The 144179-nt window shown below is 39.5% G+C and overlaps 1 protein-coding gene and 1 long non-coding RNA gene across 5 annotated transcripts; both read left to right on the top strand.

Annotated features, from left to right (window-relative positions):
- The first annotated feature begins 43487 nt into the window (after window positions 1-43487).
- Window positions 43488-129668, top strand: rbfox3a (RNA binding fox-1 homolog 3a). Of its 2 annotated transcripts, none has more exons than XM_040134843.1 (11): window positions 43488-43718; window positions 72362-72523; window positions 95913-95966; window positions 100880-100972; window positions 104766-104826; window positions 106359-106412; window positions 113870-114002; window positions 118097-118136; window positions 118348-118412; window positions 126201-126279; window positions 129624-129668. In XM_040134843.1, exons 1-11 carry the CDS (start codon window positions 43503-43505, stop codon window positions 129666-129668), a joined length of 1002 nt encoding a protein of 333 aa, XP_039990777.1. In that variant the 5' UTR covers window positions 43488-43502. The 2 variants fall into 2 exon arrangements, with proteins under 2 accessions (XP_039990777.1, XP_039990776.1); XM_040134842.1 differs by having other exon boundaries at window positions 43503-43718; window positions 72365-72523.
- Window positions 48442-52384, top strand: LOC120794129. 3 transcript variants are annotated; one of them, XR_005708095.1, is made up of 4 exons: window positions 48442-48893; window positions 50864-51046; window positions 51135-51234; window positions 51373-52384. It is a non-coding gene; the product is annotated as an uncharacterized LOC120794129 (long non-coding RNA). The 3 variants fall into 3 exon arrangements; XR_005708097.1 differs by lacking the exon at window positions 48442-48893 and adding an exon at window positions 49151-50519; XR_005708096.1 differs by lacking the exon at window positions 48442-48893 and adding an exon at window positions 49151-50774.
- Window positions 129669-144179: the final 14511 nt, after the last annotated feature.

Here is a 144179-nt window from a genome sequence, read left to right as displayed (position 1 = left end):
CTACTCATATGATCACATTGTGTAAAATGCTTTTATTTTGTCAAAACAGAGCTTTAAGAGAGCTACAGTATGTGCAGCATTTTTAAACTAAGTGGCCAAAAGTATTTGGACACATCAACAAATGATGTGAATAGCTAAACTTTCCAGTCTTGTGTGATAATTGAACATGTGAACAGTGGTCATTAATCTGCTGTTGTAAAAGCCTCCACGCTTTTAGTTTCGGACTATCCACCAGATTCTGTAACCTAGCTGCTGGGCTTTGCTCCCCTCCAGCCAATAATGTTGAGTCATAAACCCTGGATCGCAGTTGCCGTTCCAGTTCATCCCAAAAGTGTTGGGTGGGGTTGAGGTCAGGGCTCTGTGCAGAGCAGTCAAGTTCTTCAACACCAAGAAGTCCTTTCCATATGTACATGACTTTGTACACGGGGTCTTCATCATCTTGAAACAGGAAAGGGACAAGCAGAACTATCAGCACAAAATTGGAAGCACACTATTGTATAAAATGTCATTAGATTCCTTCATTGGAATTAAGGAGCCCACCAACAACCCCAGAGCAACTAAAGTATGTTGTCATGGGTGTCCCCTTTTCTTTGAGTATATAATATACATTATAAGTAATTTTGATACTTTACATTGATAGTATTATATGTTAAAGATGGGAGAGAAGGCTGAAACTAGTGAAAGAATAAGAGACAGAGTCAGAAAGGGAGAGGGGGAGTTATGATGGAAAGATGTAAAACAGAAAGGACAGTAAAACACTGAAAGAAAAGAAAGACAGGAATAATGGAAATATTGTATCGTGGAGGAGCAAGGGAATAATACTGAGAGAAAGAGAAAAAGACACCATGAAAAGATTTTTAAAACATGGTAAAATTCTGTGAAAAAGAGAAAGAGCTGGAGACATACAATAAAGGAAGAAAAGGAGATGAAGGGAGGGAAAAAAAGAACTAAAAGGCAGAAAAGCATAAGGTAGTGGCTGAGAGGAAAACAGGGGAAAAACGGTAGAGATACTGTTGAGCAGCAAGCGATGCAGAAGAGAGGGATATGAAAAGAAAAGGAATGAGAGAGAGAAATGGAGCAGGAGATGAATGAGGTGAGATGTGAGTGGTGATTTTGGAGAAATGGCTCATACTGGCATCGAACCTCAAACCCCCTCCTCCATTCCTCCCAGTGCTAGTGTGTTACTCCCCATAGCCTAGTGGTGACATGGCATTTAATAGAATCCCTGCTGTGAAACAAAGTACCTCAATTAATTTCTCCGACTCAGCCCTGGCCTTTCTCTCACTCTTACACCCTCGGGTGTGTGTGAGTGTGTGATTTAAGCCATTTTTTGCCCAGTCTTTTGTCTCCCCACTGGCTGTATAAGCCAGTGCTGCCTGTTCCAACATGATTTACCTCTATTCATTATCTCATTGGTTTTCATTTCAATAGATATATACACCCCCGTGGTTATAAAACCATTTCTCCACACTCTTTCCATCTGAAGTATCACATCCATGTTATGTGTGCATCTATCTAGTGTGCGCATGTACTCAGTTGTTTTGAGTGCCAGCACCGCTGTGGTGTTTTTTCATTACAGAGAATTATAAGAGCATTTGCCTCACGGTCTCCATATCAGGAAACAGACCAGCAGACCAAACCACATGTGTACCAAGCACAGAAGAGGCCCGAGGAAAAAATACATGCACAGGCCACAAACTACCACACTGTTTGCAGAATGCCATCGCACCCACAGTGAAGTGGACATAAAGAACACATTATGTACAAATTGCGCAATGGCAGCGGTAGGGCTAATGCAAGCTTTGTGGAGTTTTCTTCAGCCTCAGGTATATTTTCTTGCATCTGCCCGTTTGGTAATTTCCTAGCACCAAACCTATGTGCTGGTGCCAAGGTGGGAGGAGAGGTGCAGCCGAGGCTGTGTTTATGCTGATTAGGTGGCACAGTGCTCATTTTGGCACGAAACTGCATTTGTGTTTAAACCTACACACACCACCTGTTATCAGGTTATACCTCCAAACGCAGACATAGGGCTTTACTTAGCAGAGGCTGATCGATGTATGTTTAGTATGGGTGGCTGTGGCTTAGGAGGCAGAGCGGGTCGTCCACTAACCGGAAAGTCGGTGGTTCGATCCCCAGGAAAAATACTGAACCCACTATTGCTTGCAATGTATCATTGGTGTGTGAATATGTGTGTGTGTGGCAGTCGTGTAAAGCGCTTTGAGTGGTCGATTAAGACTAGATAAGTGCAGTCCATTTGCCATTTAGTGAAGCCTCTTTCTGTTTGCTTCATCTACTGCAGATTGATATGTGCATCATAATACAACAGAGAAAGATTACCAACAATATCATCCACCTGAGTGTAACCCGGCGTTCTGCAGAAACATCAATACTGCTGGTCTATGTGATGAGTGACTTACCCACAACAATTTAGAATATCGGGGTCTTTTATGTAGTTGATTGAAGACTTGTTGTCATCACACAGCAGCAGGAATGATATGTGTGTTTCATCTACAGTGATTTGAGACAGGGCCTTAGCGTCATTTTTAAACATCAATGGCACCGCGGCATTTAAATCTCTGGACACGACGAAGGGATCGAGTCAGGAATCAACGGTAAATAATGTTCTGTGTTTTACCAAACACTGGACTGGAAACCTTTCACTGACCGATTCCAAGTTCAACATTATAATCATCCGGAAGAACACAACTGTCCTTGGGATGAGTCCTGAGCGCCATCAAATCTGTCAGGACATTTTTTGTTAAAAGCAAAACTTCAAACACTAAGACAGCTGTTACAGTGCGTTTTCCATTTTGCCTCTTCTAATCACGTTTATAAATATTTGCAGTTGTGGCTTATAGGCATAGATCCATATCCACATAATAAGCACAAAATGATCAATCCTATACCGATCAGCCACAAGAAAACAGTTACCGGTTTTAATTTATTTTCATTATATACTGTATCTATACACCATTCAGCCACAATATTAAAACTGGTAACTAGTGTTAATATGTTAGGTGATCGGTGTATATTTACTGTGCTTTAAAGAGATTAATGAGTGGTTTCAAACATGCAGAGGTGGAGAAGAATCGCAGAGTTGAAATTAATTAGCCGGTAACCTAATTGTTTGCACAACTATAGCCACCCCCTCCGATATTCCAGCAGCTGCTCCTCCAACGTACATCAGCTGCCTGTTAATTCTACCATCTACTTTGGATTTTTGGTCATGCATAGAGAACTGTTTTTCTCTCTCAAAGACCTAAGCCTCTCTCCCTTTGTCACTTTTTTTTTTTTTTTTGGTGTTTATTGCAGTTTCCTACCTAAGATGGTGTGTATTTGTGTTTTTGTCTTTCTTATTGTTGTTGTTAAAATGCCTTTATAAATTAATTTATCTCTTTCGATCCACATGTGTGTTACATCTGTGCTGTTTTCTTTTCTTTGTTTGTTCATTTTGCTTTGTTCTTTAAATTAGCCATTATGATGGAAGGGGGCAGAGATGATATCTGAGACAATAAAGATAAAATGGTGATTGTCAGTACTACAGTTACAGTAAATACTGCAGAGTACAGTAAAGGACTTCAGAAGACACTGTTGGTTTGATGTAAGTCAGTGTGTGTCCCCCTGTATTTAAGGATTGGGATGAAGAGGTTGGTATATTAAATTCAAAATATAACCCCTTCTTCAGTTACCATCACTGTTACTTCACAATAGTTAGTAAATGCAAATTCTAGAAGCAGCATCACTGTATTGCCAAAGTCAATGGAAAAACACAAGTATAAATAAAACACAGATTCACTCTCAGCAGCATAAATTGAAAAAAAATATGTGCACTCATCCTGAAGCTGCTCGACTCCAATGTTTGACTGTACAGAGGCAAGACAAACAAGTACAAAAATTCCTTCATGTTCACTTAGAACACGCTTTAACCTGGGCCATAAATGTTTACTAATGTATTGACTAGTGACTGTCTCTTCGCAGTTGGTATCGTATGTGAACGGAGGGCTTCTAGCAGTAAATCAGAACATGTCTGCCATCATAGATCCAGTATTTTTCCTTAGCTTCTTCATATTCACAAATGAAAACCCAGCTGCAGTAGTATGTGAAAGTAATATATGTGAATTTTATTGTAGGACCTACAGTATCTCTCTCTTAATTAAAGTCACACTGAACCAGAAGTTAAAGTGTCTTTATTGTCAGTAATATGACATGTTTCCATGATGTTTCCCATATATTCAAACTGAATATATGGGCAGGGTTTGGTTATGAGAGGAATTTAAATCATATCCTTTAGATGTGACTGGTGCACTCTAAAGTGGACATTGCTTAGCAAATAGGTTAAGAGCTGAAGAGAAATATGTAGATAAGGAACTGCAGAGAATTAGCTGTTAGCCTCCACACACACATCTTATTCACCTGTGTTGTTTGCAGCCAAAATCCAAATACACACCTGCTACTATAATATTGCCCTGCTGGCTACCCACTAGCTAACAGTCAAGTCCAGTGCTCATGAAGAAGGGCCGGCTGACACAGGTTGACACATACAGATGGACTCTTGGCGCGGATTTAACCCACCTCACTGTGGCAGTCTGAACATGGCATTAGCTTTTCATTTCACTGTCTTCAACGTGTAAATGCCATATAGCTACACACTGCTCGTACAGGCTGTTCCCCTGCTATAGTAAATTCCACCGAAGAAGATTCTGGTGACTGAAGAACCTACAGCATACACTGTACATGCGCAATACATGCACACATTTAAGATCTTGCTTCACGTTTTCTGTTCCAGTCCAAAGCATGTTTTATTTATTAATGCAGTGTTTTATGTCCGTAACCTTTCCCATGGTTTCCTCATGGTGTTGCAGACAGTAAACTGTATTCAGGACTTCTGCCATAAACACAGTTTTAGAAATACCGAAATCTTAGGCTTAATTTCTCCCAGTGCAAGATTTTTTTGATAAGCCTGTACGATAAGTCATTTTTTTTTTTTTGATGATTGAAAATTTCAATTTATTAATCTATTTAATTGTTAGAATTTATAGAAAAAATAATGTTTATCTCCCTGCATGATGGGATGATCAAAATCATCTCCATTGTGGCTATCTTATATGTTATAAATACTTTTTGTCTAAAACCACTCTTTAAATAACTTTAAGATATTTAGTCTGACAGATATTTAATTAGCCTTCAACATAACATGTGTAACGTGTGTAAAATGTCAGCTCAGGCTGCCCCATATTCCCAGAAATAATACCAAAGACACAACCCCGTAACACCATGATGGCATTACCATCTTGCAGACCTGCGCAAAGGCAGCCTTCTATGCAGCAAAACTCAGCTACAGCCACCCGAATCTTCGGGAGAGTGGTAGAGCAAGTACAAACTACCAAGTTTCTCTGATCTTGCGGCTCAGGCTACAGCACTGATCCAGAGAAGGAAACACCAAAAGCGATTTTAAAGAAACGGAAGCTCAGCACTCGCAGAGGTATGTGGACTAGGTTAAAGGCTAATCCCAGTAGACCTGAGGCCTGTACTGTAAGGCAGGATTCGGGGTTAGTGAGGTAACTCCAGTTTTAACTCTGGGTTTTCAGGGTTACGGCAGTGGTTCCCGCCTACCGGGGTACATCACCATGGTAACTGGTATGCTGAACACCTAACCTGCTCCAGAGCAGATTAACTTCAGAGGTTCAGCTCAAAACCTCTCAACAGCCCAACTACTGACCAATCAGACCACTGGAAAACCAGAGTCATCCTTCCTACAGGATCTCGACATGGACAAAAGAGTTTACAATTAAGTGACAAATAATAAAGAGCAATAGATATTTTTATAGATCAGTCGAATCATTTTGCTGTTTGAGTCTTTCCATGTGTCCATTCTGGTTTTAAAACAGAGCTTCTAACAAACAGAGGGAGAGTTTATCACACTTAATAAGTACATAATAACTATGATTGCTTCATTTTAATTGCACAAAGATTCTTTCCTGACAGGTTTCCTGACAGTGTTGATGATTTTATACTCTTATTCTATCACTGCAGCACAGAACAACATGAAGACACTCTTGTGACAAAAACTGAAAATAATTCGCATAAATTCTCATGTAATATTAAGTATTGTATTCATGGTTCTGACGATGTTGCTTGTGATGAACAACTCAGCCTCTTTCACATGAACGCGCTCGTAGCTGGACAGGAAAACCCAGAGTTAACTAAGCCAGTTGATAACCAGCTTTGTGATACTCGTTATCAAGAACGGCCAACGTTAGGCTCAGTGAAGCCAGATAATGAAAAGATATCCCGGGTTTGCTAAATCTGCTTCGAAGTGCAGGCCTCTGCTCTCTAGTCTATCGTTTTGGCTAACGTATGCTCACTGGACAATAAGATGGACTTTCTCGGCCTAGACGGACTACCCAGCATGAAACGAAGTAGTGCTGTGTGTTTGTTTTCATTGAAACATGGCTGCATAGCAACATTCTGGACACATCCATTAAGCTGGACGAGCTTACTTGCTGCCGAGTTTACAAGAAATCCTCACTGTCTGGTAAGACTCGTGGCAGTGGAATGTGCGCACAAAGATGACGTTGTGTTCAAAGACTGTTCCCTGCTAGTGGAATTTATGATTTTGAAGTGCTGGCCATGCTATCCGCCGAGGGAGTTCACTGCTGTTGTTATTAGCAGTGTACCTGCGTCCTAACACTGACAAGAAAGAGGTACGGCAAGAGCTGTACAGTGGCATCAGCATTTAACAAACATCAGACCTCGATTGGAGTTGTCGCTGGCAACTTCAGTCATGCAAATTTCTTGCCAAAAATCCACCAGCATGTCAAGTTTGCAACAAAAGGTCAAATACACTGGACCTTGTTTACGCAGATACAAAAAAAGACATACAAAACATTCCCCCACCACATCATTGGCCATTCAAACCAAATATCTATTATGTTGATCCCAGCAGCAGACCACACCTGAATCTTTCCAGAGCAATCCAGAAACAGATTAGGTATGGCCAAAGGGGGCACTCTGAGCCCTGCAGGACTGCTTCAAAAGCACTAATTGGAACAAGTTCAAAGACGCAGTTCTCTGAGGATTGCATTGATCTGGAGGTATACACAGAGTGACAGCTTACATTGCGTGTATTGATGATGTCACAGTCGCTAAAGCCATCACCTGAAGGTTATCCTTGCCATGGCTGACAGCAGAAGTTTGGATGTTGCTAAGAATCCACGATGCTGCACTCAGACCCTCAAAGCAGCAAGAAGTAACCTGTCACGTGGCATCAGAGAAGTAAAACGGAATAGATCAGAAAATCAACAGCCATTTCGCTGATGACAGAGACACATGCGCTTGTCGAAGGGCATCTGGGCCATCAGGATTTGTGCAATGTATGATAACGTTGGTACTACTTGTGTCTTGTGTTATGTTATGAAATTAATGTGCTCTACAACAACTTCTTATCTAATCATCTTCAGTCGTGTTTGATTCCTCCACAACATGCTTTGCTTAAACCAACAGGACCGTTTCTCATGTTCACTACGAATCTTAGTGCATCTATTTATTGCTTCTTCCTGCTTCACACTGAACTTACTGGTTTTACCAATTTCTCCCTCCACCTCATCGGCCTCTTCCTGCTTTGCTTCTCATATATATCATACTGTATATATTACATTATATTGGCAACAGCACCTCTTGCCTTGTGCATTATGTATATCTCATATCACAGTGATGTGTGTCTGCTGTGTTCTGTTATGTATACAACAGGGCTTTGATTCATATCTTGACCATGAACAAATACTCAAAAGGGCAGTGCCTCAGGGAACAGAACCTGTAGCCTGCTGTCTAATAAAACAGTGTAAATCATGGATTCCTAATAGTTTAGAACCTGGATCAGAGTGTTCCTGATTCACCCATTAGATAGAGTTTTCTCAGGAAATTTACTCTATGAACTCAACAAAACCGACTAAGGTCTAACTGCAATAACTGTCTAAGAGCATTCTGTCTTCCCACTGACTGGTACAAGCACACATAGTTCTTTCTAGAAATCTCCCCAGGAAAATAAGGGCTCATAAACTTAGTATTTCCATTGTGTTTACCAAGTTTATTATTTCAAAGCCCTCTCAACACTCTCAGGATTGAAATATTGGTGTATACATGCCAGCCTCTTTAATTATTAATTATTTATTCATTTTACTGGTCTAAAAATTGTCCAATTTTAATTTACTAATCTACAAAACCTGGAATCTTTTACTGAATGTAAAATTGCTCAAGATAGCTTACATGCTCAAATTCCTAGGAAAAATGTTGAAGTCTTGACCTCAGTCCTGCAGGGAGCAGAACCCATAGCCTGTAACTAACATGATGAACGTGATATATATTGGTCCAGGATTGTAATTGTAGAAATTTAGACTGCATACAAAAATGACTAGTTTACTGAGTAAATTATTATTTTATATTCCTTTTATCTTCGGCACCCAAACATTTTAACTACAAGTCTGAGGTGTTTACCTCACTGTCATTGTGCCCATTCACATTCAATGTAAAAATTGTCCAGTATGAGGATAAAGAAAAAGTGTCACAATGTGTCACGTTCCAAATGCCAATGAACAAGCTGAGGCTAACATTATATCATCAGCCTGTCACTCACTGACAGTTTAACTACTCCTCTAGCCACGTTTCCATATATTGCCTTAGCAGGGCTGATGTGTAGACTGCTACAGCTGTAAATCAGGCAGGTCCAGTAGGACTGACTGGCAGTATTTCTCTCACTCTCTCCATGCAGTGATGGCTTCATTAAGGGGAAACTGCCTGCCAGTGCTAGCCTCTGGCGCTAATCACTAATCACACGCCTGACCTTGGCTTGAACCCGGACAGTGGACCACCCGCCTCTGGAATGTGTGTGTGTGTGTGTGTGTATGTGTGCGTGCACGTGTGTGTGCGTGTGTGTGTGTGTGTGTGTGTGTGTGTGTGTGTGTGTGTGTGCGTGCCTGGGTATGTGTGTGTGTGTGTCTGTGTGCGTGCTTGAGAGCTGGCGGGGTGTGCTGTAGGAGAGGCTTGGCTGGCATGCGTGTTGGCACTGAGATGAATTTATGTCGGATGAAAAGGCTGTGATGGCTTTTGTAGCAGGGACCTTTCATGTGCTAGCGTTAGACAAATAAGTGGACTAGGGCTGCAGTCAACCAAAATCATGGTTGACAGATATCAGACCTACTCTTCAACCAATTGATTGGTCGTGGGGGAAAAAAAAATCTGCACATTATCTCTATAGAAACTAAATTGGCCACAGTGCACTGAGTGCACTCTTCTTGGCAGCTTTATTAGCCTAAATAAATTATTTTTAAAAAGTTAGTATTTGCAGCATATTAAACCATTTGAAACTAATTATTTTATACTGAAATTATAACAACAGACTCAGAGATGACTAGTGAGCATCTGCCTATATTCATATGATTTCTGAAAATAGAACTATATCAACTGGTGATCCCGGCACAATAACTATTGAGAAATATAGACTCAAAGGCCTCAAACGTTAAATATGAAAGTTGATGGACCATCGTAACGCAGACAAGTTAGCCTACAGTTTTTAGATGATATGCCATGTTGCCTGTTGCTTGAGCTGTGATATGCAAACTGCTGTTTGCAAAGCTTACTCTCCACTTTTTGGTCATCCATTTTAACAAAATGCAGCCACACAGATGACTTCTTTAGTAGTGTCAATTAGTTTGGAGCCGACTTTAAGTAAATGTTCAGTAGACATTCGGTAAACGGTAAATAAGTTAGACCCGCGTTCTCCATTAGGTTGCGCAAGTTCAAAGTTGTGAGAACAGTGGGTGGTGTTTTCAAAACACCCCCCTATTTTTCATATGTAGGCTTTCCCTCCCCCCGCCGAAAATAATGAATTTGTTCGGACGAGAGCTTATCGACCAACCAATCAACCAGTCAACCCGAAGACTACAGCCCTAAAGTGGACAGTATAATACACTTATATGTCTGTCTGTCAGATTAAATCATCCAATTGGCCCATAAATCCCTCTGCATAAACTAACTGAGGACTTTATAAGGAACACCATACTAACACTGGGTAAGACCTCTCAAAACAGAAAAATTCTTCATGGCATGGATTTCTCATGAACGATTGGAACCACTGAGAGTATGGTCTATTGCACATTCATGCTTGTGAATCTTTCATTCCCAAATCTGATGTGATGACTGAGAAGACTATTGAAGTACAGTTTTAGACGCCTTTTGCTTTGTGACATGGTGAATTATCATGCTTGAGAAAGCCATTAGAAAATTGGTAAATTGTGGCCATAAAGGGATGTACATGGTCAGCAACAATACTCAGACAGGCTGTGACATTCAACTGATGATTGATTGGTATTAAGTCCCACACCATTACACCACCACCACCAGCCTGGACTGTTGATACAAGGCAAGTTTGCTCCATGAATTCATGCTGTTGATGTTAAATTCTGACCCTACCATCTGCGTGCCCCAGCAGAAATCCAGATTCATCAGACCAGGCAGGTTTTTCCCATCTTCAACTGTCCAGTTTTAGTGAGCCTGTGCCCACTTCACCATCAGATTTCTGTTCTTAGCTGAAAGGATTGGAACATGATGTGGTCTTCTGCTGTTGTAGTCTATCTGCCTCATGACACAAAATGTGCAAAACGTGAGTTGTGAAAAAGAGCTTGGAGTGCAAAAGTTCAGCTGAGTGTGCAAGTCCTGCAGCTTTGATTGTTAATCCCTTGCTGTTCATTGTCCTGATGGCTTGTGAAAAAAAAAAAAAAAAGTCTCGGAAATGGGTGGTACGGGTGGAGATGCTCCTTTAGTGTAACCCAAGGGCAATAGTGAGAAAAGGGCAGGAGCTGAGTGGTTAGTTTCTCTGATAATGGCCTCAGCGTGAGCTGAGTGGTTAATGTCTCAATTAATAACAAGCTTTAAATTAATCTTTGAACATCTTTTAATTGTTGGCATAAAAAAAATAACCTATAACATTTGGACTAAGCCAGTTGGGTTTTGGAGCACACCCATTTTCACTACAACTGGTTGACTTATTGGTTAGGCAAATGCTCTGGGAGAAACTGATGAAGATTAGAAGTCCCTCCTGTGGGGAAGGAGTACCTCACTTCATCAATGATTTGCAAAACCATTACAACAGTGGAGGGGAAAGGCACTTTTAGTTCTTCATGACTGTTGTCAGGGTTTTCCTCAATCTTCCTTCCTCTTAATACTCCTTTTTAGCTGCTAGTTTACTCTCTATCTCTTTGAAGCAGCCCCGTCTTCTCCTTCCCCCGTCTCACCTCCTCCTCCTGAAACATTATCACGCTTCTGAGGTCTACCGCCCACTGCCACTCACACTGCCCAACCCACACACACAATTAATCCAGTAAGATTTTTCAGGCGTCGACTGAACCAGTGGACGGCAGTGTAGGAACACACTATTGCAGATTCTGGTTGCTCGATTTTACAGCTTTTATGGAAAAAATCTATACACACATAAAACAAGAACACAACCACATTTCTATTTGAAATTCTTGTAAATGCAGGCCAAAGAAACAAAGTCCTGAATCAAAATGTTAGAACTTCATTTCAAATGATGTTGATCCTCTTGTATAAAATTAAATAAACCTTAACCATAGAAGGTTAGAAAAATGTCATGTGAATTATTTTCATAATAGCAAGGCACTGACAAATGACACACATACTGTATTCTGTGGGTTATGCAAATGGGATTTTGCAAAAATGTCCCTTTGCTCCAAAGGTATACAACTGGAAATGGCTCTCAGAAGATATCCTGCAAGTGCAAAAACACACACACATCCACACAGACATGGCTGCTGTTGCCTCATAGATCTCACTTCAAGGAGAAGTGTGTATAACCATGCCGTGCTGAAAGAGAGATACCTTAACACACAACAGCCTCAAATGAATAGGTTCGGTCCTCCCTCCTTCTCAACCCCTCTTTCTCCTCTACTTGAAGTCAAGTGGCATTTCCATTTTAAGATTGCTTCCCGTCCCTTTGTGAATGGAATGGAATTACACTGAAAAGCACTGATTGATTCTTTCTGAACACAATAGTTTTCATCGTGTGGACCTGCTGGCCTCCTCTCTCTCCATTGCCTATTGAATCCAGTCGTTGTGCCCATTAGAGTGGTTTCACACTGACAGAATGGGAGGAGGAGAGTGTAAATAAGTGAGTGTGTGAGTGTGTGCGTGTGTGCGTGTAACAGCCAATCCAACCCAACAGCATTTTCTGAAGCATTTTAGTCTTCGATCAGTTGTCTGTCTCGGAGCAGATACTCTTCTATTCCTACAAATATGTCAGTCTGCCACAGTGTTGTGAGATATTAGCGTGTCTGTTACTATATGGTCAGTGTTGTTTTTTTACTATTGTTTGCTTACTAAAGCATGAAGGCCAGAGCCAGCCACTGAAATTGTTCAGTAACTCAAGTCCCCTACTGTCTACCTGACATGAACTTTTGAACAATATGACTGATCAAGAACCCCAGTTTCCCTTTGAGCTTATAAAGACTATGTATGTTAGTTTTATTGAAATTTTAGCCAAGTTAGATTTAGTGTAGTTTACTTCATCAAAAGCTAAAGACATTTTAGTCTAGTTTTCATCAGTGACGTTTTCATTTTATTTTTGTGGTGCATTTTTAATTTTGATGTCTTCTTAATATTCTAGGGCTACAGCTTTCACCGTCATTGTGGGCACAGTTACCATGGTTACTTTTGTTGTTCTCATCTATCCTGAGGGTTTGTGGCTAAGGTACTGTTTAGTAGTTCACAGAGAGCTGACTTGCTCATTGTCATTCCTGCTTATTTTGAAATTTTGCAGCTATACCACTGCAAAGCAGCATGGTCATTGAGTATTCACTAACCTGTTCACTAAAGTACTGTTCACTGACTGCTAAAAAGATCAGATAACATGAATGCAAAACTATCCCTTAATTGCACATCTAGGAGAAGATGTAGATAGATGACAGCCAATGATAATTTTGCACTCATTCCTACAAATAGCCTATAATGATGAAAAATTGTTGACTAAAAGGAATATTACACCCACATACTGTATAGCTCTCGAGAATGTTATGTTAGCGTGAGCTTTCCCTTCCGCAAATGTCAGCTTGCTGGCCAGCCTGTATTTGTCGTTTGTCCCAGTTGTTTTGTTGTTGCTTCTTGTCTAATTGTTAGAGGGATTATTGATCCACTAAGTCCATAATTAACAACTTTTTTCTTTTTAACCCTTTTTTAATCCTTCCAAGAACTGGTAACATTAGCTGACGTTACTGGCAGAAACATAAAAGTACTGAAATCCTTATTAGTGGAACAATTCAAGTAATTATCCAACTTCTGAAGAGGAGATAACTTTGAGGGGAGGAGACTGTTTTACCAATCAGGAACTGCAACGTGTGATTTTTCCAGATGCATGGAGATCTTTTTAATAAGTCTGTATTGCAGTTCATTAGTCCATTCATCTTTTTTTCACATTATCATTTATTTATTAATTGTTGATGAAAATTGTAATATATATTTAATCATAGATTTAATCATAGATTTTATTGATGATCTTAACAGTACCATGAAGACCCCTAACTTCTACTACTGAAATTGTTTTGGTGGGTTTTTATTTTAATCAGGATGAGACAGTTAACCAGTATCTGTCCTTTCAGCACAGAGGACAGCTACAGGTGGCACTGTTATGGCAGCATGAATGAAAAATTTCATGGCTCTGCTGTCATCACAAGAACTATTGTATGGAACGTCAGTTACATGGTGGTCATATACAATGTTATGTATGTGTTATAAAGCAAAGGTGTATGATTAGCTTTTCTGTTGTTTACACATAGTACACTCAGTCAATAACTCATATACTGGCTTATTTAACCACAACATACACTCAAACACACAAAAATGTAGCAAGGTTGTATATGAATTATAATTGTTATTAAGTATATTTCATGAAGGCAGCATGAAATGTGTGGTATTATTCAACAGGACTCCATCAAGTGAAAGCAGTCTGTTGGTGGTAAACACTATCAACAATATTGAAACATTAAAAAAAAAAAAGCCACTAGACCATTTTAAAAAATTCCTACAGTAATTATAACTGTATCATTTTTATATTTATGCCATGTTATTTTATCCGACTCGATCTCAGTTTTAATTTATCATACAGGCGGCTGTTCAAGTCAGAGTCTGGCTGGGCCACTCAAGGACATTTACAGAGTTGTCCCTAAGCCACTCATGTGTTGTCTTGGCCGTGTGCTTAGGGTCATTGTCCTGTTGGAAGGTAAACCTTAAGCTCAGTCTGAGGTTGCTCCATGCAGCTTTCCCTCCACCCTGACCACTCTCCCTGTCCCCTCTGCTGATAAACACTCCCACAGCATTATGCTGCCACCACCATGCTTCACCAGTGGGATGATACTGGGCAGGTGATGAGAGGTTTCTGGTTTCCACCAGACATGACGCTTGGAATTGTGGCCAGACAGTTCAATCTTGGTTTCATCAGGCCACAGAATCTTATTTTTCACTGTCTGAGAGTCTTTTAAGTTGTTTTTTTTTGCAAACTCCTTTCACTGAGGAGAGTCTTCCATCTGGCCACTCTGCCATAAAGCCCAGATCAGTGGAGTGCTGTTGTAATGGTTATGCTTCTGGAAGTTTCTCCCATCTCCAAACAGAATCTCTGGGGCTAAGCCAGTGTGACCATTGGGTTCTTGATCACTTGTCTTACCAAGGCCCTTCTCCCCTGATTGCTCAGTTTTGAAAGCTCTAGGAAGAGTCCTGGTTGTTCCAAACTTCTTGTAGCCTTCCCCAGATCTGTGCCTCGACACAATCCTGACTCTGAGCTCTGCAACCAGTTCCTTTGACCTCATGTATTGGTTCTTGCTCTGATATAAATTGTCAGCTGTGAGACTTTATATAGAAAGGTGTGTTTCAATCAATTCAATTTACCTAGAGCCTGTCAAGGTGTAAAGACATCTCAAAGATGATCAAGAGAAATAAGAGAAACCTGAGCTAAATTTCTAGTGTCATAGAGAAGGGTCTGAATACTTATATCAATCTGATATTTCAGTTTTTCCTTTTGATAAATTTGCAAAAATTTCTAAAATTCTGTTTTTGCTTTATCATTATGGGGTATTGAGTGCAGATTGATGAGAGAAAAAACTAGTTTAAACGATTTTAGTATGAGGCTGCAACATGACAAAATGTGAAAAATGTAAAGGGTTCTGAATACTTTCTGAATACACTGTGTGTGTGAGTGTGTGTATGTGTGTGTGTGTGCGTGATTTGTGTGTGTGTTGAGAGTCATGGTGAGGAAAGGGAGAGAGATGGGTGGTTACCGATGTTTAGATGCCACAGAGATTAGTTTTGCCTGAGGCCTTTCTTTCTTTGTCTCTCTTTCTCTCTCTCTCTCTCTCACCATTAATTCTCTCGTACCCTTACCCCCACCCCTCTTTAATGTTGTGAGGCTGGAATTTTTTTCTTTTTTTTTTAATTTGTCACACCATAAAAATAAAGTCCATTTTCCACATCAGGGAGCTTAAGGGCTGACAAATGTTACTGGGACCGAGTGACAGAGGAGGAAACCAACCAGAGACAGGCTCCACACTGTGTGTGTGTATGAGTGTGTATGTGTCTGTGAACGTGTGTCAAACAGTAGCGGTATCTGAGCTTAGAAGTACCTATGCATTAAATGCAATCTACATGAATATTAAGTGTAGGCATATTTGTGGACATGTTCATGTGTCCGCTGTGTAGTTTGTTTGGAGTGTGTTTCATCTTGTGTTTGTGTATAGTACCAGTTTCTGTACTGAAGTGCCAGTTCCTAGCTGATATTTACATCACTGCTACTTGAGAGGTACAGCTCAGATATCTGAGCTGACTGGTACAGTGAGGTCAGGTGTGTAACTTCAGATGAAACAGCCTAAAAGATTTATTGCAATTTATAAATAATTTTACTTCTCCGTACATGCATGTCAGTGGGATAAAGAGACTGCTAATCAAGTTTAGCATGTACAGAGACCTAGAATGATCTCATTTGGTCCTGAATTTTGTCATATATATATATATATATATATATATAATGCACAATCCACGGAAAATGCATTTAAAAACATTTCTCTTGTAATGAAAAAAATAACAGCAACTTGGTGACTGTTTATTGCCTTCTCAATGTGATGGATTGCTTTTTGGAAGATCATTAAAGCAGCTGGCCCACATTCACCTCTTCATTCATACTACTCATTAGAAAAGAGTCATCTCTTCTTCTCAGCTCCTCATTTGTGAGCAGCATAGCAGTTTCTGTTCTGCATCTTTCCTCTGTATTATTAGCTGCTACTTCAGGAGCAGCCAGAGCTCATGTATTCTCCACTATGGTTGTCATATCCAGATTTGTTCTGGCATCATCTCTTTCAATGTGTCTCACAAACTCCAACCTCTGGTCCGGATGGTCAGACCTCCTGTCACAGTGAGTACACTGGTGTTACCACCCAGTGCCATATTCGACAGCCTTTAAAAAAATTCAAAATTTGACTTGAAAAGGGGGTAAACCAGAGCCCTCAATGTAATAATGGAACAGTGGATCTAATCAGTTGGCCACCCATCTTTGCAACCAGTCACGTGTGGTGACAGACAAGGATCATCCCATCAGGTTGGTGGGGGAGGGGGGCATTCTACAGATTGCACAGTGTCTGGGCGAAAATTCAATTTTCAACTTTAAATATAAATAAAAAGTTCAATACACATTGTACATGTGTGTAATAGTTTTTGATGTTGTTACAATAATGTTTTATAGTAAACATAATGTAAAATTATGGTATTCTTAACCTTATGAGGTTTAGTATAATTATATTGAATAATTTGAGTGATATACGTGCACACATATCAATCATAGGTAAAAACATGTTAAATTTGGCTGAATTATAAAAGTGTTACTAAGTGAAGTTTGACTAAAAAGATCCAGAATTCCGATCACTATTATGTTAGTGATTATTTACCTTATGATGGCAAATTGGATGTCATAGTGCAACCACAGTTTATTTACAGTAGTATTTCCAGAGACTTTTTTGAGTGTTGCTACCGCTGTGATGTTTCTGAGAGTGAGAGAGAGAGGAGACTGCATACCTGAAGCCTGTGGGTAGGGGCCTTCACAGGAGGTGGCTGGAGGATGATGAATTGGACAAGAGGTAGTGTGGATGTGGAGAATTTAGTTAAGTAATAAGTGAAAAATGTTCACTGCTGAATAATTGATTGTCCCCCTGCCCCCCATCCTCCCAGATCTCACTCCCTCATTTGCACTCATACATGTTGATGTAGTGCTATATCTGTGTTCAGCAGTGGAGGGAAGCCCCTGAACCCACCTTCTCCACTACACAAGCACGCGCACACACACACACACACACACACACACACACACACACACACACACACACACACACACACACACACACACAACTACTGTACATTCTGATGATAAAGCCTAGTGAAGCTTATTAAGATTTACAGAGATGAAGTAGTGGAGAAGGAGGAATACTGAGCATGTCTTCTTTTCTGTCTGGTTTTGATCACTTTAATATTTTTAATTTTTCTGTGATCCTTTTAGACCCTTATATTACAGGTACATTGTGGTAATTCTTTTGTTGTTGTGTTTTATTAATCTTTTCATTACATTTCATGTCTTTAATTATTGTGTGAGTGTGTGTGTGTGTGTGTGTGTGTGTGTGTGTGTGTGAACGTGTGTCAAACAGTAGCGGTATCTGAGCTTAGAAGTACCTATGCATTAAATGCAATCTACATGAATATTAAGTGTAGGCATATTTGTGGACATGTTCATGTGTCCGCTGTGTAGTTTGTTTGGAGTGTGTTTCATCTTGTGTTTGTGTATAGTACCAGTTTCTGTACTGAAGTGCCAGTTCCTAGCTGATATTTACATCACTGCTACTTGAGAGGTACAGCTCAGATATCTGAGCTGACTGGTACAGTGAGGTCAGGTGTGTAACTTCAGATGAAACAGCCTAAAAGATTTATTGCAATTTATAAATAATTTCACTTCTCTGTACATGCATGTCAGTGGGATAAAGAGACTGCTAATCAAGTTTAGCATGTACAGAGACCTAGAATGATCTCATTTGGTCCTGAATTTTGTCATATATATATATATATATATATATATATAATGCAGCACACATATCAATCATAGGTAAAAACATGTTAAATTTGGCTGAATTATAAAAGTGTTACTAAGTGAAGTTTGACTAAAAAGATCCAGAACTCCGATCACTATTATGTTAGTGATTATTTACCTTATGATGGCAAATTGGATGTCATGGTGCAACCACAGTTTATTTACAGTAGTATTTCCAGAGACTTTTTTGGGTGTTGCTACCGCTGTGATGTTTCTGAGAGTGAGAGAGAGAGAGAGGAGACTGCATACCTGAAGCCTGTGGGTAGGGGCCTTCACAGGAGGTGGCTGGAGGATGATGAATTGGACAAGAGGTAGTGTGGATGTGGAGAATTTAGTTAAGTAATAAGTGAAAAATGTTCACTGCTGAATAATTGATTGTCCCCCTGCCCCCCATCCTCCCAGATCTCACTCCCTCATTTGCACTCATACATGTTGATGTAGTGCTATATCTGTGTTCAGCAGTGGAGGGAAGCCCCTGAACCCACCTTCTCCACTACACAAGACACACACACACACACACACACACACACACACACACACACACAACTACTGTACATTCTGATGATAAAGCCTAGTGAAGCTTATTAAGATTTACAGAGATGAAGTAGTGGAGAAGGAGGAATACTGAGCATGTCTTCTTTTCTGTCTGGTTTTGATCACTTTAATATTTTTAATTTTTCTGTGATCCTTTTAGACCCTTATATTACAGGTACATTGTGGTAATTCTTTTGTTGTTGTGTTTTATTAATCTTTTCATTACATTTCATGTCTTTAATTATTGTGTGAGTGTGTGTGTGTGTGTGTGTGTGTGTGTGTGTGTGTGTGTGTGTGTGTGTGTGTGTGTGTGTGTGTGTGTTTGCATACGTGTATGTCTGCAAATGTGCTTTGGTGCATTTCTGTTCTTACTCATGTATTGTGACCTATTTATTTAGCAAGGAGAGAATTACCCGGTGATTCAAAATCATTTTAATGGTGTGGGTTGATTCTGTTTTACTTTATTAATTACTCACTCTTAAATAATTTCCTAACAACACATTCTTTCTCTCTCTGCATCAAGGGAAATTCCATCATAAATAACTTAAACTTTTACTTATTATAAGGATACTGGCTGGAAATAGACGGTTTTATAGCATAAAATAAGGAATTTTGTGACTATGAATTTGAACACATAAATTCTACCTAAAATGGTGACTCAACAGTATTTGGAAATTCAAAAAAAATGCCTGTAGACGTCTGTCCTCAACTACATCCTGGTAAGTAAATCTGAATTTGATACAATAATCATAATTGGAATAAATGTCAGAACTGTCAAAACAAATACTCAGAATTGCATGCAATGAAGAGCAATGAAATAACTTAGGGGAAAAAGGGAGTATGTCTGTGTGTGCGTCTGTGTATGTGTGTGTGTGTGTGTGTGTGTGTGTGTGTGTGTGTGTGTGTGTGTGTGTAAGAGAGAAAAAAGGGAAGAGTACTGTCGCTGTATTTACTGCAGATGATTTGTGTCTACATTGATTTCCTCTCCTCCATATCTCTTTTATTCAGCACTTCTCAGAGACAATCCGTCAAATTAGTGCTACTTAGTCTGTGTGAGGGTGTGATTTTTAAGCAGACATAAACTCTCTCACAAACAATCTAGAAAAATACAAACGTGTTGAACACATCCTCTCCCGCTCTCATTCTAATGTTTTTCGATAAGATGCGGAGCAAACTAATTTTCGGAAATTTTTCTCCATCTCACATTTTGCTCCATCTCGCTTCTGTTTTCTCTGTGAAAGCGGTCTTAATGCGCTTTTAATAAAACTGCCTTTCATTTGCTCTGGGTTCCACAGTGGTTTCACAGCCTCTCACTTTTCATTTAATGTCTTATTCATGATGGTCATGTTCACTACTTCTGTCTACTTCGCCTCTCCTCACACAGCAGGCCCTGCTCTCTTAATATTTAAGAGTCCCAACTCATTACATGGAATATAAATATACATTTTTGTACAGCATTCACCCCCACCAGCACAATGCATTACATCTATAAATATGTCATAACATGACCGATGCTGGGAGTTTGTGAGGAATAGGGGTACGACACTTACTGCTGTTAAGAGCCTCGGGGTTCTCCGACATGTTGCACTCTCACTGTACCAGCTGTAACAATCGCATTTTTTTGGGAAATGTGTCGAAGGTTTGTGCAGCTTGCCCAATATATGTCACTCAGCAGGAGTCCTTGTTTTCCTGAATCTCTACAATTGAGGGGGTGAGTGCAAATTTAACATGACCCGTACGTTCACAATTAATACATTTATTGGAAAATATGCCAGGTTGAAATATACCAGAATTTTCCTCCGACACACAGGCATGAAATTGATATTGGGATCTTCTCACTTTGTAAACCACTATTTTGTAAAGTTATCATTATTATTTTCATCTCACTCTCAGAAAGCAAGCAAATAAGGATATTTCCCAAAACATTGAATTATACATTTTAATGTTTAGCATCTGGGCTCTGACCTTGTCACTCCCCGCTGCATATATTTAAGCCTACACCAAGGGGAACTCAGCAGTGATGATAAAAAATTCTCCCCACCTTCAAGGTAAATTAGGAGTGAGAGCCTACGTGTTTGGGACTTGAATTTTCAATCCCAGAATACTGAGATGATATACTTCTCCCTATAGAGGTTTAATAATAGAAACTGCTGTTCAACAAGAGCAGCGGGCCTTCAGTGTGGCTGTCACAGGTCTCTTACACCTGAAATGACAATCTATCAACTAGTATTCACACCTGCCTTTTCAACTTTCAGCAGTCAACTTACCACGTGCTGTGTGTCACTGTGTTCCCCAGTTTTTTAATCCACATTTCGAGTCTGCATTTGTATATTTCTTACCGTGCAGTAAGGACACACAGTATATATGTCATGGAGCAAATATAGAGCATTTCCTTTTCAGACCCAGATGAGTGCCAGCTCTCACCATTGTTGTTATGGAGGTTCCTTAAAGATGATCGTTAAAGGAGAAAGATCATCCTTATCCTATAAAAGATAAAGATCATCCCCATCCCCATCTGATAAGTTTAATGGGGGGGGGCGACAGGGAAAAACTTTATCAAAGCATATTTTCTTCTTTTACGACTCCCTCTGACCTTTAGGGATATTAACATCTGACGTGATGAATTGTGTGATGGTGAGAGAAGAAAAGGAGGAGAGAGGGACAGGGATATATGTTTTACTGTCTTTTCTGTGTGTGTAGGTTTCTCTGCGTGTCATGTTGATCTGGGTGTCACTGAAATAATGTGTACGTGACAGGCTGCGTGTGTATGTGCATTGTCGACCAGATGTCACCTGTAAAAAAAACAAAGAAATTTCACTGGCAACTAACATTTATCAAAGTTCACTGACAATGTAAATATTTAAAGCCATCTCAAAAATATAGTGTTTTCATTTTTTTTTTTTAAAAAGGCTCAGTATTTCCACACATTACGCAAACAACAGGAAAAAATGAATTTAGCGGGGTCTATTGGTGGTACATTTGGTATTTATAGTTCATAGGAGCTCTGCGGCACAGAAAAATATCAGACTTTGGATACACACACGATACTTGTTAGTAGGATACATTCATTGCCCTCTGCACATGGGATTTGTTGACTATGAGGAAAATATAGAATATCATCAGAATTATCCTTTAAAGTGTTGGATTTCATGTCATGTCATTTCTATGTCATTCAGACATAGGCATCTGATACATAAAGGTTTGTGATAGGTGAGTCTTGGTTCAGACATGTCAGGGCCGATATGGAAAAAGCCACGAAGCTCATGATACGGGGGACAGTCACACTGCTGGAGAACAGCAGTGAGTTGAGAAGTAATGAGATAACTGAAGGACAGTGTTCTCAGTTTTCTCAGACTCTTGTGAGAGTGATGAAACATTAAGTTGTAACTATCACTGAATTCCTATTTGCTCATGTACTGTATGTTTGTGTTTTGATGGATATTCAGAATTTCATCCATGCATCTGGCAGCAAATACATTTGGTGAAGAAGGCCACAAGATATGATCGAAAGCATCGGAAAAAGCTGGGAAGTGAACCTCGAGGTTAGAATATTTTATCACTAACTTAAAATTGGCTCATTCACAGTGTTGGGTAAACATTATTTTCCCTTGTGCATAAGAGATAACAGTGCGCGTATCTAATCTCTCAGTGAATTTAACCTTTTGCTGCTGTGGTCTTTCAGTTCATGTGATAACATTCAGTTCAGACCTCTGCCATGTTGGAAGTGTTTCAGAAATGTTACGGGGAAATCATAGAAGGATTATTCAGACATGAGACCAGCATGTCTGAAATCTCTCTCAGAGACACGAGCAGTAATTACCACCCTCTCTACTTCCTCTTCTGATAAGAAACGACTGGGTTTGGGGAAATTCAAATAGAAAACACCCAGCGCCCCTGGTCTTGTTCACCCCTCCGTGTGATAACAGTCTCTTGAAATCACAAAGCCCAGAGAGGATGTAGGGAAGATTTAAAGTAGCGCTTAGAGAATAATCTCCACTCTGCGACTGGGGGAGGAGCACGCAGATAAGGTCAGCTGGCCTGGGGGAGATCCACATACTCTTGCTGTACACGATCAGTCTTAACTGATTCAAAATACATTTCACAACATGAAAAGGCTAGTCTGAGGCTGCTAGCACTGCTGCCACATGCTGTTACTGTAAACGTCTAGTGGCAGAGTTCATGGCCACTCTACTGTCAGAAATTAAAAACATTGCCAGTAAATGTGTTCTGCCTCTGCATTCCAGGCTCCTTACTATCACTAGGATGCTACATTTCTGCACTAAAATCCAAATTCTGTGTTAAGGTCAAGCAGTGTTTTTGGAAAGCAAGAATATCAAGGCAAATCATTACAGGAGTTACTGGACAAATTAAATCAATTAAAGATATTGGCTTAAAGATATAATTTTTTCCCTCATAAATATCCTTCAATTTTAGAAATGTCAGGAGAAAGGCGGGGGCCCAGTGTGGTTCAGTGAAAGGTTTGCAGTGTCAAACTATGGTATATGTCGATTGATAAGAATCATAATAGACCAACCGAAAGAATATTGGGTAAACAACAAAATAGACAACATATACATATGAATATACATATAATGAAAATGTATAACATTTGTTATAAATATATGTTAAAAAAAATGTGAAAAGATTTCACATACTCAATATTTATCCAGTTTGTGATCTACCATGTTAATTATTAGAATTATATCGTAAATTTGTACAAGCTGCTGGGCAATAGTTTACTTGATAATGGCCATACCAATAAAGCAAATCAGAAATTGAGTGAGATAGACCGCAGCATATGTCTAAAATCATCAAAGAGTTCCACTTCACATTTCTCCTGTTCTTCCTCCTCCTCTTCTTTTACATGAATAGTTCATGGTCATTTAAGTGTGTGGCCCTGAAACTGCCCTCTTTTTGTGCAAGGAAACATGCTGTACCAAATGACTGCTGCCTCAAACATTTGCATTATTCAAAACACATTATGCAAGCTATTCAGCGGGTGGGAAAGCATTAGCAGTATGGAGCATTAGCAGTCTCACCATGCTTACTGAGAGTATCACTAATATTACAGAGTATACTGTAGACTGATAGTTCTCCACATGGGGGTCCTGGAATTCTGAGTTGGGCTTGAGAGGCTTCCAGGGAACCCCCCTGAGGTTGTTCAAGGGTTTCCTGAGGAGGTTTCAGGTGTGCTTGATAAGGCTCAGTTTGTCCATAGGAGGTATCAGGGGTACCCAGCAAAATGAGGAGCTTGATGCAGAGCTCTCCTGAGCCTCCTTAGTTTTTTTATCATTAAATATGAGATCTTACTCTCGCTGAGTACATTATTAGGAGCACCCGTACACCTGCTTTTAGAGGCAGCTATCCAGTCAGCCAGTCATGTAGCAGTAGTGCAATGCATGGAATCAGGTAGATACAGGTCAGGAGCTTCAGTTAATGGTCACATCCGACATCAGAGTGGAGAAAAGATGTGATCTTAGTGACTTTGGCATGGTTATTGGTATCAGATGGGCTGGTTTGAGTATTTCTGATACTGCTGATCTCCTGGGATTCAAAAACACAAACCTCTCTAAAGTTTAATCAGAATGGTATCAAAAACAAAAAGCATCAGTGAGGTGCAGTTCCAAGGTTGGAAACACCTTGTTGATGAGAGAGGTGAGAGGAGAATGGCCAGACTGTTTGGAGCTGACAGAAAGGATACGGTAACTCAGATAACCACTCTTTACAACTGTTAGCAGAATGCACAACACATCAAACCTTGAGGTAATGGGCTACGACAGAAGAAGAGAAATCTGAGGCTGCACTGGTGGTAGGGTCAGAATTTCAACAGCATGAATCCATGGACCCAACCTGCCTTGTGTCAACAGTCCATACTGGTGGTGGTGGTGGTGTACTGGTGTGGGGAATGTTTTCTTGGCACATTTGGGCCCCTTAATACCAGTCAATCATTGTTTGAATTCAAAAGCTTATCTGAATTTTATCACTGACCATTCAATTCAATTCAATTGTATTTATATAGCGCCGAATCATAACATACATTTTCACAAGGCACTTTACAGAGTAATGGCAAGACCTTACCATATTATAGAAAGAAACAGTTCCCACCATGAGCAAGCAGTTGGCGACAGTGGAGAGGAAAAACTCCCTTTGAACAGGAAGAAACCTCCGACAGAACCAGATTCAGGGTGGGCAGCCATCTCTCTGGGTTGAGAGAAGAGAAATGGGGGAGAGAGGAGAAAGAGGGGAGAGAGGGGGAGAGAGAAGAGAGAGAGACCAGGAACAGTTGTATATACTTTTGTATTAAAGTATTAAAGTATACTGCTTGCTATAATGGTAGTAATAATAGTGTTACTAATATGTGTAATAGTGTTATTAATAATAACAACAGCAATGATAGCAGCGTCAATTATTATTGTTATTTTTTTATTTTTTTATTTTTTTTTTTTTTGTAATATTTTTAATGATGATGATGAGTGTTTGGTAGTAGAAGATCAGTACCCTGCAGCTCTGGAGTCAGAAATACCTGCAGAATGAGGAGAGAGAGGAAACGCACAAACCTTAGGGAGAGAGAAGACACAAAGTTAATGCAGTAGTGTGATATAAATGCATGGGGAGAAAGAGAGAGAGAAGTGCTCAGTGGGAGTTCCCCCAGCAGCCGCGGTCTATAGCAGCATAACTAAGGGATGGTTCAAGCCTCAGTTCAGCAAACCCTAACTTTAAGCAGAGAAATTGAGAAATGTGATCTCTTTTTTCTAGTTCCTGTCAGTTCTAGTGCTGAAACATTTTGGATCAACTGGAGGCTTTTTGCAGAGATATTGGGATATCTGGATAATAATCAATTACAATAGTTCAGTTTGGAAGTAACAAATGCATGGACTAGTTTTTTCTGCATCTTTTTGAAACAGGATGTTTCTAATTTTCACAATATTGCACAGGTGTAAGAACTATGTTCTAGAGACTTTTTATGTGTGAGGCAAACGACATGTCCTGGTCAAAAACTACCCCAAGGTGTATATATATATTTAGGGTGAAAAGTATTGGGCCTAGCACAGAGTCCTGTGGAACTCCATGACTTTTGTGTGCATGGAAGAGTTATTGTTTACATGTACAAAATGGAGTCTATCCAATAAATGTGACTTAGACCAGCCTAGTGCAGTTCCTTTAATCCAAATGATATGTTCCATTCTCTGTCATAAAATCTTGTGATTGATGGTGTCAAATGAAGCACTAAGATCTAGCAGGACAAACATAGACACGTGTCCATTTTCTGAGGCCATGAGAAAATCGTTGTTAACTTTCACCAGTGCTGTTTCTGTGTATGTACTTTAAATCCTGATTGAAAATCTCACACATACCATTCTTATGCAAATAATCACATAATCCGTTTACAACACCTGTTTTAAAGGATTTTAGAAATAAAATTGCAGAGGTTGAATTACAGCAACATTAAAGGCCTGTGTCAATAAAGATAAATTTATCACATCTAAAATGGAAGTGTTAATTAAAAGTTAAACATCTTTGAACAGCCTAGTTGGAAATAGGGTCTAAATTTGGCCCCTTTATGGCCACAATTTACCCATCTTCTAATGGCTATTTCTAGCATGGTAATGCACTATGTCACAAAGCAAAACTTGTCTCAAAGAACAGGAGATTTGCAGCATGAAGATGCAATCATGTCAACATGGACCAGAATCTCAAAGGAATGTTTGAACATCTTGTGGAAACCATGCCATGAAGAACTGAGGGCTGTTTTAATATACTGCAGACTAAGTTTACTGGTTTTCTATAGCTAATATTTTCATGTTCCCCAAACGGACATTTGTCACAACCACACTGCATACCTGTGAAGCATGGGATAGCTGTCTAATTTTCAAAAATCACAAATGTAGGCCATCAGAATAATTTGAAAGAGTCTACAATAAAATTGTTCAAAATTCTACACATAGGGGCTTTAATGATGTGTACAAATAGTAGTGGAGAAGGACAGCAAGTAAGTCATTCTTATGTATAATACTATTCGGAAAACACTGCAGAAAATTGTAGTAATTTGAAGTGAGATTATTCCTCATTTTCCAGGGCCTGGGGAACCTCCCCATTCATGGTATCCCCTCTAGAATTCCACAGTTCTAGAAGTCCACCTTTTGAGGCTAATCTGTCATCAGTGATCTGATCATACTCTATGTTTCAATATGATGTAAATTTCACAAAAAAAGTCTATGCAGAGTTTTAATGAGAGAAATATCTATTTTTTTTTGTTTTTCCATCTACCCAGATTTTTCTGTTCTTTCTTTTGCTTTCTTCCTCCCCTGACTCTCCAAAATGTTTCTGATGTGTGTAATAAAACACTGTGTATGTGACATTGTGGTTTTGGGGATCAGACTAGGGAATGGCACGGAGTTTGAACAGGCATCTGACTCCCCTTTATAACAGTTAAATAAAGGGATGAAGTGTGGGTATGTGTGTACATGATGGAGTGGGGCGAGTGGGGTACTCTATGTGTATCTGTGTTCTGTGTATGCAAGTGAATGCAGTGCTTCAGGGTGGTGTTGAAAACATACACAAACACACACACAGAAGGACAATCTCTGTGAATGTTTAAAATAATTACAGGCAGTTGACTAGGCACTGAACAGAATGGAAGTGTCTCTTTGGGAAATTGTATTCTTATTCACTGTGCCAGGTCAAAGCCTGCATCAATTCATGTGTAAGTGCCTTTTATATTATGTCTGTGTGTGTGTGTGTGTGTGTGTGTGTGCACGTGAATGTGTGTGTGTCTGTGTTCGCATTTGTGTTTCTCTGTATATGTGTTATTTCCTTACTTATATTGCATACAGTATGCATGCTTTCAACATATGTGCTCTTTTAGGGGGCATGTGGCCTTGTGTAACTACGGTTGCTCAATGGAACATGCATCAACAGATATGAAATTATTCATCTAAAGCAAATTTATGTCTGGCATCAGGAGTATTTTGCCATTTCCTTTTAGCAAAGCAATGGCCTCAGCATTGGAGGCACAGATGCTGCACAGTGTCTGCCTTCTGTTCCTAAACAGGAACGATGTGGAGGATAGATTTCCTCAAGGAGCCCAAAAGAACAACTTAATTTAATTTGAAGCTTTTTCTGACCACCTGGGTTTTACTCTCATACATTTGGCCATCATTTGTTAGTTATGAAAATAATTTACTCTCCAGCACCAGCTAGAGTTCATATCCAATCACAGACCTACAAATAATGTTGTGATGCCTTTTTTATTTTTAACTGTAACCGCAATTTTTCCATAACCTTAACCATACTATAGTTGCCATGTGCACATATTGTACACTGAAAATATTTTAAAATTGAAATTAGCAATAGGGTTATTATATTTCAACTTCATCCATCATTTCCAGACACAACTATTTGCAAATGAAAAGCTAAGTTCTATGTTATTTTTCCATAAATGTTCTCAGGACATGCTTGGACAGTGCAATCTTTCCTGATACATAAAATATACAATAACTACAACATCCTTTCCTACACTTATTACAATGTGGCAGTAAAAATTTATGGTACAATGGATGGTGAAAAGGTAACAGTACTCTGTACCTGTGAGTATCAGCTGAGTCAAAGCACTGGTGTCGTCTTCTACATAATTATCATGTATAACAGATACTGTATATCATCTGCTTCTGTTTTGTTTTTAAATTATTTTAACTTAACTTTACACATAACAAGAGGCCATTTGTTTTTGGTACAAATGATTGTTTAAGAATCATTATGTTCAATCAGGTGTAATCTCTCAATCTGACTTAAATTTAACTCAGATCAATTTACTCCAACCCAATCCAGCCCAATCATGAATGGCCTTCAGTAAATAAGAGACAAAATGTGATGTAGCACAAAACTACGGGAGAGAGTCAAGTCAAGTTAGTAACGAGCATTGATGCGATATGAATGCGTCCAGATGGAAAGGGAGAGGAGGAGAGTGGAGCTTGGTGCATCATGGGAAGTCCCCCGGCATCCTAGGCCTATAGCAGCATAACTAGGGGATCGTTCAAGACAACCCTAAACCAGCATAAGCTTTATAAGATCCCAGACCCAAACTGGAAAAAGGTTCCGCAATAAAGGAGCCTGATAGCTGAAGGCTCTGCCTCCTATTCTACTTTTGGAGATTCTGGGAATCACAAGCAAGCCAGCATTCTGGGAGCGCAGTGTTCTAGTGGGGTAATAAGGTACTATGAGCTCCTTAAAATATGATGGTGCCTGACCATTAAGGGCTTTGTAAGTGAGGAGGAGGATTTTAAATTCTATTCTGGATATTACAGGGAGCCAATGCAGCAATGCTAACACAGAAGAAAGATGATCTCTTTGCCTAGCTCATGCCAGTAATCGCAGTGCAGCATTCTGGATCAGCTGGACAGTATTTAGAGATTTGTTGGGGCAGCCTGATAATAAAAAATTACAATAATCCAGCCTAAAGGTAACAAAAGCATATACTAGTTTTTCTACTTCTTTGAGAGACAGGATGTGCTGATTTTTGCAGTGTTAAATAGGTGAAAAGACGCAGTCCTTGAAGTTTGTTTTATGAGGGAGTCAAAGGACATATCCTGATCAAAGCAAACTTGGAGATACTTAACGATGGTGCTGGATGCCAGGGCAGTGCCCTCTACAGTAACTATATTATTAGATCAAATGTTTCTGAGATGTTGGGGGCCAAGTACAATAACTTCAGTTTTGTCTGTGTTTAACAGCAGAAAGTTGCTCGTCATCCAGGTCTTTATGTCCCTAGGGCATGCTTAAAGTTTAGCTAACTGTTTCATCAGGTTTCATTGACAAGTACAATTGGGTATCATCTACATAACAATGGAAGTTTATGGAGTGTTTCCTAATAATATTGCCTAAAGGGAGCATATATAGGGTGAATACAATTGGTCCAAGAACAGAACCTTGCGGAACTCCGTGACGAACTTTTGATTTATCAGATCGATTTCAGTTTGTGCACATAAAGGATAACATGCACAAACTGAAATCGATCCGATAAATAGGAGTTGAACCGGCTTAGAGCTTAATTCTAATTAAATGTTCCGGTCTCTGTAATAGGATGTGATCTTTTGTTGACGTATAAAATGATTAGTGCAGCTTTAAGTTTGTTGATCTCATGTATTTCCTGACATAGCTCCACCCACAATCAACTGGAGCAGAAGTCTAATTAGCAAGAATCATTGAAATCACCTGCACAGGTGTGCAGGGCCTTTAACACTAGACATCTCTTAGGAAAATAAAGCAAAGTACTGGTGATACTGATGCATTTTGATTCGTACATTGATTGTTCATTTTTTAAGTTGAAGTGGGAGGTTGTCCCTGTCAGTTTCATTGCCCTCCATAGCTCTTTGTCTCTGTGTCTATTTCCCCCATCTCTCTCACTCTCCATCATTGCTATCTGTCCTATCTCTCTTGTGTCTATTCTTCTTTCTTGCTTTGTCTCTCTGCCTTAGACAGAAAGAGTGCAGTGATGGAAGGCCCCTATGAATAATGTAGTGTTGTTATCACTCTGCTCTGGTTCCTTTTACAATGAATCGGTTTTAAAGCATCAAAAATTTACCAGGGCTTCTCTCTCCATTAAAGGGAAGGGCTCCTGCAGTGGCTTAGGCCAGCAGCTTTAAGAGTAGAACTTTCTCTTCAAATACCTTGTTGGACGAATAGCACATTCAGTAGGATAGTACAAAATATGATTTTCATTTCAGTAATATCTCAGGTATAACATTCAATTCTCACCACTATTAAAGGATGATTTTTGTTTATTACAGATTTGAATTTTATTTTTATGGTTTGGGCCATCATTCTTATCAATAGTAATAACTATAGTCACCAATGTATATGTTGAGATTTTGGATCATGTGACATCACTAACAGAGCTAGACAGGTCAAGAAAGATAAGCAGTCAGATGATCAGACAGGTTGGGAACAAACCTCTAGGTTAATCAAATGTTTTTGGAAAAGAAAAGGCAAAAAGTAACATTATGTCCCAAACTGCCTGTTGTACACATTCATCACCATTTACAGACCCACTTCCAGCTTCAAATTTGACTTACTGTTTTTGTGTGCACAAAGTTTTTTCCTGTGTAATGAGGGATTATTACTGAATATCCCTACTACCTTTGTGAGAAATCCAGAAGCACAACTTATCTCACTCATTCACACCAAATAAAAACACGTATTATCTGTTACTTGTCCTTATCCACCTTCGACTGAATGGTTGGAATTCAGACGGTTCAATTTCCCTTGCTCTCTCATTCAGCTGTATCAGCACTGCTTCAATTGTACACTATCGATAAAGTCCCCTATCCAAGGCACTCTCATTTGATTGAGCTGGCCACAGCCTGTTTCTATAGCCAGGTTAGAATCATTTGGCCTAATAGCTTTCAGTGGCCATGGCTGACAGTCAATACAGTATGTATGCATGTGTGTGTGTGTGTGTGTGTGTGTGTCTGTGTATGACAGGTCAGCGTATTCTATCCGGAGAGCAGTCCTATAGTCAAAAACCCCTGCGACTTTTTCACTTATTAAAGCATAGTCACAGAGAGGGAAAGAGAGAGAAAGAATATAATCCAAATGCAAACAAATACAGTAGCATTTAAATTTACCTGAGCAAACACACATAGATCTAAACAAAATGAGGCCATTCATGTAGATTGTCATGTAGATGTAGTTTGCTAATAGTTATCCAGCTGCCGTTGTCTCTGATTATGATACACTTAAGGCCCTGTTCATCCTCACTGCCTCCTCATAATGAGATCGGAGACACACAGTGTGGACTGTCTGTGTGTGTGTGTGTGTGTGTGTGTGTGTGTGTGTGTGTGTGTGTGTGTGTGTGTGTGTGTGTGTGTGTTTGTGTTTTCTCCAACACAAGTGAAACATTTTGCCAGTTCTTTATATTTGTGATTTAATTTATATTTTTCTTCCTATCAACACATCAATGAAAACACCCAAACCAATGATCCTACTAACAAGTATTGTATTGTATTGTAACCAAAACCTAATATATCTTATTACTCTGTGCCAAAAGCTATTAAACCACATCAACAAGCCACAAAGTTGTACTGGCTGACATTTCCCTTCACTACCATGAACATGCACACTGTAGTTTATTTTGACTTCCCACATACACCATCCTGCCCCAAATACCCACAAGAGCACCAAATGTGCACCTGTCTGTCAATCTGCTGCTGAAAATAGTCCCCAACAAATACATTTTTTTCTGTCTGAGTTGTGTATGTTCAAAACTACAATGACCAGCTGTTTTAGGAAATTACTGAGCCTTTTTTTTACAAGTGAAACTACATATTTGTGACCCACTGTTGGTTTTGGACTTTTAATGGGATTTGTTGACAGTAAAAAAAGGTAGAGAATAACACCAGCCTTTATACGTAATTCATGCTTTCTTGACAATCTGACTGATCAATTTCCATGACATGTTCTACAGCTGTAGATTCTTGGATGCATTTTTCCTATTGTTTTAGGTGACAAGTACTTTCATTTCATTTCTTTACAGTATGAAAACTAGTTATCAGACTCTTGAAACGTGCTTGAGTTGTGTACTCCGTCCCAGTGAACATCAAGTCTGCATGCATTTTTTTCAGTTACATTATCATTGTCAAGTAATGCAGATTGCATGCAGTTTGATTTGAAAAATTCGCATTACTTCACAACAATAGCGTGACACTCTTCATCATTCAATTGATTTTTCCATTGTACAGAAATAAATGGAAACCAATGGCAGCCTGGAATAGTAAAAATTAATGCTAGTTTCTAAAATACAGCAGCAAGGCCAAATAACCAAATAGTCAGCTGTAGTGTTAAGGATATAGGATTAGTAGTATTAAGGCTAAAAAACATCAAAATCAATTGTACAATAGGTTATTTTAAAGTCCAAAAGATTTTGAACTCTTTCTCTCCAGTTATTCCCTGGCATTCTGTTTTGAATGCTGGTATAGTCCTGTACTACCAATGCCAGCACCCAGCTTTCTTTACAATTTACAGTAGGTGAAAAAATGAACAATACAAATTGCTGTACAAAGGATTATAAAATGACACTTTAATAAAAAGCTGTTTTAAAAATAACTTGTGAAAACGACTGGATCTCTAGGAGGAATAACTGGAACTACCTAATCATATTACTAGATTTTTTCAAGTACTTAATATATTTTAAGACCCTGTACTATACAAGCACAAGGCTTTTATGGAGACAGTGTGCCTGTATGAATAAAGTGAAAAACACACACACACTTGCAGACCTCTCCTCCATTTGGATCTGTGACTACCCTGAACATGTCTTCTTCTGACACGGGTGTGTCAGTGGCTTTGTGCCGGGGTCTGATTGAATCGGGCACACAAGCAGATTTACATATGTTTGCCATTGTTACGGGGTTTAGTGAATATCATGTAGCAGGCCTAGAGGGAGCTGGCAGCCAGTGGACCTGCGACACACTTTGAATCCTAAACAGTCCCTCCTTTCCACCAGCACCACTGCTCTTCTCCTTCATGAACATGATTTCTCTTTCACTCGCTCTCTCACTTGCTGGCTTTCTTGTTCTGGCTATAGCACACACAGGGGTTGGATCGTGGAGTGTCCCCGCTTGGCCAGCGAGGGACTGGGAGTGTCGCCCAATCTCTGCTCAGCCAAGCGTTAAATTAGATTCCGTTGCCTCTCTGTCAGAATTGTGTGTGTGTGTGTGTGTGCGTGTGTTTTTGTGTGAGCGTGTCTCACACAGTCATGCATAACTCACTGACAGGGACTGGGTCACTGTCACACACACTAATGTTCACAGCGGGAGACTGCTCTCAGGGTTAAGTCAGTAAGTTTGCGGAACTGCAGCCCCCCTCATGTTGATGTTGTTGATGATGATGCTGATGATGCAGAGTTACTGTGAAGCAGTTTAGGCAAATATTTAGTTAGTCACACTGGAAATATATATATCATGTTTGTTTCCTCCTTAGAAGCCCGTACAGCACTCTTTTCACTTATTGTCTGTCTTTCTTCCCGTTTTCGTCTCTGTTACTTTGTAGGCCCCTTGCTCATTGCTTCATAGTTAAAACAAAGGGGAGATTAGTGTCTTTTTAGCAAGAGTGGGTTTAATTTAATGTATGTTGTAATGTATGTAAGTTTGTATGATATAATGGTATTTACCAATGATTTCTTTGATTTGCCTGATAACAGATGAGTGTTGATCACCAATGTGAATGAGGTGGTGATTCAACAATATCAGTTTCTAGATGATACATGGTGACGTTGTTGTCAGTGTTCTTGTAATTTAAATTTGATGATTTCTTTCCCCAGAACCTCACAAAAGATTAACTCATGGCCCAACATGATAAAGCCTTGTACAACATTTAGAGGACTAATGAAGGGATGAAGTCCAGTCCTCACTGGCCCTGTATTCTGAATTGTTTTTAAAGGATTGTTAGTCATTTTCATTTCATGAAATATCTCTTTCTGTTTCTACAAATGCCTCAGTCCCAACACTCATTCTATTTTCTTTGACAGCTGCACTGAAAATTATGTATAATTTTAAGTTCATTTCAGGAATATACATTCCCCTGCACCCTTAAATATGTGTGCTAACTGAACTTAGGTTAAATAGTTAGGTCAATGTCATTTTATAAATTTTGAAAATGTAAATCTAACTAAGTTAACTGACCTTGAGAAAACGAGTTCAATAAACTTAAGCTATTAAGTTGAATCAACTGCTTATTCACACAGACAGTCATTACAGAGAGATTTGCTTTCCTTTTACTTTTTCTCAGTTTAAAGAGTCAGTTTTTCATTTGACATGAAAAACTTAAAAACTTAATTTAATGATTTGAGGAACTATCAGCAGTTCATTCATTCAACTCATCATTTCAAGTCAAAAGACCTCAAGTTAGAACAACTAATAAATTAATAAGTTCTAAAGTGTTTTAAAGTGGAAACTAGACATTCTAAGTTGATTTAACTTTGTCTTAACAAAACGTATATATTTATATTAAGTTAGCGAGAAAGGATGAGTTGATACCACTAAATTCATGTATAAAGTTTTACAGTGTGAAGCATAAATCCCATAGGAGCAACCTCAAAACCACAAAAATCTCCAGCAGGGAAAAATAGGACGATTAAAACCAGAGAATTAACCCCTATTTTCCTCCAGCATACCTCTGAAATGGAGCTGCCATACTCAAAACTCTTATGGTACTTAAAGACAGTACATTGTGTCCATTATATACACATGGGCAAGGGCAGGAGAGGGGCTGCCGCAGCTCTTGTGATCATGTAAGGCAATTTGCTGCTGCTGTCTGGATTGATGAGGATTGAAAATTGTCTTGTGCAACCGGGCCAATAAATAAGGTTTATGGTTTGACAAAAAAAAACAAAAACAAACTCTCAACTCATAGCTGGTCCACTTATTATCTTTTTTCAGAGCTTCCAATTACATCTCATGATCTTCATCAGCAGATGCAGTTTGAATCTTTGGTCACATAATAACATCGTCAGATGACTAGCCCTTATTACCTGAAATCAGGTGGAAATCAGGTCAAAGTCTGAGTAAAACAGTTCAGATTTAGGGTTCCTGCAAACAACTGTTTTGTCTTAATGACATGATAAATAGAAAATCTATCAAACTCCATCATAAGCATTATGTCAGAGGTGGACCACACTGACTGCAGCATAGAGAGCGATATGTGGATTAATGCACAGTGTGCTATTCTCTATTTTTCTTCAAATGCGAGTCCTTATTTCATTCTCCTCTGCCACAGCGCTTTGGGTGAAACAACATGTTAAACCTAACTAAAGTGGAATCCAGCAAGGAAACACTGTTACATTTAGTTTACTGATGACATCTCTGCAGCGTTTTGGGCGAAAGCTCCCTCTGTTTTCCTCCAGTCTTTCTCTCCCTACACCTTTTTCTTTCCCTCTGTCCTTTTTTTCTAGCTTATGTCTGCAGTGCACATCAATATTAATCACTCCCTAAAGCAACAGGTTTCTGGCATGTTCATACAGTCTGGCCAAAAAAGCCGCATAAGGCAAAAGGCTGAAATCTGTACAACCGTGTACTCGACATGCAAAGAGTCCCAATCCCTTTGATGTTGACACTTTGTTGGTTGACGCTGTGAATAAGTATACATTTCATGTACACACGCCCCTCCAATGCATCCTATGATGGGGGGGATGTGCGTCCTGGTAGGGTTGATTACATAGAGTATGTAGAGTACTGCGTGCTACTTTTGCATTAGTATAGCATTTTTGACACATATTAACTATCTCGGTTGACTCCCCGAATGACAAGCACACAAAAGAGACAGACAGGGCTGGTAAAAACTTAATGGATTTTTTGACGGTCCACTGACCTACTACTGCCGCGGTCCACCAGGATTTCTCCCAGTGTACCTGATGGCCAGTACACCACTGCTTGACATTTTTATGTATGAAACTGCCAATCTGATTTATTTAGGCTACTTATCAATCGAAGGTGCCGGAAGGCCGTTCCCTTTCACTCCTTGGTTTTCCGAGAGTGAAAGGGACCCAGACAGTGTGAAACGGACTTGATCACACACGCACGCACACACAGTGTGTGAATTGTGGGCTTCATTTTGACTTTGGTGCAATCAGTATCACATCTCTTCCAATTCCCCCTCTCACTCTAAGATCATTACAATACATTACACCCTACACACATACATACAGAGGGCAGTACAGCTCCGGGGTTGTGTGTGTGTGTGTGTGTGTGTGTGTGTGTGAACCTTTTAATTACCCTGCACTGAATTAACCTCTTTTTTCTATGTAATATCCTCTCAAATAGATGGACAAAATGGTTAACTGTAAATTAGTCAACAAGCCCCTTGTGTGCCTGTTGCTCTTCAACATCCCTGCTGATGTTGGTTTCCTCTGCTCTGCTGAAGACATCCCAGGTCAATTAATCCAAACAAAATCTTTCATCCTATCTGAGTCAGATTTTAGGTATTGAATGTGGACACACACCACCAATTCTTACATGATGGATTTATTTATTCTGTCATTAAAGGTGCTGGGTGGAGCATTAATAAAATGTATTTATCATTGTTCCAAATGTTTGGAGGTTTCTCTCACTCAGTAGTGGGATACAGAGTGTTTGTTTGTTTGAATCTTGCCCCATCCCTTCATCGTACTGACGTGATCCATTATTTTGGAAGTGTTTTACATTATTGTCCTTTCCTCCGTCCACCATCTGCCTTTGCCGAAAATGCAGATATCCTTGCACCAAAAGAACATATTTCTTCATGTTTTTTGCAATAAAGCAAACCATGTAGATGCCTCTTCAACAGTAAGTCTTTACACCTAGACAGAAAAAAGAGGTGATTTGTCAGCGCTTTCCAAAACAACCTATTTGAACCAAAACAATTTGTTCAAGTGTTTCCAAAGTTGGAGAAACAATGGACCAATCCGAGCTTTACAGGCAGGATTATAAATGGGGACGTCATCATCCAATATAGACAAGCTAGACAAGCATTGATGAGATGGACGCAGTTGTATGAGTTCTTCTAACAAAATGGCAATTCTTTGTCAGAAAGTAAAACCAAAGGTTGTTTTAAGTGTTTGAACAAACAACCATTGCTGTTGTTTTTTACTGGCGAGGACAATCTCCTCTCAAATTCTGACATACAGTACTCGTAGAGGCTCACAGTGTAAAATGCAGTGGATACACAACATGTCACTGATGGTCCGTTGTGTTAATATTAACTACCCTGTTTTGCATGTTGCCATCCGTATTTTGTTGACCACAGTTTTTTACATCTGAATATAATAATCAGAAGTATTATCTATTGTCTATCTGCACTCACTAACACACCTCCTGCTTTGCAATTTGATCGGCTACTGTCAGACTGATTCAAAGAATATCTGATATCAGGAAAACAAATAGTTGGTTCACATACACATGCATACACTATTCATTGTTGATGCTTTTGTATATTCTATGTTATGTTATGATAGCTACAGAGGTCACATTTTTAACAACCACATCTTTTTCAATTTCTGTTTTCATCAATTGTGGCTTGACTTGGCTTTAACAAGTCCTCCAACGTAACCGACCATATAGGTTGTGTCCCTACCCTCTGATATGACCCTTACCAGCAGCAGACATACTGGACGTCATCATGGTTTCAATAATAAACAGTAGTATTTATAAATAGTATAAATAGTAGTATTAAGTAGTGACAAAGTCTGCATTAAGAGGAGGGTGGGGTGGACTGCTGTTTGAAACCAGTAGTCATAACTGGTTCTTTTATTTATGACCATTCCACAACCTTAACTACGTGTTGTATCAAAACCATGATGACAAACGTCCTGTAGCCTTAAAGAAGTTATTGTCATTTTATTATTATGATTTTAACCCAAACCACAATATTTTCCTAAAGCTAACAGTGTAGTTTGTTCCCTAAACCTAAGCAAACCGTGACTGTTCCATAACTTTAACTGCTTTTTTATTTTTGACACCATGACAATGAAGGTTTGGTACACCTTCCACTGTAGGGTTGCTATTTCAGGAGACGCTCCTATGGGTCGGATCAGAGGGTAGGGATAAACAACCTATTTGGTCCTCCAGGTCGGAGGACTTGTTGTTGGGTTTAGGCACAAACAAAACTTGGTTAGGACCTATATCATTATGGTTACAATAATAAACAGTAAAACAGCAGTTAAGGTTGTGGAACAGTCAACGCTGACTGTGAGTTTGAAACAGGAAATTAACAGCGGTCCCCCGTGTCGAGGTCCTGGGTTTTGTTGACCCATCCATCTGCCCCAACTTCCTCCTTGCGTGGAATTTGTTGCTCTATAACAACGTCACCTGACTTCTTCCTTTACTCCCATCATAATTACAACAGTTACTTACAGTCACATAACAATAAAAAGTAACTATGGGCTTGAAGATACGACCTATGTGGTCGCTTTTTAGCGGAGGACAGTCTCCTTTACTTTGTATACCAACTGCATGTGTGTGCGCGTGTGTGGTTGTTTGCGTGTTTGCGTGTGTGTGTGTGTGTGTGTGTGTGTGTGTGTGTGTGTGTGTGTGTGTGAGAGAGAGAGAGAGAGAGAGCAAGGATCATACAGTACATGTGCCTGATGTATAGGAGCCGAAGTCCTTCAGACATCGGGCATGACGCTTCACGGAACCAAGGAGAAATAAACTCCATGAGGGAAAGACAGAGGATAGAGAAAGACAGAAACAGAGAGGTGGGTGGCTGATGCAGAGAGATAGATGGACGGATGGAGGGGGAGGGGGGTGGATAGTATGATTGAGCTGATAGGAGAAATCATTTACAAGCGCAATTTGTCGACAAGGATCTGGGGATGTCTCAGTGTGTCAGCACCTCAGTCACTTTGATTGATGATGGATGTTCACTGACTCTAACTCTCCCTCTTGCTCTGTCTCTGGTTCTCTTTCACTCTGTGTCTCCCTCAGCCTCTATTCCTGATCCCTCTTTGTTCCCTAAAACCCAGCAGGGCAAACAGTCTGTAGCTCAGCTTGTGAGCATGGTTTTGTGTGTGTGTGTGTGTGTGTGTGTGTGTGTGTGTGTGTGTGTGTGTGTGTGTGTGTGTGTGTGTGTGTGTGTGTGTGTGTGTTAGTGTGTGCATAGGAGATATATCAGGCCTCAACTCATGATTTTGCCATAATAAAATGAACACTTCCAGGTGAAGCATTTTCCCAGCAGCTCTCATTCCGTACACTCCACTATCATCATTTCCGTTGACTGTCAGTGTTCATGGCTCACTGGTGGTATGTGTGCCTGAGCTATGCTTGTTGCCAGTGTGTGTATTGACCAGCTAGGGCCATATATCAGCTCAGATGTTTATCAATGCTGTGAGGCAGGAAGGCCTATTGATGAGGCTCCTTGTTTTGGTAAATGTTATTGTTTATTTATTATTTCTGCTTTTACCAGCCTGTTACAACCACCATTTTCCACATGCCCATAGACTATCATAAGGGAAAGATCAATAGTTTGATGGACTGAAGCCAGTCAAGAGGTTGCGAGAAGGGACAGAAGGGGCTGAACAGGGGCTGGTGGAAATCATAGATAATACAATTCACAGAATACTAAATATTGTTGGAAAACAATCTCGATTCAAGGTCCACTTACAGCAGATGGAATTTGCTCAGTTGTCATAGAAATGTACTGCAGTTGTTCAAATGTTATGATATAGGAAAGTTTAAATATTTACTTATATGACTGTTTAAGAAGTGCTAAGAGTGCTCAGGATTATGGGGTGTTTCCAAGGTCAAGCATGAACAGTGAAAATATAAATAAATACTAATAATAAATCAATTTTATAACTTAATACACTTTATAACTCTTAAATCACAGAGGGTTACATTTCGACTATCAGTGTCTGTAGTAGATACTCATTAATGTTATAATATGGTTATTAAACCCCAGGAACAAAAACTGTGAAAGAAACCCTCAGTGGGAGATTGTATTGAGTTACAGAAACATAGGAGGCAGGAAGTGATGTCAGGACTTCGGCTCTCTATTAATCTTGTGTCAGTCACTCTGTGTTGACCACTCCTGGATCATCATGTATATAAAACAGTTTGATTATCTGCTTATTTTTTAACCTACGTTGGTCCTGTTTCTTGGCTTGTCTGACATTGTTGCAGCAATGTCACTGTGATCTCCGATCTTATCAATGGCTACGGTGAATACAGTGTAATCAGAACCAATACATAGACAAGACCTAAGAAGGAAAAGAGCTAAAAATTAGTAATACCACAAATATTCAGATATTGTCACCTGAAAGCGAGTGATTTGTATGAGGTGATTTAAAAGATCATACAAGTTTACACTACGTGAGCTAAGAGGAAGGACATTAAGTACTACATAACTACCTGAAACTGCCACTGAATTTTGAAAACTACTATCAAAATGTGTATGTGTGTATATGTACATTTGTACTGGGTGAGTAGATTGTTCACTTCAGCTGTTTGTTAGCACGCCAAAGTCCTCTCTCATCATTAGTGACTTGACTCGTTTGCTGCTGGAGATTTATTTTCTCTTCATTTGTACGTGAAGTGAGTAAACCCTAAATTGTGCAAAACGCTTTTGTGCCTGGGGAGTCAACAAGGACTCTGCCAAGAACGACATGGCTACAGTCCGTGAGACATTGGAAAACTGCTTTGTTATGCTCAACACCATCAATCTCTATGCATAAGAATAGCCAACTTCAATACCGCTATTGATCGGAGAAACCTTTGGAAACAGCTGAGGTCAGAGCCTCGTCCCACCTCAAAAAGTTGCTGTGATTGATTTATACATTTTTAAGCCATTTTCCATCAAGTTTTGGAGCAGTGTGGAAGAAAAGTGGGGTGCTAGTATGTCACATGGATTCATAATCGGTTGGAGGAAACAGGCATCTGACAGGCATGTAAATTATAATGAGCCTGGACAGGAGTGAAAGAGCATGATACTCACATTAGAAAGGAAGACAAAGAAAATCCCAGCAAATGAAGCAAGTGAGGAATAAATGGAGAACAGTGGAGATGAGACGGAAAATGCCAACTTTTATTAGAAACATGGATTTCAAAACAGAGCTTGTCATCAGAAAAGTATCAGTTAATTGATCTTTCTCATCTCTTATAAAGGATGTCATTTGCAGCACTTTCCTTTGGTTCCGTATTTCTCATTCCCTGTGTGAGTGTCTGTGTGTTTGGTGAACATCTTTCCACAGAGAAATTTCAGTGTTGGTGAGATGTTTTATGTCATGATCAAAGAGCCTTCCGCTGTAAAATAAAGTCAATATTCTCCTCTTGCTATGTATAAAGGGTACACTTTCACTCTCTTTCAATCACACACGAGGCCACATGTTGTATTTTTATTTGATTTTATCATCTCTTGTGGTGTTAATTAAGGGACAGACAGGTAGTTTGATGACTTCCTGTGTCATCTCCCAGTCTCGTCACTGTTAGAATTTTATAACCAGACCGTGGCTGTTATTCTAACTCAATGAAGATGCATGGATTAACTGAGTCACTCTCTCTCACCTCCTCCCCCTTCTTCTTTTCCTGTCACTGCTCCAGTCTGGCTCATGTCCCACCGTAAAACATCTCTGTGGATCTGCCAATCATGTCCCCTACCATCCTCCAATATAAAGACCTCGTCTTGTCATTAAATTGTCAAATGAAGGGAACTATAACTTTAATTTGAAAAGGAGCAGATTCAGATTAATTATTCATAATCTCCAAAGATTTAAAGGGTTTTTTTTGTTTTGGCATTTTTGCCTTTATTTAATGGCAGACCGAGCAGATGCAAACAGGGAATGAGGGCATAGAGAGGGGGTTATGGCATGCAACAAGGGTCCTTAGTTGGAATTGAACTGGGGACACTAAGGTTATGTGGTATGCACTGTAATCATCCAGCGATCAGGAATCCCCTGTTGGGAATATTGCTTTACTTTGTTCTTACTCTGTCCTCCTATTTAAGATACTGAACCCCAAACTGCCCCCGATGTGTCATCGGTGTGTCAGTGTGTGTGTGTTTGTGTGTGTGTGTGTGTGTGTGTGTGTGTGTGTGTGTGTGTGTGTGTGTGTGTGTGTGTGTGTAAAAAGCACCATATGTATAGAAAAAGAGCGCTGTATGAATGTGTGTGTGAATGGGTGAATGTGGCGATTTCGTAAAGTGCTTTGGTTGGTCGATAAGACTAGAAAAGCGCTATATAAATGCAGTCCGTTTACCATCCATTTATTTCCACATCGTCTTTACTCTATACAATATGCAAGGGGATTTTTGTTTCCGGAGTAATACAATTTCAGCAAACCTTTCTGTCAGGCTGCTAGAAATCCCACTTCCTTCAGTGGGATAGGTACCTCCTAAAGATCTTAGTATACTTCAAACAAACCAGATTGTACAGTGTTGCCTGACCATGTGTACAGGTGGCCAAAAGTGTTTATATATGATCCAAAAAGCTCCACGTTGGGGCAAAAAAAACCTTTCCATCATAGAGAGAAATGTGACACAATGAATAATACAAATGTGGATATGAGTGCACACTTTCAGACAGTCACTCTTTGAAGGCATTCAAGTGATGCACTCAGTTATACACATGAAAAGTGACAGAAGTAGTTGTGTGAAGAGTGGGAAAAGAGATTTTGAGATAGAAGTACCAAACTTGCCTTTTTCACACCACTTCACACCAGGCCATGGTGGATTCAGCCATCTGATTCTACCATGAGAAAGGGTGTGTCAGACACTGTTAGACGATCTGACAAGCTCTCAGTTTGAGGGATACTGTGGCCTTAAGCCCAGTTAAGGCCAATTAAATTCTGCTTGCTGGTTTTGATGGAATGGTTTGACCATTTCAGAAACCACGCTTTGGGTAGATCTGCCATTATTCACATAAAAATGTGTGAAGGCCTATGCATTGCTTTTCTTGGTTGTCCCTGAGGTTAAAATAGATTAAATATATTTTAAAAATTTAGAATTTTCAGTGGGAAGTTTTGTGTCTTGATGGTAAAACAGCTGCCTCAGCGATCAAATGGTGTGAATCATTGGCCTCACTGTCTGTCTATCAAAGCCAATATTAACCTAACAAAGTGAGGCTGAGATTTGAAAAAACACACCAGGTAATAGTCTTATCAGTCTGCATCATAATTTAACACTTTATATAGATTTGACAAGCTTTACCATGACTCAGACAAGTAAACCAGTCGAGAAATAAACCCTTTTTAACCTGTTGGTTTTCCTCTTTTCCTTTCTTTATCTATATCTGTCTATGCAGGGTAACCAAGAGGCCTCAGCTCTTCCTGAAGCCATGGCCCAACACTTCCCACCGGCCCAGTACCCCCCTCCACCACAGAATGGGATCCCTGCTGAGTACACCACTCCCCATACCCACCCAGCGGCCGACTACACGGGACCAAGCACGGTGGCTGAGCACACCCTGACACTGTACACGCCGACGCACACACACAGCGAACAGCCAGGAAATGACAGCAACTCCCCCGCTCTCACAGCCAACACAGTAACTGTGAGTCTACACTTTATATATACACTGAAATACCTGTTTATGGGGTTCCCCTGTATAATCCAGTGCAATCTAATAGAGCATGTCACAACTAACCTCATCTTCATGAACCATGCGGAATGTACAGTGTTTCGCTGTATTTTCATCAAATAAGAAGTTGCATCAGTGAAGGTTAAAAAGGTTAGGGGGACTTGACTGATGGTCTGATGGCTAATATAATTTTCCAAGAGTTTTCTTTTTCCCTGCACAATAAGGGGTAGAAAATATTCAGTGCAAACATGCAAACACACAAGTGTTTAAATCAGCTTATTTAAAAAAAAGCAAAATAAAATTGTCTCATTCACAGTGTTTTGTGGTATACTAAACTGATTTCTTGAAATGATAATTAAATGATAAATGTATTAAAACACAGTCTTAAGAAAGTGGATCAGGTCACACATGTATCATCTCTATAATATGCGATCATAAGCCTTTCCATTTATGGGACTTCATTCAGTTCTGAATAGCCTGTACCATTCTAAGCAAGCATGGTTGGTCCTTGCCTCATGATGTTTATGTCACACCCTGAATGTGCTATGGTGGTGCAGTTGGAACCAAGATTCACTCATCAGTCCACTGCAAACATCTTCAGTTGTTTATCATGGACAGGAGTGGCACCCTGCATTAGCATTAAAGTGCAACACACTGTGACCTCCTCCCAAGTAGTGAATATTATGAAGAGGCCTATTATGCTGTCATTCCTCATAGTACATTTTGGAGATTGTTGCTTTCTTATAGTCTGGCAAATCTACACTTACTTCCTCCTTCCTAGCACCCACCATCATGCCAGTTGCATGTTTGTTCACATTAATTCTATAAAGTCCATCCCCATGCAAAACAAGAATATCTATCCATCCATTTTCTACTGCTTATCTGGAGTCAGGTCACGGTGGCAGCAGGTTAAGCAAGGAAGTCCATACATCCCTCTCCCCAGCAATACTTTCCAGCTCTTTCTGGGGGACTCCCAGATGTTTCCAGGCCAGATGAGACATGTAGTCTCTCCAATGTGGTCTGGGTCTACCCCACTCATGTTGTTCAGGGAAGACAAATATATTGAATGTTCTACTACACCATTAAAATGTGGTAAATATCTTTTTTACTCATGATCCTGTTACTCATTATTCTGTTTCTACCTTGTGAATTTATCTATCTGTGTACCCAACAATATATAGTATACCCAAGACTTCCCTGTTGGTGGGCATTCCTCAATAGCCACCTGTACAGATGTTGAAAGTTGTGTAAACATCTTTGTCTTGAACTGTGTCTTAATGCTTCATGATATGTGCAATACTGCCAGAAAGTCCCTTAAACCAAATGACTTGTTTTAGGTTCAGTTTTGGCAATTTAGAAAGTGGTTGATACTTATAAGTTGGAGGAGTTTTTTTTGAGTGGATGTCCTATAGTTACAAGATAGATAGGCTGCTGAGATTAATTCCTGATTTTAAATTGAATTTAATGGCTCTAATCACAAGATTATGAAATCCTACAGGTACCTGTTTAGTGATACAACTAATATTTGTATTAATATTAGAGCGCTCTAAAAGGTTAATTCGACCATGGTTCTTGGCTGCTGTAGAATTCATTGTAGCTCATGAGACATGCTGTATTTTGAATCATAATCAGTTAAATGGGCAATATATGTCAAAGATATATATGTATTGTGTTGCTGAGATATCTACTGAAGTTAGTGTGCTAAGCAACTAGCCCCAGCCCGTCCCATCTCCTAATATCACTTTGTATCTCATGAGGCGATAGTCAGTCACTGTAGCATCCGGTCCGTCCTCAGTCCAGCATGAAGAAATAAAAACTACGAGCAGGCTATAAACCTGTGTTGCACACATCCTGTCTCTGCAACATTCCTCATTCCTTTTCTCAACCTCAGCTATTGCTGCTGCTGCTCTAGCTGCTTTCCCTCTCCCTCACGTTCGTCAACATCTTGTGGCTTGTCCTCTACTCCATTACACCACCATTACATCTTCCATGTCTCTCTGAATGGGCAGATTGGGTGTGAAATTGTCATTGTTATTTTAACAGTAACCGAAGACAACAACCCATCAATTATATAATCATAAGGTGGAAAACATGATTCCCCAATCCATGCAGGTTTGGCAACATGTCAACAACTGCCCTATGCTGAGGTTAGATTTATTCAAGTTAACGTTAGGTTAGGACTGAAACCTGGTTGTGAGTGACCAGTGAGCCCAGTTCCGGAACACGCACGCAGCACACTCTCATATGCACCCCAAATGACAAGTACACAGAGAGGGCCGGTAAAAACTTTTGGAATTTTTAGCGGTCCACCGGCCCACTGGTGTGGGGGATTTGTCCCATTATGCCCAATTGCCAGTCAAACTATGTCTCAGGGGAAGGGAAAGGGGGCAGAGGTACCAAAGAGTGCATTTCCTTGTTTCTTACGATAGAGGTGGACACCCCAACTTTTTGGTAATATGAATACGAAATTTGGCCAATTCTTGCACATTGCCCCTATAAGGAAGACACAAAATGCTTATTGTCCATCACTAATACAATTTTAAAAAGTGAGTATATCTTCATTCAGTTTGTTCAGTAATCTGGGTTTAGGTAATTGTTAAAATGGCTATGGGATAAAAACAGAGCTGTGGGCTAAATTTGACTTTGGAATGCAATGTGATGCAGACAGTGAAATCTAAAATTCAAACCCCCATTTTATAATTTAACTTATGTATATTTTAGCCACCAGTCCCTTGTGTGCCATTCTACTTTGAAGGTTTTACGGTTGGGAGATAGTTAGTTGAGACATAGAGTTTTCTAACTGCACTCAGCTCAACCCAAATGCTTTTGTAGTGGTGGGTGGTACGACTGCAGGGAACTGAGAGTGAAACCTCTCTCACTGACTCTAGGACTGTCTTTCTTTGACACCACACTTCACACAGCATGAAACGTAAAACTTAAAAAGTCTTAAGTACCCCACCCTGTGCTCCCAATAAGCTTTGAAATCTGAGAAAATGCATAAATCAAGAAAGTAAATGAGATCCAGATGATATACAGAATGAGAAGAGAACAGTTAGATTTCACTTAAAAGCATTTTAGTATTCTCATGGACCTTCACTGTAAGATCAAGTGAGTGTGCAAATGCATGCGTGAACTACACATTCACACACATATACGCACATATCCACACACACACCCAGCAGGGACAGATTGGTGGCTGCATGTCACTGCTGATAAATGAGCCATATTTCAGCTGCATTTCAGCATAGAACAGCAACCAAACACATACATGCACACACACACACACCAACCTACAAACACAAACCTACACACACGGTACACAAAGGTAGTGCTAAGAATGTTAACACTATAGTTAACTGCAACACCGTTTGTCTCTAGTTGAGGAACCTTCAAGCTGTCAGGGCCAATAAGATTGGAGCATGCTTGGAAGGTATGGGAGTGTATAGACAGTGATGGCAGAGTTGGGGGGTCCAACGAGAGAAGACATGGTACAGTCAGCATTACTGGAAGTGTTTCACAGTCACTGTGGAGAGTTTGTCACAGGCTGCAATTGTAACTGTCAAGAGACATAGTTGCTTGAGGATAAAGGAATAAGACACCACACACACGTTCACTGTGGCCTGAAAGACACTTACTATATTTATTTTCAAAAAATATACTGTCAGAAAAATGTATCTGTTGATACCGTGTTGGTTCTTTGACAACAAAAAATGAATACTATCCAATCAGTCGTGCCTATAACATCCAAGCATAAATGGTGGAGTAGCCAGCGGGAGAACCGGGACTTTTCCCAGTAGGCCACTACACAAATTGGACCAGCGGCTCAATACGAAAAAAATTAAAACATCACAGAGAGACAGAGAGCAAGAGGGAGAGAGACTGCTAGTGCTGTGTTGTGGTGAACAGCCCAATCGAGCATCCTGTCACCCACTGTGGTTCTGTCTGGCTGTCATCTCCCTCACATCTGTGTCGCTCCCCAGCTTACTATGTTCAGTTTGGTCCCATGGCTCTCCCCACCTGCTTATGTGTTCCTATCTTTATCATTATTTAAATACTAAGGCAGTAGGAAGGGGACTGTTGCTGGGTCGCTTTACATGGATAACAAATTTAATTAAAAAATGTGAAGGTATGGCTGAAAAGCTCAGACAAAAGAAGTTCAAATGCAGATCAGCAGAGTGGATCCAGGACCTAAGTGAGTCCAGTAAAGATAACAGTCATGTTTTACAGCATACATTGTGGGCAGATCCCAACAGGAAGCTAGTCTTAGATTATTTAGCAGGATGATGTTGTATTGCTTCATTTTCTGCTCGGGTTTCCAGTGTCTAGTCTAGTGATGTATTTACTGCTGTACAGTCCAGTCTGAATTCTAATTTCATATTCTGCAGCCTACTAAAGCTACTAAAAAAAAAAGGAATACAGTTTAATACAATGCAAACTGAACAGCCATAAATACCAACTACAGTTTATTCAGCAAGTATTCGAACCCCATCTGTAACATCCTGTCTTGTGTCATGCATATTTCCTGTTTTATTTTGTAGTACTTACCTCTCTTGCCCTCTCCTGTCATTGTGTGTTTCCTGCCCTTCATCAGCCACACCTGTTGCCAATTACTCACTTGCACTTGATATACCTCATAGTCATCCCTGTGTATATATACTTCTCTGTTTCCCATGCCTTCTGGCCAGATTGTCTTTGTTCCCTCATGTGTTTACTGCTTTCTTGTATTTTTTTTCTAGTGTTTTCTTTTGTGGTTTTCGACTTTGCTATTTTCCCTGGTTTATGGATTTTTGCCAACTCCCTGTCTGCCTTGTTTGCCCTGGACTGCCTACCTGTGTATGACCTTTTGCATTGTCAGTAAAGACTGGTTTTTTTACACTAAAACTCACTCCAGTGAGTTTCTATGCATCTGAGTCTTTGTTCCTACCAGAGTTATTACAGTACAATCCGGCGCTATCTGTTCTCAAGAGCAGCGGCTGCAAGACCACCACCAGGCGTTGACCAAGCTGGTCTGAGGTGTCGAGGACCTCCATTATACACCAGGATGCCTTCTGAACTACCATGACGAAGCAGCTCCATGTGCTCACGGCCCAGACACAGCTGGTTTTAGCTTGTTCCTCACCATGAACCACATGCTCCACCCATTGAAAGGTATTATGGTGATCATGAGACCTGCCTCCCCTTTTTGTCTCTCTGCCTCCTGACATTTGGTTAGTTGCCGTCATCATTTCCCACAGAACATTCCCGTGTTGCCTTCATGATCACCAACCTCACTGGGAGGGCACGGGAATGGGCCATGGCGAAGTGGGACAAACAATCTCCAGTCCTTGAAAGCTTTTTCAGAGGCTTTAAGAGAGTGTTTGGACACTGTACACCTGGTTCTGAGGCAGGCCCAGGCTTGGTGGCTCTTTAACAGGGAAACCGTCGAGTGGCAGACCGTGCCATTCATTTTCAGACTTTGGCTGATGACAATAAATGAAACACTTAATCCCTGTCCAACACATTCCTGCACAGTCTCTCTGATGAAATTACAGATCAAGTGTTAATAGACTTACCCACAGACTTTGACTCACTGGCTTCACTAGCTATCAAGATAGATAATCGTCTCTTTGAAACAAAGGAAAAGAGGCGTTGAACCGAAAGGAGACCTCCAGTCAACTTGGGGCAGGCCTCTTCCTGGCCTCAGACCAAACGTCATTCCAGTCCTGTGGTGGGCTCCTATGAGCAAGGTACAGCGCCTACTGGGGGAAAGGTGGAACCAATGCAGGTGGGCTTCACTTGACTTTCTCCTGAGGAGCGACAGCACCGCCTTAGGGAGGGAACCTGTATCTACTATGGTCTCCTAGGACATTTCCTAGCAGTGTGGCCAGTAAAGGGCTGGACTCATGAGTGAAAAGAGGTTTACTGATGAGCCGAATGTCCTCTTCTTCAACAAGTGTTAACCCATGCTCGGTTTCTCCTTCGGTTTCCCTGGAGGTGGCTGTGGACTCTGGAGCTTCTGAAAGCTTCATGCATTAAGGCCTCACTTGCCAGCTCAAGCTGCAACTAGACCCTCTCTCATCTGAACTTCCTCTCATCCTTGTTTCCCTGTGGCTAACAAAAGCATAACCCGTATATTTACTGGTCTACTGGCACCATCCTGGAGGGGAGTAACTTATGCCCCTCATCTTGAGTCCTATCCGCCTCTCCCACTGTTCTCCCCAAGCATGTTGACTCCTCCTCAGAGTTCCCTGATCTGTCTGGCACTCCCTCTGCTTACCTGAATTTGAAGGTTTTCAACAAGGCCCGTGCTGCATCCCTGCCACCTAATAGACCATACAACTGTGCCATCAACCTCCTCCCTCGGGTTTCTCCTCCCAAAGGCCAACTCTACACCTCTTCTGCCTTTGATTTGTTGCAAGGAGCCACCATTTTAACTAAACTGGATTTCCAAAATGCATATTCTCTCGATCGCATTGGCCTTCAACATCCCTTGTGGCCATTATGAATACCTGGTGATGCCTTTTGGATGTACTAATGCCCCAGCAGTCTTTGAGTCCCTAGTGAATGACAGTCTTTGCGAAAAGCTTAACTCCTTTTTGTTTGTCTATCTGGATGAAATTCATATTTATTTTTCTAAGAAATATGAGGAGTATGTGCAGCATATACAGCAGACTCTTCAGCAGCTGTTGGAGAACCTGCTGTTTGTCAAGACGGAGAAGTGTGAATTTCACCAGCATCATCTTCTACTTGGGATTCATCGTGTCACCTGGAAATATCCAAATGGGACCTGCCATGGTTAGTGCTGTCGTTGCCTGGCTGATACCCACTGACTGCATGCAATTACAGAGATGTTTGGGGTTTCCTAATTTCCACAGAAGCTTCATTAGGAATTAGAGTTTCATAGCAGCCCCTTAACATGCCCTCACATCTCCTAGTTCTAAGTTTCTTTGGAACACTCAAGCTGAAGAGGCCTTCAATACCTTGAAACACCAGTTCACCTCCTCACCCATCCTCACCATGCCAGACCTCAAGCTTCAGTTCATCGTCAAGGTTGACACGTCCGATGTGGGGTTGGGGGCAGTGCTTTCACAACGCTTCCCCAAAGACAACAAGGTTCAACCATGTGCTTTCTTTTCCAGAAAGTTGTCTCCAGCAGAGAGGAACTACGATGTAGGTAACTGGGAGTTGTTGGCTGTCAAGTTGGCACTGGAGGAATGGAGACACTGGCTGGAGGGGGCTGGATTGCCATTCCTAGGGTGGACTGACCATAAGAATCTGGAGGGCATGAAAACAGCCAGGAGGTTGAACTCATGCTGAGCCAGGTGGGTTCTGTTTTTCAACTGTTTTAACTTCACCCTGTCTTATCGCCTCGCCTCCAAGAACACTAAATCAGATGCCTTCTCCCACCAGTTAAAACCTGACGCCTCAGAACCTCCTCTTCATCCCGGTCAAGCTCTGTCCAGGAGTGCTGCAGTGGGGTCACTCATCCAGGCTCAGATACCATTCAGGGGTGAGTTCGACCATCAGTCTCAGACCTCAAGCTTAAATTCATCGTCGAGGTTGACACGTCGGATGTGGGGATGGGGGCGGTGCTTTCACAACGCTTCCCCAAAGACAACAAGTTTCACCCATGTGCTTTCTTTTCCAGAAAGTTGTCTCCAGCAGAGAAGCAGCGGTTTTGGTGGCCTTCTTTAGTGGAAGATGTGGGGAAATTTGTCTCAGCCTATCCTGTTTGTGCTCAGAATAAGACTTCATAAAAACAACCATATGGATTGCGTCATCCTCTCCTGGTGCCACGATGACCCTGGTCCTACATTCTGTATTTTTGGACTTTGTCATTGGTTTGCCCCCCTCTTGAGGTAATGCTGTTATTCTCATAATAGATTGCTTTTCCAAGATGGTACACTTTGTCCCTGTGCCCAAACTCCCTTCTGCTAAGGAGACAGCAGAGGTCATGTTGTCTCATGTTTTTCGTCTACATGACCTACCCCAGGATGTTGTCTCCAATAGGGGTCCTCAGTTTGCTTCTTGGTTCTAGAAGAAGTAAACTGATTGGTGCCACAGCTAGACTCTTCTCTGGGTTTCATCTTCAGTCCAACGGCCAGACGGAGCATTACAAACAGGAGCTGGAGACTGACCTCAAATGTTTAGTTTCCCAGAATTTCCCTGTGGAGTTGACAGTTGGTATGGATTGAACATGCAAACATTTCTCTTCCTGTTAACACCATGGATCTGTCTCCCTTTCAATGTGTCTATGGCTACCAACCACCATCGTTTCTGGAGCAAGACAGGGAGGTTGCTGTACCATCCTCTTGGGCCCTGGGACCTCACTTTGAGAAGGGCCCAGACAGCTCTTCTCCGAGCTTCCAAACACTACAAGAGCGAGATCAACAAGCGCTACACTCCAGCATTATCATGTGGGACAGAGGGTTTGGCTCTCCACACAGGCCCTGCCTCTCCGTTTGGAAAGTTATGAGCTGGCGCCCAGGTTTGTTGATCCTTTCCCCATCTCAAAAATCATTAATCCTGTGGCTGTTCAGTTACGTCTCCCCAGGACCAAGAGAGTCCACTTGACCTTCCACGTCTCCGAAACAAACCTTGCATCTTTGTTCCCTCGCGTGTTCACTGTTTTCTAGTGTTTTTTTTCTTTTTCTTTTTTTTTCTAGTGTTCTGTTTTGTAGTTTTTGACTTTGCTAGTTTCCCTAGTTTATGGATTTTTGGCAACTCCCTGCCTGTTTTGTTTGCCTTTTTTGGATAGCCTACTTATGTATGACCTTCTGGACTGTCTGTAAAAAGTTTGCCTTTCTAAACTCAACCTTGCCTCCAGTGAGTTTTTCTTTGGTCCTACCTAAGTTGTTACACCTTTACTTTTTTTAGACTCTTGTTATGTTTCAGCCTTATGTTAAAAATATTTAAATTCATTTATCAATCTACACTCAATAACCTATAATGACAAAAGAAAAACAGAGTTTTAGAAATTTTTGCAAATTTATTAAAAAGAAAAAACTGATATCATCCAGCCAGAGCCCTGACTTGAACCTAATCGAACATTGCTGGAGAGACCTGGAAATGGCTATCCACCGACAGTTACCATTCAAACAGACAGAGTTTGAGAGAATCTGCAGAGAATGGCAGAAAAAATCCCAAAATCCAGGTGTGCAAAGCTTGTTGTGTCATACCCAAGAAGATTCAAGGCTTTAATTACTGCCAAAAGTGCTTCAACTAAGTATAGAGTAAAGGGTCTGAATACTTATGTCAATGTGATATTTAATTTTTTCCTTTTTAATAAATTTGCAAAAAAATTCTAAAATTCTGTTTCCACTTTGTCAGTATGCATTATTGAGTGTAGATTGACGAGGGAAAAAATGAATTTAAACAATTTTAGCATAAAGCTGCTCCTTTGACCACTCTCCAGTGGATCTTGTGAGTTTTGGTCTGGTGTTCACAGACACCTGATGTTGTTTATTTCTGGTGTTCATTCAGTCTCCTATCCTGAGTCCTGGCTGTTTCCCCAATGTATTGCCATTCCTTAAACACAGGGGTTACCATCCAGCTTGTCACATACTACGGACAAAAAGTGAGGATATTTCAGGTTCTGCTGGCATGATTTCGACCACTTTAATTTGTCTGAGTCCCCAAACTTCCTGGATGTGTAATATTAAATCACCAGGGCACTTCTGTAAATAAATGTATGAAACCAGCATTTTTAACCTTAACTGTGGTTTTGTCTCCTTGCAAATGCTTGTGTGTGCGTGTCTTGGTTTAATTCCTGGTGAGAGAAGGGTCTGTAACCATCTAACCATGTGTAATTTACCTATCTGGCAGCACTCATATCTGATAACATCCATAATAGGCCAGAGGAGGTAGGCCACAGTCACACTGTTCAGCTCAACAAGTAACACACACATATGCGCACATGCTCCTTCAAAGACACATCTGGGAGATCTAACGGACTCCGAATCAGGTGAAGGTGCTTAGGGCAGTTTGGGAGGGTTTGGGCTCCATCTGTGTGAGTGTATGTGTGTGCGTGTGTGTGTGTGTGTGTGTGTGTGTGTGTGTGTGTGTGTGTGTGTGTGTGTGTGTGTGTGTGTGTGTGTGTGTGTGTGTGTGTGTGTGTGTGTGTGTGTGTAAATGGCATAAGGGAGGCTTAGATAGACTAGTTGTGTATAGCTTCCCTCTTCACACACACACCACACACATTAGACAGCTTTGTACTGGTTACCTGGTGACAGAGAGGAAGCTCGGCCTGCTTGTGTATGATATTGTTCATGTAATTATAACCTCTTCCTGCCTGGCTGCTCACACAACATGATTGGTGGAGGCCTTGCAACCACAGAGAAAGAAAGAAGACCAGGGACGGATATTAGTTTAAAGCTGTCCAATTTGATATTGTGCTAAACTGGATGAAAGACTACAGCTAGCTACATGTGCTAACACACACATTGGATGGAAAACTCCACTGGAACGGGGACCAACAAGAAAAACTTAATCCACTAAGGGTGATTGATTTTTTTTGTGGCGTAAGGTAGAAGGAGATGAGTTATACGGCTCTCGTTACATGCTGAATATGCACAAAGTTTTAAGTTAATAACTTTTATGGTATTTCTGTTTGGGGTAAGTGAAAATTGCAAGTCAGCACTGTCTGAGAAAATGAACAACAGCGACCTTCGTTCAGTCATCCGCTACCTCCCTCTCAAGGGCTTATAACCTGACAATGTCCACACGGACATGGTGGCAACAGTAGGGGAGGGTGCCCCTTCTTACAGCATGGTGAAAAATTGGGCTGCTGAATTCAGATTTGGCAGAAAGAGTCTGGAGGATGACCCCCATCCTGGAAGGCTGGTCACTATCACCACACAGGAGACCATGGACAAGATACATGTCATGATTTTGAGGGGATCTGTATGCTCCTCAACTGCTGGACTAAGCGTGTAAATGTAGGACAAGACTATGTTGAAAAATAAATGTGCTAGGTTTTCTAAAATTGACTCCTTCTACCTTAGGCCACAATCTTAGCAATCACTCCTTGTATGTAGGGATTTGTGATAAATTGGCTACTTTGAACAGGATTATTTGAGAAACTTTACAGTGGACTCACCATGTGAATGACAATGTCATGCTAATAAATAGCTGTACTTTTTAAATGTCCTCATTTCAATAAATTTACTAGAAAACAGCATATATGAAACCACATTGAGGTTAACAGGAACAATTCAGTAATCTGAATATACCTCAAATTAGCCAATCAAGAACACCTGAAAAAAAATCCTTGAGAAAAATAACTTACATAAAAAGGTTTGACCTGGTGTATGCTAAAAGAATATTCAGTCATATGTAAACATCATAACACCAAATCACAACACTCCAACTACAAGGAACAAAACATGCAAGGGGCTGTCAAAGTCCAACCACAGTCAATTAAATGACAGAGTCCCTGTACCTAAGTGGTCAACTAATCTGGCATCCACTGTGGGACATGATAAGTAGGGGTTCCTGGGAAGGTGATGGGGGCTCACTGGAGCCTGTGGGGCCTACAGTTGAGGAGCAGGAAAAGGGGGATGGGCTAGGAGGCTGAGAAGAGGTTGAGAATTGCACTGAGGAGCAGTCCTGGCATGAGCAGGTGCAAACTGCCTCCCAGCTCTGGTAGGCACATGTGGAGGAGTAGGAGGCCAAAAAGTCAAGGCCCCCCAAAAGGGTCTGCAGCAAGAGGCTGGTGCAAGTGATAAGCCCACCTCAGTTAGTACTGCAGGTGCTTGTCTGTCAACTTATTCACCTTTTGTGCAGGGTCATCCAGGAGAACAAGGTCGCCCGGCTGATGAGGTTGAAACACAACCTTATTGTCATACTGAGTGTTTTGATGCTGTTTGGTTGCACCAGAGTTGTGGGTTGCATCCATGAATGCATGTGATAAGCATGTGGCAAGGTGTTTGGCATAAGCTGCTAGTGTACCTGGTGTGGAAGAGATCATGACATGACCTTCAACATGACATCAAGTGCCAAGTTAGGTTCCATGTCATGAACAAGGAAGAAAGGAGAAAACCTGGTGCTTAAGTGAACTCCCAATCACCATCATTTTGTGATATGCACTTAGCAAGTTGATCTTTCAGTGGTCTGTTCAGTCTTTCCACCATGCCATTGGACTGAGCATGGTATGGTGATGTGTGTGTTTTATTGATCCAAAGTGAGCTGCAAATATGCCTGATGAGGTCTGATTTAAACTGTCGGCCTTTGTCAGTGTGAGTCAACCCTGGCAAAACATGCTGACTTATATAGTCCTCAAAAATACACTTTGCCACAGTGGTAGCATGCTGGTCTTTCAGTGGAAAGAGGTTGACATAGCGTGTGAAATAGTATATTATTACCCGAACATACCTGTTGCATTTTGTAGTAACAGGTAGCTCAGTAATGTCTGCAGCAACCTTCTGAAATGGCCTCTCCGCTTGGTTTGGCTGTGGTCTCTTTCATGTGTGGCCAATAACAGATGCATCTGGCTCTTTGGAGTGTGCATTCTATACTTAGTTGACCACTGAACTGATTTAATTGCAGACCGGTCAAGGCTGTGGGAAAGAGAGCTGCCAGAAAAATAACTGGAAAGGTTGCAGATGTGTAAGGGCTTTTTTTGACTTTCCTGCAGAAGATCCCCTTTCACATGATTAATTTGGGACATTAATGCCAGAGTTGCTTCAGTATGGGGGAGGAGTGTCTTAAATAACCAGTTGGTGATCTATGTGCGCTGTCCTCTAGCCATCCAATGACTTCACTGAGACATTCATCCTCACTTTGCGGTTGCTGCATTTTTCTCAAGTCAGTTGACAGTGTGTGGCTGATTTCAAGTAAAACTGAGTTAGTGCTGTCATTTGAGTCTCTGTTGACTGAGGTCATTCTGTTTGTGGCGGTGATGGCAGAGATGATACACTGGACAGCTTTGTTGTGAGTATCAGTGTTGGGACACCTGGACATGGCATCTGCGTTGGCATGTTGTTTACCTTCCTGATGTAAGTTGTTGTAGTCATACACATCCATCAACTGCATCTGCCAGTAGGATCATTATCCACTGGAGTTTTCTTCAGACTCAGGAGGGGCTTATGATCTGTGACCACTGTGAATGTGCTGCCAGCGAGGAAGTGTTTAAAATGCCTCACAGACCAAACAACTGCCCAGAGGTCACAGTCAAAGGTAGAACGTTTCCTTTCAGAAGGGCTGAGTGTGTGGCTTGCATAGGCAATAACACATTCTTCATTGTCTTGATGTTGAGCCAGTACAGAGCCAATGCAGTCCTGTGACGCCTCTGTGTACAGCAAAAAAGGCTGCATGAAGATGGGATGTGCCACAATCAGTGGATGAGTGAGAGCCTGTTTCAGTGACTGAAAAGCATCCTCACACTGAATAGTCCATTTGAATAAAGCTCCTTTGTGTGAGAGTGTGCAGTGAAGAAGAAAAGTTCTTGATAAGCCTACGGTAGTTGGAGCACAGTGCAATGAATGTTCTCATCTCCGTGGTTGTCCTGGGTATAGTCCATCCATGGTACCTTTTCAAGGTTCCTTGCATCTGGTTGAAGTCCATAGTTGGAGATGGCATGGCCAAGGAAGGTCACTTGCACTCTTGTAAACTGCCACTTTCTGGCTTTCAAGTAGAAAGCCCTTCTCCATAGCTCCAGGGAGAGATGCCTTTACACCTGAACACCTCTCCAAGGCTCTGTAAGTGTTCTGCAAAACAGCGACTGAATACAAGGACATCATCAAGATAAATCAAGTAATCCTTCCAGTGCAGGCCATGGAGCACCACTCTATCAATCTCTGAAAGTTTGGTGGGGAGTTGGTTAAGCCCATAGGCATAACTTTGAACTGGTACAGGGCACTGTCAGTGTTGAATGCCGTTTTTCGCCTTGTCCTGTGGCTCAAGCTCAACCTGCCAACATCCATTAGATAAGTACATTGTGCTAAAGCAGCAAGCACCTTACAGGCTGTCAAGGGCGTCTGCAGGGCGTGGCAGGGGGTATGATTCTTTAAAGGTGGCTGCAATCAACTCCCTGTAATTGATTCAGAATCTGTAACTACCATCTGACAGCATTGCAGCTCAGCAATCTTATTTAATCACCACCAACAGGGCAGGACAGTATACATACATCTTTATTCTATCCTCTAGCACATCTTCATCCAATTTGACTATCACACTCACACCTGTCCCACTATAACAACAACAGGTAGGAACCAAAAATTACTCCAGAATAAGGGGGTTGTAAATAGGCAACTTATATGTTAAACCTATAATATATATATGTATATGTATCTATAGATATAGATATAGATATAGATATATATAAGGTGCTGTATCTGATCATGAAAAAATTCTATCATAAACTCAACTAAATAATATGAATTAATAATATAATAAAATAAATTAAATAATATTGCAAAACGTAGGAAGCAACATAAATTAATATGGTAAACTGACAATTAAAAAAACCAAAATGTGTACAATAACTAAGGTTACAATCATATTAAGTATACAGTATGTATGCAAATTAGAGCATGAACTAGATGGGGCTATAACAATGGATTAGGAAATGGTTGTTAGAGACTCCCATGGCCCACCATTGAGGTCACCTAGGTCCAGAACTCTGTATTTTTTACGAGGTGTATATAATAAAAGTCTTGAAATAATTGCCTAAATATAACTCTACTTTGGTGCTGCACAGATATTGTAAATCACCAGCCTTTGTTATCTGATCACAAGCACCATTGCTTGTGTGTGGGTGGGTGAGGTGAATGATCTTGTCGTTGCTATGAAATCTTTACTCAACACAGTGATTCTTTGATTATGTCAATAAACCGGACAGGCAGCTTAATCTCCCAAAGCTTGATACAGGTAACTAGAGAATTTTACCAGCGGACTCCTTGTAGTTCAGTGCTATTCATCCCCAGACATCATCTGACGAACAGCTCCTGTACAGTCTCACTATGTTAAACAGTGGCCGTCATGATGCCTGCTAGTTAGTTTCACTTGAGTGAATTAACAGCTAGTTAGTTCACTCATAGTTAATTCTTTCAAGCTAGCTAACTTTAATGCCTTCCATCCATTGTCACACTGATAAACTTTCAACCAAAGTTGAAATGCTTTTCTTTCAATTCAGTTTGTGTAAAGGGTAGAAATGCACGTTAGGTATCCCTTTTTATTTTTACACCTATATATTTTATTTTCATTGTAAGATTAGCCTAATGGAGGCTGGTAACATTTGCATATAAATACTAATTGACCCGGTGTTCACTTTCCTCCCTGACACAGACAAAAATGAAATGACCGCATCAATCAAAGCTGAGCTTTGGGAAGGGAAGAGATACGGGACAAATGAGAAGAGTGAGAGAAAAAGAAGGAGAGAATGTGATGGAGATAGAGGAAGAGCATGTACAACCCACTGTGCCCAGGATAGGATTAGCATTATGTCCCTGTGCTGTTCAGCACAAACAAAAACGGACTTGATCAAATTCAAAAAATGTAGGCCTAATTACCACAGAGATAATATGTACTTTGGTAATTACAGTGAAACCTATAGGCTCAATTTACCAACAATACAAATCTAGTAATAACTAACTAATTATAGTGTCAGAATATAGTATTCTTATATAAATATATTATTTTATAAAACACATTTTTCTTATGTTTATGTACTGTTTGCGACTCATTTCACGGAATGGTTGTAAAGCCATTGTTATCCAATTTTTGCCCTCCAAACATCCACTTATGTAGATCAGGTAAATACATTTTTGGAGCTCAGTTTTTGGACCTCGATATTTCTCAAACCCCGCATACAGTCATGGAGACTCTGCAGGTTTACAGAACCTGCAGATGGAGAACCAGCACTTAAGGTAGTAGTATTGAACTATTTGTAAAACATATTGCCGGAATAAATAAAATGGTGATTGAAAACCTCACACATATCTGATTTGTTTGTTATGATTCGATTTTCAAAACAGATTTTAGGGGGGAGTAATAAAGGGGAATTATTTTTTCTAGGATTTGATTATTTTTCAAAACTCAGAAGTATTTCCAGAGGTATTTGCAAGCAAGGACAAGTACAAGTCATATTGGGTGTTTCCAATAAGTCTGAGACTATTATTCTGTTGATGCTCGAAATTTTCAGTCAGACGATTGGTTGTTTTGGTTATCTTCCAAGCTGCATCTCTGAATGTAAGAGCTTTGGAAATGTTTGGGGAGAACCAAGGATTAGAACGATGTTTTATTCTAAAATTTGGAGCTCCCTAAGTAGTGAGTGTGTTTATTAAGTACGTTGTTAAAAATTGTGCAAAAAAGATTAAAAACCACGTTGGGGTCGGAAAATATTTTCAATTTGTTCAGGGCTGAAATTTATTTACAATTCATTCGCAAAATTACAAAAAAAAAGAACATGTAACGTTGTATCAATTTACTGAGCAAATTCCGCAGTGTCGCTTTCAGCACATCATTTTAAATATCGCTGGTACAATGTCCTAATGTTTTGACATCGTCACTTTATATTACTGGGATGTCAGACGCAACTATCACAGAGTCGCTGCAACGTCACTAATAAAGAAATGTCAAAATCACGACTTTTTCCAGGACGTGCTGTGTCATAACAGTGGAGAATTGTAATAAATCTTATTTCCAGGTGCATTCATTTATGCAAGAAATTCTATGTCAACACAAAACAGAGAAGAGCATTGAACACACTTGCTCAAAATGTAATGTTTCAACCAACTAGAATTTAAAATTTTGCTCCTTCCATATTATGAAAAACCACCTCAACTCACTTCAACAACATTCAAAATTACACATAGGGCATAAATGGCTTTAGAGTATCACAGTACTTTAACCAATTTAATGTAAATCTAATAATAGCTATAATAGCTTGAAATCATGCGCTAAATGTTTTGAAATCATTAGTCAGTGTAATTTGTGTATAAACCAGAAAAATGCTAGTATAAAGACTCAATCTTTCTAGGCATGGATAAGGTTTACATAAAATGCAAAGCATGTATCTCAATACATGCAGCCCCAGCCTGGTCAAGGGCACCTTTACTTGACTTTGTACCCACTCCAAATACCACATGGCTATGTGTGTGAGTGAGAAAGGGAAAAGGGGGAGAAGGTACAATGACCACCAGACTCCTGTATGAAACTCTGACTAGTGTGGAAGAAAACTTTTGATGAGAGAGTGACAGTTTGACAGGTTTATTCAATATACATATATTTCAATTAATAATTCATCATTTCTTCCTCAACGGTCACTGTCATCTGAATAACAAGTCAATGGTGCTGTGGTTCTTTGTGCTGCTTCAGCCAAAGGAGTTCAACTTCAAAGAAAAAATACATGTTTTCTTAGTTTTGAACTTTTTATAATCTGCAGGAAAGTGAATGAATGCAAATGAACCAATTTTGTATAATCAAAACATTTTAATAAAATATCCAAGGTTACTGAACAAAAGGAAATTAAAAAAAACAAAACTTGCATATTAGTTAAATACTACAAACACAAAATGTACCCCAGACACAACTATTGACACCCTGCAATAATACTTGGATGCAGAATCTTTGGCCACAATAACAATAGTTAGTTAGTTTCTGCCACACTTCTATGTCTATGTGTTTAAGTTTGCAGGTGCCTTTTTTGCAATGGCAGATTTCAGCTCTTTCCAACAGTTTTCAATGGGATTTAGGTCAGGACTTATTGCTGGCCAGTTTAACACAATCTATATTTTCCTTTTCAACCATTCTTTTGTGCTTTGGGTTGTAGTCCTGCTGAAAGACCCATGACCTTCGCCTCAAACCTAGTTTTCTGACACTGGCTAATTAATTTCACTCTAAAATGCCTTGGTAATCTTCTGATTTCATCAATCCTTTGATACATTCAGTGCCTCTGGTAGCAGAGGCAGCAAAGCAGCCCCACGGCATGATAGAACCTCCACTATGTTTTGTTGTAGGCAGGTTGTTCTTTTCCTTATGAGCTTCATTTCTTCACCTATAAACAAAGTGATGCACTGCATTCCCAGTGAGTTCTACTTTGGTTTCATCTGTCCATAGAACATTATCCCAGAAAGACTGTGGCTCATCTATGAAAGTTTTTGCAAACATCAGTCTACCCTCTTTTTGCCTTTCTTGTAATAGTGGTGTCCTCCTTGGCCTTTGCCCTTGGAGCCCTACTTGGTTTAGTGTTCGGCGTATGGTACAGGCCGAGATCACCACTCCAGATTGCTCCAGGTCAGCCTGAAGCTCTTTAACTGTCCTGCATGTTTTTTCCACAATCTCCATCAACCTTTGCAGACTTCTCTCATTGAGTTTCTTCTAACACTGCGTCCTGGATGCATGTTAACAGTTTTATGACTGTGAAAATTCTTGATAACACTATGAACTGTTAAAAACAGGGATTTCAAGAATTTTGGCGATTGCCTAGTAGCCTTTCAACTTTTTATGTTTTTGGATTAAGCATTTATGATGTTCTCACATAGCTCTCTTGTCTTTGCCATTGTGAAACAGAAACTGGAAATAATCATCCCTTATTTATGCAGTAAAACCATCAGTCATTGGTTAATTCAGGTCATGTGAACGCTGAAAATTAAGCAGAGGTTAAATTCATCAAAAGGTTGCAATTAATTGTGTTTGTATTTTTATTTTACTATATCAAAGCTTTTTTTGTTGTTCAGTAACTTGGGACATTTTATTGAATATTCTCATTATAAAAAATTGGTTAATTTGAATTTATTTCTGAAGATATTCTAAATTATGTACTTAAAATTTAAAGGGGTGCTGATCATTTCAACCAGAACTGTATGAATAAGGACTAACAGGTAGAGACAGGACGAACAGGAGGTGTCTTGTACAGTAATGATTCAGGCCTTATACTGTGGGATCACTGTCACACACTTTTTAATGGACTTAATGAACTGAAAAAGTACACGGGATAGGATACAAGCAGAGTGGTTTTAAATGCTGTTGACTTATTTATCAGGGAAAACAACCCATAACATGTCTTATACAAATCAATTATAAGATCACTTCCCAAACAGATATAGAAATTCAGAAGATGGATTTATTAGTGGTTTAGCTTTTGAAATCATGCTAGAATCATATAACTGCTATCATGAAATCTTGTGGTTGGTTCTTATACTTTCACGCCGCAAACCAACCACACCAGAGTCCGCTTGACAGTGGGCTGAAACCCACCTTTTCAAGCATACTCGGTTTTGGTCCGTAACAGGGTTCAATTGACAGCTTTCACAAAAGCCTAAATTAATATTAACCGGGCAAACGGACCTGAGTTTGCTTTAACCGACCCAAACAGGTTAGGTGTGAAAGCAATCTAAAACACCAATCACACAGTAACACAAACTAATTGATCAAGGCATCGGTAGACTAGCAACTCCCATGTTCTGCAAGGTAAAATTACTGTTTTTGTCAAAGGAGTCTGGTGGCTTTGAAGAGAGCATAGGTTGATTTAACGTTAACAGCTTCTGTTCTCCATTAGAAAGCACTTCACTACGAGGTAAAGCAGAGAAAATACTCAAAATAGTACACTTAAACTGATATTCATTTCTCTAGGTGGGCCTTTTTTAGGCGGCTAAAATACATTTAGCAATTTTAGCGAGTTTACTAGCGTCTGTGCAGGGACCAAAATCTACTGTAAGCAATACACTGAATAGGTACCTCATACAACTCCACTTCAAAAAATCCGAATTATCCCTAATTTAAGACATTTCCTTACCTTGAAAGGCACAAATAGGATTCTTTCTAGAAAATCCCCAAACTTCCAAACAAATAAAAAAATCCAAGAAAAAAATCCAGCAAAATCTGGTCATTGAATAAATGATGCACAGGCCTTTAGTTTGGTCATTTAATTTGTAAATGACAGACCCAACACTCGCTACCTACCAACATCATCAGAATGCAAATGGTCAATCATATTTTGAACCCCATGACTTATAGCTAAACCACACAAATAAAGTACCTTCACGATTTCCATTGAAGTAATACGTTAATGTGCGTAATGTTACTACAGGCATTTATCAATCAAAGTAAATCACATATTATTAAATTGGAAGTCAGATAAAATTTTAGACAGTTGTCCCAAAATATACATTTACATTTAGTTGTAAATTGTAAATCAGTTTTATAAACCTATAATAATAATAATATAATAATAAATAATATTTTCAGGAATTTCTTCTTTCTTTCATTGTATTCTGATATAACAATGTAAAGATTCAGATATTATTAAGATATTGTAAATGATATAGATTAGCTGTTGACTTATGGCAAAGTGAACAGAATTTATTTAATGACATTTCAACAAAGTTGTAAAGACTTTGAGTATCTGGTAAATTTAGCATTTTAGCAATGTTGAGGCAACTTCAATATTTAAAATACAATAAACATCATGCAAGGACGCTGATCAGACGTTGTAAAATACCATAGAATACCTCTGGCCTTGTAACATTCCAATGACGAAGCAGCAACGTAACATATGGCAATGCTGTAACTATAATGTTGCATTAACATCATTACAATGTCACAAATGAAATATCAAAATCAGGATGTTGCAGGAACATAACGTGTTTTAGAGGTGGACATAAAAACTAAAGGAGAGAAGTCAACTAAGTCTCCCAAGGTGCATTTGCGTAAGAATCATCAGCAGGATTAATTCTGTTTTTCCCCAAATGGAAAGCTGATGCTAAAGATAAAACTTTGCAGAAATTGGATGAAATATTAATAATTTTAAAGGTGCAATTTATACGTTTTCTGTGCCACCGAATGTGGTTTCTTGCCGGGAGTGGGTGGTGATGATGGTCGTTTACCAAGGATTTCAGCCATCATTACATTTATGGTCCAAGAGGTAATAATACACCCTCTGAGCAGTGTTACTTCTTCAGGGCAGACTGGATGCTGCAGTGACTCACTATCAGAAAGTGACAAGACTGGCCTGCTGGACTGGAGCTAGCGGGTTAGCATGCGAAAGTCAGTAGAAGAAAATGACAGAAATAGAAGAAAAACAAAAGTTAACCTTGCCGTTGCTTTCCAATGCTGGAGACTGCTCTTGGCGAGTTAACGAAAAAAGTTTGAAGCTGAACTCGTAACTTTTCTTCTAGACTGGTAAGTAACCAGCTGTTAATGCTAACGCTGGCTATGTAGCAATAAAAAAAACGTACAAATAGCTCCTTTAATTCAGCTCACTTGTAGTTACTGGAAACTTAAAAGTTAAATTTGATTCATGCCCACGAATGGCTCATGGGTATTAAAGTATTAAGAATGCATGGTAATATTTAAAAATAATGGCTGTAAAATAACCAATAGTATCGTTACACTCTTCATTGTTTTGTGGCAATGTGGTTTTAAGTGATCAGTCAACCAATCAATCAAAATGTATTTGTGTAGCGCATTTCGTACAAAGTAATCTCAATGCGCTTTACAAACAGCACATGTGAACCAAAATAAAAATGAAAATGAAAGTAAAAGTAATTAATTCCTCGATCATCCACCCACCCAAACATACCCAGACATACTGTATGTCTGTGGAGCTAGAGTGATTTAATGCACCTTCTCCAGATTTACCTCTGATAATGGGTACAGTTAGGAGACCAGTGTTTGATGATCTGAGGGTTCTGGAAGGTTTGTAGGCAGTGAGCAGATCACAGAGATATTCAGGAGCTAGACCATTGAGTGATTTGTAGAACATGAGCAATATTTTTGAAATCAAATCTGTATTTTAGCAGCATTTTGGATGAGCTGGAGTCATCCCATAGTCCTTTTGAGAAAGACCAGCAAAAAGGGCATTTCAATAGTCTAGCTTCAAGACAACATGGATCTAGCTTTGGAAATGTTTTTAGGCGGTAAAATGCTGTCCTAGTTATGCTTATACTGTGGCTTATAAAGTTGAGTTCCGAATCCAAGATAACGCCTAGATTTCTAACCTGCTCAGTGGGTTTCAGTGACAGTGAGTTTGAAATTTCAATGTCACTGATACAGTTGGCAAGTTCATTTATAGGGCTGAGGCTGTCATGGTAGAGTGAAATATACAATTGTGTATCATCAGCATATGAATGGTAAGATATCTATCTATCTATCTATCTATCTATCTATCTATCTATCTATCTATCTATCTATCTATCTATCTCATTGTGCTTCTGTATGATGGAACCTAGTGGCACCGTATATAGGTTAAACAGTAATGGACCCAGAACTGAACTGTGTGGGACCCCACAAAAGATGTTGAAGTTGCCAGATTAAAAGTTGCCAGGAGACACAAAGAATTACCTGCCTTGGAGATTAGTAGGGAGCCAGTTATTGACATGGCCAGATAGTCCAACTGAATTTTCCAATTGACTGAGTAAAATGTTGTTATTGATGGTCTCAAAGGCTGCGGTCAGGTGTAATGATACTTTAAAAGAAAGTTTGTTTTCTGCACTGTTGGTCTTCAAATCATTGATGATTAATTTGAGAAGTATGGACTAATCTAATTATTTAAATTTTATTTATTTATTAATTTTATCTTAATATCACTGTAGATTTGATGTTGGATGTAGTGATCGTGTGGTAGATGGTGATGATGATGGTGATGATAATAATTGATGATAATAATAATAAAAATTTCTAGAATTGCAAATCTGTCATCCACAACCAACTAACCTGTTATTGTCGTGCCGATAGCAAGACATTACGATTATTATGAATTTATTACTGTTATTATAGTGATAATATCAATAATAATTATTGTTATTAATGCTGTTGTTTTTAGTAAAGTCACCCACATTATTATTTATATTATTATATTATATTATTATCATGTTTATTTATCAATAACAAAAATCAGTATCAACTTTTAAATGTATTTTATGCCACCTGCCACCCAAAACCAACTAAGCTAATAGTGTAGATAATGACATGTTACTATTATTATCATTATTTTTTTTCTTCCCTCCACCAAAATCTCACTATTAATGAACAAATGGTGAATGGTCAAGGCAGGTCTCTGCCTAGTCTCTGGTGGCTGAAGTGTGCTGATTCAGGGCAAGCTGAGGGAACTCTATAGAGCTGGTGTCACGGGAAGGAAGGCTGGGTCATCTTATACCTCCTTCCAACCATAACCACAGTGGAACTAGAGTGCCAACCCCTAATAAACAGGCCACCTCCTCAGTATCTGGCATTAGTTTAAGAAGTGATTAAGCAATGTCCCTAATCTGATGTTTGATGTGAGCATTAACTGAAGCTCCTTTTTATGCATTTCACTGCTGCCACATGATTTGCTAATTGGATAATTGCATGAATAAGCAAAGCTGTCTTACTGTAAAAGACAAGCCCGTAGGTCATCTCTGTAACCAGCATAAACAGCAACATTGCCAAACTTAGACATATATCTAAAGCATCTGGGCTGCAGATAATTTCTCTCACTGTGCACTGTATGCAGTAGTTGTTACTCAAAAACACCGTTTTGTGACCACCTCTGTTTCCCTGATGCATCATTTTTGTCCGCACGGAACCATTAAATTAAACAAGGGAGCTGGGCATGTCTTTATGGAGCTAGGATTCAATAAATACCATAATGCTTGACATTCAATACTCGAAACATGCCGTTGCATTCACATTCAAGTCGTGGTCTAAAGGCTTCAGGCAGGCTAGGAATCGGAGTCGAGTTGGGAAATCGAAGTGCTAGCAGTGCGTCACTGGTATAGGTGATTGATAGCTTAGCCTCCACGCCAACTGTTGTTGCCCCAAATTAATCAGTACCAGGTAGATTACTTTGATAAAAATCGCCATCTAATCTTCCAAAGTTTTAAAAGCCAAAGTCTTCAGGAAACACACACAAAATGTTAAAACAAATGAATAAATTGCATGTAATAACACGTTAGCCAGGGTTGCAAGCAGATCAGAGCCACTGGAAGTAGTATCCAGTTCCTTCTAGAAAACTTTTTGAAAATTTCCTAGAAAGAATATGTAATTTGGTAGTAAATGTAGGGAAAACAGACACAGTTTATTAGCAGTTGTTGATTTCCAGAATAATTTCTTTGAAAGCTTCTTTTAAAGCTATTAGTCATTTATCATTTGATTTTTTTTTCTACTTATATGTTGGCCTTTATTTTTGCCTGTTGACAAATTGCCCATTTTTGCATGTTCATCTTATCTGCTGTGCATTGACTAAAGTCTTTAGGCTATTCTTTAGCATATTAACTTTAATTTCCTAGGAAAATGTCTGGGATTCATGATACCAAAATAAAGCTCGACAAAAACAGCAGTGCTGACTTCAAGCACAAGACTGAGTGCATTGACTTTTACAATATTCAACCCAAACCACCATCTCTAGCCTTAACTGAAGTGTTTCAGCAGCCTAAACCCATCAAAAGGTTGGAGGCAGGATGAGAACTCTGGTCTCTACATGCTGATCACACCAAATTCTGACCCTACCATCTGTGTGCCTCAGCAAACTCGAGATTCATCAAACCAGGCTACGTTTTTCCAGCCTTCAACTGTCCTTTTTTGTTGAGCTTGCCCAATACAGCCTCTAATTTCTGTTCTTGGCTGACAGGAGTGGAACCCAACGTGGTCTTCTGCTGTTGTAGCCCACCCATCTCAAGGTTCCATGTGTTTTGCATTCTGTCAGCTCGAACCAGTCTGTCCATTCTCCTACGACCTTTCTTATCAACAAAGCATTTTCATCTGCAGAACTGCTGCTCAATCGATATTTTTTGTTTTTTGCGCAATTTCCGAATAAAACTGGACAGACTTGTTGTGCATGAAAATCCCACAAGATCAGCAGTTTCAGAAATAAGCCCGTCTAGCACCAACAATCATGCCATGGTCCGGGGCATGGTCAGTGACTTTGACCCAGTGATTGGCTAATTGGATAATTGCATGAATAAGCAGGTGTACAGTTAATCCTAATAAAGTGCTCAGTGAGTCTACGTTTTCCTAGTCACATACACCTGAACAGCACATAAGCCACATTAGAATTTGAGGAGATGCATGTGTTGGCCAGCAAAGAGGATGCATAACACAGATGCAAAGGCAACACAAGTTTGAATAAAGGATACATCAAAGTTCCCTTATTTTTTCCTCATCTGACACAGATTCTGTTCTGGTCTGCCATCATGAGGGTCATTCCAATTCCCTTGTTTCTGTCAAAAAGGGGATCTCTGAGGTGGCCTGAGTGAGAAATCTACAAGACCAACCTTCACATAATTATTTTATCGGACAGTCACATCCCTTTATTGGAAATCTGTTTGTGATTGGATGCTGCAGCTGATTGGACTGATATGACACTTCATCACAACATAAGTGCAGTTTTATACCAAAGTGGACAAACAAATAATAAAACCAACTCAAATGTAAACCTCTGAAGTGTTAATTTTTATTTGTTTTTCGGATTCACCATGTAGTTACAATTATTGGATCTGTGTTATCTATAGGTCTGATAAACAACAGAACCATACATTTATTCATCCATTACAAATATTTCATACATGATTTTAATCTGCATCAAAATGATTTTATAGGCAGGGAGAAGAGGACAGTTTGTCATATTTCAGCAAAAAAAAACACATTTTAAGTGACTATCACTTGAACTATCAGTGTACCAATGTCCATTTATAAACTGTAGTTCAAGTGATTTGTACAGAATATACAGGTTTTTTATTAATTTTTTTGTCAAGCAGTTTATTGCAAGGAGAAAAATATAGAGACCTACTAAAAAAAAACCCAAAAAACAGCTGCACTTTCAGAGGTAAATGTGCACCCTTATTATTAGTTGGACAGAGTTGTTAACAGCTGAGGACTGACAGGTGATCCAGCTGTGATCCACCTGTGCCGTCGTCATCGGAAACTGATGTCGCTTCAGATGATGGTTCAGAGGAAAGGGCGTCTCATTTCTCTCATTTCCTCAGTTTATCTCTCCTTGCATCTTTTCCTTCATGTCTCCTCGCATCTTCAGTGGGAGGCACTAAGATTCAAGGAAAAGACACAAGTGAAGCAAAGAGTAATTCACCACCCCAGCTTCCACACCCTTACTTTCTGTATTGGTGCATAAAGGACAAACTGCTTCCTGCAGTTTCACTGAATGTTGTCACTGAAGGTAAACATTCACCACATTTCGGTATTGTCACCGTCACATGAGGGTCATGACCACCACATGACGGTGACAATGCTGAAATCTTAAATTTTGTTTTTTCTTTTCTTTTGTTGTTTCTCATATTTAACTGAGAATCCCAACAAAAAAAAAGCAAATAATGGCTTATTGTTTCGTACTTTCGATTTTATGCTAAAGACAAAAATAGAAAATGAAAAAACAGGCTACTGACGGAATTTGAATTTGATAAGTAATCTTTCTGGTTTGTGTGTCCGGGAATTTTCGGACTTCTTCGTGTGTTGCAGTGGATAAACTTGCAGCAAATACACTTGGGCGATGGCAGTACCTGATTTAATGTAATGAATATGAGCCTGAACATCAACATAAATGTTTCTCTTTTCAATTCAATTTAATTCAATTTTATTTTATTTATATAGTGCCAAATTATAACAGAAGCTACCTCAAGGCACTTTTCATAATAATACTAATAATAGGACTAATAATAAAACGAATAATAATAATTATTATTATTATTATTATTATTATTATTATTAATAATAATAATAATGTGTGTGCTGTGTGTGCGTTGTTTTTGATTAACAAAATAACAAATAATTTTTTCATTTTCCAATTTTAGATTATCAATTGAATATTAAAAGAATGAATGATACACAGATTTGGGTGCTGTTATAACTGTGAAAATATATAATGCCTGACTTCTAACATAACAAGAACTATACTATATGTTTCTCCAATCTTTCTAAAAGAAATGGTTTTTTATTTTATCTTTTTATTTGCACTGTCTTTTGTGAAATGAATGAAATAACTTCAACAGAATGGCCTAGTTTCAGCCAGAATAATGCTCTCTAAAATGTGGGAACTATTTTCCCGATGAAAGTAGTAGCTTTTCTCAGAGGCCACTGCTTCACCCATGGCTGTGTTCTGCTATATGGAATGAACTGATATGTGAGCTTCCCATTAGAAAGAAAATATACCAGTTTTTAGATTTTAGATGGTAAATGTTACAAGACAACTGGGTTTTGGCAACAGCCTTCAGCTCCTCGGATTTCTAGAACTCAGTGGAAAGAATGGTAAATTTATTTAACAAAGCAAAACTGGCATAAAGCAGACCTGTTCGAGTTAGGGGACAAGTCAATGTAAAACCTGGCTAAATAATGCCACCATCCTCACAAGGTTGTGAGGGTTGATCTGCAGCATTGACTTTTCTTGCTTGCCGGTGCCAGTGAAGCTAAACAATTTGATGAATGAAATGAGAGATTAAATCAGGTGGGCAGCCATTTTCTTTCCCAGCCTGCGGGATGCAGAGCAGGACAAAGCAAGTATTGTATCTGCAGATCTGTAATAAATCTGGCAGACATTAATTTATAATGACTGAACTCTGGAACCTTACGTTTTCCTAACGTGTGACCTAAATTGTTGGGCTGTAACCAACCAAAACCAACTGACTTTTGTTTGGAAGTTTCTTCCATCTCCATACAGGATCTATGGAGCTCAGCCAAAGTGACCATCGGGTTCTTGGTCATCTCTCACAACGTCCTTTCTCCCCCGATTGCTCAGTTTGGTCGGGCGTTTGGTTGGTCTGTGCTCTTGCGAATGTTCAATGCAGCAGAAATTTTTTGTAGCCTTCCCCAGATCTGTGCCTCCACACAATCTTTTCTCTGAACTCTGCAGGCAGTTCCTTCGATCTCATGGCTTGGTTTTTACTCTGATATGCATTGTCAGCTGTGAGACCTTGTATAGACAGGTGTGTGCCTTTCCAGATCATGTCCAATCAATTGAATTTACCAGTCAAGGTGTAGAAACATTTCAAAGATGATCAAGAGAAATGGGACGCACTAGATCTAAATTTCAAGTGTCATAGCAAAGGGTCTGAATACTTATGTTAGCATGATATTTCAAATATTCCTTTTTAATAAATATGCAAATATGTCTAAAATTCTGTTTTTGCTTCGTGATTAGATAGAGTATTGAGTGTAGATTGATGAGGGAAAAAATTATTATTATTTTTTATTATTTTAGCATATAGTGGCAACATAACACGTGAAAAAAGTGAAGGGGGCTGAATATTTTCCAAATGCACTGTATGCTTTGGTGTAGACATTCCTAAGGTTGTTAAATGTTTTTTCTAATTCCTCTTAGACAACTTCTTTAATCTCCCAGCTCATATATCGATGCCATGGGAGAGAGAGAGGCGAGATACCTAAATGATAAAAAAAATAACCTTGACGTGACCATTTAAATCCACACAGGAAGATACAGAGTGGAATTTGAACAGCACTCTTTGATGCCCCCTTCCCCTTTTTCACACTGTTTTCTGCTTCCTGAAAATTTAAATTCTATTCTATTCTATTCTTTTGCAGATCTGTTTTTTTTCTCATGTCGCTCGAGCTCTGTCTAGTTTTCAATGTGAGACACCACTGAACACTCTTGCCTCCCACCTGAGTCTTTTCTTAGTCCTCTCAGGATATTTCATTATTTATTTTTTAATAGCACAATAGGAGCTAATCTGTGACATGTTGTGTATTCCCTGCAGCAGGCAGAGGAGGCTGTACAGACGGAGGGCTCCCAGCAGCTCCATACTGCAGCCATGGGCCTGCAGCCCAATGATTCATCTGGGAAGCAGCAGCCTAAGAGGTTACACGTTTCCAACATCCCTTTCCGTTTCCGGGATCCTGACCTCCGGCAAATGTTTGGGGTGAGATGACAACTGCATCATACCCGCACACACACTCTCTCACACACACACACACACACACACACACACACACACACACACACATACACAGATAGACACACACACAGACACACACAACTTTACTGCACTCAGCTATCGTACACTATGAACTCAGCTGCGTACACTATGGGACAATTATTTATATCCAGTTGGAATGTCCTTCAACTTACAGCATTGTACAGTACCCGCATCAGCCTTTACTTTTCAAGAACGCAGTAGCAAATGCAGTCAAAACATGATAAATAATAAGAATTTCAATTTTAGAATTGTAAAAGTAAAGTAAAAGAAAATCATAACTGGGAGGTGGGACGATAATGTGAAGATAGTTTTTGAGCAGAAAAAACTTTTCACCTCTCTTGTTGTTAAGAGTTCAGAGTTTTGTAGCTAAGTTTTAATATACATTGTAAGTATTAAATCCTACTTCAGGCATTCCATAGGTTATATCATGTAAAAACATCTCTTAACACTTAAGACTAACAATAATTGTCTAATCATCTAGGGCTTTTTTTTGTGAACCAGGTAGCAAAGCGCTGAGCACAGTCAAATGCACTCTGTCCAGTGTGCCGGGGGCGTGCCAAGCGCACCTTGGTATTTTCATGGCCAGGCGCACGTGTGGCACACTTGGAAACAGAAAGAATACAGTCCTAGTTGAAATGATTGGCACCCCTGAATTTTAAGTACAAAATTTAGAATATCTTCCGAAATAAAAGAAAATTAACCAATCTTGTATAATTAAAATATTTAATAAAATGTCCAGAGTTACTGAACAACCACAACTAAATTGCTGTCATATTGTGAAATAAAAAATACAGACATAAAAAGCATGCTTGACACAATTATTGGCACCTTTCTTATTAATTTAAATTAGTCCCTCAAAAAAAATTAAAAACAAATAAGACTCATTTGTGCTTAATTTTCAGTGTTTACATGTTTCCAGTTTCTTTTTCACAACGGCAAAGACAAGAGAGCTGTCTCAGAGCATCAGAAATGCTATTATCAAAAAAACATAACAATTCCCAAGGCAACAAGGCAATCGAAAAAGATCTTGTTTCCTGTTTCATCAGTTCGTAATGCTATCAAAAGGTTTCACAGTCTTAAAGCTGTTAAGACGCTTCCAGGACATGTGCTAAGAAGAAACTCAGTGAGCGAAGTCTGCAAAGGTCGGTGTGGATGTGGAAAAAACACCACGCAAGTTATCTAAAGAGTTTCAGGCTGACCTGGAGCAATCTGGAGTGGTGGCTTCAGCCTGTACCATAAACTACACACTAAACAAAGTAGGGCTCCGTGGGCAAAGACCAAGGAGGACACCGCTATTGAAAGAAAGGCACAAAAAGGCAAGACTATTGTCTGCAAAAACTCTTGGTAATGCAGTGCATCAGTTTGTTTATAGGCAACGAAAAGAAGACCCTACCTGAAGTAAAACATGGTGAAGGTTCTATCATGCTGTGGGGCTGCTTTGCTGCCTCTGGTACTGGAGGCGTTGAATGTATCTAAGAAATGATGAAATCAGAAGATTATCAAGGCATTTTGGAGCAAAATGTGTTACCATGTGTCAGAAAACTAGGTTTGAGGCAAAGGTCTTGGGTCTTTCAGCAGGACAACGACCCAAAGCACAGAACCAGCAGCCCAAAAGAATGGTTGAAAAGGAAATGATGGACTGTTCTAAACTGACCAGCAATTAGTCCTGACCTAAATCCCAAAGAAAACCTTTGAAGAGAGCTGAAATCTGCCATTGCAGAAAGAGCTTGAACAAATAGCAATGGAAGAGTGCCAGAAACTACCTGCAGACAGGTGCAAGAAGCTTCTAGATTTCTACAACTAACGTTTAGAGGCTGCCATTGTTGCCAAAGGTTCTGCAACCAAATATTACTGAACGGTGCCAATGATTGTGTCTCTGGGTATATTTTGTGTTTGTATTATTTTACTATTATGCAAGTTTTGTTGTTTATTTTCTTTTGTTCAGTAACCTTGGATATTTTTTAAGGATATTTTGATTATACAAAATTAGTTAATTTGCATTTATTTCTGAAGATATTATAAATCCTCTACTAAACATTCAGGGGTGCCAATAATTTCAACCAGGACTGTACATGATCAAAAAGATCAGAAAGAATGCATTATGATACATTGTAGGTGGGCGTGTTAGAGGCTGTGACAATCATAGCCAATCACATCACCTTGAAGATCTTACAATAGTCATGTTTTCCTTGTGTAATAGTGTGCTATATTATCAGTCATACAATGATCCTTAATCATCTGAGAAACAATACCAACAAAGTGCTATATGTACAGGGAGAGTAGAATTAAAAATGTGGTCTAGTTTTTTCATGTTGTAATTCTTTATTTCGGAAAGGATTTTTAAAGTTTAATTCAGTCTAGGTTTGCCTGTTTTACATAGAGAAATGATTGTTGACAATCTGGTAAATTAATATTTCCCTGCTTCATTTTCATATTGTGACCAAAATGTGATCCTCCTAATGATCCACAAATAAATAAGGATTTTTAATATATCACTCGTTGGTTTTGGAAACACCACTACAAATTGTAACCATTGTAACAGTGTCTATCACATCATGGTGGTGATCGGAGCAAAATGTCTATCTGTATTGTAATTAAAAATGGGGAGCTTCAAGTATTTGGCCAGACTTGTGACAAAGAGCCCACAGTACACACTGTTGCCCTGGTTACCTGGTGTTTTGAATAGAGATACTGAGGGAGGCGAAAGAAACGGACCGTTATGAGGGAGTTGTTAGTGGAGTTAGAGATGTTTTAATTGATCCAGGATTTTACATTAGACTATGTGAACTGTTTTCAGCATGTCAGTATCCAAAGCACCTGTTGATTTGATGTAGAAAATGGAGATTAATCAATTGAAACAATTTTGTCCTTTTACACATAAGCATGGAGGTTTTGGTGGTTATTTTATGCAACAGTCTTCTGCTTGTGGCACAAAATTAAACCAGCAGATCTGCTGCACGTAACTGTGGAATGACAATGCAACACATAGCTCCTGTTAGAGACTGCAGAAGGCACGGATACCTGCTGCCTTCAGATTGCTGTAAAGACACTCACCAGAGTAAGGGAAAGGCTGTCAGTAAAGACTTCCTCCTAACTGTCATGGATTATAGAGCTAGTAAAAATCACTTATTTATGTAGTCTGGCTGGCATTAATGCCATTATACAACTTTTTTGTATATATGTCATGTCAGCTTTAAAATAAAAGAACAAAAAGGAGCAAAACAGCAATAAAGGGGGCTGTGGGATTTTAGGGAGGTTTATATGGATGTGATTTCACCGAATAAAGTGACCAAAAAACTATGGAACAAAAACGCATTGAGCAGTTGACCTGCTCTGAGCAGGTGGGTCATTGACCTCATTCTTGGCACAGAGATTGCTGTGCACCGCTGGATTATGCCGCAGCTCTCTTCCTACTGTTGTGCGCAGTGCTTCACCAAGATACCAAACCGGCACAGTTGAGGAAACACCCTCACTGCTCCACAGGAAAATACCAGTTCATTGGTACGCCGACGTGTTTTGCACCGCATGTCGGCAAAAAAAATACAGCCTGTAGTGTCCTTTATCTTGTGTTACCTCTCATGTCCACTGGATGCAGTTTTTTTGCATTCTAGTTGGGCCACAGCCATATGTAAAGTAATTAACAAATTTAAATACATCAGAGAATATTTATTTTTTGTCAATTGCCAATAAATATACAATAAGCATCTGTATACATTCACAATTCAATATTACACTCCAGAGACACAAGCTGGTCCTGCAAAGAAAAGGTAGATTGTACACATGGTGGACCAAAAACAGCCCCTGGCTACAATGACAGCCGATTGTCTTTAGAAGCTGCGATGGAGCCGGAATGCAACGCGGGGACCGATGAACACTGGGGGTAAAATTACACGGCACCCGGGAGGCTCCTGTTAAAAACAGCCCTTCAACTCTCATCTCCTGATATTTAAATCAGCCAACTCGTGTGGAATTGTTTTATTGTCGGTGATTCCAGAGTATCTATACAGCGTCTATGTTTGGTGTCTGAGCTTTGAATTGATCACTTCCCATGAGCAAACATAAAGCTCATCACAAAGGAGTGACTGTGGTAATTTTACCCCCCCGGAGAATCAGGGTATATCAGAGAGGAAGCTTGTGAAATGCTATTATGAACAACAGCAGTATTTTTCAGAAGCGTTAGAAGCAATGTTTATGCATTGTTTGCAAAGCAGAAATCCAGCAACAGCAGTGGCAGAGCAACACTGATCAGTGGACATAATTTTAAACGGAACACTTTGATACAACGTGCCTTGCTCCGTAAAGTTGTACATAATTCACACCGTTACCTCTGTATGCCCCCTAACCCAAATCCTTAAATTGACCTTGAGAGCTAAGCCCTAGTTCACTTTACCTGCACAAAAGAAACATTTAAGCTACAAGTATAATGCGGGAAATGTACAGTACAGCAATTACTTGATTTACAGAACATCTAAACATAGAAACCCTAGGATTTTAAAATATCTGTCTCAGTAGGCATCATGGCAACTTAATCCAAAGAGTAGCTTTTCATGTGACTTTTAAGGTAATAATAGCCGATATTTTAATTATTACCAACATTTGGACATTGACACTGATTTTGCATTAAATTTACTACATTACATTACTCACTGTATACACCATATACACATCACACACATAATCTATACCTGTGTTTGAACACTTCATTTTACATGATACCATACTGTGTTACGTTTTTATACCCACGATGATGTGTTTTATGGCTGCATCATTACATGAAATGGAAATATAATACATCTTGTCTACATTTCATTGTAAACCAGTCTGAAAGACAGTAGCTGTTATCTTTGAAAACCTTGGAATCTGTGTGGTAGAATAGAAAATACACGAGGGCAAATGAGTGCGGTTAAGGATCTTATAACCTACAAAGAAGTAATAAGAGCAATTCAACAAGTAGACTTTGTTTTCTGATTTGTGTAGTGAGAGCACCCCTCATTTTCATCCCAAATACCATTTGGGGGACAAACTGTGGGTTTTGATTAAAATGTTCCAGACTTTCTGGACCCACTAAGTGACCTTATCACCTTTTCATAATAAACTCTTCAGACATGCTCAGGACTTTACAGAAACTCTCACTGTATAATAAATGTGTCCAAAGTAACATACGCCAGACCTGGCACTGACTGCATTCAATATTCAAAATTAGGTTTCACAGAGATGGTCATAAATTATAGTCGCATGCCTTAAAGACATATGCTGTTACTAAAGTACATGTCTGAAACTTACATGAATGAGTTATTCAGCTATTTGGCAACCCAGTTAATTACTCAGAAAATGTTGTTTCTATGATGTAATTGAGTTATAAAATCAGGAATTTAATGTAGTGTTCACTGTTTTACCCTTTAATGCATGGCAGACTTCTGTGATTTCAATGATTTTCAATACCTGTATGTGTGTATATATATATATATATATATATATATATACACATACATAGTTATTACACTAGATTATAAGACTTTACTTAATTACATTTTTAATCAAATTGGTGTTGCTGAACCCTTGTTCCCCTCATAGTTTATTATGGTATGGTAATGAAGATAATTTTGATAGTTAAATTGTCTTATACCATTATGAGTAATCTCTCTACTGCACTCTGATTATTACTATATGCTTTTCTTCATTTTCCTCACTACAATTTATGTTTATCATTATTGCGTGACCATAGTGAAAAGCTGAAGTGTGTGATCTCTGCTTGTAAGACTTGAATTCAGTTAATCTCGCTGTACGGAGTAATTTCAAAATCAGCTCCTCCATTCCTTGGCTCTGCAAACAAAGATGCAGACACTTACTGGAGGAAAGTTACAACTCAGTGCAAATATCCAGTTGATAAAAAGAACTGCACCCTACACTTAGGTGCGATCTCCTTGGCGTATTTTGCACTTTGACACGTTTGGTACCGGAACTCTTTTTGGTTCTGTCTTCGTTTTTCTTTTTTTTCTTTTTGTCCTTAAAGATTTTTTGTAGCCACTCACCAAGCCTCATCTCCAGTCATTTGACCTCTTCTAGACTGGCCTTCCAGCAATCTCTTTTTTTTTTTTCATTAAGCTGCGTGTGCATTACCATTTGTATCTGAAACTAGCCTCAGTTTGCGATTCAGTACTAAACTAAGTGAACCTAAGTTTTATAGCCTATTTTTGTACTTTAGTAGCTCTTTCCTGATAGTATTTGGACAACTTTGTGTCCCAGCCAGTGAAATGACTTTCAGGACTATTTAACGATTCTAAGTAATTAAAGTGAAGCTATCAGAGTTTCTCCGACACCAGCGTCAACGGACCAGGGAACCAGCAGAGAGACTGTATCTTCCATAACCGCAGCCTGTTTGCAAGAACCCCTTCTCAGCCCAAACAGCTGTTCCATCAGCTGGAACCAGGTTGTCAGCTGAGCAGCCCTGCCACCAGACACTTGTTGCTTGACAGGTATGAGTGAGTGTGTGTGTGTACGGGTAGAGAGGCGCTGTATGCGTGTGAAGTGGTGACTGTGGCATGTAGGGTAAAGCGCTTTGAGTGGTCAGTGAGTTTAGAAAAGCGCTACCTAACTGCAGTCCTTTTACCAGTTATAACCGCTGCATCTCAGAGAGCAGTTATCACCGAGCCACTGCGGATCCAACTGGAAGGGGCCAGCTCCGACCCGATGCCATAGAGTAGGCTAAACTCGACTTCTGCTGCCTGTGAAAAAGGTTGATGTCGGATAGTGCCCTGAATTATCAATATTATTAGTCATTGAGAAATTATTCCCTCCCATAGCGTTCCTCTTTCTCTTATAATCCTAATTCACTCATTTTATTTTGCTATTGCCAAAATAAGTGATCAGTACATTTTATCTTTCAAAGATCAATTTTATTCATCTGTTTGATTCTGACTTAATTACTCTGTTTTCTTTACTAATGCTGCATTTATTCAGTGGCTTATAGACATTCAGTTACAGTAAATATTCTCATTTATCATCAAGTCTTGTCTGGCATGTTCTTTTAAGGCAGGAAAAAGAGATCTCTGAACTTGGTGCTCAACTACTTCTGATTGTGAGACTGATGACTGATAAATTTGATTAACTGAATTAATTTGGTTAAACTGATAAATTAATTTCCTTATTTAAAAAAAAAAAGTTATAAGCTTGTGCCCTACAAGAAGTGCAGATTTAAATTTAAACTTCAGGTGTGGCCTTTTTCCCGCTACATTTGACCTACACTTACCACTAATGTTTTGCTCGTACTGAGACATTACTTAACTAAAGTCAATTGTCTTCATGATGTTGCTGCTCATGATTGAGCTGCAGAAAATGTCACAATTTTGCACCCTTTATAGTTCCCCCGCTGTCTGCTCCTTTTCTCATAGGAAGTGAAAAAGTTCGATGACGTTAACTATAGATGCGGTGCTTCTGAGAATTGGGATTTCATATAAATAGAACAGTTCTCTGTGTTCTCAGTGGATGGTTTTACTCATGATTTTACAGAAGAGGAAGGGAATAAAGAAGAAGAGATAAAAGGGACAAGTAGTATCATGCTTGTGAAAGAAACACTGACAACCATTGCTAAATGGCCGTGGAAATCAATTTCTGTGTGTCTGTATGCGTGTGTGTGCATGCGTGCGTGTGTTTGAGGTTTTGTGTGTACTTGTACTTCTAGCTTTTTGGGGACCAGTTGGAGTTATAAAACTTACAGAGTGAAGAAATTCTGGGAAAGTATGGGCATTTTTGGTCGGTCTTCGCAATTTCAAAGGGCTGTTTGAGGGTCAAGGCTCGGTTTTAGAGTTCAGGTTAGAATCAGGTTTAGGTTAGGGTTAGTTTAAGGGTCGGGGTTAGGCCTTTAGTTGTGATGGTTAAAGGTAGGGTAAGGGGCTAGGGAATGCAGTATGTTGATGAGTGTCCTCACAAAGATAGAAGTAAGTGTGTGTGAGTGAGTGCTCGCACGCGTGTGTGAGCATGAATCAGGGCTGCTCGAGTTTCTGCTGATGATGAACTACCTACATGCACACACAGACACATTACAAGGTATGGATTTACTAACACAAATCCAGCACTAAAATTAAATATAATAGAGGGCCGAAAGATTTACTCCCCTCTGACACCACCACCCACATCCCCATTCCTCTAATCGAGTGGAACATCTGCTCCTGCAGGCACTCTGTTCAGGGAGGAGGGGAGCCGGCCCCGTCACCTTCCCCGGCCTCAGAGCGCTTGATGTGGGGAGAAGAGGAGGGGATGGAAAGGGCAGTAGAGACACAATTAATGGGATTCCTCAGGGTCAAGGTTGAAAAGGAGTTTGTTCTCATTAGGTGTATATAAGGTGACAGCTCCGGTTATGGGTGGGAACTAGGTGTGCATGTGTGTATGTTTGGAGTTGTGTGCAGTATGTGTGCAAGTGTGTTTTATTCTTTAAAAACAGAGGGACTCGAAATTTTCCTCCCAACAGCCTCCCGTCACTCGGGGAGGTCTCCAGGGCGCCAGGCACTGCACCGCAATTAACCGGTGACATCATCAGGTAGAAGCGGAGTAGAGATTGTGAGGAAGAAGCAGCGGGACAGGCTAATAGACGAAGGGGAATTAGAAGAGACAGACAATCCGGTAGCGCTCACTACGATCAGCAATGCTCAGAGGTCATCCAGCCCTGTTAAGAGTAGGATCAAAAAAGACTGAAGATCCAAATCACTGGGCCTCCGGAGTACTGGAGCCAGGAAACTTTTCTCTATCAAAACAAGTCTGCTTTTCTTCTTCAAGTAAGCTTTATTGAGAAATAAAAAATAGAATACAAAACAGAATGCAAAGTACATGTTATATTCACAGATTTATAACAAGGAACAGAAATAACATTACATAACATTCCAGGGCGAGAACACATTAACTCTACTAATTAGTATGCAAAAGATCGCATTGTGACTTTTTTTGTACAAAGTAGATTCGTATTTCCATGTCCTCTTACAATAGGTACCTAGTTCACTACTGACGATGTTGTGAATATTTGGTTTTAATCTTGCGAACTGATAATGAGTTGTTGCTTGATTTTTCACTATTCGGCTATGAAACAATCACTACCGATGATAAGATTCAAATGAGCACTGAGTTTCAACCCTAAGCCCTAACCCCTAACCCTAATGTCTGATTTGACAAGCCCGGTGTCTGACGATAGCTCGTCCGTGTTTGGTCGTGAGCCGACAGCGAGTATTGTCCACCATCTTGACAGGTACACACAGGCACAAACATAGCAGTTCGCAGGCGCAAGCGGCGCACCAATGAACGAGTTCCATTCTCACCTTGTTCTCAGGTACTGCGTTCCTCAAAAGAGCAGTTTAGCAGTTTTGATCCATTGTGTTTGTTGGCTGTCTGCTAGCAGAGGATGTAAAAGGCTGCCAGGGTTCACATGCACACAGGCACATGCAGTAATCACTCACACACACCGGCTTCCCTTTTCTCCCTGTTAATGGTCCAGCTTTAAGGATTAAAGGTTGTGGACAGGGCTGCGGACATGTTTGTGGACAGCGGACCTGCAGTTGAGATTCCACCTGTGCTCTGCCTTCGCCACAGTGAGCTCCAGTTGCATTCTCCTCCGTTCACTTAAAAGGGGACTTGTGAGCAACTGCCTAAATCTCCCAGTACAGTTCTGCTACACCACCACCACAATGCAAACAACGGCAATATCTGGGGCATTACAACAAATGGAATTCTGTGTCATTTCCGTAAAAGCTGTAATAGAAAAGCAATACGAGAGCATTAAACAAAGCCATATAAAGAAGTCCAATAAAAGGTGATGCAGCCACAAGCTAGAGGTCTGTCTGTGAATTACACAATAATGCATAGCAATACTCCCTCAAATACATCTGGAAATTTAGTTTAGGAGACAGAATTAAAGCCAGATTGTTGAGTATGGCTGCAGCAACAGAGACACACAAGGCAAAATAAGCACGGCCTCGGAAAAGAATAAAACCGGGTTCATTACCCAAGCTTATTTGAGTTTAATTCATAATTAGAAAAACACATTTGGAAGGAAATTACTAGGCAGGGGAAGAGGGTTTTAATGGTAGAACGATAATTGGCATTCACAGCACCACTTCACTGATTCAATTCTCTCATTTGTAAGATGTCTCTGAAAACTGTAATCTAGTTCTGCACCTCAAATAATTCCCTGGGACTGAAAAACTCACACTGCTCATTTTACCTACACATCCAGGGTTATTTGGATTTCTACATCCCTCAAACGGTAGGGAAGCAATCCCAGTCTGACCGCATGTCGGCGTTTGTGGGATTTGTTGCCAGTGCTGGCCTGCACTCACGGAAGGCCCCGTTCGTTTAGCCCCACACAGAGTGAAACTTCATAAGCTGATATGCAGGGCTGCCACCGTCCCCTGAGCCTCAGCTGTGTTTAATTAATAAGCAGGCACTTAATGAGCCTGCCGCAACAGGATCCTTACGGTCAAAATCCCAGTGGTAGGGGTCCAGATGAGTGAGTCATTAAACACTCAGCACACATACATGTAAACTCAGTGTGTCTCACATACACACACAAATACACGCAAACACTTATGGTCTACGGCAGTGTGTGTGTGCATATGGCGCGTTTGAGGTGAGAACCAGGGGTTGGGTTTTGTGCTAATGGAGTTTTAATGACACCTACTCCTGCCTAATCACCTCTTCTGGAGCCTTGCAGCATTCCAGGTAGCCCAGTGTTCCCAGCAAGGGGATTCTTTTTAATGTCTCCTGTTCATGGCTACACTCTCATTTGCCTCCCCAATTATTCCATAAGGCTCCACTCTAACCATCTCTGCCTCTGAGGAGGGAAGGTGTAATTACAATCTAAAAACCTGCTAATTTACACCTACATAGCAGAGCGGCGCTGCAGCCATTTTGCACTGGGTGAGTAGTTCGAAAAACCTGAGATTTGCCATCGTTGTGTCCCCCAGTGGTGCCAGTATGTTTGTGTTGATTAAGACAAGTAGAGTGTTTAGAGTAGAGAGGGACAGTGATAGAAGTTATTGCTCTGCTTAACATTGAGTCAATGCATTGCAGGTGAGAATGGTAATTTTGGCTGATTTCGTCAATTTTGAGATGTTATAATTTTGGTGCCATAACAACAGGGCTGTCATCAAATATTCAATCATCACATTAGTTGGTACTTTCTAGAGGGTTTCCTCCCTTTCTTTGGGTACTTTTGACAACACTGTATTTTTGCAGAGTGGTGAAAAGTAACCTTAAAAAAGTAAGGCACACGTACCTTACTCAAGCACTGTCTGTCTGAGGTACTTGTACTTGAATTGAATATTTTTATTTTATGCTATTTTATACTTCAACTTCACAGGACATTCTGTACTTTTAATGCTCCACTTCATTTTTTAGTGGCTATGCTTACTAGTTATTTTGCTGATTAAGACTTTCAAAACTATAATGAGCATATAAAATACAATACATAAAATAATGTTATCCATTGTTGGGAATTAAACCACCCAACAGGATCCACAGCAGCCAGCTACAATATTAAAATGCTGCTTTAATGTTATTGCATCAGTGATAATAAACCATCAGTATTATACATGAAACAACACTCACAGGGTACATTCTGAATGCATGGTGAGTATTTTTACTTTTTTTCTTTAGGGAAATTTCCCAAAAGTACTTATATATATTTTAAGTACATTTTTGAATGTAAAATTTGTAGTTGCAATGCAGTGTTTTCATACTGTAGTACTGCTACTTTTCCTTAAAGCCCCTAAAGCCCTTGGTTTAAAATTTTAAGTATTTCTCTATGATATGAATGTCATGTAATGAAAGTTCATGTCTAAATAAACAAAAATCAAAGTTAAAATTCGGAAAAAACATAATATTTTTACGTATTAAATAATAATATCCATATTCTGTATTTTACACAGAAACTTAACCCAATTTGGCTGGCCAACACTCACACTCACATAAATCTGTTCCATATATATATCTTTTGTAAATTAATGTTTTGTTTTTTTCTGAATTCCTTTGAAAGTTACCAACTAATTATATTATTATTATTATTATTATTATTATTATTATTATTATTATTATTATTATTATTATTATTATTATTATTATTATTATTATTATCTAAAACAAAGTCAGGCATGTTATATTAGGTTCTGTATTCATCCTAAACAGTTTCATTCTGATAGCATGCAGACATACACATCAGTTTGATTCATCAGGCTCATTTGAGCTGGGTTTAAACTAGCCAGCTTTCCCAGACAGTGTGTGAAAAACCCAGGCTTCATGTGTGAGAGAACCACACAGCCTTTGTAAGCTCACTGAGGCTGATATAAACTTCTCTGTCTCCGCTGGAAAATAGCACTAATTTGGACTAATGGAAACAACTGCCATCAGAGACCAAACACCAGAATAGAGATAGATGAAGGAAAAGGGAGAATTAAAAAAAAAAAAAAAAAACAGTGACTGGTGGAAACATGCTACCAGGATCTCTGGTGTATATGATACATAAAATTTCAAACCAACACAGAGGCACATACTGTACCACTAGTCAATAACAATACTTTTGTGTTCCAATCCATTAAAGAGAAATAATTTTCATATAATTTGTAGTAAACATACCAAGAATCTTATAACAGTAAAATGTAGGAATACATTTTATATAAATGTAAAGTAATGAGTAAATAATAATAATGAAAGTATGAATAATAATAAACACATAATACACAAAAGCAGCTGGTAGGAGATTACAATAGTTCTTCAGCCACCCTACCTACTCAACCATCTTCAACATTCTATGTAGACAAATTACAGGAACTTACCATTTTGTTACAGTTTGTGTTTTTTGTTGTGCTATTGATATTTGCAATATGAGTGGGCATTGCTCCTAAACTGGGTTTACATCACACATATTTGGACAAGTGCATTTGAACGTTAGAGCATTTTTTTCGTTTAAGGAGTAACTTAACAGCAGGCTGAAAAGCCATGTTTCACTGCCCTCTCCGATTGAACGTTTTGAGTCTCTTTTACCCCTGGCTACACTTAGGATCACTGATGGGTTTGGTTGGCCGTGGTCAGAAGTGCGCTGTGCTGAGCCTGCAACCACACCCAATAGCAGTGTCATGGTGTACAGACACACCCTGGAGTATACTTCCACATCACTGCAACAAGCTAAACCACTGGAGGTCAGCAAAACAAGCTTTTTCAGGAGGTGTTAGATTACTCTTTAAGAAATAACACCATGTCTACACAGAAGGTGTAGCGTGAGCAGCACATTAGCGGAGCACCAGCAGATGCTCCACTGCTCTGAGTGGCTATAGGTGTTCAGGCATAGTACTGAGCTGTCGCTCACTCGTACCTTGGAAGGGCACAAAGCACAATCACTGTAGTTATGTGTGTAAAACACAGGAAAAGTGTAAAGAAATTCACTTTGGGTCGCGTTTACAGGCATATACAGCAAGTAAAATGCAAGCCATTACACTGCCTGTGTAGACAGCTAAATTGATTCAAATACTAGCCCATCTGTTACATCAGACATATGTAAGATGATCAACTAAATACGTGTCTGAAATGCTTTCTGTATACAGACAGGGTAAAACTGCTGATAATTTAGATTTCTACTATTCTCAACACATCCCATAAAAAAGACCAAAAACTATTTTGTGTCTGTGTCCAGAGCCTCGATATATCTTATTACACTGTGCCAAAAACTATTAAACACAGTATGAGCTCCACCATTGCACTGGGTGTCATGTCCTGACATTACCATAAAAACACACACAAACACACACTGTAGTTTATTTTGACTCAATCCCACACAGACCATTCTGCTGCCAGAAATACTCACTAGATTACCAAATGTAGATTAATTCCCCAATGAAAATAGTCCACAACAAGTACACTATTTTCACCTGTTTGAGTACGGTTTATTAACAACTACAGTGCCCATCTGTTTTAAGAAATTATGGAGCATTTTTTAAAAATGATATATATATATATATATATATATATATATATAAAAAACTCTTGGTTTATGTTTTCAGTAGTAAAACCAATGGGCTTGGGGCTGAGAGCCACAGACATGGTAGGGAAGTCAGGAAGTATTGAGAGACAGACTAACAAACAACCTGAAGGAAACATCCTCATGTCCTCATGAGCAGGTCCTCATGTTTAGAAAACTTGCAAGACTATATTAACTCAACAGCAAAAGTAGTGAATTGGTGTATACTCATGTTAAATGGTATACAAGAACAAGCAGTCACATCTTCATGTCTGGTTAAAGCTACATGGTCAGCAATTATATTTTTATTGTCTTTGCTGGCAAAACCTCTAGTGTGGTGGGATGATGACTACAATAAACATGTTACTTGCAACTGACTAAACTGACGTTTTGGTCTTGTTTGTCTTTGGTTCAACTGTAAATGAGCGAAGTGGCTCTGGAGGTAGGGTGGGTAGTCCACTAACCAAAAGGTTGGTGGTTTCGATCCCTGGCTCCTACAGTCCGCATTTCGAAGTGTCCTTGGGCAAGATACTGAACCCCAAATTGCCCCCAATGTATCATTGGTGCATGAGTGTGTGTGTGTAGAAAGCGCCATATGTATAGAAAAGGGGGCACCAAGACGTAAGGATCGGATCAGATCAGATCCTGAACATTTTGAGGTGGGTTCTCCATGGATCAGAATGGTTTTTCCAGCACATCCCACAGATTGAAATCTGGGGAATTTGGAAGGCAAGTCAACACCTTGAACTCTGTCATGTTCCTCAAAGCATTTCAAAAAAAATTACCAATTTTTGCAGCGTGGCATCAAATCAGTGAGCCTTGGAAGCCCATGACCCTGTCACCGGTTGTCCTTCCTCGGACCACTTTTTGTAGGTACTAACCAATGTATACCGGGAACACCCCTCACGACCTGCCATTTCAGAAATGCCAGTCATCTAGCCATCACAATTTAGCCCTTGTCAAAGTTGCTAAGATCTTTAGGCTTCCAAAATATCAACTTCAAGAACTGACTGTTCACCTGCCGCCTAATATTGTATATCCTACCCCTTGACCCATTGTTCTAATGAAATAACACAGCCATTGTGGACATCAATTAAAACTACATTTCATCCCACTCATTAGCCTTAGTGGAGGAGCACTATCATTTGCTCTAATTCTTGATGATCTGATCAGAAGTACACACCTGGTGATAAAATGAACTCTTATACACGTAAATGCACAAATACAGGTGCATACATGGCCACAGTGAAAAACAGGTTGGTACAATTGCTAACTCACATGTCTCTATACTGAGTTCACTTTTTCAAAACTCTTCACACAGTCAGCACAACAGCAGTCATTGTTGACTAAACTCCAAATAACTTTTCATTGCTTTGACACAAATGCATTCAATGACCACATCTTTCAAAATTCATGAACTGTTTTCTAACTCAGTCTTAACCACCACCAAAACTCTATTTCCAGTCAATGTTTTCACGCTTACAATACTCCTGTAAAATGTGTTATTTATTTTCAAAATACAAAATATAACACCAAATTACGGTAAATTACTCTGTAATTCAATACACTGTGCTACATCTAGTATATCTAAAAACAATTTTTTAAAAACTAAAATTAGTGGGGGTTTTTTGTTTGTTTTTTTTGGTCAGTGTGTTCTGAGTGACAAGGTTTTCTTTTTGGAAGACAGATGTTAGTGTAATGGTTCCAGAGTTGATCCTGAGATGTATATGAAGTGTATTGGTTCCATTAGTGCATTCTGAATGTCTAAATAAGTGTTTGTGGGAAGACTTTTAAAAAATGAAGACAATGTAGAATAATGTGAGTTAGCAATTGTTTAAAAAAAACACTGTAATTATTTATTTTTTCTTAACAAATCCTTAAGAGGAAATCAGTTAAATGCATGGAAACATTACCTAATGGGCATACTGAGCATAGACCCAGGGACCCAAAGGGGTCCTAGGCCAGAGGCTCTGTTTGAAATGACAGAAGTTAACATTTCTTGTTGGAGGACCAATCAGACAAAACGACTGCTAAGAGAGACAAAATGACCACAAAGAGATGCAAAATAACTGCAAAGAGACAAAAACTGACTACAGATGACTCGTGCTGGATTGTTTTTAGTCATTTTGTGTCTCTTTATCTCCTATGTAGAAGGGGTGGGGGGACTTTTGTATGTCTGTGCCCAGGAGCCCGTTGTCTCATAATTCATCCATGGTTAAATGATTATGGAAATCTTTTTTTTCCCCTAGAGAAACGAGAGGAAATTCAAGATTCTATGTGGGGGTTTTTTGTTTGTTTTGTTTGTTTTTTGTTCTATAATACTGGAGCTGCTGTGCCTTATACATGTTTCTAGAAATTCAATTGATGACACATCTCGCAAAATCTCGCAAATCATCAGCAAAATGTTTCACTTAATAACTAAATTATGATTTTGTGAATAATATTACACTAAAGTCTTTCACACACTCAAGAATCATACAGGTGGTAGCACTGAGAACTTTCTCCATGAAAGGTCACAAACTTAATTTGTCAGTTTATTCAACCCTGTGTCCTAGAAATGATGTTTATATACACAACTAATTATCTATTAACATGAGGAAATGTTCATAACATATCTGACAAGTCACAGAAATGCTGATACTGAATGTATCAGAATAATGTTCACTGACAACATATTTCATTTGTTTTCTGCAAAAATATCCGATCTTGCAGTACAATAACCAACTTGTACTGACTACAGCATTGTCAATTTTAATGGTTATTTTTAGGTACTCACAGCACTTAGTTAAGGTTATGGAAGGTGCTGGTCTGGTTTTATACAGAAAAAGTGTGCAATGACTTGAGACAAAACATGTTTATTGACATTTAACTGAAACCTCAATCTTTTTCTCACCTTAAGCAAAGTTATTTCATTACGTAAACCTAACTACCTGTGTGGTAGGAGCACAGGTAGGGAGGACCCAAGCGCAGACACACAGGCAGGGTGGTACTGCCTAGGCTTACAGGCTGGCAGGCAGGTAGCAGAAAACAGGTTGCAAAACAAAGGCAGCAGACAAGGTAGCAGGAGCAAATCCATTGCATGAACAACACAAAGGGAGACACACTGAGACAAACTGAGACATGAACAATGATCTGGCATCTAACTGGGGGAAAAGGGCTGGTATAAATACAGGGGAGAAAAATTAGGGAAACAACAAACAAGTGTGTAGGTAGGCAGGGAAGTTACCGAGATTGGGAAGGGGAAACAGGTCAGCAGGTGGATCTGGGAACAGGAGGAAAGTCCAAGGACCTCTGGTGGGTGGGTGGAGTATGGCAGGAGACAGATGCAGAGTGGCCAAAATAGACAGGACTGAGACAGGAATCATGATGCCGACCACTTCCCTGCAATTTCTCCGTGGCACATAAATGTAGCGCTTCATTCACTCCAAAAAATGTTGCCCGTTACCATAGTCCAGGACAATTTGGCCATGTATATTTATAATTTCTTGGACACAGGGTTGGTTTATTAGGTATTCCTAGCAAAACATAATGGAATCTAACCCAAAAAGCCTGCAGTGAATTCTATATTCAAGGTTCTAATTTTCTGTTTTGTTTAAACTGTTTTAGAAAGGTGCTGAGTCAACTTTAGGATCATTTTGAGGGATGTAGTTTGTGCTGCTGTTGAATTCTAATATATAAGAGGTGTTTCTAATACTTAGTCCGACCCATTTATATGTATTAAGGCAGCTCAATGTATTACTGTACTATTATTACTGAAGCATTAACATGTAAGCAGCATTTAATATAGTGGCTGGTGTGTATATTTTGTTTGATGGGTTAATCTACAACAATGAATCATATTTTAGAAACCCAGACGGAGACAGAAAAAGAGAAAGCAATGGAGAGAGAAGCAGGCATAGAAAGAGAGCTCTGATCCGTGCCTCCTGCAGTCCCAACCTCACACACACAAACAGGAAACAACAAAGCAAGGAAACAAGCCATTAAATCTTTTACTCGTTTAAAAATCTAATCTTTCTTTAATAAGTTCAGCTGTCTCAATTTGAGCGTTTTTTTCTTTTATTATAATGAAATCAACAACAATCCTTCTTAAGTTTTCTTCTTTCTGCAGGGCACTTCTTTTGACTCTGATCAGTGTGTCCATATATGTGGGCTAAAACACATAAGTAGATTCCGTGTTGATCTGCGACACACATGTAAATCTGTAACATGTATGCATATGCAAATTATGTGTATGATCTGACACATGTTTTGCTGGGTGGACTTTCATCTTCAGGGCTGATGCTGGGGCTGTGACCTTCCCGTTGCTCTGCTGCCTCCTCCATGTTTATTTATTTATTGAAATAACCTACTTGATTCAAGGTCTAGTTATGAGGAGCGCAAGGCTGAGGCAGCATTACCATACTGTCTGGCAAGGTTAGTTCACATAGCCATGGGTTCATCCCAGCTGCTCATACAGCACATGCTCAAACTGAGCTACCATTGATCTTCGTTTTTGATAGTGATATTTATTTATACTGGAGCTGGAAATTTTTATTTTACACTAATTTGAGTTAATTTGGAAATAACATATAGTTAAAAATTAATTCAGTGGTCTGAGTGTTATTGTCTGTGAAAAAGCAGAAAAAACAAAAACGGAAATGTAAATGATTATTTTTTTATTCAAAAAAGAACAGCCCGACTTTGTATTTTCAAAAGTGACAGATATAAAATAGAAAAAGGGACTTAATTTTTCTCTTTCTTGCAAAAACAAACAAAAAAAACATAATTGCAATGATACAGAAATTAAAAAGGACCAAAATCTGAGAGCTGAAAATGTGATTTACAATATTCATGGGGATTGAAAACAGCTTAGTGGGGACCAAAATGCTGGACCTCAGAAGTTTAATTGGCTGTATAATGGTAAAGACTTGGTTCTAGGGTTAGAATTACGTTTAGATTAGGGTAATTATTACGCATTCAGTTGTTATGGTTAAGGTTAGGGTGAGGGTCTAGGGAATACATTATGTCAATGAAAGGTCCCCTCAAATACAGTAAAACAAGGAAGTGTGTATGTGTCTGTCCTCATATTTCCCTCATTGCCAGTAATTTAGTCTTCAACCAGGCCTGGAAGGCCTCTATCTTTTAGTCTGACCTCAGACTATTAAGGAAGTGTGTATTTTATGAGGAATAATCAGATTATTATAAGCAAACAAGTGTTGTATGAACACAAAAAAGGTTTTTAAAGCCAATGTAATTTAGTTATTGCATTATTTATATTCTTTGAGGTGGTCTCTAGATAATGCAGGATGAAGCAGGTATCAACAGATATATATATATCCAGTGGCAAGTGAACCCTTTGCATTTCTGTACAAATTTGTCTTAAAATATGGTCAAATCTTCATCTATGTTACAATTATGTAGAAACACATCAATTTTAATTAGTAATACACAAATGATTGTATTGTTCTTGTCAAAATTGAATACATTATTCAAACATTCACACTGTAGGCATCAACAATGATATCAACAAAAGGTAATTGGAGTCAGGAGTTAGCACAACGTGGAGTCAAATCAATGAAACAAGACTGGAGGTGTGGGTTAGAGTTACTTTGATTTATATAAAACATTTTGAGTTTGCTGTTCACAAGAAGCATCTGCTGATGTGAACCATGTCCCACAAAAAAAAAGAGATTTCAGAAAACCTATGGTCAGGAATTGTTGATTTATATAAAGCTGGAAAGGGTCACAAAGTAGTCTCAGGGTTTAGATATTCATCACTATATATCAGGATATAATACTTTGGCTGCTTTCCCCAACGGTGGGTGCCCATCTAAGATGACCAAGATGACTCCAAAGGCGCAATGCTGCAAGCTCAATGAGGTAAAAAAGCATCCCATGCAACCACGCACCAAAACAGGGGGCATGGTGTCCATGGCAGGACACTGCAGATAATGACTCTCTCAAAAAAAAAAAAAAATCAGTGTGCTAAAGTTTACCAAAGAGCATCTTGACACTCCACAACACCAGTGGGAAAATGTTTTGTGGACTGATGAAACTAAGGCTGAACTGTTTGAAAAGGAACATGTAGCACTATGCATGATGTAAAAGCGGTGACTGTGTACTAACACAGAAACATCCCAAAGGTGAAGTACGGTAGACAGAGCTTCTTGATTTGGGGCTGCTTTGTGCCTCTGGGCCTGGACAGCTCGCCAACATCAAAGGGAAAATGAACTCCCAAGCTTCTCAAGGTATCTTACAGGATAATGCAGGGGGGCTGTACACCAACAGAAGCTCAGTAGAAGTTGGGTGATGCAGCAGGACAATGACCCTAAACATTGAAGTAAGTCTACTCCAAGATAACTTCAACTGGAGTCGCCCAAGCAGAGACCAGACCTTAACCTAAAAGAGATGCTTTGGAATGAGCCGTTCAGCCCAGACATATGGCTGAGCTGGAGCAGTTTTGTGAGGAAGAATGGTCCAAAATTCCTCCGGAACATTGTGCATGTCTAATCCAAAGCTACTGGAAGTGATTGTTTGAGGTTATTGCTGCCAATGGTTCAACCAGTTACTTAATCAAAGGGTTCACTTATTTTTTCCCCACCCACCAGTACTGTGAATGTTTAATGCATGAGTTCCATTAAACACAAAAGAAATTGTCTATACTTGTGACTTAGATGAAGATCAGTTCACATTCAATGACCAATTTATTCAGGGACGGCTGTAGCTAAGGAGGTAGAGCGGGTCGTCCACCCACCGGAAGGTTTGTAGTTCGATCCCCGACTCCTCCAGTCCACATGTTGAAGTGTCCTTGGGCAAGATACTGAACCCCAAGTTACCCCAATGTATCATCGGTGTGTGAGTCTATGCGTGGAAAAGGCCGCTGTTTGAATGTGTGTGTGAATGTGGCAGTAGTGTAAAGCAATTTGAGTGGTCGATAAGACTAGAAAGTGCTTTATAAGTGCAGTCCATTTACCAGTCAGCAAAATCAGTCAATTCCAAAGGATTCACATAGTTTTTCTTGTCACTATACTTAAATAGACTTACTTCATGTACTGTATTTCAAGTCTGGCCATAGTCAGTCCATCAACTGAGAAAACAGGGGGTAACCATGGCTTCCAAACTGCTCTACATCACAAAACCTCTGAATACAGTAAAGTTGGTCTGTATTTAAGAGAGGCCTCTCTTGTAAATTTTGTATTAAACAATAATTCCAGGCTATTTTATTTCCATCATTTTGTCCCTTATTTATATCAACATGAAAACATTGTATCCACCATTTAAATAGCTGAGATCTGGGGACAAGTCAGACAGGACAAGCATCATAAGGTCAGACAGGTTTGAAACAAACCAACATTTTATCAAAACTACTTTATTTGGAGGTCACATATCCTGAAAGTGAGTATACCCTAAATTTCGATAATAATCCCTCATTGCACACAACTACAGTAAATAGCTTTAAGTTGAAGCAGGAAGTGGGTCTAAAAACTGTGACAGATGTGTACGGACAACACAGAGTTGACCGATCACCCTTGATTTCTCTTTGAAATAAGTTTGACAAAACTGAAGGTTTGTTTCCAACAAGGCCTATGTAACATTCCATCTTTTCTAGATGCAAATGCAGATACAAACGGAAGCAGGCTGAAGTGAGTGAGGTGACTATTTATTGAGTGAAATGAACTTACAGTAATACAGGTGAACAAGATGGCAGACAGGAATTCAGGCGGTAGGAAAATAAACAAGGAAAATTTAGGAGCAAAACCAGGAACAAAACTGCCAATCCAACTTAGGTAGAAAAACCCACAAAGAAACACAAGGGAGCGAATACAGACGAGCCCACATGGAGTGAAGAGAACACAGAGAATTAAATACATTAGTGAGGGGAAGGCAATAGGACACAGGTAAAATTAATTAGGGCGGGGCAATCAATCACAAAAGGTGAGTTGGAACAGACCTTTCAGTCATAGAGGACCGTTAAAAATACTGAATTTTTTAGCCTGCTTTCAAGTTATTCTTTAATGTAATTTCAACCTAAAGTTTGGTCAAATGTTGCAGAGAAGTGTTTTCCATATTTGCTTTAAGATTTTTTAATGTACTGTGCTTTGTCAGCTATAACAGCTTACGTTTTCTTGATTTACAAAGCGAGCATGATATGACTTTAAATGTGTACGGTAAATAATTTGGGTCCTGTCCCATGTTGGACTACTTTGAAGTATTACAGTAAAGTATTACAGTCAGTAAAAGCTGTCTATAGCAATGTTTTTTTTCTTGTTTGTTTGTTGTTTGTTTGTTTACACCTGATATAAAAAATATACAACATCTTAAGAAAATACACCATAGATATTGTTAGGGAGCAACCTCTATGGTGTCAGAGGTAGACCATGTTGACGGACCATGTGTGATAAAACGCCTATAAATCAGCTTAATCCTATTTTTGTGTATTTCCATATGTCTACTATAATAAGGCAAAAACAAAGGTTCTCCCTGCAGCAGCTGCTGGAGTGTTTACCACATTTTAAAGCCATAAGGCCATGTCTTATCCTATTTAAAACCGCAAGTATGACCGCCAGACGTTCACCACCGGCATCAATGGGCTGGAAGGACAGTGACTAGCACCAAGTCTCATCCTATGTAATTAGCCAATTAAAGTGAAGCATGGAGCCAATCAAGACCGTTAAGAGCTAGATCACGAGAGAACCTATAGGTACGAACTGCGTGGTTAGACTGGTGAGAGAGGGATTTGGCAGGTAATTACTATGATGGTCTGCAATGTGAGCAAAAAAAACAAAACTTATGGTTTACTGGCTATCCCTTAACTCTCTTTCCCTCTACCTCCTACACCCCATTTCCTGTTCTAAATAAGAGGGGCTTTGCCTCCACTAGAAAAATTCCTGCACTTCTCTTTTTTTGTTGGGGGGGGGGCAGGATGATGGGAATCATTAAGATCAGCGGTGCATGCTGAGGCATTGCACTGTTATAGCATCAGCATCCCCCATCGTAATGTTCATTAACACTGCATAGCCCCAATCCCAAGTACAAATACACACACCTCTTTATTACCACAAGAGAGCAAACACAGCATTAAACAGTATTAAGAGTAAATGGATATTTTATTTATCTCATTGTAGAAGAGGAGTTTGTTAATTCAGAGTATTGACTGCTTGACCTTTTTAGTAGTGAGGGGGAGGGCGTTCAATTATGGAGCTGTGTGGCGTTTTTTAAGTTTGGGTTTACTGACTAAGTTTTTTTAAATTATTATTTTAGAGGAGGAGAGAACAGTGCAGGTCACTATGTTCTAATTATTGCCTACCTCTTTCTGCCTTTTTCCTCATCCCTTGCCTTCCTTTTCCCTGTCTTCCACAGCAATTTGGCAAGATTTTAGACGTGGAGATTATTTTTAACGAACGAGGCTCCAAGGTAAGTGCACTGTAACCACACATTGATGAACACTCTCTCACACAGACAATTTCTAGCTGACTGTATATGTCCCCTGGCCTCCTTTTCCATTGTAGTCCTCCACTCCTCTCACTGTCTTCACAGCTCTCTTTTCCTCCGTCTAATAGTAATTATGGACCTCTCGGTGACACTTGCCTCCAGGCAGCTTTCACACCTTACCAAACTGTCATACATTGTGACATACAGTGAATCGCTCCCACTTATCTTAACGCTGACATTAGGATTCACTTAGTCTGCAAACACACACTGTCTTGCCTGGTTAGCTTCACAACCTAGAGAGCTAAAAAGTAAGCACAAACAGTTCACTAATATACTCCACCCAGCTAGAATCCAGGACAGTTTCGAATCTCAAAACACACAGATAAAATGGAACTTAGGTCATTTTAAAACACAACTGCCTTATTTTCATATAGAATATATTTATATATATATTTTTAATATCACAAAATACAACAACAGTGATTCACCCTCTAGCCATTTCATGAAGTTTTTACATTTACTGCTCTGGAGCTGATTGCAGCAGCTCTTTGTAAATTCAAATTTAGCGTAGTTGTAATGGTGTGTACATATATATATATATATATATATATATATATATATATATATATATATTCATTTTTCTTAAATTTCAAGTTTATCTTTTACTTTGTTATTAATATTTAACAAATCATTACTTTGAAACTAGATCTAGCTAATAAAAACTATATAAACTTTGTAATGGATTTACAAATAGTTGGTGACCCATCCTTGCAGGTACCTTTTCATGTGGAAAGAGCACCATAGATAGCCACCATAACTGAGCAGACAGCAAGTGTGCCCCCATCAGAAACCAAGGCTTCATAAAAAGAATATTCGGGATGTCATGGTACTGCTCAAACTGTTTCACTGACGGGTGATCTCCAGTGATATGGGGCAAAAACATCATGGTAAAAGCCTACGGATAGTATTTAGCCCTGCAGACAAATAAAAGGAATAGCAGATTACACTTGCAAAATGATTTTTTTCTCTCTACCTATTACAATATGCCTATTGCCAAAGCCTTATAAGAAATTTACTCATCAATTTTAAATCACTCCTTCCCCATGATACAGACAGGAGGCAAATGAAAGAAAAAAAATCTAAATAAAGAAGTGAAAAAATTATGGATGTGAGGCTTCCACGTAGAGAGAAAGGGTCCCTTGTATGAATGTTTTGATGATGATGACAATGATGTGAATCATATGCTATGGCCTTCAGAATGCAGTCCCACTGAACACCTATGGGAGAGTTTGGAGCAACATATTAAACAGTGCTCTCCATCACCATCATCAAAACACACGAGGGAGTATCTTTTGGAAGAATTCTGTTCATCCACACACTTGGAGAATCTATTATATGGACCACTGAAGCTGTTGTGGAGGCTTAGCATACTTGACAACAGCTTACTAGGAAACTTCCGGACAGTTTTTCATTTTGATTTATCACCAATCTATGTAACATACGCTAATATTTTTCATCTTAATGGCTTACAGTATCTTCATGCTAGAACCCAGGAAATAACAACAAAGTGGTTAGTGGTTACTGGTTATTTAACTGCAAAAAGCATAAACGAACATTTTTGGTTGTCAGGTTCATAGAATAACCAGCTTTTGATTTAGCATGATCATTCAAAGGTCACACAGAAGACATGTAGTTACCAAGATAGCAGTCAGCACCCTGTCCTGGAAACCCACCGACTGTTTCTTTCCATAAGCACACTTTCTCCTTTGACACATCTTACATTCATTGCTTGTCTGGTCACATCCCATTCCTTAGAACACCTTAGAACAGAATTATTTACACATGAAAAGAGAGCAGACCATCTGCATTAGGGTGACGAGCAGTGAACGTACCCATACGTGGCAACAGAATGTCGGAGGGAAGAATGTGGCTCCCATCGGACAATGTAAAATGTATTTTAATCTAATTCCCCTCTCAAGGGCGGGCCTATGTGTTAAGAATGGGAAAGTGGTATCAGACTTTTGGACCCCACTGTATAGACATACAAGATCACGGCATCGGAAACACCATTTTGCACACATTATCTGGTGAAGTAATTACAGTGCAACGACTGGCCCCCGATACACGAGCTAAAAGGATTGGCTCTTTGTCCAACAGGTATGTCTGCCAGGCATATCAAATGGAGTTCATTCTTTGCCTCCACACCATAAACTCAACAGAGGCAAAGCAGACCAGGAGCAACAGTGTTTGTCTGGACAAGTCAAACGCCATTTCACGGCAAGCATTAGGTTCACGTTCCGGCTCCATCGCAGCTGCTGTCATTCTACCCAGGGCGTGTGTTTGTCCAACCTGTGAGGTGTGCATCTCACACCCAGCTCTTTTCCCTGCTCCACTATCTTTATTTCTTTTTTGATCGACTGACTATCTTAACACATATACAGCAAAACTAGTTCTTCTTGAGAGAGACAGTTAGAAGAAATAAACAGTGAGAAGGCGAGAGGGAGACAATGTTGTTCTTATTGCCTATACTGTGATTATTAATACAGCAAAACTCATGATACAGTGGATCTCATTCACATATTTTTCTCTTTCTGTTGCTAGATGTCGGAATCAGTATGAGATATGATCATGGCACATAAATAAACTACTATGTTAACCAGCAGTCACACTACCAACGAGGTGGTGTGATAATATTGGTCAATGACAGCAGCTGTGCCGTGAGATTAGCTATACTGACATTCACAATGAGTGATGACAGAGAATTTTGGAGGCACAATGGGTTGTCATATTCAAGTACAGCCACAAAGCATCTTAACAAGCTGCAAACACGTATTCAAAACAGACACTCCAGTCCTGAAACAGATACAAGTTTCATGAGTGAGTAGAAGTGCAGCCAGAACACAACAAAGGTGGATCCTGTGGACACAGGGAGGAACTAAATGATAATATTTAGAGCAGGTTATGTAGATATAAAGTGGACAAATAATTACACCAGATCACTGGGAACTGGTTCTTTAACAAGTTCCAGGGTTCACCGGAATCCAACCCAATGAGACAGTGTACAGGGGGCAATGTGACCAGACTGTAGAAAACGACAGTTCAGTCTGAGGTCCCTAGTTTTGTGGTGCAAGACTGAAAAAGGAAAGCTAAGGTGGAGAACTTTACTGAAATCCATCAGCTGCCAAACAAACAAATCCCATTTAGTCGAAAACATCAAAGGAGGAACGCTCCGTCCATCACCTGGAAACTAGGAAATTTACATATCACTACACTGTCAAATTTTGTTTCCTTACGTGGCTTATCTAACCAGTTTCATTTCCATGTGCATACAAATCATATTTCTCTGTCATGGAAGCAGCAGGGGATGTCATATGGTTGAACAGGACTGCATGAAAGAAGAAAGCATTGTGTGGTTAGAAAATGCTATCAACAAGTACTGAAAAGAAATCAGGGGCACATGTGTACTTTATTTATTTTAGGCATTATAGAACATTCCTACAATATCCGCACAGGGACTTAGAACGTATCTGAGAAGGCTTAGCGACTCTACAGTGAGCTTCACGTGTTCTACATTCTTTTTGATGTTTCTAACTTTAACATGATATCACAAGTTATTTTTATGGTATTTCACTGTCATATACCTTGTGACTAGTATAGCATTGTCATCAGTGAGCACCACTGCTGTGAAACCAGAGGCCTACGTGACTTTTGTAACCATCATCTTTCCATCAGAAGAGCTACACTTCCACTTTGGCCTCAGCTCTCAGCCTCAGCAGATGCCACCTTAATGGGCCACAGTGACGGGGGTCATAGTGAAGCTGTCATGGCTGAGACCAGTCTCTGAACAACTGTTACCATGGTTGTGGTGCTAGACAAGAGGGATTCAGATACAAGTGTATATTGGCAACACAGAAACATATATCTCTTCTCTAGTGTAATTGTTTTATATTCAGTCATTATTTGCACAAATACAATCTGTCAATACACCTTTTAAATCGATTAATTTGTAATTGATAGATGTGTAGCAACTGCCAAGCCTCTATAAAAATATAACATTTTCAGCTCTTCCTTTCTGCCTGCTTTAAGCTCATTGACATAGATAGACCAGGCTTTGCAGTTCAGGGTTTGAAAGCATGTTTTACCCACTCAAGGGCTGTATGAGTGAGCTGCATCTCCAGGCCCCAGTCTGAGACGCAGACTGGGTGTCACGAGCAAGCTTGTGTCCTGGAGCTCAGTGAGTCACGACTGACTGATCCTGTGGAGATTGTAATTGTATGGCACTCATCTGCTCTCCCACAGGGCCTCTGCACACCAGCAGAGCAACAGCAAACACACAAGCACTCTCTCACACACACACACACACACATATCCAACATATGCACATCCAAAACACCATTGTGTGTGTGGAGGCTTTCATTTCATCTGCTGATTTAGGTAGGTCCAGTTGTTTCTGTAACTGTAAGTGCAGCAGAGTCTGTGGTGCCAGAAGGAACAGAGAATAAAAAAGTATGTACACAGGAACACACACTGTGAAGAGGTGGTAATTTAAGATATATAATGTAATTTAATGTATAGTGGTGTCCAAAAGTCTGAGACCAGTCTCGGAGTTTTGGACCCTATTGTATATATAATCAGAGCTCTTGTCATGGTTTGATGTCCTGTGTTCCCAGCTTTCCCTACTGTAATTCCAGCTCTGTTTCTCATGTTTGTCTAACCAGCCTGACGCCTCTCTGGCTTCTGCTTCTAGATCTAGGCCTCCTCCTGACCTGCAGCTCTCTCATCTTTGCTTTGTGTCTTTTTCTTCTCTCTTCTTTTCACCGTTTGTTTCATCATTTCATTTCTGGACTTCTTTCCTTTGTCACTTAATTTTCAACCCCACTTCCTTGCCACTGCAGGGCTTTGGGTTTGTAACATTTGAAACGAGTGCAGATGCTGATCGTGCACGGGAGAAACTAAATGGTACAATCGTAGAAGGACGAAAAATCGAGGTGCCTTCCTTTTCCTGTCTCTCCTTACTTCCTGAACCCCCTCTTCTTCTTTTGCTCCCCTCCTCCTCCTCCTCCCTCTCTCTCTCTTTCCTTTCTCTGCCTGCCTGATGTTTCTGCAGTACTCCCTCCCTTCCTTCTCTTCCTACATCCGTTTCTTCTCTCCCACCTGCCTGCTGCACCTTGAACACTGCATGCCGAACCCTGATCCGTAAGTGTGTGTGACAAAGAGAAAGACAGATCAATGGTATGTGAGTGTGTTGCAGTGTTTTTGGCATAAATGTTGAACTCTGCCTTGCTTATGATGGGTTTTGTCATGTGTGTTTGTGTCTATGGCATGTGCATTGCAGTGCAGTGGTTTTTGATTTGAGTTAAACACCCCTTGTTTAAAATGAACTCCTTCCAAATGACAATCAGTGATCTGCCAGTTTGCCTTACACCTTGTGAAAATTTGTTGCCCTCAATCCTTAGCAGTGAGTGTCCCATTGTGATGTCACCATCCTGTTTCAGTCACTGTCCTGTTTTTTCCCGTCTCATTTTTTTCCATTTTAACTCATTAGGGTTCATCTATGGAAGAGTTTTTTAACTTGACAACTATTTACCTGGCATACCCATAAACTCATATGCAGCAACCCTCTCTCTTTGAAATTATCCTCATATATTACTGCTACTTTTTCCATTAACATTTCTGAAGAATCGTAAATGCTGCCTGCATTATGTTTCCTGGTCACGTTTGATTGGAGTCGGGGTGGATGGTGGGTGTACAAATCACAGGATTTTGACACCCGAAACCTGGGTTCTGTGTGTGGTTAGGTTTAGGCAGTCAAATCCGTTTAATTTAGGTTGAAGAAAGATTCATTGGTTTTGTTTAAATGTCAATAAAGTAAACACATTGTTTCTCAAACCTCAAGACATTTCTGACTTTTTCAGTATTTAACCCAGACTAGCATCTTTCTTAACCTTAAAGTGGCAATCTCGAAGATTTCAGTCCTGGTTGATTTGGCGACACCTGCATTTACTGGTGGTAACAGCAAATGCGGTTTAATACCACAGGTCACAGAATTCTGAAGTCAATAATAATTTGCGTTTTTCCATCATTCTGGGAGCAGCTGTGATCATATTTTATGCTGCACATGGCATGAGCCTGCGAACAGCAGGGCACAGTGAAGGGAGTTAGTTACCTCGCTGAGAAGTTGGAGGTGTGCAGCCTGTCACATGCAGCTCTTCATCTGACAGCTCACTGTGGCTGCTCTTCTTTTGTCCAAAAATGACCATTGTCTTGTTTTGTAGATACATTTTTGACGAACAATAGCAGTAAGTGCTGAGCTCACTGACAAACACATTGCATTTGCTGAGAAGACTTCATGATAATAGTCAACTTGTGTTTTGCCAATTAAATGCCTTTAATGTGAAGCTGCAGCAGTAGGAAATGTATGGTTTGCATTAAGAGTAACTTAATACAACATTTGCTGTACACATTTTGCAAATATATAAATATTGCAGTACATTCGTCAGTGGGGCATAGGTGCATTTGAGGATAGATTGGGACTTAACAGACATTTATTAAAATGAAAATCTAAGAGATTACCACTTTAACCAAGAGCTCTGACCTAAATAGAACAATGAAAAAGTTGAATGATGCTATTGTCACTAGTAGTGGATATTGTATTACAAGAGCAAATACTATCGGAAAACAATTTAAATACTCACATATTGACATTTTAGTGACTTGGCAAATATGTTGACTAACATTTGTTTCCTCATTATGTTAATAGAAAATGTAATCTGGGTGGTATTACTTTTCCTCCAAAAGATATTTGCTATTGCAAAATTAATCGTATGTTAATGTGATTTCTGAGAGACAGTTGCATGAAGGTTTAACTCTGTTTAGGGCCTGTGTAAAAATTATTTTGGACACTATTGTGAAGTTATTAACAAACAACAAATGTGTAAAATAAAGTGTGTGTTCGAAGCCTCACATTTGGGAGGCATAGCATTCGAATTAATGTAACGGTGGCTGCACATGAAGAATGCAGCCACGCAACATTTGGCAACTCTCACCGTATTTTGTGGCTTTGCAAATAGGCCCTTTGAACAAAGTCACTTTTCAGCCAAATGTAGCCCAATTTCAACCTCAGTCTTTTTTTTACCTGAGAATCACCAAAATCAGACTCACTGGGAAAGTGGGAAAGTCATGTGCAGTACAATGCTGACTAGCAAGGGGATTTCCAGCAGTGTGTGTATAAGAGCACACAAGATGGATATAGGTTGAACTACCACCATTTATGGATTATTCTGAGATATTACATTGTGAAATAAGAACACCTCCAAAACTTGACTTCAAGCATTTTCTATATCTTAAATTGAAATTGTTGAAATCTTGTGTAACATCCCAAACTGCAATGTCTGTGTGCATTCATTCCAGTTTTAAAATTGTTTTGCTTATTACCTGGAAGAGACTGTCCTCCCATAAAATAATGACCCCATTGGTTGTTTGGCCAAGCGGCCTATAATGACCCATAGTTATGTTTTACTGTTAAACGACATCCAGTGGTCATGTGTGACAGCATCAGTCTTTTCAGCAAATAACCCAAAACAAAATGTTTACGTTCAAGTGACAAAGCTGTCTAATGGCATTATTATTATATAGCAACAAGGTCCATGTACAGAGGAGGTCAGGGTGGATGGATGGATCAACAAAACATTGGACTTTAACACACGAGACCATTGTTCATTTCCAGTTTCCTGCAGACGGTTAATGTTTCTTTTAACCGTGATCAGAAATCGTTCTATTACCTTAACCATGTGGTTATTATTGTAACCATAATGATGAATGTCTTCTAAACTTAACAAAGTACTTATTTGAACTTAAACCTTGATCATTCCCTAAACCTAACCAGCTTGTTTTTGTGATTAACCAAACCTTTACCATAGCATTGTCACATCATTAAAAAAAAATAGTTACTTAATTTTCAACAGTAATTTTTAACAGTTTATTTGTGGCATATCTCCTGCCACTGTAGGGGTGCTATTTCAGGAAACGCTTCTATGGGTGGTATCAGAGGGCGAGGACAAATGACTAATATGGTCATTTAAGTTGGAGGACTTGTTCTTGAATGTTATGTTGTTGAACATTAGATCTTTGACCCACTGCATGTTGCTTCACTTGCTGAAATGATAAAATTCCAGCATGGCATGGATAGTGGTTATGATGTGGATCATCGACGCTATGCACAGTTGTTGCTCCTTTGTCTGTATATGTGTGTGTGTGTGTGTGTGTGTGTGTGTGTGTGTGTGTGTGTGTGTGTGTGTGTGTGTGCGCATGTGTGTGTGCGTGTGTATGTGTACTTGTACTTCTATCTTTGTGAGGACTAGTTTGAGTTATAGAAGTTTCAGGGTGAGGACATTTTGGGAAATTTAGGACATTTTGGCTTCAAAGGGCTGTTTAAGGATTAAGACTTGGTTTTAGGGTTCAGGTTGGAATCAGGTTTAGGTTAGGATTAGGGTAGCAATTGGGAATTGGGGTTGGGCATTTTGTTGTGATGGTTGAGGTTAGGGCAAGGGGCTAGGGTACGCATAATGTCAATGATTGTTCTCACAAAGATAGAATAAAAGTATGTGTGTGTGTGTGTGTGTGTGTGTGTGTGTGTGTGTGTGTGTGTGTGTGTGTGTGTGTGTGTGTGTGTGTGTGTGTGTGTGTGTGTGTGTGTGTGTGTGTGTGTGTGTGTGTGTGTGTGTGTGTGTGGCTGTGTGTTCATGTCTGCCCTCACATTAATCTCTGTCCATCTGCTGACAGGTCAACAATGCCACAGCCAGAGTAATGACCAACAAAAAGGTGGCAAACCCTTACACAAACGGTGAGACTTCTGCTTTATTTTCATATCTTCCAAGCTCCTTTGCATATCTTCTAATTGCTGCATTTCTTCAATTTCGTCCATTCTAATGCTTTCTTCTCGTAGTCTTTTTTCACCTGTCGTTCGAACTCTCTAGTTTTCTTGCCAATCACTTCATTCACTGCCAGTATCAGACCTGACTACATTACGGAGCAACAGATCTTATCTATATATTTGTGAGAAGAAACAATTAACTATGATCCAATTCTAGCCATTGAGCTTGCACTCTGAATTGAAAGGAAACCAAAAGCTGCAAATGGAAGCCAGGCACCAGATTCTGTCTTCACACAAAAAGAGTTGTTCACATTTGATTAATGAAATCAATATTTATCAGAGAGGCAGGTGAAGTGGTTTGAAATATCTCGCAGAAAGCGAAGTGAAATCTTTTCCTGCTAGAATAAGGGGAAAGGGGGTAGCAGAGAAAGAGAAAGATTGGAGATGGACAAGGGAATTTAAAGCAGGGGGAAGATGAGTATTTGGTAGATGGACGAGAGAGTGAATGGGTAAATAAAAAGAGCCAATAAAAAGCGCCAGGAGTCATTTGTAAAGAGGGAGAGAAGGGCCTTGGATGGAATGGAAGAGTGATGGAAGGAGAGGAAAAGAATGATGGAGACATTGAAAAGTAAAAGAAGGAAAGAGGAGGAGGGGATGGATGAAAAAGGGAGGGAATTAAATGGCCAGGCACATACACACACACACACACACACCATGTTTGAAGGTGCAGAGAGAGAGAGAATCAGCCCTGAAGGGTTTTCCAGCCCTGAAGGGTATTCCATTCGTCACTGTCCTCAGGCTCCAAACCTGCAATTACACAAATACACACACACACACCGATGTATGGAAGAGGAAGAAGAAAAAGAAGAAGAAGAAGAAGAGTCCCCAGTTGGTTCCAAATTTGTAAAAGTTTACTGGTAAAAGAATGTGACACAATATTTAAAGATTCAAGAGAGCACTATTGTCATTGTCTCAAATATTAATTGAGTATATGTGTGATTTTTTTTTTTTTTTTAATGAATATCTATCAGAAAGGACACAGTTGTATCCAACAGTCAATGCAATTCCTAAATGTTAAATGCAACTGTGAGGCATGTTGTATGGAAACACACATGATATAAATATCAGCCAGAAAAGTTATTTCCAAAATTCTACAAAGCAACAACCTCAAATTTAGCATGTTGATGCAACATATTGAAGACATACAGTATAACTCCCTATTGGATGGACAAATATATTGGTAAAGTCTGGTATTCTTGGAAGAGATAACAGTATAGTAATTCTGTAGTGAAGGTTTGTTTTGGAACGCCAGACAGATAGATGTCTGAAACGCTAACATCCACCCTGTTGTGTGTTTGTGTATGTGTGTGTGTGTGTGTGTGTGTGTGTGTGTGTGTGTGTGTGTGTGTGTGTGTGTGTGTGTGTGTGTGTGTGTGTGTGTGTGTGTGTGTGTGTGTGTGTGTGTCTGTGTTTGTGTGTTTGTGTGCGTGTCTCCTGTGCAGGCTGGAAGCTGAATCCAGTGGTTGGAGCGGTATATGGTCCTGAATTTTATGCAGGTAAAGAATCACACAGTTCTTACAAGAAAAATGCATTGGAGAACATATACTGTAACGTAGAATCTTTACTGCTCAGTCTTTATATCCACACTTCTTTTCTCACGTTTATTTCCTTCCTCTTTCTTCCTTCTTCCACATGATGTGGGAAAGACATGTGTGAGCATCCACTTTGTACAATAGATCAACTCTGAAACAGATTACAGATTTACGTTTCGGCATGTGCACACAATAAAAAATTGTTACTTAGAAAAAAAATGAGGCAACAATTTCCAAGCAGTTTTTGTAAATTAGGTGAATGTCTTGGTATCTTGAATTGGGAAAACTCAATAATATATTTATTTGTATTTATTTATTTATTGCTGTAATGTCTTTCTTTATTTTTTCTCTTCCTTCCTTCCTTCCTTAGTTCCTTTCCTTCTTTCTCTCCTCTACCACAATCTGCCACATTCCCAAACAACATATTAACGTATAAGTACAGTTCTTTTGATTGTGGCATTGTGTCACTTATAGCTCACTTATAATGAGAAATGTCAGTCTCTCTTAATTTGGCTTTGAAAGCTTCAGAGAAATCGATCAAAATTTTAGCCTCTAACAGGCAGAGGTGTTGGACTTTCAGTGCTTCTATAAATATTTAGCTTCACATTACGGCAGTATTTACCTAAACTGTCAAAAATTACTTTCACAAATGGGACATGTGGTAGATTAATTTTGAGTTTTTACTAGTTTCATGATAGAAACGAATGAACAGTGAACACAGCAATGAATTTAGAAGAAATTAAATAGGAATATTTTCAACAATATTAGTTCTAAGGTTGTTTTTTTATCATATTTATTTGTCTTATGCTGATTTTTGCTTGTCAACATTTTTGTAGGTCAACACTGACATTTTTGCACTGGTAAAATGATGGAAAATTAGCAGAACTAGTAAAGAATATTTCAACAAATCAAAAGATGCATGAAAGGAACTCATTCCAAAGGTTGAATTTTTTTAGCAACTACCAACAATTTCCTACATTTTTATTATTCCAAGAGGCCTTTTTAATTAAATGACTTAACTTTTTAGTGAGCTGTCAGTGTTTGGCTATGTAACTAATATTTCCTCATTGCCTTCTCTTGACTGGAGCTCCAAAACTGACTTTCCTTTAAAAATATTCCAAGTTCAGCAAAGAATACTTTCTTTTATAGTCTAATATTTGCCAGACACACACAAGACATGTCTTAAAGCTCAAATCTTAAGGAGCGATTTCATTGACAGTCACAGTATTGAATATAAGAATAGTGAAATGAACCGTAGCTAAAGGCTGAGCTATTATAATAGCTATATTATAGTTCTGATTTTTGAAAACTAAACCCTAACCTTAACCCTTATTCGTTTATCATACCTGTCGATATCACATCCATCTTTTTGTCTATTGTTTTTTAAATATGTCTTATCAAATAACATTTTAGGCATCTATAGTGACTTAGAGTTACTGAGCAGGTTACGCTTAGTATTTTTCCATGGCTGGACACAGCTGTAACAATATTGTAACAAGTTAGCAAGCGCTGCTTGTCATATGGATAGAATTATTGGAAAACACACACAGCATAAAACGCAGTGGTCTTCAATGCAAAGCGAAAGTTTGCCAAGCCTACACCATATGCCTGCCTTTCTCCCAGGGGGAGGGAGAGATGGATGGAGGGATAGAATCTGGATTTTTATTTTTGTTCATACCTTCCTCTTCTCATTATATGAATCTTTCTCGTGGCTAAGGTCTACTGGCATTCCTTCACAGTGCAGTTTATAGCCACGCCTCCACTTTGCACTTTGCGCTTCCTGCCTTCTTCCATGTGTTCCCAATTCTCTCCCTCCTTTCATCTCTCTCTGCACTCCTCTCACCTCCATCCTGTGAAAAATGACAAATTCCCACCTGTAAGCAAAAGTGCATGGGATTAACATTCCCTCTACAATAATACTGACTGCATTGAATCTATTTTGGAGAGGTAGTAAAGCAGGATATAAAGTGGGATGTAAGGACGATTAATCACCCTTTATCAGATAGCTTTTCCAAGCACCCATCAGCTGAATCGCCCTCCATAAATCCTAGCTGGGTGACAGCACACTCCGTCTCCATTGCTGGGCTCAGCTACAAGTTTATTGTGCGCACATCCCGTTCAGATGTGTGACGGATGACCTCAACATCTGTCATGGGTGTGTATGCATGACCTCCAGAAAAGTATACAGTACATGAATATGTTGCTTTTGCATTAACATCAATTTAAAATGACAAATGGGAACTGATCAGAAAACAAGGAGGCTTATTATTAGCATACAATGGACTAAAAACATGGGGAATTAGAAATAGAGGTCTGTCTCTAATAACAGCCTTCTTTAAATAAAGGCCCATCTAAATAAGTGTTCCATCATTATACAACCAGACATCGACATACACACTCACCCAAAAACATAATATGATGTGCTGAAGCTTGGTAGGGTAAACTCTGATGAGTCCAAAATTCCACTAATGTTTTTTGATCAGAGTTTGCAGTATAGCCTTGGCCTACATGGAGTGTGTGCATCACAGACAAGAAAGAAGTTGGTGTGTGTGTGTGTGTGTGTGTGTGTGTGTGTGTGTGTGTGTGTGTGTGTGTGTGTGTGTGTGCGTGTGTGCGCTTGTGTGTGTGTGTGTGTGTGTGTGTGTGTGTGTGTGTGTGTGTGTACTTTTACATGTGTGCAAATGTGTGGCGACTGGGTAAAACAGACTGCATGGGCTTGAAGGACAATGAGGGAAATGTAATACTGATTGATTGACTGTGTCCTAGACTGGGTATATGCAAAGCAGGACAAAAGTGTGTGTGTGTGTGTGTGTGTGTGTGTGTGTGTGTGTGTGTGTGTGTGTGTGTGTGTGTGTGTGTGTGTGTGTGTGTGTGTGTGTGTGTGTGTGTGTGTGCGCGCGTGCGTGCGTGTGTGTGTGTGTATGCATCTCATGGGAGTTGGTGTATGCAGAGTTTGGCAGCCGCTCTCCAGAACACAACAAATAAGATTAAAATGCAAAATGCAGGCAGGAAAGTAACAAGGCAAGTGGCTTGGGCCTTTTTAACATATGCTGAAAAATTTGCAGTTGGAAGGGTGATATTAGATCAACCCTGGCCTTTGTGATATTGGTGCCCCATCATTGGTCCAAGGCCAGCCTACATCACCTTTAGCTATTGACTCCACCTTTTCTTACTGAACCAATCTGGGGTTTTCAAAAAGCAAGAAGTGATCTATTATGAGGTTCACAGACAGTCATATTACTTTAGCCATGCTGCTCAACATTATGAGCCATCATTTGTATTATGACTGTAACATAAGATAAGGCTTTATTGATCACCAGGGGAAAATGCACAAACAACATGATGCATGTGTGTATGCAGTTAAACAGTGAAATCTAAAAGTGTTTAAAAGCAAATGCGATTTTTCATGCATTCAAGATTCAGTACCTTTCATTCTGGAAAAAAAGAAAAGAAAATACAATCATTTCAGAAACACTGATAAGACAATTTTAGAAATCTAAATGATGATATACAGTATACTGTATTGATACTTGAACGGAATCTTTCTTCCAGACAGTCTCAATAGCATCGATCAATTCTGCAACAAATATTGTATTTAATTGTAATCAATTAAATACATCCTATCAATCATATGAGATCGATCACACCAATATGCTATTTGGAATAAAACATAGGGGTAGTTTCGGGTATGGACAGTAGGGACCTGACCCTACGAATATCATGGTGTTGCTGAATTTTCCCGACCAATCTTTTTACCCCTCTCAAACAATCTTGCCACTTCAACTCCCCTTTGTTTTACCGGTAAGATCTACGCAGCAACTATGAGTTGCCGGGTTTTTATTTTCCTCAAAATGCTGGTGATATAATAAAGAGTGAACAGGATTGGATATGGGGGGTACTCGACTATGATCTGGCAACCCTCAACTTCGAACTGCATTGCGCATTGTTGACCGGCTGCAGCCCGGCGGTATCAGTGGCGGGGTTTGTGATAAGCGGGGGTAAAATCTGAAAATGAGTATTTATATTCTAAAGATTTCATATGTCACAGAAAAATGACATGAGTTGATGTTATATTTAAATTTCCATGGTCTCTTATAGTAGCCTTCTTTAAGGCCATTATTGGCCCACAAATTAGCAGGTGATTTGTGGGCCAAAAGTGCCTCCCAAAACAAATTAAGACATCAGGCCAGAAGTGTAAGTAACGGCTCAACCTCACTTAGCTAGGCCTACTGTGTTGACTAGCTAAGAGTAGAGGCAGGAACAGCAGAGGGGGAAGAATTTCCATCACCCCACAGAGAGACAGATGGTTGGAGGGGACGAGAGAGGGAGCATTTCGGTCTCTGAACACTTGCGGTGGAGCCTGTTGTGCTTTGCCGCTGCAGACAGTAGGTGCAGTCATCCATATCCATAGGCCTCTCTGGGGTCTGGAAGTGCTTGGGAATGACACAGTATATTTGGAGTTTAACACGGCTCCTTTTAGGGCTTTCGTCTGTACCTGTTAGAGTTTAAAGCCCACACATCGTCTGTGTAAAAGGTTTTTATGCTATACTCTTATAAATTGTCTATTCTTTCTGCGTAAAATGATTGAGCTTTGCCGTAGCAGCTAGCTAGGTATCAGACAAGTATATTGACAGGCAACTTATGCTAGCTGATTAAACATAGTAGGGCGGCCCCTGTTAAACTCTAAGCATTTATATCAATATTTTATACAGTTATAGTAAAGAAGCAGAAACTGCAGTGCTGATTACTTGTTGCGGGTACACAAAATGTGAACTTTATATTACTCTGACATGGAGGGATTAGAGGACAGTCATTTGTGTTACTATAGACACTATAGACACAACTATTTTCACATGTTGGTGGAAAGGTTAACTAAAGTTAAAGGTTCGATTTTGTTAAATGCACCATATATGTAAATAACCTTTAATCAGTTTTACAGAACCAATTTCAGCTCATTCACACAAACAATTTAGTTTTAAACAGCACAAAAAACTCTGAAGACTTTTGATTTCATAATCTATCAAAGTAATGAATTATACCTCTTCATAGTGAACAGGAATCGTTACATGTTGAGCAATTGCAACAGAATACTAATATCAGGCTATTTCATTTTGAAAAAAGTTCATGTCTCCATACAGAAGACCATGTGGCTTTCCATTCTCTGGTTCTCTCATTTTGGCACCTCTCCCTCTAAAACAACATTTTTAATTAATATCAAACATTCTCTGCATTATACTGTAGGAAATTTAAAAACAATACCTACCTTTAAATTTAACATGCTTGTAAACAGGCAGTACTGTTTGTACTAAATGGCAAGTCAGTCAAGAATCAATGGGTGAAACTTTTGTGAATATGTATTCTGGAGAGATGTCAAAGACTTTATTAAGGGTTATGTGTTTTTGAACTCTAAAGATCCCCAAAAAACCATACTGCCTCTATATTAATTACTTGATTTAAATGAAATTTGACCAATTTGAGGCCAATACACTTATAAAAACGTCAGTATTGCCCCACCAGAACTACTTTCCTGACAGTGTGAAGAAGGTTTTGAAGTAGCATTTAGACCTTCATGTTGGGAAATAACATTCAAAGGCAATGTAATGGAACAGTTAATGGAATAAATGACTAACAATCCACCCTGAAAACTTTATTTTTGGTGTCTGATCATTTTTTTTTAGTGGATGTGGAACTGGGACTCATGGCCTCACTGTTAATAATTAAAACCACGCATATGTATTATTTATTTGCATGTTTTCTTTCCAACTTTGCTGCACTTTTGATATACTGTGCAAATCATAATAAAGACAGACGAGACATATATACACAGAATTCAGACAGCTGATTTTTGGCCTTGCTCCCGTGCTGGCTGTAGGTTAAACAGGCACCTTCAGCTAAACCAGTTCAAATTAGAGATTTATATTTTTCCCAAAAATGAGACACTTTATGTCTCAGGAGCAGAAGAACTCCATTCTGGGAATCCCGGGACACTGACTTGTTTTTAAGGTATAACTTCAGCTACCGTCAAAATGTATTGGTCACATTTCAAACAACACTAAATGCTGCAAGGAGAAAAATGCATAAACCTATACATTCCCAAGCTTTAGTATATTTGGTGGTATTAATAATTATTAAGGCAAAAGAATGCAATTTCTGTTAATAGCCATTAGAATAAACATAACATAAACTTTGCTATAGCTGTGACGAGGAATATGAAATGCTAAGTTCATTGGTTCTCTCTGCTGAGAACATCCTCAGGGAAGTGATACTTGACAATTTTTCATTGTAAAAAAAAAAAAATAAAATTCGTTAAAGTAAGTAATCTTGCCTTTTGCAAAATCTATTAAGCTGAGATAGTTTCCTTATTCTGTTAGCATTCTAACCATGCAGATTCACACTCATTAATCTTTAGTTCTGTGTAGAAGTGCACTTATCAATAGTAAGAGAAAAGCGTGCACCAAACTTCACCAAGTCTTGTTACTGAATGGTGTATACACCATTCAGGCAAAACATTAAGATGGTGTATATACCTTATATATTCACCATTCAGCTAAAACATTAAAATCAGTAACTAGTGTATAATATATACAGTCCTGGTCAAAGTTGTTGGCACCCCTCAATTTCATGTACATAACTCAGAATATCTTTAGAAATGAATGCAAATGAACCAATTTTGTATAACCACAATATTTTAAAAAAATGTCAAAGGTTACTGAACAAAAGAAAAGAAAAACTAGCGTAATGAAAAAATGCAACCACAAAATGTACCCTGGATGCAATTATTGGCACTCTTCACTAATATTTGGATGCAGAACCATTGACAACAATGGAGGCATCTAAAAATCTCTTGTAGACATCTAGAAGCTTCTTGGTAGTTCTGACAAACTTCCATTGCTATGCATTCATGCTCTTTTAAGTTTGCAGGAGTCTTTTTTGCAATGGCAGATATCAGCTCTTCTTCAAAGGTTTTCAATGGGGTTTAGGTCAGGATTCTGGTCAGTTTTAAAAAGTCCATCTTTTCCCTTTCAACCATTCTTTTGTGCTGCTGGATGTGTGCTTTGGGTCATTATCCTGCTGAAAGACCCAAGACCTTCACCTAAAACCTTTCTGACACTGGGTAACTGATGTATCACATTCCTCTGTTCCTCTGAGCTCCATTGTTGTCCACACCGTTGCACCAGTTGACATGCTCCATATATGTATTAACTCACACCTGAAAGTAGTCCCAGACAAACACACTATTTCCTGGTCTTTTCAGGAGTTTTCTTGATAGTAAGAAAACTATAGCTCAACAGCAGCCATTTCCTTTAAATTTCAGAATTTCAGAGTTATTTAATGCAAAGAAAAATATAAAACTTAGCGTAACATATTTTGCTTCATCCCACCTCTGTGTGTGGTTGTGTGTCTGGATTTCTCTCTTTCAGTGACAGGCTTTCCATACCCCAGTACAGGAGCAGCCACAGCCTATAGAGGGGCCCATCTTAGAGGGAGAGGTCGGGCCGTCTACAACATGTTCCGTGCTGCACCTCCTCCTCCACCTATCCCTGCCTATGGAGCGTGAGTGCCTGCTAACACACACAACATGCACACATCCAATTGACAAAAACACACATAATCAAATGAACACTGTATGACAGGTCTCCAAGACTGAAAACACACGACTGCACAAATTTAATTCGCAGTTTTACTCAAACACAGAACCTAACACACACAATACACACTGACAAACAAATATATACATACTCACACGTACACACACATGCAGTTATAGAAGAATAGTGAGTGAAAACAAAGGGGCCGCCTTCTAATAGAGCGGAAAATTGCTCTTTGATTCCAGAATGGCCAAATTTGTCTCTCTTTTTTCTAATGTGTCATTCTTTATTCAGCTGTGAATGGACTGCTATCACATGCCCTGCACACTCCAATGGGCACGCTTCAGAGAGAGTGAGAGACCTTGTGAACATGAAGGGGGACACATGGAGAGAGAGAGCGAGAAAGAGAATACATGTCTAAGAGAGTGTGTTAGGGTTGAAAAAATAAATGAGAAGAAGAGAAATGCAGATGGATACAGAGAGCAAAAGCAGGAGGCTGAGAAAAAGAATAATGTCTGACTGGTAGTTGGTCATTAGTCATTTACCGTATGGTGGTAATATAAATTCATTTTCTTCGATTAAGCTTTTAACAGTTAGTTTATAGTTTAAAAGTAAAGAAACGAAAACCACTTGTAAGGGTAAGTAATGTCCACCACCTGGCAAATGGACACAAAGGAGGACAGATCGGACCTTCATCCAGGTCTGGTTGGACAGAGGGAGCTCTGACCTCTTTGTCCTGGTTAGAAAAGTGGTAAAGCTGGCAGCCATAAGTGGAAGGAAAACTGGCCAATGGAGGAGTATTATGCATATATTCCGTCCAGAGGAAACAGATATTAGAGGGACAGTTGCTAGCAGGGTGATTGGAGTGGGAAGATTTTACCTGCTGCTTGACTCCCCAGGTGACCACTCCAATGCAAGGTGAAGGGATGATTTTCTCTGGTTCTCCTGGGGCATCTTCAGACTAAAACTGGTGGGAGAGGGAATCGGGCTTGAAATGTATAAAAGCGTGGTTATAGGAGAGCGTAAAGTTAAACCGGTTGAAGAAATAAGCCTATCTAGTCTCAGTTGAGATGCTTGGCAGTGCAGATGTACTCCCACATTTTTGTGATTGGTCCAGATTGTGATTGGGCTGCTCAGCCCTCTCCAACCAGTGGTTCTACTCCTCTAAGGGGGTACCTGTTCTTGACAGTGATGCGGTTCAGGGTCACTAGCCCTAGCCAGGGAGGAAGACAAACCGGTGATGCCACCTCCCAAGGCCTCACTGATCTACAGTACTTTTCCATGGTTTTGATTTCAGGGGCAGACAGGGAGTAGAGGTGGTCCTTGAGCAGACAAGTACTAGAAAAAAGCCTTGTTGAACACCTACTTAAAGTCTAGATACTCAGAAGGGACATAGGACAGGTCAGGAATCTGAGTTACTGGGGGAGGAAGACATGGCAGATTTAAGACAAACAGCATGACAGTGTTGGCTCCATCTCAGAATAGCCCCTGTGGCCCAGTCCACATGTGGGTTATACCTACACAGCCAAGGATAACCCAGGATGAGAGAGACCTGAGATGAGTCAGTGACATGTTTACCTGACACGCTCAGTTGCAGCAGAGCTATGTGGTGGGTTATGGAGCAGAGGAGATGTCTGTCAAGGGCACCGGTTTCCACCGGTTCTGGCAGTGGCTACAAATCCAACCAACAACTCGACGGTTAGCCCACGACTAACCCCCAACTGGACAGTTAGCCCACACTTCTGCTCCGGGGTGAGCATAGTGAACATGGTGGAGCAGGAGAGGCATGTGGATGACTGGGTGCTGGTAGGTTGCGCTCTCTCTCTCTGCTGCTCGTGGAGGCAGCAGTCAATGTGAATGATAAGAGAAATCAAATCATAAAGCTCTAAGGGTTAGTCTCGCACCATCAGTTCATCTTTGATATACTCAGAGGTTCCACGATAATAAGCATAATACAGAGAATCTTTGTTCCACTTACTCTGCTGCCACTGCCTTGACCTCAATGCAGCAGTCTGCCACTCATCTGCCTCCCTGAGAGAGATTCAGCCCTGTCGACACTTCTCTTATGGGAGGTGTTTGATCAAAGACTTTCTTTAACTCATCATGAATGACTTGACAGAAGAGGAAATCGAAGGTTGTCTCTCCCATTCCACAGTTCCCTAGAGGTTACATATGCCTGTGAGCAAGGAGATGATGTAAGGGAGTCCGGCCCGTTCCCTGGCGTAGCATTCTGGAGGCAACAGGAGAGATTTGGAGATGGGGCCCACAATAAACAGTTGCAATGGGTGGAGATGCTGCAGGAGAAGGCTGGGACTGGAGGTGGAGCTGCTTACACCGCTCATTAATGGTTCCAAGGATGTGCTCATGTTGGGCAGAGACCTCCAGAAGACCTCTCACGCTAACGCTGTCAGCCTGAGCAGCAGGCTCCTGAGTCGGCTGAGTCATGGCTTTGTGTAGACACAACTACCTGACTCAGAGCTACCAATTAAAAGTTCAAACAGTTCACCTTTATTAAAGTTAATACAGGCAAAAGTAATGGCAAAATCGCAAGAGAAATGGCAAGGTGCAAAGTCAGCAGACTGGCAGTGGTCGGCAATGGGCAGGTGACACCAGGCGATTCAAGGCAGAAGTAGCAGGCAAATGCAAATATCCAAAAACAGGCAGGAGGTCAAAAATTGGCAGGCAGGAAATAAAACAAGAACAAAGGCTTGAAAGCTATGGCTGGGATGGCACAATAGACAATCTGGCAGAGGGCAAGTGGAGATGGAACAGTATATACTGTTAGGAATGTAAGTATTTAGACAAAGACACTGTTTTCAGAAGTTTGACTGGCAATCAGTTTCATGGCCAAGTGTGGCCTGTTCCCACATTATTTCATGACACATTAAGCAGATAAAATGTCCGCATTTGCATTTGGTAGCTGTTCATGGGAACATATGCGGTCCAAAGAGTTGTTGATGCAAATGAGGGAGGCCATCATTAGGCTGAACAAGCAAAACAAATAAGATTAAAAACAAGATTAACTTGTACCAGAATGTTGGCAAGAGAAGAGTACGGAGAAAGAAAGGCTCATGATCCAAAGCAACCACATCATCTGTCAAACACGGTGGGGGCACTGTTATGGCATGGGCATGTATGGCCACCTATGGAACCGAGTCACGGGTGTTTATTGATGATGTGACTGCTGATAGAATTAGCAGGATGGATTCTGAAGTGTATAGGGCTACACTTTCTGCTCAGATTCAGCCAAATGTTGCAAAACTGATAGGATGGTGCTTCACAGTAGAGATGGATAATGACCCAAAATGTACTGTGAAAGCAACTCAAGAGTTCCTCAAAGCAAAGGAATATTATTTAATGGCTAAGTCAGTCACCTGAAGTCAACCCAGTTGAACATGCTTTTCACTTACTGAAGACAAAACTGAAGGCTGATTGACCCACAAACAAGCAGAAACTGAATGCTGCTGTAATAAAGGCCTGGCAAAGCATCTCAAGGGAGGAAATTCTGCATTTGGTGATGTCCAGGGGTTCCAGACTTCAGGCAGTTATTGACAGCAAACGATTTTCATCCAAGTATTAAAAATAATCCTTATATGTATAATAATGTTGGTTTGTCCAATTATTTGAGCATCTGAAAATGGAGGGTATATGCATAAAAATGGCAATTAACTCCAAGTAACTCCAAGCAATTATGACTGTATATGCTTATAAATGTGCTTGGGCGCATATGCTAGAATTTTTTGTGTGCATGTGTAGGGTGCTTTTATGTATACAGACCTGCACTTAAGTTTGTAAAGAATTGTGCGAGCGTCAGTTTTCCCTACTTATCCGCTGCTGTCTAAGTTTACATTCAAGGGACTATATCAGGGATCCTAGACACAAACTGAATTTCCTACATTTTAGGTGAAATTCAACCCCAAACAGAACAGACAGAACATCCATATCGTTGTCGTAACTCTTTAGTTAACAAATTCTTATCTGAAACACCATATCGCCCTTCATCTCATTTTACTTCAATGCTGAAAGGATTGTTTAATGTTTATTATCTTCTGTCAACAGTGTGGTCTACCAAGATGGCTTTTATGGGGCAGAAATATATGTGAGTCAAAATATATTTTCTTTATATAAATTTATATTTATTTTTTATGAAGTTATTCGCCATGATCAATCATCAAAATAATGTGGTACTGAGTTTCTTGAGAATTTGATCTAATGCTTTACTGAAAGTGTGTTGTATTTGCTGCTTAACTTTGGTGACAATATTGTGTGCCTAATCTGAGGTGATATTGAATTCCTCTGACTCTTTTCAGGGAGGGTATGCATCTTACAGATATGCCCAGCCAGCTGGTACTGCTACAGCTGCGTACAGTGACAGGTATGTTGACTTCCAGATCTGTGAAGGTGTCATTGTAAATAATCATGATTTTATTTGCATTCAACGTTTCTCAAAACATATTGTGTGTATCCCTTACCTGCCATAAAGCCTTACCAAAGATGTGCACATACTGTACATTTTGATGTATGGTGGCTCCGTTTAAAAGAAGGTCCTTCTCAACTCACTAAAAGATGTTAAAGCCTACATTGAATGTGATGACGTCAGTTGCGGGAGTTACCCGCAGAGCTTTATGATTTGATCTCTCTTACCATTCACATAGATGGCTCATGGAACAGGAGAAAGTGAACCTTTTCACAGTTGCAGGGATTAATAGCAGCAGCTTCATTTTTATATATAATTTGACCTAATGAAGGCAGGTAGACGATAAATAATAGACCCCAAAGGATTGAGCATTAAGGAAACTTAACACATCATGCTGGTTTGCTCGAATACACAGTCCAACCCAGTTTCCCAGTCAGTCTAGTCGTATTGTATAGTAAAAAAACAGAAAGATCCTAGGGTTTTCTGACCTATTTGATAGTGTTCAATTAGTATTCAACAGATTTTCTCGGGTCCTTATTTAATCTACGACCATTTTATACAACTTTGGTATATGGCCTCAACAAAAATGTATATTAGTAAAACTTTTACCAGTCGAAAACGTTATTCTAAACTGTTATTATTATTATTATTTTTTAAAGAAAACAAGTAGCACAGATACAGCAGGGGCAGGAAGTTCAGTCTGGCTCTATCTGATCTGAACACTGGTTAACAACTGGCTCAGTTTAATCTATAAATAAGTGTGATAAATCAGTGGCATTGGTGGCATATAGTCAGCATTTTCAACATTCACTAGATTATTTTCATAGTGACATTTTGGTGGAGACAGGAAAAGTACAGACAGTCAAAGAAGGTCTCAAGAAAATAAATTGATGCTGATAGAGTCTGTCTCACTGGAATGTTGAGTTTTTAACTTTCAAAGCTAATTAAGTGTGCTCAATTAATGTGTTACTATAATCACTATGTATTAGACTGTTAGTATACTCTGTTAGAAATCCAGAATGGACATATGACTGTGCAAAAAAAAAAAATAATAACAATAATTATCTTGGAAGGCAAAGTTATTGTACAGATCTATGAAAATGTATTTATTGCCGTTTATTACTCATCACTTTCTTGTAAATTGAATACTGTTGCCCCTGTTGAGATCCTGTAGGAATGATGACTATTTTTCCAGTTATCTGACTAGTCGGTAGTCAAGTCATTGACAAGTTTTGATCTGATCTTTTGAAGTTAACCTGCACTGGAGTGGGTTAGCCATGCAGCAAAGCTCACCATGGTGATCTACCCTGGTTAACAGAGCCAGCTGAGCCAGCTTTGTGATACCAGAAAATTTGAGTTAAGTCCACACATAAATACCTAGGCCCCTAATCTTTGTAATACAAGTTGCAGGAGTACATGTTTTCATATGGTATACAACCCAACAATCTCTGAAACTCACCGGGACTGATGATGACCAGAACTAAAAACGCATCCTGCCATCCTTCCATGGATGTGAAACAATATGGGTACACAGAACATAAGATAGCACAGGCAGGAGAGAGCAGGGTGGTCCACTCCATCTTTCAATTATCATTCCTCTTGGAGCTCCGTGTGGTCCTCTTACCTCTAATTCATGAACCTCTGGGGCCTTGTGACCTACCTTACCACCCTTACCTTTAGCCCTGCCCCTGCCCCTCCCCTGGGACCTGCTCTGCCCAGGACTGCTGCTCTTCTCCCAGAGCAACGGTCCTAAGCTCTCTCCGAGCCTGCAATCTGTTAGTGATTCCTCCAGATCAAAAGTGATTTGTGTTCCTAAAAAAACACATGTGCTTGCATGTGTTTGAGCATTGAGCGTACCCGTTATGACTGCCGTCTAAGTGTGTGTGTATGAAAGTGCCTCAGGAGCTAATCTTAGGGAGATTGAGCATGTCAGGCCTGATAAGAAACAACCACAGCAAGAGCCTGTAGACCTCCGATAATGTAAGATTTATCAGAAGCAAGGAGCAAGTGGCATATTCAGGAGAATTATGAACAGAGCAGAGCAGGTGAGGGGTCTTTCTCCAGAAGACTTATTTCATTTCCTTTGTTTTTCTCCTCTCTCACATTCCCTCTTTCTCACTCTTACTGTTATTCGTTCTCCCTCTGTGGCTGATTTGTAGTATATCCCTTTTCATTTTTTTATCTTTTATGCTGTATCTCCCTCATTCTATTTTTTTAAGCTCTCCTGATTTTAAAGGGAAGCCTGGGCAGTGAGGTGAAGTTGGGAGCAGATGGGGCAAAGGCTGGGGGCTGTGAAGGCATTTTATTCATTGTGGGATGAGAGAGGTCTTATACAGATTGAATGGGTTGGCAACTGAAAGAGTCTTCCTTTGTTCTGTCCCTCCAGAGTGCCCACACACATTAATATACACTTACCAAGCACTTCATCAGGAGCACCTGTACACCTGCTTGTTCATGCAATTATCCAATCAGCCAATCATGTGGCAGCAGTACATTGCATAAAATCATGCCTCAGTTAATGTTCACATATAAAATCAGATTGGGGAAAAATGTGATCTCAGTGACTTTGACTGTGGCATGATTGTTGGTGCCAGATAGCCAGTTCCGTGGACAGAAACAACTTGTTGATGAGAGAGGTTAGAGGAGAATGGAAAGTCTGGTTCCAGCTGAAAAAAACGCCTCAGTAACTCAGATACCGCTCTTTACAACTGTGGTGAGCAGAAAAGAACATCAGAATGCACAACACATATACCTTGAGGCGGATGGGCTACAACAGCAGAACACCACATTGGGTTTCACTCCTGTCAGAACAGAAATCTGAGGCTGCAGTCGGTACAGGCTCAACAAAATCTCAATGAATCTCGAGTTCTGCTGAGGCACACAAATGGTAGGATTTGGCATCAACAGCATGAATCCATGGACCCAACCTGCCTTATATCAACACTCCATACTAGTGGTGGTGGTGTGATGGTGTGGGGAATGTTTTCTTGGCACACTTTGGCCCCCTTACTACCCATCAACCATCCTTTGAATGCCACAGCCTATCTGAATATTGTTGTTGACTATATGCATCCCTTTATGGCTACAATTTACCCATCCTCTAACGGCTACTTCCAGCATGATAATCCACCATGTCACAAAACAAAAGTCGTCTCAAATTGGTTTGATGAACATGTCAGTGAGTTCGGTGTATTTCAGTGGCCTCCCCAGTCACCACATCTGAATCCAATAGAAAAGCTGTGGGATGTGGTAGAACAGGAGAGTGGCAGAATGAATGTGCAGCAAACAAATCTGCAGAAATGATGTGATGCAATCATGTCAACATGGACCAGAATCTCAAATGAATGTGTCCAACATCTTGTGCAGTCTATGCAACGAAGAACTGAGGCTGTTTTGAGAGCAAATGGAAGCCTTCCCCAGTGTCAGTATGGTGTTCCTACTAAAGTGCTTGGTGAGTGTATATGTACAGTAGGTGCAACCAGGATATTCAAATCAGTCTCACTGAAGATTACTCATAAATTTTGGAATTTTAATTGATAATTAAAATCAAAATAAATTGTGTTACAAAATTACTAGTTTATTCAATTCTACTTATTATATTTATATTACAACCAGATCTATTACAGCAATTAAATAACAATATAATGAATGCAATTTGATTACTTTGTTGGCTTTAGATAATATTACAGCCATAACGAAAGTCAAAATTGTTTATTAAAATTGTGTATTAAAATATAAAAATAATTTAAAATATTAACCAAACAGCGAGTACTATTTATACACAGGTAGTCACAAATGTAGAAATCCTTGCTAAATGCATGTGTATGTCAGTGTGGTTGTGTGTGTGTGTGTGTGTGTGTGTGTGTGTGTGTGTGTGTGTGTGTGTGTGTGTGTGTGTGTGTGTGTGTGTGTGTGTGTGTGTGTGAAAGAGAGAAAATCAGTGGGCACATACCTGCAGAAGGGAGAGCATGAGAGTGTTTGTCTGAGCATGAACATGACAAAGGTAGCAGCACAAGGCAGGAAATTTAAGTCTCTAAACATATCTCTCCATACTAACTGACTACCAATACTAAACTAATAGATTCCAAAGGTAAGGTGTGGATATAGACCTATCCAAGTTGAAATACAACTTTACAACAAACAAAACACACTAGTCAGTCAAACACCAGGCTAACACACAAAGTACATTCACAGTAGATTCCCACTAAGCATCCAGCATTAAAATGTAACGGTTTGGCAATTGTAGAGCTAACTTTGCCCAAATGTCAGCCTAATTTGATGATTGCACTTGCACACGACCAGATTTGTGTCTGTCCTTTACGCCAAATAGCATTGAGCAGATCCAGCTGTTGGCAGTAATATGCAGCTCCGTTTTTCCTGGCTCACCAGCTAGGTTGGGCCTTGCATCTCTGGTTGGCTCCAATGTGTTTGAAACAATGGAAGAATTCCAGAAAGTCGTCAATGTTTGGAAAGAAAAAGGAATCAGTTACCTTCTATTTCTCTTGAAATTGCTTGGCTTGCAGTGAAAATTAACTGGCTATAACAGGTAATTAGTAAATAAGTGGAGGGTTGTGTGAAACTGAGTCCATGTGGAGAAATGTGAAGAAATGTGAATATATTACATGTTCATATTCATCTAAGTGTTCATAGTACTATCAGCCCGAACTGAATGTCTTTGGGTTCTAAGCTATTGTTCAGAAAAAAAAATTAATCTAAAGATTTTACCTTGGGCTCTGGGAAAATGTGAAAAACATTTTTCACTGTTTCTTGGTATTTTTAGATTGAACTGTGAATCAATTAAAACTTTGAATCCTTAGCTGCCTTTATGTATAAGCTTATGTCATACTCACTGCATGTTGTCTTATGCATGCCATTTATTTTCACTAGTAGGCATGCCCTATATTGTCATCGTCCAGAATGTACTGTAATTTTTTGTCTATATATATTATATTATATATTTTTTGTCTATATATATATATATATATATATATATATATAGACTATACACATATATATGTATATATATATATGTGTGTGTGTATATGTGTGTCTGTGTATATATATATATATAGATATATATATAATGTGTGTGTGTGTGTGTGTGTGTGTGTGTGTGTGTGTGTGTGTGTGTGTGTAGTATAACATACAGTAGTATAGTAATACTGCACTATACTGCTGCCTGAGGTTTTACACCATATACCAAAGAGTTTACCTCACTGATTCCAGCAACCTCTGTTCTAGATTTGACTGAGACTAATCAAAAAATAATAGTGATTGATCATTGATGGAAAAAACCTCATATTCTTTCCTTCCTCCCACCATCTAAACCCCCACTACCTTTCCTTAGGTCTCTCTCTACAATACATAGTGTACCCATGCAGCCACTTATCTTTGCCCTCTGGACTTATTTTGGCTTCCCTTTACTTTAAGAGGACAATAAACAAACAAGACAGGAGGAAAGAAATATACTGTAAATAAAGCAGTCGGTAGCATCAGACAAAGAGGAATGGAGGGGTGGAATGAGAAAAGAGAGGGGCGTTGAGGGAGGGGATTAGTTCCAAGCCACTGCTGGTGAAAAGACTGGAAATTAGCCTCAGGAGACAGACAGAGGGAGATACAGGGGGAGATGGCAGATAGGGGAGACATTGAATAGGATAGGAAGAGAGAAGGAGGTTAAGAAGAAGATGGTGTACAAGTTGGGGAAGGTATGAGAAATGTCCAGAGAAATGTACTCTATGTACTTTATTTTACCTTCCTACTCTGTGTCCTCTGATTCAGCCTCTTCCTTCTAAATATCCTTTTGTTTAGAAACCTATATTTCCTTTTTTCCCTGTGCCTTCTGTCTATATTTCCAAACCCACACAAGGATTATCTTGTAATTCTTCTCCTTGTTCATAATCTTTTTTCCTTCTCTTCAACCATCTACTAGTCTTATCACTCTGCCCATTTCTTTTCTTATCTTTTTCTCTCTTTTTCCTCTCTGGCTCACATTACTTTTATTGCAATCCTTCCCCATCAACTGGAAGATAAAACACTTGTCCGTTTTTTCTCGTAAATTGAAACGGGTAAAACAAATCATTGCAATCACACACTCTCACCTTTACAACGTACATTTATAGGGGAAACATCGATTGCATTTTCATTCCATAGGTCTGTCCTTAGTGTGATTGAGAAGGGGAAATGATTATAGATCTCTCCTCCAGACCTCAGTTAAAATCGACGGCCCAATCCCTTATGTGTCTCATGCATACTCATTTTAGCACTCCCTATCCATTATTAGACCTATTCAATCAAAGCCAACGTGCACAAGGTTTATGTCTGGTGGTTGAAGTTGGGGAAGGGGAAAACAATTAACAGTATTTTCCAACTGATTAACCACAGTTGATTTGCACTGGTTCAAAGAATCCATATAGTTTTATGTTTGGAGAATGAGTCAAAATGTCATTCTGATTGTGAATCTGCCCCCTCAAATACAGAAACCTCCACAGCTGCAGAGTTATCCTAACTTGCCAGGAGTTCCAAGCAGGTGGTTAATACACGGTAATATACACAGCAGTTTATTAGGTACACCTAGCTAGAAACAATGTAGTCCGATGCAACAGTCCTGCAATAAATCCTCCTTCATGAAGGTTCCAATATTCAGTTTTTATTTAAATTGTTTTTGAGATGTCTTGATTTAACTTTATGATAATTCTAAAGGATGTATTTTGTGGTGCTGTTGAATTGTATTGCATTATACAGAGATATAACGTTCATTCATCAGCACCACAAACTGCAGCCTCCAGATTAAAGTTGAATCAGTACCTTTCTAAAACAGTTTAAACACAAATTGAACACTATAACCTGCATGAAGTTAGGACTCGTAGCAGGACTACTATATGAGACTGCATCAGTTTTAGCTAAGAGTACCTAATAAACTGCCACCCGAGTGTATGCTATATGCTATATACCTACACATGGGAAGGGGGAAAAACTGAATGTAGACTGAATTTAAAACAGAAATAAGTATGTTCAAATAAATAATGATAGCATTAAGACGAATTATATTTGGGATGCAATCACTACACCCAGAACTGTACCAAAAACTGTATTACCACGTACAATTCATTATGGATGCATGATCCTTGACACAAGGCTTGATCTAGTTTTATAACTTTTATGATTTCAGCCAATGTTAAGCTTCTGTAGTCCATATTCCATTTTAATAATATGTTTAATTAAATTACCACAAACTGACACACAGCAAACCTAAGCATAGGAAGACTGAATTGTTTCTGGGGCTCTGTGCAAAATATAATAATGTTTCAATGTGTAGTCTTCTCTTTGCTGCAGTGTGTACCTGAAGGGTACTCAAAGGTAAGTCAATAGGAGCGCACTGTTCAAATTTGCCCCTGGGTCCTCTAGCAAGTGGATCCAGCCCAGCCTTGACGGTGTAAACAATGGAGATTGGGCCGTGGGTACAAACCATTGTTTAATTGGAGATGTTGTCAAGGCACATTCACAGAGTTTCTAACTCATGTCCTAATCTGAGATAGGAATTATTTTAATCCTAGTTCCCCGTTATGCAGAGTTCCCCGGAAGGATATTGTCATGCTTGATAAATGCAAGTCCTGATCTTTGCAATATATCCATACATTGTGCTTAGTTACATTTGTCTGTTCTTGGAGAAGCTACAGTAGGTCTTGCCAAAGTTTTCCATTGTATTGTCATATTAAACACTGTTTCCACCTGTTTTCTCCTCTATAGTTATGGCAGAGTCTATGCAACAGCAGACCCATATCACCATACGATTGGTCCTGCAGCCACTTACAGTGTGGGTACTATGGTGAGTCTGTTTTCTGTTTCTTAGCTGCTGACCATCTGAATATAACACTAGACTGTATGAGATATGATGAACTGGGACTTGTGCAGCATCTTTACCCTGTTGACTTTGATAAAATACTGTATGACACTGCACCTGGACAGCACTTTAATAGAGACGCTTTTTACACGAGAAAAGGTCTGTTGAAATATTCATATGAATGACTAAACTAGTTGAACAATTCACACTAACTGAATAACTCACATCTAATCATTTGCTGACATGCCCTAGAAATAGTCTTGGAAGATCTTAAACAGACGAGTCTATGCTTACTTTTCGACTTGTTGTTCCTATGCGTTTTACCTCTGAGAGATCAATTTTGATGTTTAATGTGAATCTTTGCCACTTCAGTAAATTAAAACAGGACAATGCCTTATTCTCAAACTCCACATTCAAATTCATTGGCCTGAAGCTACTTGCTTGAAATCCAATTGGGACTGAGAACTCTTGCCCAAAGGAAACAGTCTCTTTTGCAAGGGGAGTCGAATGGTTAATGTTTGTTTTTAGCTAGCTTTGCAGCTAACATCAAAGATGAAATCAAAATCTTTCTAAAGAAATAAAAAGAGCACCCCAGAAGATGGGGGAGAAACAGAAAGTACATTTGTTTTCTTTCAAGGGTGTGGGTTGGGACTTCCACCAAAGATTAACGACCATCTAGTACATGCTTCCACGTGCCGTGGGAGATTAAAGTAGAAAGAGAAAAACAGACAACAAAAGAAGGAAAAGTAGGCGAAGGAGAGGGAAAATTAAAGTTTCTGGTAGCAAATTGGCTGCAGAACTGCTGCTTGGTGCAGCATCATGGACTCCAGACAGATGAGGGTTAATGCTGAGTGCTGACATGTCTGTGGTGATGAAAATCGAAAGCACTATCACCTCCCCATTTATCCCCCAAACACTCCCCTTCTCCTCCTAGTGCAGCTGCTAGCTAAAAGCCTTCATTAATGACGACCATTTTTTTCCTCTTAATTTACTTAATTAAAACTGTGGCCTATGTTTTCCTCTTTACTACTCTACACTTCCTTCTCTTTTTTCTACAAATTACACCTCACCTTTTCCTCATACTCCCATGTGTATTCCAAACCCCTTACTAGAAAATTTTATTCTTGATACTCAGTCAAACATCACTCTTAAACTTTATCATGCCCCACACACTAAACTGTAGCCTTAAACAAAACTCAATAAAGCCAAACTTGTCAGAGCTAGGTAATAATGATGAGACCGAAAAAAAGTAGAATTATTGGCTATGTAAGTGAGTTATTGTACCCACAATTTCTCTAGATGAGAAAAAATTTCAATGCTAATGAATCCATTCATCGTGCTTGTGTGGTTATTTGTGGACTTTGTGTTCCAAGTTCTATTTTTTACATAAAGAGAAAAGATTGGATAATTTTTGTTCAGGTCCTCTGAGTTTAGGTCAAACTCCTGCGTGGAGATATGGCTGTGGACAGGATGAGACATTCTGGACTAGGTGGGCCTAAAATTGTCAGACATCTGGATGCAGGCTTTGTGGGCAGGAATGGTTTACCGAGTAACAGATCCATGTTAGAAGGTTTATCAGACACCAACACAGCACAGCAGTCTGCAAAACTATGATGAATGATATTACAACCCTGAAAATTAATCACAGCAACAATTATATTATCCTCCATTTTGGTAATTGTCCCATGACAGACCTGCAATTATAATGTTCACATTTTTATTATTCGTAACCATGATCTTTAACTAACCTTAACTAAGTCTTGTAGTTACCTATCCAGACCAATAACCAAACCAACTGTAGTTTGTTTGACATAAATAAAATATATTCCTGACCTTAAAGGGGAACTCAACAGCTTTTACACATCAGTCTATTTATAGGTGAGGAGCACTACTACATATGTGAAAAAAAGATGTGCAATGTCTTCCGTGTCTCCGGAAAGAGCCTTGTGAAGTCTTATAAATGCCCTTAAGTGATGTCACTGGAGTCAGGATCGGCTGGGGTTAAAGACTACAAATTTGAACATGGAAAAAATCTGTAGACCGTGAGTGCAGGGTGGGGTGTGAAGCCAGTAAAGAAGTGAGCTTAACAGATGTCTGTAGCCTGCTCCTCATCTCTGCTTGAGACTAGCTGTTCGAGGCTACATTAGCTGCTAACAGCTTAACATACCCAAATCTCTGACAGAACTGTTGTCAGTTGAGTTGCATTGTGCGTACTGCGTAACATGGGCACAAGGTTTTGACAGGGAAGAAGAATGCATAGAATAAAAAGACAACATTTCTGGTTCTGCTGCTAGCTGCTTCAGCTATGCAAGAGGAAGACACTTAGAAACGGGAAATCATCTTGTTTTTGTCTGGGGAAAAAAGATAATTACCTAGCTTTTATTGCCTCTCTGGTTGGTTTACTGTATATACAGTAAAGGCCAAATTGGGATGGTTCAATTTATCTTAGCATTATGAGCAATAGTCTGTTGTTATTCTTTGGTTGTGGGTTCACTGGAGAGCTTGTTATATGGCAAATGTTTGGTGTGTTTAATGCCAACAAGCGCGTTTGGGGTAGCTGAGGTGTCATCCAAACATTATCACAGTGGCTGAAAGCTGAATCTATTGCAGAAATGCCTTGAAGTACTACTAATTTCAGTATTTTGGCCAAAAACCTAGTTTAAAAAAAAAGAAAAAAAAGAACTTTTTATCAAAATACTAAGTAACTGTTTCAGCTGAGTGTGGCTCTTTCTGGCATTTGAGAATCATTGTTCCATTGCTGAGATATTAAAGAAATGTATGTTTTGATTTTTATGCTTGAGTTTCCTTATCAAGACCCTAAAATAGCTATGATGGTTGTCTCTTACTCGTCCCATCTCGGCTGCTTACCGCCCCTTTTTTCCCCTCACTGATATTTCTACATGTGTCAGATAGCAGAGTTAGCTAGAACTGTTAGCGATTCAATGTGTTACTCATGGAGATATGAAATGAACTAGCAGATTAATGTGGAATATTTTAAACTTTTTTTAAAGGTGATCTATCAAAGAATGGGCTAAAGGGATTTATTCACTACTTTGTGAAATCCTGAGTATCAAAAAGAAAAACTATCTATCTTATAAAATCCATGCTCATGTACATACAGCAATCACACATACACAATCACATTCATTCACTTCACAAATGTCCTAACTTACTTGTGCACAAAATCACTCTCATTAAACAAGAGTCAAGTGGAAAAAGGGAGAAAGGTTTCTTTGGAGGAAAGAGAGAAGTTAATTTTAATATTCTTATTACAAACAAAGGTTCTATATTGAATACTGATTGGAGCTTTTTCATCTTTGATGTTGCAGGCTAGCCTTTACAGAGGAGGGTGCAGTCGCTTCACTCCCTACTAGAAAAGAGGGAGACACGCCCCCTTTCCTTCCCCGCAAAACAGACAAAAAAAAAAAAAAAAAAAACAGCAACAAATGAAATCACTAATAATAACCATCTTTACCCTCATGGAAAACTAAAAAATATGCTTCCAGGTGGCAAATGTGACCCTGAAATGCAAGGATCATTCTCAAGCTGCTTCCCTTTTTACAGAGTGTACACAATGTCATTTACTGATGTAATGTACTTATTTTGGAAAAGAACATTTTGTTACTCTGTGTTGACTTGAATGTATTTGCACTGAATTATGTGGTGGAAAAAGACAACAATAGTCAATGTGGTCAAAGTGGGGAAAGGGTTGACGGAAAACTTTTAGTCTTCCTCCTTCTCACTCTTTCTCCCTTTTATTGGTTTGCAACTCAGCTCCTTTGGAATCGCTTTTTGCGCCAGTTTTAGTTCCATCTAATTTCCCTACCTTTATTGTTTCAATTAGTAATTTCCCCCATATACAATACATTAAGAGCACTAATGTTCAACAACTCGAGTTTGGAAAACAAATTTCAGATTTGATTTATTAAGTAAATAATATGATAATATAATACAACTGGCTCCAATGGGATTGAGCCAATAACTGGATCTGAGTTTCTGACTGTTTTAATGGGACTCAAAGCAATTCTGCCCAAAGGATGTAAAACTGTAACAAAAAAAAAAGGCTACCAGGAAGTAATGCATTATGAAACTCAGAAGGTGAGAAGAAGAGCATGATGTATTACTGAATCTGAATGCAGGAGGAAGTGATGTATAGCAGAATGTGGAGCAAGAGCTATGGCAGCCATTGCAACTTGGGCAGCATCGTGTTAGAGCCCATTGATCGCTGGCATAGTGTCAGAGGCATGAGGTATCCCATTACTGCTGAATAGCTTTAAAGGAGAACATCACATGATTTCCACACAAGGCTTCTCACTGTTCCGTGTCCTGAACTCCTGCACATATAAAGCAATAATCTAACATTTGCTATGTATGTACAGTATATGTAGGAATACTAACAAATATTTTGACTTATTATGATTGGAGAGTGTGATCTTGAATTTTGTTTTAATACTTAGAAATAGAACTTTCTTCTTAAAGCAGCATTAATTATATTTTGCCACAAGAGGCAGAAAAATATCAAAACATCCTAAAAGATACAGTCACAATGTATCAAAGGCATAAACTGCTATGGTTAACATTTTGGTGTCCACCACATGAATGTCAATCCAATATTTACTCTCGTTTTTGCTCTGGTATGGTATACTCTAGCCTGATGATCATACTAAATTGCATTTCATTTCATCTTATGCAGCCTTACATCCTGCACATGAAAGCCCTAACCAATCAGTAGTGAATGACATATCTGTCCTATAGACGTCATTTTCAATGGACATGGAAGCTGTGATAGCAGTTGTTATGAAACGAGATACAATTACTGTCTACCAGTGACCTAAATCCAGCCTTTTTGTGTACGACATCAGGATTCTAAATCCATATCTAAGTTTATTTTATGCATGAGTAAAACTTTACACTTTGATTACACTTTACACTCTTTGATTGTTATTGTTACTATTGAAGGCGATCTACAGCAGGAGAATTTTTTTTACTGTTTTGGTATAGATTGGCTGAAATGCAAACAGGCATAGATCCAGAGAGGAAACCCAAGTGTAGCTTTGTATCAATTCCCGTATGTCTCCAGGCATCTGTCTTCACTCTAAGGAAACATGATGGTGGCAGTCAACAATTTGTGATGCACTCCTTCACCCACAAAAACTGCCTCAGACCATCTTATTGAATGTACGGATAGATGCTTAGATCAGTCATTGTTAAATACTAATTAAAACTATTTTGTATCAGCTGCAAGGGATTTGGGTGAGTTATTGGACACTGTAACAAAATTTGGAAGTGAATCCTTAACATAAAGGATGATGTCAGCCTGAAACTGATGGTCTAGCCTTTACATGCACACCCCACATGCTGCAAGCTTAGGAGACAAACGTTAAAAGTAACACCAGCAACACTCCATAATATATCCAAGCATTCAGTAACCCACCAATCTCACTCCCACTATCCAAGTTAGACATACATAAACTCTCCCACTAAAATAGCTTCTGTGCCTGCTGTGTCTGATGGGATCGTATAGAGGGGAGTACAGGAAGAAGGGGGAGTGTGAAAAGAAGCAGCAACCATGGCAATTTACCCTACAGATTAGAGATAAGAGAGGTCAGTCAATAAGCACTGATCTCATTTGAAGATATACCAGACTGACTAGACTCACACACACATTCACACTAGTTAGTCTGTTGATGTCGCTGTTGTGTCTGTCTGCACACTGTCTTTTCTCTCGCTCGCTTGCTGTTTCCAATGAGGATAGGGCCATTGTTACAATAAATATGGGTTGGACAAACCTCCCGCTCCCTGTCTAACAACACATCTCCTTTTTTTTCTTTACAAAGACAAAATGTGGCCTAAATCTACCATGCCTGCAACCTCCTAAAACAAGCCACTGCACTCTGTAAAAACTTCCCACTCCTAGTTTCCGCTCAGTATTTAGTCAGGTTACTACAGATTACAGTCCACGCTACGTTTTCATGTTCACAACAGTCCTTCCAATATGGTATTCAAACTCGTTGCACTGAAAGGATATTTTTCTTATTATTACAGATCCCATTAGAAGACCAAAACCAACAATGAACTGAACCAAACACTTTGCCATAGAGCATCATTGTTGTCCAAAAACTATTAAAAACACAACAGTGAAGCCACACTGTTGCACTGGATGAAACGGTCCTTTGTTACCATGTACACACACACTGTAGTTTATTTTGATTTAATCCAACATACACAATCCTGCCTCCTGAAATACTCACTAGAGCACGAAATGTGGATATGTCTGCCACTGAAAATTCAACAAATGCATAAGTTCCTCCTGTCTGAGTAACATTTGGTAAAAACTACAATTGGCCAGTATTTTTAGGAAATTACTGTCTATATTTTTAAGTCACTTTTAGAGATTTTTAGTAAGAACCAAAAGGAGGGCCAGAGAAGGATTAGGGAAGTCAGGAAATTGTGTTTGGACTAATTTAACCGAAAATTTGTTCAGTAAATGCCTTACTAAAGCAATATTAAAGACATGATAAGGGCCTTAAGGTCCTATTTGATCTTGACAAGTCCTCACTGTGTCTAAGTTTTAATACCTTTATTATTTCAGTTTTGTGTTTGTATTGGATGAATGGGGAAGTTGGATGGGGAGTTAATGACAATGAGGTAATGACAACACCTCAGTTTTGCAATGGGCTGAATGCAGGTCAGTCTAGCCAGTTTAAAAAGAAAGATTATCCTTCCAGCCTTGTCCTTTAAGGTCCACAATAATTAAAAACATTAAAATGTTGGTGGCAACATGGTTGCGGCAAAGTTCAATACTTGACAAAGCTTGATTCATTCTTCATTTTAAAGCTTGTACACATATGCACTCTGACATACAAAACATGCTCACATGATGTACTGTATGATGTGTATGATGTACTTTCAGTGGTGATGGGATACCAACTGCTTTTTATAAGAGTTAATGTAAATAAAAATCTGGTATATGTGTTTTCTTTTATCCTTTGCTCTTCCATGCATTTTACAATTTTTAAATATATGTTTGTCTACAGGCTGTGACAGTCATTTTCCTGTATTTGTGTATCATAAAAAAGGGTGCAATAGTGTAGAATTTAATAGTCTATTGTTTAGAGTGATATTGACATTAGGGTATAATACTACAGAAGAAGAAAATATATATCAATGTTCTTCCTTTTGTATATTATATATCGGTGGTTATGGGTTAGACAACGCCAACATTTTATATGAAAAGAAGAGGCTTTTACTCTGTTGGCTTTTGTTTAGATTGAGTTTGATTTATTTCCATGTGTCTGTGGTCACATTACTGTGTGAAGTGTGTTTTGTTAAACCATAGCAGTACTACTGTGTATTGCAATGATTCTTAAATAACCTCTATGTCTCCCAGCTCTCCGGCAAGACATTGTATTTTTTTATCACTTAAACATATGTATTCTTTGTCTGTTTGAGCTTGTTTCAGTTGGGAAAATGGAGAGCACAAGTTTAAATGACTGTCAGTCTGTTTTTTATGACTTCACTAACACACAAAGCCTGTGTTTAGGGATTAAACAGCCAGCCATTGAGAGAAAAAGAGCAAGAAAACAATATTTCAAGATTGTTACTAATGTGAAACAAAGATAGTGCAGTGAGTAGTGCAAATTGCTTCCATATTTAATCCATATTTATCATCACATAGCATCATCAGCTCCTGTTTCCATGTTCCAAAGAGCAGGAGCCCACTGTTCCCTCTGTTAACATCACAGCTGTTTCGGGGAGACTTTCCTTTCGTAAAAAACAACCAGATAGGTAATTTATGTAAGCAGCTTATTACGACCATAGTTAGGTTTTATTGTTAAGCGTCCTCCAGTAGGTGTGTTTCACAATATGAGTCATGCCCCAAAATGACATATGATTAATTTCAAGTGACAAAGCCCTCTAGTAGTCATATCAACTATGACAGAGATCCATGTAGTGAGGAGAACTGGTTTGATGGATGGTAAATGGTAAATGGACTCCACTTATGTAGCGCCTTTCTAGTCTTATTGACCACTCAAAGTGCTTACACTACTGCCACATTCACCCATTCACACACACGCTCATACAGCACTCTTTTCTATACATACTGTGCTTTCAACACACACACACAGATACACACCAGTGACACAACAGGGGCAATTCGGGTTTAGTATTTTGTAACCACATTGTAACAATGACAAAGAAGGTCCTCTAACCTTAGAGAGATCAGACACAATGGTAAAAATGACAAATGGCAAACAAATCATGCAAACAAATCATGCAAAACCCTCACCTATCACTGTCATCAACGCTCACATGCATAGCAAATGGCTTGCTTGTTAAGAGGAGTTATGGAGATAACCACCTACCATCTACCATTTTCTTCAACAATTTTGGTGACTTTGTTCCATACCAACAGGTGCAGTACGTTGTCAGCACCTTCCAAAACAATTAAAAACCACAGTTTTCTAATCTAATCTTTCTAATGTGTGTGTGTGTGTGTGTGTGTGTGTGTGTGTGTGTGTGTGTGTGTGTGTGTGTGTGTGTGTGTGTGTGTGTGTGTGTGTGTGTGTGTGTGTGTGTGTGTACCTCAGAGTTTTTGTTGTAAATGACTGTGGCTCCAGTAGAAAGCCACGCAGATGGGTGACAGTTCCAGAGTCATCAACAGACTTATGGTGGGCTTCTACTATCAAAGGAGAAACAGGGGAGCCACTTTTAAAGGCTGCAGATTTATCATAAAGCCATAGTAGGACTCATCATAGCTATGTTCCAAGCAGAAAAGTAGTTGAGGTGCAATGGTGAGAACCACATCAGCAATTTCCAAAGTGTTTTTCATGTCTTTTCACCACAGACTTTTAAAATTTGTGCTCTCCTTTTGTTTCCAACATATGGGTTTACATGTCAAGGGATTTTTAGAGATAAATGTTTTATATGAAAAAATAACCAAACAAATGTTGTTTCGTTCTAGTTTAAACATGTGCTGTTTGTGATTTACTTTCTTGTTTTCATGTATATGATTGACTGATATATCTAATTATTTAATATGTTTTTCATTCTGATAATTGCTAAATGTTTCAGTATCTGATGAATATGTATTAGGCTGTATATTTGTGCTGGGCATACAAGAATCTGTTTGGCCAGTATCAATGAATGTTGCATTTTTAAAATTTAGTTTCATTGTCTTTACCTAGATAACATATATATATATATATATATATATATATATATAAATGTATATATATATTAATATATCTATATATCTATATATAAATAGATATATAGATATATTTAATCGTTTATCCTCAAATCTCAATATACGTCTTTAAAGAGACACCTGTCAGGTTCACACTTGTCTATTCTTTTGAAGAGTGCTCATGTCCACTCACACAATGAGGTAACTCAAAGCCATCAGGCTCTGGTGTTTGAAACATCACTGATGAGCCCGCCTCATCTCCCACCTCTAAAGCTCTTTTTCTCTGCCATTCTTTCTTTGAGGAGTTAGAGTAGATGAGGTAATTTCAGATGTCACACATCATCTCACGCACAGGCAGGTGTGAGGGGAAGTCTGTAGGGATTTTTGTGTAGTTGGAGGGGAGTGTATCCAAGTGTATACCTCAGCCCCAACCTTACCCCTCCACTAAGCCTCTGTTGTTCTCCACTTCCTTTTTTCCATCTAGCCTTCCTTCCTTTTCCCTCTGGCCCCATTTCTGCAGTGGCCCTGGTATAAAAATGCATCTGAGAGAGAGCAGGCCCATTAAGCAGAGGCAAGAGGATGCTGTTATTGCCTGTGACCGGCAACTTGTGGTGCAGCTGCACAGGTCTTGTCTGTCTCTCTGTCTCTTTCCGGGAGGGGCAGAACTGGGCAACTACAAAGTGATGCTGAAATCAAAGTCAGTTTTGTGTTCTCGCCTCTGAAGATCCAGCTTCCTCTTGACACACTTACACACACAGTCCTCAACTTCTCATGTCCCAGTATTAAAAGAAGTTCTGCCAAGATGAGAGCCTCCCAGGACACAACCAGCCCCCTCACTCTTTCACTCCTGTCCTCTTCTCTCTTCCTGCTGTTAGTGGAGTGTGTACTTTGTGTACTTTGCTGGTTGTTCCCTCTTTGTAGGATTGTGAATCAGGATTGTCTAATACAGAACAAAAAAACTGCAGTGCACAATTGGTCTTGCTAAGCCTCTGAGAAGGTCAACAATAATACTTGTAGTGAGGATTTGACTGAAATTGGTTATTTTTTGGATTGAATTTGACGTTTAGTCCGCTGGTACTAGTGGTTATGGTCTTTTTAATGTCTTCCACAGCCTGCCTAATCAGTGCCAAACCATGTTGTGCAGAATGGTAAAAACCCTAGTTTTTACCAATTCTAATCAAGATTCTGAAGTTTGAAAAGAAACCAAACATAATAGGCTGAATGAATGGTAGGGAAATGTGTATAAAATTAAGAACAAGACATTTAGAATATTTTATTTGATGTATTGGCACAGCCATAAAACAGATGACGTTGTCATTTTGAATATTTTACTTTGCATAAAAGTTGTATGACAGTCAGCTGCATCTATCTGCAGTTGGTCTCAAACATTTCTGATTCGCTGGGTTTAACAGCTCCTCTTTGCTAAATAGTAATATTTTGTAAATGAGTCAACAAAATCTCATAGCCAATGAATTCACTGTCAACATTTTCTCTGAAAATCAAATCGTTGCTGCCCAGTGCTGCAAGTTGCTCTATGGTTAGGTTCAAGTGTTTTTTGGTTTTTTTTGGGATATGTTATTTTGGTCATGCAGCTCCAATGAAGTGTTAGAACATGTAGATACAGATTACACTCACCGAACACTTTATTAGGAACACCTGTACACCTGTTTGTTTATGCAATTATCCAATCAGCCCATTGTGTGGCTTGGCAATGCATAAAATCCTGCAGATACAGGTCAAGAGCTTGAGTTAATGTTCACACACAACATCAGAATGGGGAAAAATGTGATCTCAGTGACTTCGACCATGGCAGGATTGTTAGTGCCAGATGGGCTGGTTTGAGCATCTCTGAAACTGCTGGACTGCTGGGATTTTCTTGCATAACAGTCTCTAGAGTTTACTCAGAATTGTGTGTAAAATAAAAAACATCCAGTGAGCAGCAGTTCTGCAGACAATAGACAGCACCTCGTTGATGAGAGAGGTCAGAGGAGAATCGGCAGACTGGTTGGAGCTGACAGAACGGCTACATTAACTCAGACAAACACTCTTTACAACTGTGGTCAACAGAAAAGCTTGGCAAACTTTGGGCCCCTTAATACCAATCAATCATGGTTTGTTAATCATAGCCTATCTGAGCCTTTAATGGCTAACTCCAGTATGATAATGCACCATGTCACAAAACAAAAGTCGTCTCAAATTGGTTTCATGGACATGATGATGAGTTCATTGTACTTCAGTTGCCTCCCCAGTCACCAGATCTGAATCCAACAGAACACCTTTGGAATGTGGTAGAACAGGCGAGTGGCAGCATGAATGTGCATCTGACAAATCTGCAGAAATGATGTGATGCACTCATGTCAACATGGACCAGACTTTTCAAAGGAATGTGTCCAACATCCTGTGGAATCTATGCCATGATGCACTGAGGCTGTTTTGAGGGAAACAATACAATCTCCAAACAATCCAAAGGCACTACAGAGCTGTTAAAGTTGGCTGACAGCTGTAATCCAGATGTGATCCAGCTGTGTCATCGCCACCAGAAACTGACATTTCACTGAAAACGTGTTTCCTCAATTCCTCTCTGCTTGCATCTCTTCCTGCAGCTCCACTCGCATCTTCAGTGGGAGGGGACTAAGGTTAAAGGAAAAGATGCAAGTGAGGGAAAGGTTTATGCAGTTAAGGGAATTGGAAAAGTCAGCACAACAGTGCAACATTGACATTTTAAACCATCCTTCCCTAACCTTAACCAAGAGCTCTGAGTTACCTTGGCAGAGCCATAATAATGTATAATAATCATATTATCATACAGATATTGTAGGAAAAGCAATGAAATATATTGACTGTGAACATTTAGAAGATGCATTCTGTTTGAACGTTATGCAACTTTGCAGATATGTTGATTAAAAACTTTTCCTCATTATGTTGATTAAAACATTATTTTGGGTGGCACTACATTTCCTTCAAAACACATTTGCTGTAGCAGTTTAGTTGTAGACAAATATAATGTCTACGCGACAGGTTTACAGGGGGAGATATAGATAATATATAGCAAATTATGTCCTTGAGTATACAGCCCCACAGACATCCAGAAAAGTGTTGATCAGTATTAAAATAAATACATAATAACACTGCATGATATTATGACAGAACAGGTGGACCACACTGATTCAACAAGATCTCAATGTTAACAAATCAACGAACAAATCAGCCTAAACTTCTGTGTCAAACCCTGCTGGTGACTTCTGAAGTTGGTAAACTCTACTTTGATCAAAGCTGTATACACTGCTGTTATTGTAACTGTTTTTGATATGTAAATGAGATTCCTGCAACTTAAATGTATCTTTATTGCTTAGTGATCAAGTACTATTTGTTCAGTGAATAATAATCTGATAGGTGTTGATGGTGCAGCTGTTATGTTTTCATTATTTTAGACAGTGTATATGGTTACCCTTCCTCTACTTTTTAGTTTTATTTACTTTTTACTGTAAAAAGAAAGTAAACAGTATTTTTACATTTCTTTATACAGTATAAAGGCACATTCACCTTCCTTCCCCAATGCAGATGAATGTCTTATTTACACTGACTTGCTTGTTCTCTCTTTTTTAGTAAATAAAAGAAAGAGGGATGAGTTCTGATGGACATCAACTAAAAAAAAGAGAAGAACAACGCAGACACAGGAGGACATAAAAAAAAAAGATCACCTAAAACAAAAAGAGCAGATTTGTAAAGGACCCCTTCTATCAAGAATGAAAGGGATCCGAAAGCATGGATGGAGGATGTTTCTGGGCCTGCTATGAGGCCAGGGCCTGATCCATTGAGCCTGTAGTCCGGCGGGAGAGGAGCCTGCTGACCCTTGAAAAACAAGCCTTGCTGAGTGGAGGAGACCGAGTAGAGATGTCTCCATAAAACATTTTATTTTTGTAAACTTTTTTAAGTTTATGATTTCCAAAAAAGTAACACTAATGTACATATATATGTATTATATAGTATATGTGTGTAATATAATAAGTATGTTTTAAAAAAAAAAACTTGGGGAAAATGTTATGTGTCTTTGCAGTTTAGAAGAGGGAGGTGAGGTGAGGAAAAGCCAGCTTCTCCCCCATCTTCTCATTGTCTCCCACCACCTCACTCCAGCCCTCTTACCCTCTGCTGGATGGGGCAGGGGTGATGGGTAGGTTGCGGATTTAGTGTGTGCGTGCGTGCGTGCGTGCGTGCGTGCGTGCGTGCGTGCGTGCGTGCGTGTGTGTGTGTGTGTGTGTTGCCGCACATTGGAGGGGGGGGAGGCTGGTTAGCAGAGCAGAACTCACTCGTGATTATTATTAATATGGAGGATATAATGTTCAATAAAAAAAAAAGCTTTTTGAGCCTGTCTTCCACTAATGAACTGCAGTAGTCTGGTTTTTACTTTACTGGCTAGTTTTGTCAAGTAGTCCGCATTTTGTAGATTCCAAAAAAAAAGCATATGAATAAATAAGTATCCCTATATTCTGTGCAAATAGAGATAAGAAAGTATGGATATGATTGTTTGACAAGTACACAAGCTCAGCTGAAGTCCACTGTGAGAGCTGGAAGGTCAGTAGTGGGTCGTGTCTGCCGGAGTCCTGGCAGCCCCGGACATCACTACCAAACATGTCATTGTCGTGTTGTGGTTTGAGGTGGCTGTGCTGTGTAGTAAACTGCTTTTGTACATTGTGTTGGGTAGGGTAGGGGCGGGTGGAACAGGCAGTCTGAGGGAGGGTAAAATTTAAAAACACGGGAGATGTCTGCTTTGAAGCAGCATGGGAAACTCTCCCATGCATCTTTGAACACAACCCTCAGCTTCCACTGCTGAGCAGAGATGATAGGATGAGAGGGGGAGGGGAAGTGGGATAAGAGCTCTATTTGAAGTCAAAAAAAGGTTCACAAGCAAACAAAGTTTTACTAAGAGTCTCTTTAGACTTTTCTATTTATATGGATTGCTACTTTAGTGACATCCTTCTATATTTCAACATTGTACTAATAACATGCTGTCAGGCATGGTCAGAGAGATAATTGTAGCCATTTACTAATGTTGTATTTATTGTATTACCAGTAAGAAGAAGAATCATTTATTTATGACTATAGATATATCTATTTGTGATCTGCAACTCTTGGACATAAGTTTGCCTTTGATTTTCAACTTTCATGCAGGACGCAATGCACTGTCGATGTATGATGAGGTTTCTATTAGTGTGAAATTTTATTCTGTTGACATTCATTTGGTTTTGTTTCCGTTCAGTTCAGCTACTGAATGTAACTTCAAAAACTCTTAAAACTTTTTAGGTAGATGTTGTTGTTTTATATATACTTAAAAAAAAACATACAGTATTCTGTGAATTATATACATGTGTAAATGATATAGCAAAATGTTGCTGATATATGATATGCTGGACTTCTTGTTCTTCTTCTGCTGACCCAGACAGACTGGAATGCCATGGCCAAAAAAAGAAAAAGACAGAGAGACGAGAGAAAAAAAGAAGTAAAGACAAGGCAAGCATTTATAAGGAACACCAGTGTCCTGCGGCCCGCGCGAAGCCAGTGGGAGAGACAGAAATGTGTAATCATTACAGGAGCATCCAGAATTTTTCTCAGCCAGGCTTTTCAAATTTGATCATAACAAGGACATGGGCAGCGGCCTGTCCTGTGTGAGAGAGAAAGACACAGGGAGACAGCACAGATAAAAAGACATTTTTTGAAATATTGATTTCTCTTCTAGTTTTTCTCCTCGTCTTTTCTCTCTATCTTTCTCCCATGAATCTTAGTGTTATCAAGGTACTGGGGGCATAGCTATGTGGGGGTAGAGGAAGAGGAGGAGGAGGAAAAAGGAGAGCAAGGGAGGGAGGGGGTACAGTCTCCTCTGAGGCACATGGGGTGGTCGAAATAAAGGAAACTTCCATTACTAAATCATGATATCATCATCATATCCTGAAGAAAACCTGTTTGATTGTCCATCTCTCTGTTGGAGAGCTTCCCACTGCAAGCAAGAACTATGTAGTTTATTACAGAAGATCTTTCCACCTTTACACAGCAACTTACTGCATCTAACCAGGTTAAAATCAGGCATCTTGATACACATTGAAAGTGTGTTTACACATTTACATTGGTCCCTTAAGGGATTCAAACTCTTATTAGTATTATGAAAAACAGGGGGGGAAATATTATATAAGGGGAATTTATTATTCTTATTCATCACTTCAATGCATAATCCTAAAGTATATACAAAATTGTATCAGCAGGAAATTTATCAGCCCATAGTGTTTTACTTGACATGCTACCATGAACAGATGCAAGAGCCGTGAGAGGTCACATGAGAGCTGCACTGACCCTGATCAGCACAATGATTGATCAAATGATGTTCATTACATGTCACAGAAAAAAACTTATTCCACCTTAAAGGCCTCATCACTATTTATCATTTTCTGCTGTTTCTCTGCTCTTTTTTTTTTGTCACCTCCACCAATGAGGTTATGATTTCACCTGTGTCGGTTGTTGGTTTATTTGTTGGCAGGATTATGCAAAAAGTACTGAACCGATTTGCGCTGAAGTTGGCGGAGGGATGGGCCATGGGCCAGGGAAGAACCCGTCAAATTTTGGGGCACATTCAGACCATTTACTAAGAATCTGAATTTTTTTTCTCAGAAATCGGGTGAATGTTGTTTGACATTGGGCCTCGGCGGAGGTCTGCACTCTCTGAGTGCCCTTCTAGTTTTGTTTTGTTTTGTTTTTTTCCTTTACATTTTTTAGACCTAACTTTGTGCAGGTGCTTCCTTTGTGTGTGACGGTGAGCTATAACAATGATCTTCCAGCCTCGACTTGCTTTGGGGTTGTCTTTTAAAGCTACCAACTCCTTACTGGCCTGTGTAGCCGCTTTTACGCTTGTGATTCAATTATTCTGATCTACCTTTGTTATGTCACGTTTCAGTTATTTTGTCCACTTCCTGTAGAGTCGTGTGTAATGGTGAAGAGTGGAGCGACCTGAGGTCCTCCTGGATTGGTGACCAGCATTCTGGACGTCAAATTTAGAAAACAGATTTCACAGGGAGAATGTTCAATCTTCTCTTCCTCCTCCTCCTCCTACTCTTTTTTTTCCTTCCTCGTCCAGTTCAGCTTCCCAGATGAGTGAGGAATCCCTCCCATGCTGCTGAATTTATTTCTCTCTCAGTTGTTCAGAGTGCATGTGGCACTGTGGACAGGTCAGTGGATGCATACAATACTCTGGATGCATCGCTGGACAGATGTCTCAACGCTACTTCAAAGACTGAGACTAAATGAGTGTTTGTGGATGTGTCCAGTGGACAGCCTTTTTATAAAAGCTTGTCCACCATCATCCCTCAGCGATCCACTGCTGAGCTGCTTTACTGAGATTACACACCTGCAGTGGGATGAGGCAAATGAGATGGACTGCATAAGAAATGAAGACAGAAGAAAAAAAGACTGGGACTTTACTGAAAACAAACAAACAAAAAACTAATAAAAAACAACTAACGATGTCAATCTTAGCAGAGATCCAGATATCCTCTGAATTCTGCCATGTTCTTCAGTTTTCAAGTTTTTTGCTCTTTCCGTTGTTGGTTAAAGACTTTCGCCATGTTTACATGTACTTTAAATACTGTCCATCCATTACTGGTTGGAGAGATTAAAAAAAGGTGTGAAGCAGCTTTCATTCTATCTCTGGTATTCTCTATGGCTGATAACTGTAACCCTGAGAAAACCCTTCTGTTCAAGCTAGCATGTGCTCCTTTACCTTGTTCCCTTGGACCTTCCCTCTGTGTTCCCTCTAGGAAACCCTGCCTTTAGCTAAAAAAAAAAAATACCCATGACATTGCTAGGACCCAACCCTTTTCACTTACTCTACAGTACGTGTACTATGTGAAAATCCTTGAGCTTCCTACCAAAACCTATGTTGGTCTTCTGCAAAACTTTCCCAATTTTTTTATATTGTGTATACCTCAGATGCAAGCCCTAAAGCAGCTATTAATCACTGAAACCTCCTGGCAAAGAAGACCTCATTCACCCCCCCACACTTCTGTAGCCCAACTACAGCCCCACTATAACCCATAAGCCAAAACCACACCTACCTCCCCTGGTAACCTGGTAACCTCCACCATAAAAGGCCACAGTATACTTGCTGCCGAGACAGGATTCTTCCCACAACACCCCTAACTGCGCACTCATCTGGAGTTGGTCTAATGGTATCTTACAGCATCATAGCAGCATCTCTTTGCTAACAAGTAAAGTTACTTACAGTCATTAAAGATGTCTCAAAAATGTCTAATGTTCGTATAGAATCCTGTATGAAGTGAAGGTCCAGCTTTGCATAAAAACAGCGCAAAATCTTTTCCATTAAGTTAAAATTATTTCTGTAATGATTGAAATGATGTAATGTTTTTGTTAAGATTTAACTAAGATCTAAATTTGAGTACACATTGTCCAAAATTGTAAATATAGTAATGGAAAGATGTCTTTCATTTATTTCTTGTGAGATCAGGCTCAGTGGGCACAAATGTAACTACTATGCACCAAGCATGAAAGCTGAAAACTATTTTAGACTATTTAAATGGATATAACTTAACTTGTGCTATCAACTACTGATAAATAAACAAATAGCACACACACATAAAGTTCACCTATATCGAACCTGACATGAAAAACTTTCTTACTGTTTGGAAAGGCTTTC

Source organism: Xiphias gladius, chromosome 9, assembly GCF_016859285.1.
Source record: "Xiphias gladius isolate SHS-SW01 ecotype Sanya breed wild chromosome 9, ASM1685928v1, whole genome shotgun sequence".
NCBI lineage: Eukaryota > Metazoa > Chordata > Actinopteri > Istiophoriformes > Xiphiidae > Xiphias > Xiphias gladius.
Note: the sequence above shows the minus strand (reverse complement) of the source record. Positions and strands in the feature narration are given on the sequence as shown.

Excerpts from the sequence above, each read along its gene's own strand:
- rbfox3a (XM_040134843.1), top strand. The coding sequence starts at position 43,503 with ATGGCCCAACACTTCCCACCGGCCCAGTACCCCCCTCCACCACAGAAT. Across the intron at positions 118,413-126,200 it reads ACAGCTGCGTACAGTGACAG|TTATGGCAGAGTCTATGCAA; the intron begins GTATGTTGACTT and ends TCTCCTCTATAG. Across the intron at positions 126,280-129,623 it reads CTTACAGTGTGGGTACTATG|GCTAGCCTTTACAGAGGAGG; the intron begins GTGAGTCTGTTT and ends TTGATGTTGCAG.